This window comes from Camellia sinensis, chromosome 10 (assembly GCF_055761805.1).
Source record: "Camellia sinensis isolate YWXY chromosome 10, ASM5576180v1, whole genome shotgun sequence".
In the NCBI taxonomy this organism is placed as follows: Eukaryota; Viridiplantae; Streptophyta; class Magnoliopsida; order Ericales; family Theaceae; genus Camellia; species Camellia sinensis.
Window position 1 is genome coordinate 97,657,142 of NC_138970.1, and position 127,054 is coordinate 97,784,195.

The 127,054-nt window shown below is 37.2% G+C and overlaps 2 protein-coding genes and 3 long non-coding RNA genes across 7 annotated transcripts; 1 reads left to right on the top strand and 4 right to left on the bottom strand.

Moving 5' to 3' along the window:
• Window positions 1-19,102: 19,102 nt before the first annotated feature.
• LOC145801681 (uncharacterized) lies at window positions 19,103-20,256 on the top strand. The gene is made up of 2 exons (XR_014343323.1): window positions 19,103-19,215; window positions 19,980-20,256. It is a non-coding gene; the product is annotated as an uncharacterized LOC145801681 (long non-coding RNA).
• Window positions 20,257-49,817: 29,561 nt separating this feature from the next.
• LOC114316629 (uncharacterized) lies at window positions 49,818-53,735 on the bottom strand. Its single transcript, XM_082893419.1, has 5 exons — window positions 52,665-53,735; window positions 52,223-52,566; window positions 51,734-51,970; window positions 51,432-51,637; window positions 49,818-50,847 (listed from the first exon to the last, which is right to left on the bottom strand). Exons 1-5 carry the CDS (start codon window positions 53,621-53,623, stop codon window positions 50,122-50,124), a joined length of 2,472 nt encoding a protein of 823 aa, XP_082749545.1. The 5' UTR covers window positions 53,624-53,735; the 3' UTR covers window positions 49,818-50,121.
• On the bottom strand, window positions 53,677-60,106 carry LOC145800566 (uncharacterized). Its single transcript, XM_082890270.1, has 5 exons — window positions 59,843-60,106; window positions 55,121-55,546; window positions 54,803-54,913; window positions 54,053-54,215; window positions 53,677-53,945 (listed from the first exon to the last, which is right to left on the bottom strand). Exons 1-5 carry the CDS (start codon window positions 60,104-60,106, stop codon window positions 53,677-53,679), a joined length of 1,233 nt encoding a protein of 410 aa, XP_082746396.1.
• A 3,254-nt stretch (window positions 60,107-63,360) lies between these two features.
• Window positions 63,361-65,727, bottom strand: LOC145801228 (uncharacterized). Its single transcript, XR_014342395.1, has 3 exons — window positions 65,223-65,727; window positions 63,655-63,894; window positions 63,361-63,560 (listed from the first exon to the last, which is right to left on the bottom strand). It is a non-coding gene; the product is annotated as an uncharacterized LOC145801228 (long non-coding RNA).
• A 3,565-nt stretch (window positions 65,728-69,292) lies between these two features.
• Window positions 69,293-72,439, bottom strand: LOC114316572 (uncharacterized). Of its 3 annotated transcripts, none has more exons than XR_014342396.1 (4): window positions 72,149-72,439; window positions 71,344-71,401; window positions 70,817-70,936; window positions 69,293-69,587 (listed from the first exon to the last, which is right to left on the bottom strand). It is a non-coding gene; the product is annotated as an uncharacterized LOC114316572 (long non-coding RNA). The 3 variants fall into 3 exon arrangements; XR_014342397.1 differs by lacking the exon at window positions 69,293-69,587 and adding an exon at window positions 70,427-70,578; XR_014342398.1 differs by lacking the exon at window positions 71,344-71,401 and having other exon boundaries at window positions 72,149-72,434.
• Between the last annotated feature and the right edge of the window lie 54,615 nt (window positions 72,440-127,054).

Below are 127,054 nucleotides of genomic sequence, written 5' to 3' on the forward strand. Positions count from 1 at the left end.
CTTTCTCCTTCTTAGGGACAAGAGAAATGAATGAGCTATTCAAACCTGGGAATAATCTGCCACTGGCATGAAACTCTTGCATAAAATTGAGTACTTCACCTTTAAGCACCTTCCAAAATTTCTAGAAAAACATCAGATTAAAACCATCAGGTCCTAGTGCTTTGTTCCCATTACAATCACTTACTGCTGCCCAAACTTCATCTTCAGAAAAATCTGCTTCAAGCACATGGAAGTGGGTGCTGAGCCTAATGTTTTTGAATTCACCTGACAAGGTTGGTCTCATTTTCCAGTCATCTTTGAAAAGGTTTGAAAAGTGAAGCCAAACCTCATTTTTGACAGAAACTGGATCCTCAATAACCACATCCCCAATTGTGATGGAGTTAATAGTATTTCTGGTTTGTCTACTAGTGGCCATGACATGAAAAAACCTCGTGTTCCTATCTCCTTTCAGATTCCAGTCCAACCTAGATTTTTTGAGCAATTCCCATTCCATCTTCCTGCTCAAAGACCACATTTCATTCCTTTTCTCTCTTTGCAGCAACAATTCACTATCATCCAGAGGTCTGGTTTCATCTTTTAGATCAAGATCATGCAAAGCAGATTCAGAGGCTTCTAATTTTTTAGCAACATTACCATAAGACTCTTGATTCCATTTTTTTAAAACCAACTTCAGGGACTACAATTTCCTCTTCAGTATGAAACCTGCAGATCCATTCAGGTGTCGTTCTCTCCAGTTGCTCTCTACCAAGGAAGCCAGAGATGGATGTAAGGTCCATGCATTCAAAAATTTGAAGGGTTTGGGCCCCCAATCCCTACCATCCTCCATGAGTAGAACTGGACAGTGGTCAGAAATAGTTCTTAGGAGGCCCCAAAGTTTAAGTTTATATCCCACTAACCATTCAGGACTAAGGAGAAATCTATCTATTCTACTCCACTTTTTTCCTTCAAGAGTATTACACCAGGTGAATTTTCTGCCTAGCATTTGGACATCTACCACCTCACAATTTTCAATGAAGTCATTAAACTCCTGCATGCCTCTATCCCTGCGAGAAACTTCTATTCTTTCCCCCACATTCTTAATCTCATTGAAGTCTCCACCAAGGCACCATGGATTGGAAAAATTTGTTTTCAAATTTAACAGATTCTCCCATAAAGCCTTCCTCCTTATTACATCATTTGGGGCATAGATGTTGACCATAAAACAGTCAAAAGAATTGTGAACCTTACCTGACAGAATGATGAAGTTCCTGCTGCAGCAGTAATCTGAAAGATGGAAGACATCAGGATCCCAGATGCAGATTAATCCACCAAACAGGCCTGCAGCATCTACAGTCATATATTCCATCTTGCCTCTAGGCCAAAGACTTTTAACTAACAAGGTTGTGATACTTGACTGTTTTGTTTCTTGAAGCAAAACCAAATCTACTGCCCTATCATACAATATCTTTCTGATTTTCCTCCTCTTTTCAGGCCTTCGTAGACCTCTAACATTCCAGCTTAGGATCTTCATATGTAATAGATATACTCCAGATAGCACCCATGAGGAAACTGGTTATTCTACAATACCAGGTCCTCCAGCCATTCTCACTTTATCTTGCTCCTCCATATGTATGAATTTCTTGACAACCTCAAATTCCTGACCCTTATAATCAATCCCCAGAGTTTTCCCTACCTGAAGTGTTGCAAGGGCCTCATGTAGAGTTTCCTTTGAAGAGGAGGTTTGAATTGATTTTGAAATATGACTGGGTGAGGAGTGAACAGATGATGATCTGGTTTTAATTCCTCTTTTGAACCCATTCCTTGAACCTTCTCCTTTGTGTCCTACCCTTCTTGCAAATCCAGAGAACCTTCCTACAAATAGCGAGTGCTTTAACCCTTCTCTTCTAGTAGCTTTCATTTTACCTTTCTTAAAATGGCTGTTGAAGGAGCCTGAAATGGGTGGCCTGTAAGTAGCATTGGCCTTAGATTGTGGACTCACACCTGGTGCTCCACACAGCTGCTTCACACCTAAATTGTTTGATCCACTAATAAAGGGCCTAGTGGGAAGAAAATTTAGGTACCTTGACTCATTGGGCTGCGGCCTATTTAGATCTTGGCCCAAAGCTAACTCTATACAGATGCCATGCCTTTATTTTGAAGACTCACTAAGGCTTTTAATAAAACCCGAGGTAATGATCTGGCCCTCTACTGCCTGGCCTACTGAGAGACTTTTCTGAGGATCATGATTGCACTCAACCCACTTCTGCAGATTTTGCGGGACTAGCTGCTCTTCTACACCTTTTTGGGCAAAATGATTACTCCTCTGGTGTAGACTTATCACTGGCAGTACTGATTCAGCCACACACGTGCCTGCTTCATTTGAATTCCCAACACAGTCTATAGTCTCAGCAACAACAGATGTGTTACTCCAATTGCCTCCTACAACCAGCTCATCCATAACCTTCATCCCAGATGCCGTGCCCTTATTGGTGCTAATAGACGCTCCTACCATGTCATCTGCTTTGTTACCATCTTCCTCCTCTAGGTTGAGTTTTTGACTAGGATAGATTGCACCATTAATTTTAGAACATACAGCTTCAACTGGCTCCTTAGAGAGTGTTTCTTTACAACTGAAACTATCTTCCACAGCACTCTGTTCTTCAAGAACTCAAACAGGATATACTCTTCCTTTACACTCCAGGTTGATACTTGTATTAATCGGATCCATGACAACAGTAACTATTTTGAATCTGCCACTACGAAATGAATTCGGTGCACCAATATTCCCATTCAAGAACACCACCTCACCCCATATGCTTCATATCCTTCTGAAAGTGTTTGAGCTCAATAGGTTTAGGGGAACCCCAAAACAGCTGAACCAAACTTGTCTCTGTTGTTGTAGGTACATACCAGGACTCCACACCATGATGTACTTGCATCAGTCATGGAACCATTCCGCAACCATAGACAACAAACCCATAAAATCTTCTTTCAATAGGAATGAAAGAAAAACATCTCGACGACCTCCTTCTCTTACCAGCACGTTTAGCTCTTCTCTTTTGATGAGCTCATTTTTCACCTGCACAGAGGTGTGATCTGGTTTGAGTCTCATGATCAAGCTCTCATAAAGCCATCCGTTTCCTAACTCCTCTACTTTGATTGTTGTCGTCAAAGCAGGTTTGGGTTAATCCCCTTTGATAACTTCTGTAAACGATCTCCCATCGGTGCCATGGTTCCAGATGGAACTTTTGGCCATACCAGATGTGTTTCTAACCATTGGTTGTCTTATTGATAAATTTTTCCATCGCTGCCTTGCCTCTGTGTGTTTATCAAACGCTGCAATTTTAACTGATAGAGATTTATCATCAACCCACAAACCATTAGCTTTTTGTTCTGCTACGCTAGCTGCAATGGAGCAATCATAACGTACAAACCCAAATCTAGAGTTTGTTGCTTTCCTTCTCTTATTTGGGATGAAGACATCTTTGACCACTCCAAATTTGCTGAACAGATCATAGAGGTTCCTAGGTGCCAAAGATTCAGGCAAGTTGTCCATGAAAAACGTAATCAAGCTCGATCTACGACCATCAGACCATGAATTAGGATTTGATTGTCTTCCTCTTTGCTTCACCACTGGGATCCAACCACCAAGACTCCATTTGTTAGCCATCAATGCGCTTTTCTCCTTGAGTGCAATTCGCTATGGTGCACTTTCTCACCTTGAATGTAAACTTATGACGTAAATAATCTAATGTAAACTTGTAATGTTGTCCGATGGAGAAAAGAATGAGACATTGTTCCATAACCTTAGTTTTACCTACATTTTTTATCTAACCGGTACTGTAAGGCAATGGATGTTTTTGTTTTTTGAGTTGAACCTTGCCCACCATATTCGTTGACACAATATTCTCGCTACTGCCTTTATCAATGATCAAATCACAAACTCGTCAGTCAACAGTACAACGTGTTTTGAAGATATTATGCCTCTGGACATCCTCTTTTTGTGGTGTGTACATTAATCTGCACACTACAAGAGAGACACCATCATCCTCATGTATCCATTATGTTGGATCTTCTTGCCCCAAACCTTCTTCCTCTAAATAATCCCCCTCTTCTTCATGTGTTGCTAGGTTAATAGCTTGTCTTTTCGGGCAACTATTCGAATGGTGGCCAACTTGCCCACAATGGTAGCACTTGTCACCTCGGGGAGGAGCATAGGGAATACTCTTAATTTGAGAGGGTCCTGCTCCTTGTCTAGAGTTATATTGATTTCGGGCTGGAGCGTTGGCTAGATTCTGTTCAGCTTCTGTTGCCTTTGTTACAACATTCCCTTTAATGTACACTGTCTCATTGTCACGCCCCAAGTTCTGTGACAACGCCGCAGACTCATTTAAGTGAGCATGTAAGGCTAAGAGTCCAATCACATAACCCACAATAAAATACTCAAATTAAATCCTTAATTATCATAATGCTAAAATCCATAAAAATAAATAATTCTTATCATATGAAATTGTCCACCAAGTCCACTAATATAATCCACTAACAAAATAATAATCCAAGTACTTAAATCATAGTTCTTCTCTCAGCACTCCCACAAGTAAAAACCCTGCGCAGCTCTACGCCTCAGAATCTGAAATAAAATAAAATAAAATAAGGGTAAACTAGACCGTCTAGTAAATAACCAACCATCACTGCTAGCTGGATCAAATATACCAAAAAAAAAATAGTCGATAACCAATAAATATATTTTTTGCTACCATTCAATAAATAAACAATTATTTTGTAAGATGGTTTCATAGCTGAAAATAAACAGCGTAGCAATACATTTTAATTGAAAAAGCAATGAGGTAATTCGACGAAATTTCGTTATTCAAAATCGATGGTTCGATATTCAATGGTTCAATGACGTAATTCAAAAAACCCAAGTCTTGGTGACTACGGTTACTTAGCCTGTGATAAAGCCCAAAACCACACATAGGCTGGTGGTAGAGCCCCAAAAGAAACTAGTTTTTGTGCCAATAAATAACCCCCATTGGCTAGGGTCCAAATCATAGCAGACTAGAGTGATGTTCCGCATTCAAACAATACACAACTTTTAAATAAAATATTCGATATTTTCAGAATAAACATTTGGTACAATTTTCAGAATAGTTTCACCAAATATTCAAATAATTTTCGTAATAATATTCGATATTGTTTTATACTTGACCCATATTTTTATTTTAAGAGAACATGAAGGCTATAAATAAATATTTATGATTTTAAACGATTCGATAGGAATAAAAATAAACCAACAGTGATAGAGGGTTACTTACACAAACGCTTAGAAATAATATTCTAACACTAACTCCAAACACCCAGCTCCACCACTTCAATCACACAAACCTAATAACAAAACCTCAAATAAATTAATATTTTTACGTGCTACATACACCCACAAAAACCCCACCATACTAGATTAATGTATTGCTTTAATATCCAAGTGATCAAACCATTCAACCCAACTTTATAGCCAAACACACCCTTACCCATGATACAAAACTCCATTGTTTCTATTACCCACCCAAAGTTACACTTACACATTGCACCCAATTCTCAAAACCTAAGTAGGCACCTATAGATCTTCCAAATCCCCTTAATGCATTGCTTGTTAAATTCCTCAACATAAACTTAATAATTAACAGTAAAGACAAATTTTACCTTAACCAATGGGTGTCCCAAAATCACCAATTTGCTGCATCCAATCCCTATTGCAGCCTCACTTGAACCTCTCTTCTCTTTTTCTTTTCTTTTTTTTCTTTTATCTTCTCAAACCCTAGCCGCCTATGGAGCAATTCCTAGCCTCTGTTTTGTTTGTTTTCCAAGACTTAAAGCCACAATAGGTGGGCTTATTAACCTAATTTCTCAAAGTTACAAAATTACCCATCTAAGTAATAGGAAATATAATGTCATCTCATAACTAATACTTTGATATCAATAAATGATCCATATCAATTAATTTAATTACTTATCTATCCAATAAAATGATCCTACACACAACTTGGGTATTACATTCATCATGATTTGAGTAGGAATTCAAGGACTAAGCAGGAAACTAACGCTATGTTTGGATTGAGTGATTTGGAGAGAAAAGAAAAGAAATGGAGAAATATGTATTTCTTTTATTTGTTTGGATAACTTAAGTGGGGAGAAGTGGAGAGAAGTGGAAAGAAATAGAGAGAAATGGAGAGAAACTCATTTCTCTTATAAGTCTCATTTTCAATCTTCTCAAAAGTTGAGAGATTGGAAGAGAAAAGAAACTACTATTTTCATAATACCAATTTTATCCCTATAAAAATAAAAGAAATAAAATGATTAAAAATATAAAAAGGTTATTTTGATAATATAATATAAAATAATTTCTTTTCTTTTTTGTTAATGAAATCTAACCAAACAAGAATGAGAGAAATCACAATCATTTCTTTTCTTTTATTTCTTCCTTATCCAAACAAAAAAGAGAAAAATCACAATCATTTCTTTTTTTTTCTTTGCTCTTATAATTTAAGTAATTATTTTTTTTTTCTTTTCTTTCCTCAGTTTCCAAACAATGTGTAAGTTCGGTTTTGTCGTCGAATCTGCTGCAACTCTATTCGTGTAGCCAATTGAATTGCGTCTTTTAATGTATGAATAGCTATGTCTTCAATCTCCTCATCAGTTGAATTACCATCATCGTTAGGGTCAATTATAGCACGCCTAAGGTAGTCCCATATTCGTCCAGGATTATTCACTACCTTGGCTCGCGGACTACTTCAATTGCTGGGTGTCATTCACGCCGCAGCAGATCTGCCATCATGTCTTCTAGATTCTGAATTGACTGCTGCAACTGTATGAACATAATCATGGTTACGAACTGCCCCTCGGGTTGGCCCGCGAGGTTTGGTTCATCCGGGTTACCACCAATAGCTATCAAAATCAAATCAAGGGAATACTACGCTGTGATACTAATTGCCGCAATGGTAGTGTAGGAAAGAATTAGATATCATTCTAATAGGTTAAACATGGACAATTCTTGAATCCACAATAACACTCTTGAATTCGCAAGGAAAATAGAAGAAAAATTCTTTAAAATATTATTGATTGAATGACTTAATTACATATGCTTAAAGGTTTATTAATAATAAATTAAACCTAATATTTGTAGAAAACTTAGGAAATCTAAGAGAATAGGAAATTAAAATTCTAAACTATTTAAATTCTTAGTCAAAATCTAATTCAAAAATAATAAAATTAAGAAATATAAAAATTATAGAATTTTTTCCTATATCGTCTCAGGTCACCTAATTCGTGTTGTGCACTAAGGCCATGTTTGTTTGGCTTTATAGGATGGAGGGGATTAGGAGTACGATGAGATTGAGTGAGAAGATTATTAGTATACTGGTATTAGGTTGGAGATGTAAGATAAAGAATATTTATTTATACACCATCGGATAATAATACTATAGATAGTATTAATATGTAAAATTAATATTTTTTTAATATTATAATATATATATATATATATATATATTGGTTCTAGAAAATATAATTTTTGCTTAAAAATCATTTAAAAATTCATTAATCCCTTCACTTAATTTCTAATCACAATCCTCTCATGGCATTGTTAGTCCTATCATATGGGGAGACTACTAATCCACGGGAATAATCAATCCCTTATTCATATCCCTAATCAAACTCTTTAAGTTAATTTCACGGACTATTAATCCAATCTTCTTTCCTAAAGAGCCAAACAAATATAGCCCAACAGTAATAGACACATTCGGGATTCACATATTTGGATTTCTTATCAAATTTAGACTTTTGGTAAACCTTTTAGTTTTTTTTTTTTTAACTTTTTTAAAAAAAGGTATAAAAAAAATGGAGAGGTGATATAATTTAAAAAAATCAAAAAATTAAAAAATTGACTTTTATCCCAATTAACAAAAGAAAAATGTTTCAGACCCCTTTTCCCCACCCCTTTTGACCCCCTCTCAATATGATTGGCCAGTTTTTTTTTTTTTTTTCTTTTTCCTCCAATCACCACTCGCCACGTATGTGTGGAAATAGTAGGAATAGTAGGGTGGTGATTGGAAGAGAATCTCTATCAAAGCCCTTAACAAAATAGGCTTAAATTTGTGGTTTCCTTTTTAATTTGGCAGATTAAGGCCAAGTTTGGGAAGACTAAATAAGTGTACTTTTTAATTTTTTTTGTATTATGTGTAAAAAAAGTAGAGAGGAGATGTTGATTGATGTGACCCAAAAAAAATAAAAAAATGAAATAAGTGCACTTTTTTAGGTTAGCCAAACTTAACCTAACTCATTTTTGACAATCCAATCAATGACACGTATTACCATGTTTCTCTGTGCAATGATGCCCTTGCGACAAAAGTGTGGACTTTAACAAAATTAGTAATGTGTTGTATAAAATATTTAATAATTTATTTAAAATCCTAACATTCTTTAGACTTTAAAAATTGTAAAATGACAAGAACGAGGAATCCCAAACAGGTGGCGTTTTATGGATTTTTAGTTTTTGTTAGAAATTAAAAAGGTTAATTTGGAAAGTTACTAAAAAGAAGTTTGAAAATAAAAAATACTAATGTTATATTTGATTTTTTTTTAACTGATAATGAATAACTTGCTAATTTGATATTTTAGGAAAATTAGATTTCTATTTTTTTTTTAATGACGAAGTATAAGATTTAATATATTATATATTTGACAATAAGTTGTCTAATAAAATCCATCGAGTACAAAATAGATCCAAAACGGATGAAGAGAACCTCCACGTAGAGAGAATACGACTCTCCATATAAGGAGAAAAAAATAAACCTCTACATAGGGGGAAGAAAACGTCCATAAAAAGAGAAAACCTCTGCATAGAGATATTATTCAAAAAAAAAACAAAAAAAACAAAAAACAAAAACAAAAACAAAAAGCAAAAACAAAACAAAACAAAACATAAACATAAACAAAACGATTACAACCAAATAAACAATACAAATCACATTCACAATCAGTTCATCGTCGTAACCGGTAGTTTTGGTACCTTAATCTCTGTCTCTACATTATAAAATAAAACATTATGGATCCGAGGTGATCGCTTAACATATAACAACCCATTTAATAGCATAGGATCTCGATCATGAATCAAATTTAAGTCTATATCTGAAAGCTTCTTCAGTGACAAGTCGATGACAAAGATAAGAGGAATAATAGTGGCTAGCATGGTGATAAAAGTTGTAAGAGAAGAAATGGAAAGAAAATGAAGGTTAAAAGCACCACCTTCTCCCCTTTAAAAGCAAAGAAAGAGAGAGGTTAAGATTTTTTAGAAAGATAATAGAATTTCTTTTTGTGAGAGAAAGAGGGGGTAATCGTACCATCTCAAAAATATTATAATAAGATCAAATGAATAAAAGTTACTTACAAATAAACACATTTAATAATATTAAAATAAAGCCAAATTAATATTTAATATTTAATAACATAATATATATAGAGAGAGAATTAGTGTTAAATTCAATTTAGAGAGAGTCTAAAACATTAAGTCTAATAGATATTTTTTGTTAGTGAGAGGTTCATGTTTTGTGAAATAATTTGGTGAAAAGTCCTATAAGAAATTTTGTTTCCAATTTTACCCATGGACTTTTTTTAATCTATTTGACTTTTCATTGACTATCCGTTCAATTTTTTTTCCATTTGTTCAAATTTTTCCTATCTGTTCAAAAATTTTACCCTATTTGTTTAATTTTTTAACCTTTTCAATTCAAATTTCTCTTATCTATTTAAATATTTGTCCAAATAAAATTGTATTTGTCCAATATTTTGTCTATCTATACAATTTTTTGTTTATCTGCTCAATTTTTCACGCTATTTGAACAGATTTATTATCTTATCTGTTAAAAATTAACTACAATAGATTTGTTTAAAACAAATCTATTCTATCCGTTCAAAATTTTATTATTTTCCTATATGTTCAAATCTCCCATCTCTCTCATATCTGTTCAATTTTTTCCCTATCTATTCAAATATCTGTCTAAATTGAAAAACAAAGCAAATTATAAATTAAAAAGTAAGCAGCCCAAATCTTGCAAAACATAATAATGAAGAAGATGAAAAGATGTGTAGATGAACTAAAAAATAATTAAAAAAAAGAAAAAGAAATATATACACACAAAAGTAATAAACACTGGAAAAGTACATATAAAGTAAGAAATAATATTATGAACATAAAAATGAAGGTAAAAAAAATTGTAGATGAACTGAAAAATATTGAAAAAAATATATATACACTCAAAATAACAAATACTAAAAAATGCATATAAAGTAAGAAATAATATTACACTGACCTTTTAATGATTTTTGCAGATAATCAAACTTGAAAAATATAACAATGGAGAAGATGAGTCATTATGAGAAAATAAAAGATGACTAGAATAAACTGAATTGAAAACAGGTGTGTGGAAGTTGTAGAAGTCCTTGGTTTTTTTTATTTTTTTATTTTTTAAATTGTGATTGAGAGTGGGATAGATATTATTGTGGGTGATGGATATGGATTAATATTTTATTATTTTGAGATAAATATCATTATGGGTAATGCCTTTACAAATTATAAAAGTGTACAGATGGATCCTAACGGAAGGATTCAAAGTGAAATATGTCAATAGTTTAAGGGTTTTATTTTTACATTTTTATAGTTTAGGGATAAAGCGAACTTCTTAATGATTTAGGATATCCATTTATATGCTTTTATAATTGTTACAACCCAAACCCGCCCCTATGGGTTTAGCATTGCAACCGGCCAGTAATTCATGATTACCGAAGGCCTGCTTAACAGTAATAACAGTAATATAGAGTAAAGGGGATGGCGGAAGCCAAAATAGAAAATAAAAGATGTCCAATGAGCTGTGACAGTCTGAATGTAAAAGACCTTTATAAACATGCCACATTGATAACCAAAACATATGTACAAACATCCAAATTAGGGACCAAATCCCTAACTACAACTGTACATGCGAGTCTAAAACATTTACTACAGATCAGAAACAAAAGGGTGAAACTAAGACACCCCAAAATAGCCTTAGCTTGAACAGGCTCGAAACCTCGAGGTGAGGCACGGTGGTTGGCTTAACAAAATAGAAACTTAACTTGGCACTCCTAGCATCGGTCTGGTGCCTGAACACCTACATATAAATATAAACAGTGAGCTAAAACCCAGTGAATAACATGTGCGTAAAAGGGTTAAGAATGAATATCCTTTCATTAATTAAAGCAGTCATTTGCATCAGTAAATCAGTTATTCAATCAGTGGCTCATATTCATGCCAAATCAGTCATTTAGAATTCATAACAGTTATACGTGGTACGTCTAATAGCAAAACAGTACAATAGGTCTTAACAGACCGAACAGTCAGTTGATGGCCATCAAACAGTGAACAGTAGTGGTCCTAACATTGGAACCGACAGAGATCTCTGTAGCAGTAACAGTAACAGTAACAGTAACAGTAGGCTGCTATGGATGCCACGAATACAGTTTACAAATAGGACAAACATTCATTCATTGAACAATAACATTTCAGTAAGTAGTACAGTTGATCATTCAGAAAATAATCATAATTGAACATATCTTTACAACATTGTTACTCACAGAGCACTGGGCTATAGACAAGCTAACGAGCGTCCTCTGATACCAACCCTACAGTTGCAGAACGAATACACACTCAGGATTAATAACTTAGCCCCTAATTATACATGGTGTGGTTCTATGACATTATCCTCATTAAGATGCCTTAAGCTTGGCCTAGGAATGCCTAGGATGGAATGAGGATGCAAAAATGCACTTTAAAACACTTTTCAAAATTTGCCGAAAACAGGGGTCTCGCTCAAGCGTGGCTTTCTACGCTCGAGCGAGCTTTCCAAAATAGAGGGGTCGCTCGAGCATGGACTTCCTCGATCGAGCGGTCTATAAAAATACAAAAGTACTGGATGTTGAAAATCCCCGCTCGATGCTCGCTCGAGCGTGAGACACAACTCTTCGCTCGAGTGTAGGTCTCGTCGCTCGAGCGTGGGTCTCGTCGCTCGAGCGTGCGTTTGCGTGCATCAAAAACCTGAGAGCTTGCAATCTACGCTAGAGCCAGCATTCCGTCAATCGAGCGGAGCTCTGAACAAAACGATGTTCGCTCAAGCGTGGAAGCCAAATATGGAATTTCCAGATTTGCCTTCAAAGCTCTAACCAAACATTCAACACATCAAAAATCAACCTTTTGGGCCCATTTCCTGGAAAACACTTGCAAACTCATACTACAACATGTTTTGAAGATCAATTTTGTAAAATCAAGCCCAAAGGTGAGACAATTGAACACAATTTTAATTAAAACTTCAAGAACATGATGTAAATATATCATGCATGTGTTCATTTGAATTCAAAGCTTCTAACACATGATCAAATGAGTCAATCCCTACAAAAACATGATGAATTCATGGACCACAACTAAAATGTGAACATGCATGTAAGAATTTTCATGAAAACAACCTCAAAATGCAAGAACATGTACATGCATGCATGAATTAGCTCACAATTCAACTCTTTCAAATTAATTCTTGACTTTAAACTCCAAATCTCCATGAACCATGCAAGAAACAACTTAATTTCATAATTGAATTCTAGATGTGGAAGCTCAATTTTGCCAATTCTCTTTCAATTCTTCTAAGTTCAAGCAAAAAACCTTCTTGAAGAACTCAATTCTCTCACTCTCCCTTTCTCACTCGATTTGGCCTAGAGGATGAGCAAAATGATGCATCAAACATGAATAGGACATAATAAGGGTGAGTTTTTGAGTCAATCCACTCAATGGCAAAAAGGTAATAAACCTTGGTTCAATTAATTTAACAATAATACTAATTTAACCATTCCAAATTGAATTCTAATTAAACCTACCATAAAATCACATAAATCCTAATTAGCATAAAATACTAATCAATTTCTGATTCGGTCGCTGATAAGGCCTTTAATTCGCAGTTCGAAATTAAAATATGAACAGATCATATAATGACAAACAGATAGAAATGCAACTAATGCAACACACTCATGCAATCAGGTCAAAATTTCAGCTTAATCGGTTACTTATCATGCTTAATCACAGATTAGCACTAATCAGAGGTGAGGGTTGTCACTATAATTTAGGGTTTCAAAATAATACTTTTCAATAATTTAAAAGATCTTTTATGTAATTGACTCTTTTTAATATTTAAAGTATAGTTTTTTTTTTTTTTTTTTTTGGTTGAAGTTGGATTTCATTGATAGACAAAAATAAATATATCAAGAGTAATTATCCCCAACTCTAAATTTCAGTATTTCAAACTCAAAAACTCGAACATCTAACAACAATAGCCCGCAACATACTGCGACCATCAACTAACAACCATAATCGCAACAAACTATGGTCACCAACTAATAATCATACCTACAAACATATTGCAGCCACCAACAACAGAGACAAACCCAAACCTCTATGGGAAAAGAAGAAAAGCCTCCACAAAAAAGGAAAAAAAATAATAAAACAAAATACAAGTTTCAAATAACTAAATAACACCATAACTAATCCAATCTGGGATTTCAAATCCTCTTGGCTAATCACAATTTTCCAGAGCCATGTTTCAGGTAATTCGTTTTCCAAGCAATCATTTTATATTTTACCGGAGTGCAAAGTTTAATTAATTTATTCTTAATAATAATAATAATAATAATAATTACTATTCTTATTCTTATTATTATTTTGGATATGTACAAGATAATGCTTTGTCTGTTTGTGTGAAGTAATTTCCATCATCAAGCAAGTGGTAGCATAAAGTATGATGAAACTACCACCATAGTGACGATATGTTTTAAATATTTCATATGGCACTTCATATAATAGTATAGATGTATAAATCTGGAAAACAGAGATATCTATGAATGTAGAAAATAGAGATACACCTTCTAAAGAGGTTCACCATGGCAGCCAAATGTCTAAGAGAGAGAGCTACTGTGGCGGGTGAATTTGGGGATTCAAGTTTTAAAACCTTTTGACTTAACAACTATACATGGTTATATATATATATATATATATTAGCGGTAACTTGTGCGATGCATGAAAAAAATAAACTATATATATTTTGTGTGATAAATAAATCATTTTAATCTTAAATTATGTCTATGCATAAAAATTATTAATTACAAAAATTGTTGAGAATAATAGTATCACAATCACTTGATAACATAAATAACTTATATCAAATTAAACAAAACATTAAAAAAGAGAAATTCTATAAACTCAGAAAAGTTATCATAAATTTACTTGGACTTTTAAATCAGTGATGTATATTATTATTGTGGGATCAAATTATGAATAAATATCAACTTTCAATTATACTTTATAAGTAGTTTTTAAAAAAAATTTAATCTAAGTTTGTTGCCTTACTCATAAAAATTTTTTTTCAAACAAATCATTAATTGATTATGTTAGCATCTCTCTATCTTTGATTTCCTCTATCAATGACACACATATATCATATCAAAGTATAGATCCTTCTCCATAGTTTGAATAATACTTGCATAGTTTATGTTGGGGCAATTCCACATCGCCTGGGAAGGACACTTGCAACCAACTTACAAGCGTACTGGCCCCCTCCACCTTGTAAGAGGCCTTTTAAAGCCGTGAGGCCGACGGGCGTTATTTCGCCACCTCGCCAAAGCGGACAATATCTTACCGGGGCGCGAGAAGTCAGTCACGTCAGTTTGGTGGCCCATGCAGGTCGTCCAGCAAACTCTCCCGCTGTTCGCGGCCCAGTCCGCTTGGGGGGTTATGTTGGGGCAATTCCACATCGCCTGGGAGGGACACTTGCAACCCACTTATAAGCGTACTGGCCCCCTCTACCTTGTAAGAGGCCTTTTAAAGCCGTGAGGCCGACGGGTGTCGTTTCGCCACCTCGCTAGAGCGAACAATATCTTACCAGGGCGCGAGAAGCCAGTCACGTTAGTTTGGTGGCCCATGCAGGTCGTCCGGCAAACTCTCCCGCTGTTCGCGGCCCAGGCTACTAGGGGGTTATGTTGGGGCAATCCCACATCGCTTGGGAAGGACACTTGCAACCAACTTATAAGCGTACTGGCCCCCTCCACCTTGTAAGAGGCCTGTTAAAGCCGTGAGGCCGACGGATGTCGTTTCGCCACCTCGCCAGAACGGACAATATCTTACCGGGGCGCGAGAAGCCAGTCATGTCAGTTTGAAATTCTCCCACTGTTCGCGGCCCAGTCTGCTGAAGGGTTATGTTGGGGCAATCCCACATCGCTTGGGAGGGACACTTGCAACCAACTTATAAGCGTACTGGCCCTCTCCACCGTGTAAGACGCCTTTTAAAGCCGTGAGGCCGACGGGCGTCATTTCGCCACCTCGCCAGAGCGGACAATATCTTACCGGGGCGCGAGAAGCCAGTCACGTTAGTTTTGTGGCCCATGCAGGTCGTCCAGCAAACTCTCCCGCTGTTCGCGGCCCAGTCCGCTTGGGGGGTTATGTTGGGGCAATTCCACATCGCCTGGGAGGGACACTTGCAACCAACTTGCAAGCGTACTGGCCCCCTCCACCTTGTAAGAGGCCTTTTAAAGCCGTGAGGCCGACGGGTGTCGTTTCGCCACCTCGCTAGAGCGGACAATATCTTACCAAGGCGTGAGAAGCCAGTCACGTTAGTTTGGTGGCCCATGCAGGTCATCCGGCAAACTCTCTCGCTGTTCGCGGCCCAGGCCGCTGGGGGGTTATGTTTGGGCAACCCCACATCGCCTGGGAAGGACACTTGCAACCAACTTATACGCGTACTGGCCCCCTCCACCTTGTAAGAGGCCTGTTAAAGCCGTGAGGCCGACGGATATCGTTTCGCCACCTCGCCAGAACGGACAATATCTTACCGGGGCGCGAGAAGCCAGTCGCGTCAGTTTGAAATTCTCCCGCTGTTCGTGGCCCAGTCCGCTGAAGGGTTATGTTGGGGCAATCCCACATCGCTTGGGAGGGACACTTGCAACCAACTTATAAGCGTACTGGCCCTCTCCACCTTGTAAGAGGCCTTTTAAAGCCGTGAGGTCGACGGGCGTCGTTTCGCCACCTCGCCAGAGTAGACAATATCTTACCGGGGCGCGAGAAGCTAGTCACGTCAGTTTGGTGGCCCATACAGGTCGTCTGACAAACTCTCCTGCTGTTCGCAGCCCAGTCCGCTGGGGGGTTATGTTGGGGCAATCCCACATCGCCTGGGAGGGACATTGCAACCAACTTATAAGCGTACTGGCCCCCTCCACCTTGTAAGAGGCCTTTTAAAGCCGTGAGGCCAACGGGTGTCGTTTCGCCACCTCGTCAGAGCGGACAATATCTTACCGGGGCGCGAGAAGCCAGTCACATCAGTTTCTACATCATTTTTAAAAAATCAATAAAGATAAGAATTTCGTAAGATTATAAAAAAATATAAAAGAAAATAGTTTTAATCAATTTTATTTATAAAAAATGATGAAAAATTATTTGAATTGTACTTGAAGAAATATAACAAATGATAAATTTTTATTTTTATCTATAGGTCATAAAATAAATTTTCATAAATTATTTATGAATTTTTATATGTTTATCTAAAATGAAATTAATTAAAGTACAAAACGATGGGGAAAAAAAGAGTAATTTCATTTTTTTTTAATCAATTATTTTATCTTTATCTTTATTTGTAGGCCATGAAATTAATTTTTATAAGTTATTTATCAACTTTTATATTTTTATTTATGGGGAAATTTTTTAAATTATCTATAAGTTATGAAATTAATTTTTTTAAATTAATTGTTTAATTTTTATCTTTTTTTGTAGACTATAAAATTAATTTTCAGTTTTTATATGTTTATCTATATAGAGGATTCTCATTCAAAGCCAACTAATTTCATTATTAATACTCTTCTCATTGAAAGCCAATAATTTTTTTTTTTTAATCTTTATCACTTGGTAGATAATAACAAATAAAAAAAATTATCAAGAAATGGTTAAGAATTTAATAGGAGATAAGAAGTTATAGATAAGGGCATTTCATAAGATAAAAAATTTAAAATAAAAAAAGATAATATGTGATAGAAGGAGAAAAAAAATATGAGTAATTCAAAATAAAAATTTAGATATATAGATTAACAAATCATATCTTTGTCTAAATTTTATTATTTTAATTTTTTGTAAATCAATTATTTAATCTTTTTCTTTATTTGTAGGCCACGAAATTAATTTTTATAAATTATTTATCAATTTTTATATGTTTATTTATCTATAAGTCATGAAATTAATTTTTTTAAATAATTTTTTTAATTTTTATATTTATCTATAGGTCATGAAATAAATTTTCATAAATTATTTATGAATTTTTATATGTTTATCTATAATGAAATTAATTAAAGTATTAATTTTTTTAAATAATTTTTTTAATTTTTATATTTATCTATAGGTCATGAAATAAATTTTCATAAATTATTTATGAATTTTTATATGTTTATCTATAATGAAATTAATTAAAGTACAAAATGAAGTGGAAAAAAAAGGAATAATTTCATTTTTTTTAAATCAATTATTTAATCTTTATCTTTATTTGTAGGCCATGAAATTAATTTTTATAAGTTATTTAGTGTGAAGACCCAAATATAAAAATTTAGTAAATAATTAAATAATAACAACAATAATATTACAATCTCAAATATTTTGATGGTGAATCCTAAAGTGCAAATTATATATTTGGGGGATCTTTAATTAATTTTTAAAGTATAAATAAATTTTTATGGAAGTTCACAATTTTTTAAGACTTTTGATAATAATCTTAATGATAGTAATAATAATAATAATAATAATAAACTAGTTAGTAAGGGGTCATTTTGGAAATTTATATTAGGTGGATAAAACCCTAATGGTGAGATATCAATTCTTTTTTTCTAATCAACACAACAGCAGCCACTTTAGGCTTTACAGCCGTGAGTCATTGAGGGAGAGAGAGACAAAGAAGCTTGTGGCAATCAAGGAGGGAGAGGAATTCTATGTAACCAATACTTTGTGGGTAATTTAATTGTTTATTCTCACTTCTATTATTAATTTTTTGATCTTCTATAGTTGAGTTCGTGAAATGCATGGTTGATCATTCATGTATATATTAATTTATGGGCTGGTGTGAAGGGAAGTTTAGTATATCAAACTTGGGTTATGGGAAATAATGATGGAAGAAGAGGTGCTGTGTGGTTGCGTGAGTCTCATTGTGGAAGAGATGTGGCATTATTTTTTTGTGTGTTTTGTTGGCAGTGGACTGGTGCCCTTGTTTGGTATAGGTCTAGATATAATGTTTAAGGTTCAACACATTCATGCATAAAGATTGGGTATTATTCAAGGAAAAATTTTGTGCAGAATCATAGACTTTAAAAATCAAGAAACCATACCAAACGAATGAATTTTAATCTGAAATTTTTACAGTAGATTAATTACATATTGAATTGCATATCTGAATTTTTTCATAACTTTTGGGAGTCAAAATCCATATAAATTGAGGTATTCAAATCTGTCCAGGAAACCAGTCCGAAATAGTAAATTCGGGAGTGTTGTTCTCTTTGGGTATAAATCCAAAAATTATCAAATTAGTGTCATTAGAACCGGTTACGAGTCTAGTTTCGTACATTTTTGGCCTTGCATTGATTGCTCGTGTACATTAAGAGAACCGTCAATTTCTTTGAAGTACTGCAGAAAACAACCTGTTTGGATATAATAAATTGTAGATAATTATTTTGATAAGAAAATCAAGTGAAACCAATTGGGTTTGAAACTTAGGATACATTAGATCATATCTGGAGATTATTGGAATTTTTTGAATAGCGTGGAATGGGTTTTGTAATTTTCAAAGTTAGCGAATAGGTTGGGAAGGCTTGTTTGAAATTCTATTTTATCTTAAAGTCACAATTAATTAAGTTTTGACCGGAACCCATGTCTTGGGTGATTTTAAACCTTGAAGAACATGAACTTAGGTAATATTTAAGAGTAACGGTGAGTTGGGTTGAGCCGTGTTAGTGCGCTTTAGTTGAGGTTACTTAGTTTATTATTCTTTAGTATTTTTAAATTAGTAGTGACGTATAGTTTTCATATTGGTTCAGGACACTAGTTGGACTTCCATACTTTATTCGAGGATTATACTATTTCGTTTTCAGGTGAGTAGTTTCATGCTACGTATTTTTATAAATGTTCCCCTACCCTGAACTGTTGGAAAATTAAATTGTTGTTTCAAGACTAAACTGTTTTGATAAATTATTATATTATCAATTGAATCAAATTATTTCTGAAACATGTGTGAACTTGGCATACTGTAAACTATTTGTTTTGGTCTCATGTTTATAATGATGAACTACCATGTTTTGCAAAACTGATGTGTATTGATTATTGGGACCATGTGTGTATTTAGTCCAGGGAAATTATTCCACTGTGTGTGGTGACTCTGGCCACTAGGGAACAGATCCGGGTTGGGCCGTGATGACTCTAGTGCTCAACGATTGTAAGGAACAGACCTTTAAAAACAACTAGGTGACCTTCAATCGGATCGTCTTTGAGAAAATGCCCAGGTGCCACCCTGAGGATGACTCTTAGTTCGGTATTGGATCCAACGGGGCTTATAGCCTGAGAAATGTGTGGCAGATTATTTGTTTTTATTGGTACCCAGAAAATTATTGGTGTTCATGTTATAATCTGTTTTAAGTGAAAAATGTCTTTTATCATGTTCTTGCGAGACATGAGTATTTTAAGTGTTGAATTGTGGAACCTTCTTTTTGAAACAGATTGTATTTACCAAACTGTATGCCAATCTAGTTTCTGTGATATATATCTTATTTTGGAATTGAACCCTGTTTTCAAAATTGTATTTACTATCCATGTTGCTACTCACTGAGCTATCAGCTGACTTAGTTGTTTACCATTCCAGGTGTTAGAAGGACTTAGAGTGGACTCATGGCGTAGCGGGGACTCAATTGCATGGACCTCTAGGGCATTCCTTTAGTTTAGAGTGTTATGTCAAGTTTGTGCATATTTATATTTATTCTTATCGAAGTTCATTTAGGATTATTTTTGATATGTGGGTTGTTATTATCCCATAAGTTTGGATGGTTTTTGATTACGGTTGATTTTGCCGTTTATAATTGTGACATGTCTGGATTGAGTTTTGGTTATTTATTATTGGACTATTGTTCAGTTGTTCAATGTGATTGGATTCGTGTTTAGGCTTACGTGTGCCTTGGGCTAAGTCCCTGTGGGCCACGGCCGGTCATGCCCGGATTTGGGGTGTGACAATTAGTATCAACTTTTATATGTTTATTTATGGGAATAAATTTTAAATTATCTATAAGTTATGAAATTAATTTTTTAATATTTAATCTTTATCTTTATCTATAGGTCATGAAATAAATTTTCATAAATTATTTGTGAATTTTTATATGTTTACCTATAATGAAATTAATTAAAGTACAAAATGAAGGGGGAAAAAAGGAATAATTTCATTTTTTTAAAATCAATTATTTAATCTTTATCTTTATTTGTAGACCATGAAATTAATTTTTATAAGTTTTTTATTATCAACTTTTATATGTTTATTTATGGGAATAAATTTTAAATTATCCATAAGTTATGAAATTAATTGTTTAATATTTAATCTTTATCTTTATTTGTAGGCCATAAAATTAATTTTTATAAATTATTTATCAACTTTTATATGTTTATTTATGGAAAAAAATTTAAATTATCTATAAGTTATGAAATTAATTGTTTAATTTTTATATTTATCTGTAGACTATAAAATTAATTTTTGGTTTTTAGATGTTTATCTATATGGAGGAATTTTGAAATTCAAATATAAATTCATAAGCAATGAAATTAATTTTAATTTTAATTAATCAAACAAATAGAAAATGAAGAAAAATAGAAAACATGAAAGGCAATCAAAGAAGGTTGCCATGTAGGAAAGAGAGAGTTTTAAAATTATGAGAATTTAGGAATAAATATTTGGAGGCTTTTTCCAAATTATTTATGAATTTTTATATGTTTATCTATAGGGCAAAACACCAATAAATCCCAAATTTTAATTTGTTAAACCATTTGGTCCTGCCTTTTATTTTGTAGACTAATAAGTCCTATTTAAACGTTAAAAGCTTACTATAGGCCTTTTAAATTTCCTCCTTTCCGAACATCAGCAACATTAACTACATCAGCAACATCAACTACATCAACAACATCATCAACAACATCAACTACATCAGCGACATTAACTACACCAACAACACCATCAAACATCATCAACATCATAAAAATATCATCAACATCATAAAAACATCAACTACATCATCAAACGTCACAAACATCATAAAAACATCATCGACATCAACAAACATCAACTATATTGAACATCATCGACATCAACAAACATCAACTACATTCAACGTCACCAACATTGAACATCATCGACATCAACTGAGAGCCTCCACACCGACATCAACTGAGAGCCTCCAATATTGAACATCACCAACAAAAGTAATAAAACCAAAGTCAAAACTTAAAACAAGTAAAACATTATTGTCACCACCGCCGATCCAGCACCCAATTCTAAGAGCAACAACCGAGCGATGGGGACATAAAACTGCAGCAAACAGAGAAATAAACTAGACCAACAAAATAACTTGTGACCATAGGATCACCACACACAAGGTCTTTTTTATGATAGTAATCAATTTGATAAAAAGGAGCAACATTAATAGAAACTCCAAGCCACACGGTTCACTTCTTCTTGGCAGTAGATTTGGTGACTTTAGCACCAGATGGATCCTTCTTCTCCACGCTCTTGATAACACCAACAGCAACAGTTTGACGTATGTCCCTGACTGCAAATCGTCCAAGTGGGGGGTACTCCGAGAATGTCTCCACAACCGTGGGTTTGGTTTCTCACCGGAGCAATACCGGTCACGCCAACTCTGTCGCGGTTCAGCATTTCTTGGTTCTCTTGGAACCCTAACCTCTGCGGTGAGATCATCGACAGAGGATGCAGTTCCGCTCCACCGTTCTTTAATTCCTCCTCATCCTCCGGCGCCGCCGCTTCACTGCCGCAGCCGCTTATCCAGAACTCTCAGTCACAAGGCGTCGTTCTACTACCGCCGCCTTCGAAGAAGCACAAGAGAATCGGCATAGCGTTAGGGTTTGTTATTGGACTACATCAACTTTGTTATTGGACTACATCAACATTATCAAACATCAACTACATCAGGACTAAATGGTTTAAGAAAAAATACTTAGGACTAATTAGAGTAACATTTACTAAAATGGGATTTATAAGTAATTTTTCCTTATCTATAATGAAATTAATTAAAATACAAAATGAAGGGGAAAAAAAAGGAATAATTTCAGTTTTTTTAAAATCAATTATTTAACCTTTATCTTTATTTGTAGGTCATGAAATTATTTTTTATAAGTTATTTATTATCAACTTTTATATTTTTATTTATCGAAATAATTTTTAAATTATCTATAAGTTATGAAATTAATTGTTTAATATTTAATCTTTATCTTTATTTGTAGGCCATAAAATTACTATATGTTAAAATTTTTTAAATTATCTATAAGTTATGAAATTAATTGTTTAATTTTTATATTTATCTGTAGACTATAAAATTAATTTTCAGCTTTTATAGGTTTATCTATATGGAGGAATTTTAAAATTCAAATCTTTATCCATAAGCAATGAAATTAATTTTAATTTTAATTAATCAAACAAATAGAAAATGAAGAAAAATAGAAAACATGAAAGGTAATCAAAGAAAATTGCCACGTAGGAAAGAGAGAGTTTTAAAATTATGAGAATTTAGGAATAAATATTTAGAAGCTTTTGACAAAATAATTACATTTGGTTATATATATAGTAGTAGCGATAACCCGTGCAATGCACAGAAAAATAGACTATATATATTTTGTGTGATAAATAAATCATCTCAATATTAAATTATGTCTTAATAGTGACAAACCATGATGTTAAACCATCTGGGTAGATGTTAACAATAATTAACTTACAAAATTTCACAATAAAATTTGATATGCATAAAAAATTATTAATTATAAAAATTGTTGGGAATAATAGTATCACAATCACTTAATAACATTAATAACTTGTATTAAACTAAACAAAACATTAAAAGAGAGAAATTCTATAAACTCAGAAAAGTTATCATAAATTCACTTGGACTTTAAAATCAATGGTGTATATTATTGTGGGATCAAATTATGAATAAATATCAACTTTTAATTATAATTTATAAGTAGTTTTTAAAAAAATTAATCTAAGTTTGTTACCTTGCTCATAAAAAGAACTTCTCAAACAAATCATTAATTGATCATATTAGCAACTATCTATCTTTAATCTCCTCTATCAATGATACACGCATATCATATTAAAGTATAAATCATTCTCCATAGTTTGAATAATGCTTGCATAGTTCCTACATCATTTAAAAAAAATAAATAATCAAGATAAGAATTTAATAGGATTATAAAAATTATATAAGAAAATAGTTTTAATCCATTTTATTTATAAAAAAATGATGAAAAATTATTTGAATTGTATTTGAAGAAATATAACAAATGATAGCTTTAATCATTATATACCCAAAAACAAATTATATAGGGTACTCAACGAAAAAATTGGCGAATACAATTAAAGTAAAGGACGCTGAATTAAATCATATAGCCTATAAATTGATAATATAATCTAGCAAATCAACTAATAATAACATAGAAATATTGACAAATATGTAATACTTCTCTACTATCTTTGTATTAGATTCATTAATTTCATATATCATATGAAAGTTTCACTCGTTTTGATCCTTCAATCAATTAAGGACTAAGAAAACAAATTTGATAAGAAATTGGTTCTAAACTTTATTATTAAAAAAAAATTCAAAGAGAGAATTTAGAGATGGGATTGAAGAAATACTATAACAAATGACAGCCTTAAAAAAATAAAAAATAAAAAAATCAATGACAATGATCTAATGCAAACTATTTTTAATAACTAATAGAAAGAATATCAAATTATTACTTTGGACAAATATTGTAACGAAAATTAATTTTGTGAGATTTTTGTACTGCCTTCACCCGTGCAGCCTTCATTATTTCATTATTAATACTCTTCTCATTCAGAGTCAACCAATTTCATTATTAATACTCTTCTCATTCAAAGCCAATAAATTTTTTATTTTTTCTATCTTTATCACTTGGTAGATAATAACGAATAATAAAAATTATCAAGAGAAGGTTAAAAATTTAAGATGAGATAAGAAATTATAGATAAGGGCATTTCATAAGATAAAAAAAAAAATTAAAAAAAGAAGAAGAAGAAGATAATATGTGATAGAAGGGGTAAAAATATATGAGTAAATCAACATAAAGGTTTAGATATACATGTTTTTGATAGATATATAGATTAACAAATCATATCTTTATCTAAATTTTTTTATTTTAAATTTTTGTAAATCAATTATTTAATCTTTATCTTCATTTGTAGACCATGAAATTATTTATCAATTTTTATATGTTTATTTATCTATAAGTCATGAAATTAATTTTTAAAATTTTTATCTTTATTTATATGTCATGAAATAAATTTTCATAAATTATTTATGAATTTTGATATGTTTATCTATAATGAAATTAATTAAAGTACAAAATAAAAGGAAAAAAAGGATTAATTTTTTTTAAAACAATTATTTAATCTTTATCTTTATTTGTGGGCTATGAAATTAATTTTTATAAGTTATTTATCAACTTTTATATGTTTATTTTTTGCAAGAAATTTTAAATTATCTATAAATTATGAAATTAATTTTTTTTTACATTAATTGTTTAATTTTTATATTTATCTGTAGATTATAAAATTAATTTAGTTTTTATATGTTTATCTATATGGAGGAATTTTGAAATTCAAATCTCCATCCATAAGCAATGAAATTAATTTTTATTTTAATTAATCAAACAAATAGAAAATGAAGAAAAATAGAAAACATGAAAGGCAATCAAAAAAGGTTGTCACGTCTTCTCATTCAGATCCAATAAAGGTTAAGAATTTTAGAAGAGATAAGAAGTTATAGATAATGGCATTTCATAAGATAAAAAATGTAAAATAAAAAAAATAATATGTGATAGAAGGAGAAAAAATATATGAGTAAATCAAAATAAAGATTTAGATATATATATATATATATATATATATGTTTTTGATAGATATAGAGATTAACAATTCATATCTTTATCTAAATTTTATTATTTTAATTTTTGTAAATCAATTATTTAATCTTTATCTTTATCTGTAGACCACGAAATTAATTTTTAATTTTTTTTAATTTTTATTTTTATCTATAGGTCATGAGATAAATTTTCATAAATTATTTATGAATTTTTATATGTTTAAATATATGAGTAAATCAAAATAAAGATTTAGATGTATATGTTTTGGATAGATATATAGATTAACAAATCATATATTTATCTAAATTTTATTATTTTAATTTTTTGTAAATCAATTATTTAATCTTTATCTTTATCTATAGACCACAAAATTAATCTTTATAAATTATTTATCAATTTTTATATGTTTATTTATCTATAAGTCATGAAATTAACTTTTTTAATTTTTATCTTTATCTATAGGTCATGAAATAAATTTTCATAAATTATTTATGAATTTTTATATGTTTATCTATAATGAAATTAATTAAAGCACAAAATGAGGGGGGGGGGAAGGAGTAATTTTGTTTTTTTTTTTAAATAATTATTTAATATTTATCTTTATTTGTGGGCCATGAAATTAATTTTTATAAGTTATTTATCAACTTTTATATGTTTATTTACGGGAAGAAATTTTAAATTATCTATAAGTTATGAAATTAATTGTTTAATTTTTATCTTTACCTGTAGACTATAAAATTAATTTTCATAAATTAATTTTTAATTTTTATATGTTTATCTATATGGAGGAATTTTGAAATTTAAATCTTTATCCGTGAGCAATGAAATTAATTTTTATTTTTATTAATCAAATAAATAGAAAATGAAGAAAAACAAAAAACATGAAAGCTAATCAAAGAAGGTTGCCACGTAGGAAAAAGAGTTTTAAAATTATGAGAATTTAAGAATAAATGTTTGGAGACTTTTAACAAAACAACTACATTTGATTATATATATAATGGCCTATCACCCGTGCTATGCATGGGATAATTATAGATGTTTATATTTGTTTTAATTTTTTTAAATATATAAATTATGTTTTTTTAAGATTTTTTACAAAAATAATTTAACAATCTTATTACTAATCATAGTGTACAGGAGAAATTAGAAAGGCTACTGCAGTAACTATGCACGGGCTGTATCTATAATTATTTGTATGGGGGAATTTTAAATGCTAATCAGTGATTTTTACCAAATCAATAAATCCAGGCAAATGGATTAGAAAAAGTTAATAAATACTGATTAGGGGATTTTGACCAAATTAATAAATGCTGAGGGTTTTTTTTTTTTAAATCAAAAATTTAGAAAATTAAGATTGAGAGATTGGAGCTCCCACAAGGCTTGGGGTTTAGAAACCCCATTTTTCTTAATATATTTACAATCTATACTACATATTAAGGAAAAGGAGGTTTCTAACCCCCAAGGCCTGTAGGAGCTCCAATATGTCAATCTTAATTTTCTAATTTTTTGTTTTTTTAAAAAAAAAAAATTAACCTCAGCATTTATTAACTTCTCTCAACCCACAAGACTTTTTGATTTCTCTCATAATTACTGCAGTACCTTTTCCAAAACAAATAATTTGTATATTAAAAAAAATAAAACAAATATAAATATCTATATCTATCTATTTATTTATATTTATCTCTAACCCACAAGTTTTGTGGTAATTCCAATATCTGAACCTTCATTTCTTAATTTTTTTATTTTTTTTGAAAAAAAAAAACTTAACACTTATTAAATTCTTCCAAGTCTTTTTAACTTCTCTAATACACACACTATTTTTAACTTTTCACATACCTATTGCAAACAGTGAGACTCATTTTTGTTTTCTCCTTCTTGACTTCTCACTTCTACACTTTCAACTTCAATGACCACGTATGCAAACAGTAAGTCTTCTTTTTGTTTTCTCCTTCTTGACTTTTCCTTTTGTTTACTGTTTTAATATTATAGTTAGATAGCACATAAAAATATTTGTGATTTGTCCAGTGAATAAAAAATTATAATTTGATTTTTTAATATGATTGAAGTTAAATAAATATAAATCCTCACAAAGAGAAAAATATGATTATAATTAGTTGAATGATTTTTTTTTTTAATGTGATTGTAGTTAGTTTAATAGTTCTTTTTTTTCATTTATTTATTTTATTATGGGAAAAATGTGATGTGATTGTAATTTGTTCAATGACTCTTTTTTTTAATATGATTGTTGTAGTTAGTTCATTATTTTTTTTAATGTTATTTAATCTTTTTATTTACTATTTTAATTTTATTTTTAATATGATTAAAGTTAAATAAACATAAACAATCACAAAGAAAAAAATGTTATTGTAATGTGATGTGATTGTAGTTTGTTCAATGGCTCTTTTTTTTAATATGATTGTTGCAATTAGTTCAATGGTTATTTTTTTAATATTATTTAATCTTTTTGTTTACTATTTTAATTTTATTTTTAATATGATTGAAGTTAGATAAACATACACACTCACAAAGAAAAAAATGTGATTGTAGTTAGTTCAATGGGTTTTTTTTTTAATGTGATTGTAGTTAGTTAATGGTTCTGTTTTCATTTATTTATTTTTTTATTATGAGAAAAATGTGATATGATTGTAGTTTGTTCAATAGTTTTTTTTTTAAATGTGATTTAATCTTTTATTTACTGTTTTAATGGTTTTTATTTATAATTATTTATGAAAAAAATATGATTGTAGTTAGATAGCATAAAAATATTTGTGATTTGATTTGATTTTTTTTTATTTGATTTTTAAAGTACCAATTATTGATAATGATTAGATTGTATTTTGAAAAAAAAAATGTAATTGATTTTTTTAACTTACTGTGTTTTTTGAAAAAAAAAATTATTGTGTTTTTTTAACTATCAATTCACTTAATTTGTGATTTAATTTTTAACTCACTGTATTTTTTGAAAAACAAAATGGATTGTACTCATTAGGATCACATAATGTACCAATTATTGATGATGATTAGATTGTATTTTGACCCCCCAAAAAATTGTAATTGATCTTTTTAACTCATTATGTTTTTTGAAAAATAAATTATTGTGTTTTTTAATTATCAATTGACTTAATTTGTGATTGATTTTTTTAATTATTGATGATGATTAGATAGCATTAAAAAATTTGTGATTTGTATGATTGAAGTTATCTCCTTTTGTTGAAGTTATCTTCTTTTATTTATTGATTTGGTTAAAATCCCTTGATCAACATTTATTAACTTTTTTCAATCCACATGCATGTATTTATTGATTTGGTCAAAATTCACTGATCAACATTTAAAATCCCCTCATACAAATAATTATAGATACAATCTGTGTATAGTTACTGCTGTACCCTTTTCAACTTCTCTCATACACTATGATTAGTGATAAGATTGTTAAATTATTTTTATAAAAAATCTTAAAAAACATAATTTATATATTAAAAAAATCTAAAACAAATACAAATATCTATAATTATCTCGTGCATAGCACGGGTGATAGGCTAGTCTATACTATATATTAAACAAAAGGGGGTTTTTAACCCCAAGCCTTATGGGAGCTCCAATCTCCCAATCTAAATTTCTTGATTTTTTGATTTAAAAAAAAAAAAACCTTAGCATTTATTAACTTCTCCCAACCCCCAAGTCTTACCCTCATAATAATACTTTGATGCATTAAGAACAAGTATAAAAAAAATTCTTTGAAATCCAACATATATGAATTTCTTGAAAAGTCTCAACACGTATGATTATTATCCCTCGTAATAACACTTTAATGCATTAAGAACAAGCGTAAAAAAAATTCTTAAAAAGTTCAACACATATGATTATTATCAAAATATTAAACTTTAATATAATATAATAATAATAAAAAGACATTTAATTCCTTGAAAAGTCTAACATATATGATTATTATCAAAACATTAAACTTTAATATAATATAAAAAAGGAAAAAAAGAAGACATTAAAAAAGAAAAAAGACATTTAAAAATTGCAATTCACATATATAGATAACTAGCCTATCACCCGTGCTATGCACGAGATAATTATAGATATTTACATTTGTTTTAGAAAAAAAAAATACTATCTATATCCAAAACAAATATATTAAATCTAAAAATAATAATTTGTATATTAAAAAAAATATCCAAAACAAATATAAATATCTATCTATCTATCTATATCTATACTATATATTAAACAAAAGGGGATTTTTAACCCCCAATGCCTGTGGGAGTTTCAATATCCCAATCTGAATTTTCTAAATTTTTTATTTAAAAAAAAACTCAACATTTATTGATCAACATTTATTAACTTTTTTCAATCTACATGTCTTTCCACATGCCTACATTTATTGTAAAGCCCTCAAATAATACATATAAACCCAGCATTCATGATATTCATAGACAAGAGAATAACACATATTTCCATTTATTAGAGTATTCTTACAAAAAGTAATACATGTTGACAACAAAAGTAAATGCCCTGTAAGCTTACAACTTTTCAAGTCAACACTTGGTTACAACAAAAGAAGAGTTCTAACTCTCTATACAAATAAGCCCTTGGCTTGAATTTACATGTACCACCAAAAATAACAAAATAAACGAAGAGTCTTCAACTCCCAAGACCTTCCAAGCTACGTCCTTGGAGGTGTCATAACACCTGAACTTGAAAATGATGTCCCATATAGGGTGAGCCAACGCCCAGTAGAGATATGCTAAACATAATATGAGCAATAACTAAAACATTGGCATTTGACAAACGTTTAACTCATATAAACAAACACACATCTCTTTCCATTTCATAATCCAAACCAATTCATAGATATGGTTCTTTATTCAACCAAACAATTCATAATGAGCCTACAACTCATATTAACAATACTTCAACGATTTAATTTTCAAATGAGACTACAACTCATATTAACAATACTTCAATTCATCTACGTTATGCAAACGCAATTAGGATTTCGGAACTTTCACCCTGGACACTCCGGCCAACTTAGTTATCATTGGAGTCCATCCTCTATCTCCTCCCAAATTCGGTTTAGGAGTCCATCCCCTATCTCCTCCCAAACCGTGGAGTACATCCCATATCTTCTCCCAAACAACATACATATACAATGTATTTAAACACTTATCATATACAATATAGCGATCCCGGTATTCCCTGTTGTTGTATAACTATAATCTGGACTCAGTTTCGTAGATTCGTTGTTGTCTTATCCTCATTTCTATCCCTTACTCTTTGTTTTAGAGTTTTGGGTTGCGTTGGGCGAGTTGGGAATTAGTTGGTTGTGTTTTAAAGCTTTGAAATTTTTGCCCAGGTTTTGGTCTCTCCGCTCGAGCGGCGGTTTTGTGCTCGAGCGAACTTTTGTTGCTGCCTTTACGCTCGAGCGGCAGTTTGGACGCTCGAGCGTGAATTTCCTTCTCTCAGCATTTTGGTCGTCTGCAGAAAATTCTGGGAGAGTGCACCCGGCGCTCGAGCGGATCTTTGGACGCTCGAGCGTGAACTTGTGTCTGTACGCTCGAGCGGGGTGTTGTACGCTCGAGCGGACCTGCTTTTATATCAGTTCGTGAAACCACCTTTTTGATCACTTTTTGATTTCCTTTCTCTCTCTTACTTTTTCAAAACCTCCATTGGAGAGCACCTCACTCTAAAACCGAACTTCTCTCTTAGGATTGATCTACCTAGAGTGTTTTCCTCACCTTGGGCCTTTGTAAGAAGTGTGTTGATCGTCGAGGGCTTTGTTAAGATCTGAGAAATTTGGGATTTGGAGCACTTCTGAGTTTTTACTCATCTTCTCCCTTGGAGCTCTGAATTTGAGGTAGGGATATCCTACTCCTCTCTATGGATTTTGTCTTTAAATTTTGGTAATTTGAGATGTTGGGGTTGGTTTGGTAATTTTGTGAAAGTTCGGGCCATTTGTGTTATTTTACAAAAGTTAGGGTTTTATTTGTAATAAACCTAGATGCATGTTTGGTATAGAGAAATGGAATAAATGTTGAATCATTGATGAAAATGGGACCTAAGGGTGGTAATGGTAATTATGGAAAATAACCTAATTACATTGTTTAATTAATTGAGATAATTAATTGTGGGAAATGAGGAAATGAATTGGAATTGCTGAGATTGGGAGTGCATGGGGATTAAAGGGTGTAGTTGAATTATTTGTCACTCACCAAATTGAAATGTCGATTGAATATCCATTGTGCATTTATTTCCTGCTTAGAAATAATTGCTTTGGGCTACCGGTGGAGGGTAGTGTTGATTGTTGTAGACAATGCTTGATGATTAGGCAAACTAAAACTAATCAATTGGATGTGTCATAGAGCATGTCGGTTGATAGAATACATTAATTTTATGTATTGATTGATTGCATATGTGATTCTGTGTTTATGTGCATTACTTGTGTATGGGAGGAGATGGGGGATGTACTCCACGGTTTAGGGGAAGATGGGGGATGTACCTCTAAACCGGTTAATGGTTTAGGGGAAGATGGGGGATGTACCTCTAAACCGGTTGTTGGAATGTTGATATAGCTCATATGCTTATCGGTTGAAGTGTTGATACAGCTCATATGCTTATCTGTTGTAGTAGTGATATAGCTCATATGCTTATCTATTGAAAAGTTTGTTTGATTTGATATAGCACTAAAATGTATATCATCATTGTTTGCGAAGTATGGGAGTAGTTTATGTGTTATTGATACAACAAAATAATGTGTATCCACCTTGGATTTCGAAAGTGTTCTAGTGATGAACTATAATCTCACCAAATGTTCTGGTCAGAGTACTGAGCCTTGTTTTCAAACTCAAAGTTGAACAAAAACGAAAAGTGAATTGTAACATAGATTTGGCTGTCATGGAAACGTAGGGAGATGTAAATGGAAGTGTCAGTGTTGACCGTCTATCAGTTGCTAATCTTTTAGTCATTGTTCATGGTTGGTTTAGTGTATTTCTACTGGGCTGTGGCTCACCCTATATGGGAATATCATTTTCAGGTACAGGTAGCATGCCACCTCCAAGGACGTAGCTTGGGAGGCCAGAGGCGGACTTTTTGTTGTTTTACTTGATGTATTACATGTAAATTCAAGCCAAGGGCTTAACGTGTTTGAGTTAGTACTTTTTTTGTTGAAACCAAGTGTTAACTTGGAAAGCTGTAAGCCCATAGGGCATTTGCTTTTGTTGTTAACAAGTAATACTTTTTGTAATGAAACTCTGTTAAATGAAAGAATGTGGAGCTTTTGAATATCAATGCATGTCTTATTTAATGGGTTTAAGGCTATTATTTTGAGGGCGTTACAACTTGGTATCAGAGCGTACCGGGTTCGAATACTTTGGGTACGTGGGAAGTGATTAGTATCACAATGGGTTTCTCTCGCTTGTTAGAGACTTAGACGTAATGTTATGTACTTTTGTGATAACATGTTTATGTGACTATTTGGGTATGGAATGTAGTTTCTTGGATGTTGATTGGATCCTTGGGTTTCTGGGAGTCCTGTTGGAAAGGCACTTGATCAATGCTGTTTCTGATCGGAACTCTAGTAACGCCTCGGGACTATCATTATCTGGAAATGAAATTCGTAAGTGCTTACGTGTTTATGTGCTTATGTGGAGTGAATTACAGTTATCCATGTGTTAGGATGTAAGTGTTTAGCTTCGGCACATGTATGAGTGTGCTAACGTGTCTTCGTTACTTTTACTAGGATGCCTAGGCGAGGAAGTTGCGATTTCCCTCCTTCCGCTCAGGAAGAGCTGCGGAAACAATTTGTGGAATTACGCCAAGGTACTACACCTTTGGTGCGGTTCGAAAGATGGTTTGCTAATCTGTCGAGGTTTGCTCCAGAATTGGTGGAGACGGAGTACTTACGTTGTTTCGAGTTTGAGAGTAAGCTGCGTGACGACATCCGTGTAAGGATAGCGGGGTCTTGGCATAAAAGATATAGGGCGCTTGTTGAGGCGGCCGCCCATGTAGAGGCTGCAGTGCTAGCAATGGGGCAGAGTGGGGAGGAAGCCATCTCGGCGACTCCTGTGACTCAGGGTATTGGTAGGCCTTTTAAGAGGCAGAGGGTTTTAAACTCGCAACAGGAAGGACGGGCTAGAACTGCCCTTCCAGTGTCAGATTTGGGTTCGGGGGAAAATAAGCAGAGGGGCATCATTTGTTTCAGATGTGGTCTGCTGGGCCACAGGGTTTCGGTTTGCCCACAGAAGAAAGGGGTGGGGTTAGCAGTTCAACCAGTAGTTGTACCACCAGGATCATCCAACCAGCCGGGTTTTAGACCGATTAAATGCTCAGTGGGGAGGCAGTTGTTGGGGTCTTCATCAGCCCAGATTCTGAACCAATCTCGTGCTCAGGCACCGCCTACCTGTTGGGTGTGTAATCAGCCGGGTCATATTCGACGTTTTTGTACTCAGTCGGGAGCTTCTTTAGGGGTTTTGCAACCTAGCCAGGCTCAGTTTCTTTCGACTGGGCAGGAACAGTATCGTTTTGGGGGACTAGCAGGCCAGATTGCGAGGGCCTCAGTAGAGTCGAGTTCCCAAGCCCCAGCTAGGGAAGTTTGTAGTTGTTCCAAGTGTGGGCAGAGGGGGCATACCAGTGGTTCTTGTCCGTGACTTGTAAGCTCGTAGGTTGCCTTATGTTCGGGGATGACCAACTTCGGCGGTCCAACAAGGGACGGTAGTAGTAGTAATACTGATGGGATGGTTTTGTTTTGACTAATCCGTTTTGTAATCAGTGGATTATTGTTTTGTGATCATTGGGTTCCGTTGTGTAACCAATGTGTTTTGGGAAGGTTGAAACATCTAAACTGTTTGTCTATCTATATATATACATATATGCTTTGTTTGTTAATTTCCCTAGAGTGGGTGAATTGGAGCATGTCGTAGCTCTAAAATTTTATTAATGAAGTTGCTATAAAAAAAAATTTTATGCTTGTGATTTGATTTGGGGAGGATGAGGGCTAGAGAGCCATGTTTTCAAAATTTGGAAGAACCACCGAGGGGTACATGTCCTAGCCAAGGTAATATTGGAGCGAGAACTGTTTTACTTGCCGAGTGTGTGGAATTACATGGGTACTACCCATTTAAAGTTTTGTGCGTGGTATAGCTTTTGATCTACTGTCGAGTGAACTTGAGAGGATGTGAAGTGTACGATTAATACTAGATGTAACACGTATTTAATATGGTGTCCTACGGGGGCATGGCACATAATTTTGTCAAGGTGAACCTTCGTGGTAAGTAACGTTGTCAAGATTGCAGGTGTACTGATTGGCCGTTTCAAGTGAAGGGATGTCAGTCCCTATATAAGGTTGTGATTGTTGTATCGGGAGCGATGTGTTGTGAGTAGCTGGTACTATACCTCGGACTGTAGTATAATGGATGTCTCCCTAAGTTTTCAAATTTCTTTATTTGGATTGAATGTGATAAGTTCGTACCTTAGCACTGGTCAAGTCAGAGGATATTATCAGAAGCGTTAATTGGGTATATAGCCCATGGTTAGAGTGTGACCCGTGGGTGGAGTCACAGTGGTATGGTGTTTGCGGATGAAGATGTGGGTTAATGACGAGGGAGGCGAGGACTTTTACCCCTCTGGAAAGTTAGAAGCGTGAATCTTTGGAAGCCCTATCGGCGACTTGTGACGGTGTCGGGGTTTGGTTCATGATGGTTGCCTAGCGGTAGTGTGGACTAGTGGTTTAGCACGGAGGCCGGGCCTCTTGATGGTACTCTCGAGATGAGTGACAAGTAATATATAGAGTAACGAGTGGACCCTATGAGTTATTGGAGGATTCGGTGTAGGAGTAAGAGGGCTTGCAAAATAAGGAGGTTTTGCCTAGTACGGTTGAATGTGTTAGATGGGATGGTTTCGAGAGTTGTGCGGTGTTGGCAAGACTATATGAGAATGTTCGAGGGAACGTGAGATTTGTATCTCGAGTTAGTGGGAATGGTACCTGTATGCTGGTTCGTGTGTTGGGCCTTGCTAGATAGTGAGTCCGTGGTGACCCCCTTGGTTGTATAGGGGTAGTGTTCATATTGTGATTGGTTATCCATTGTTGGGTGTGGGTTATGAGTGGATGCTGCCAGCATTCTTTGAATTAAGAGCAATTCGTGTTCTAAAGTAATGAGTATAGCGTGGGTCAAAGTAGTCCTTCGTATTCGGGATGTTGTGATTGAGGTTGACCATGTCGGTCTTCGGTCAAGGAAGTGAGCAGGCTTGCTAGATAACCATGGCGGGGGATGGTGATTCCCTTAGACGCGATGTTGAGGCGGTTAAATTTTAGGAAATCCGATGAGATTCCAAAATTTGTGGTTCGTGTAGAGAACTCTGTGGTTGGGGTTAGTGGTCTGAATAGCACATCAGTGTGTGGATTACTGAGTGTAGAGTTTATTGAGTTGACTAGTCAGCTTGTCGGTATCGGGTGTTGGGGTGGCATTGGTCACCTGGAGTTTAGTCTCGTTCGTTGTAGACTCCGTATGTTGATTAAGGAAAACTGAAATTAATCGAACATGTTTGTCGTTGAGTCTGACGGTTGGAATAATAAATCTAATATATGTATTGATTGATCATTGTGAATGATTGGCTTTTTATACATTATGAATGTATGGTGTCTAGTTTGATGTTGATACAGCACTATAATGTGTATCATTTGTGTGTTTCTGAGCCGTGTTTATGATTATAAAGTGGTTAAGTAAAGGGAGGCGGGATAAAATTGCAAAACCATGAATTTCTTATACCTTATGTGTTGATAGTACGGTTGTTATTTCTATTAATTATCATTATAGAAATGTTGTGTTTCGTGTTGGTTGTGTCATCACTACGTGAGTGATGGTTGTTGATAGTGTTAATTTGGAAAGAAATGGAAAACAAAATTTTCCTAGTGTTTGGGGTCATCTAAATGCGTTGTTGAAAAGTTGATTTAATTCAAGGATTTTCTTTTTAAGAATTCCAGATTTACTCTTTTGGGCAAATAAACTGTGGATAACTCTGCGTTTTGGGTAACAGCGTATTTGTGAAAAATGTTTACAAAGCTTTTGAGTTTTCGTATGAAAAATGCAAGATTTATCCTGGAACGTTAACGTTGAAAATTTAAACATCTTTGAGAAACGCCTCTTGAACAAGAAAATGTTTTCTTATTATCTACTTTAAGATCTGCTTTAGTCGTGTTGTTGAGTAGTGACTAAGCTTGGAGCACTAGTCGGTTTTGATGAATTGTTTCGGGGGAGGTTTGGTTTGTTGAGACTTGCGCACCTAAGGTGGTGTTATTTAGAATGTGTTCCCTTGGTTGGTCTTTTCCTTGGTAGAGTGAGTCGGAGGCTTGTTTTGAAAGTAATTTCTTTCCTTGGGGTTCGGTTGTTGAATGCTCTATGATCATTTGGCCTTGTGTTTTGATGTATCTTTAATTTCGAGGACGAAATTCTTTAAGGGGGGGAGGTTATAGCGATCCCGGTATTCCCTGTTGTTGTATAACTATAATCTGGACTCAGTTTCGTAGATTCGTTGTTGTCTTATCCTCATTTCTATCCCTTACTCTTTGTTTTAGAGTTTTGGGTTGCGTTGGGCGAGTTGGGAATTAGTTGGTTGTGTTTTAAAGCTTTGAAATTTTTGCCCAGGTTTTGGTCTCTCCGCTCGAGCGGCGGTTTTGTGCTCGAGCGAACTTTTGTTGCTGCCTTTACGCTCGAGCGGCAGTTTGGACGCTCGAGCGTGAATTTCCTTCTCTCAGCATTTTGGTCGTCTGCAGAAAATTCTGGGAGAGTGCACCCGGCGCTCGAGCGGATCTTTGGACGCTCGAGCGTGAACTTGTGTCTGTACGCTCGAGCGGGGTGTTGTACGCTCGAGCGGACCTGCTTTTATATCAGTTCGTGAAACCACCTTTTTGATCACTTTTTGATTTCCTTTCTCTCTCTTACTTTTTCAAAACCTCCATTGGAGAGCACCTCACTCTAAAACCGAACTTCTCTCTTAGGATTGATCTACCTAGAGTGTTTTCCTCACCTTGGGCCTTTGTAAGAAGTGTGTTGATCGTCGAGGGCTTTGTTAAGATCTGAGAAATTTGGGATTTGGAGCACTTCTGAGTTTTTACTCATCTTCTCCCTTGGAGCTCTGAATTTGAGGTAGGGATATCCTACTCCTCTCTATGGATTTTGTCTTTAAATTTTGGTAATTTGAGATGTTGGGGTTGGTTTGGTAATTTTGTGAAAGTTCGGGCCATTTGTGTTATTTTACAAAAGTTGGGGTTTTATTTGTAATAAACCTAGATGCATGTTTGGTATAGAGAAATGGAATAAATGTTGAATCATTGATGAAAATGGGACCTAAGGGTGGTAATGGTAATTATGGAAAATAACCTAATTACATTGTTTAATTAATTGAGATAATTAATTGTGGGAAATGAGGAAATGAATTGGAATTGCTGAGATTGGGAGTGCATGGGGATTAAAGGGTGTAGTTGAATTATTTGTCACTCACCAAATTGAAATGTCGATTGAATATCCATTGTGCATTTATTTCCTGCTTAGAAATAATTGCTTTGGGCTACCGGTGGAGGGTAGTGTTGATTGTTGTAGACAATGCTTGATGATTAGGCAAACTAAAACTAATCAATTGGATGTGTCATAGAGCATGTCGGTTGATAGAATACATTAATTTTATGTATTGATTGATTGCATATGTGATTCTGTGTTTATGTGCATTACTTGTGTATGGGAGGAGATGGGGGATGTACTCCACGGTTTAGGGGAAGATGGGGGATGTACCTCTAAACCGGTTAATGGTTTAGGGGAAGATGGGGGATGTACCTCTAAACCGGTTGTTGGAATGTTGATATAGCTCATATGCTTATCGGTTGAAGTGTTGATACAGCTCATATGCTTATCTGTTGTAGTAGTGATATAGCTCATATGCTTATCTATTGAAAAGTTTGTTTGATTTGATATAGCACTAAAATGTATATCATCATTGTTTGCGAAGTATGGGAGTAGTTTATGTGTTATTGATACAACAAAATAATGTGTATCCACCTTGGATTTCGAAAGTGTTCTAGTGATGAACTATAATCTCACCAAATGTTCTGGTCAGAGTACTGAGCCTTGTTTTCAAACTCAAAGTTGAACAAAAACGAAAAGTGAATTGTAACATAGATTTGGCTGTCATGGAAACGTAGGGAGATGTAAATGGAAGTGTCAGTGTTGACCGTCTATCAGTTGCTAATCTTTTAGTCATTGTTCATGGTTGGTTTAGTGTATTTCTACTGGGCTGTGGCTCACCCTATATGGGAATATCATTTTCAGGTACAGGTAGCATGCCACCTCCAAGGACGTAGCTTGGGAGGCCAGAGGCGGACTTTTTGTTGTTTTACTTGATGTATTACATGTAAATTCAAGCCAAGGGCTTAACGTGTTTGAGTTAGTACTTTTTTTGTTGAAACCAAGTGTTAACTTGGAAAGCTGTAAGCCCATAGGGCATTTGCTTTTGTTGTTAACAAGTAATACTTTTTGTAATGAAACTCTGTTAAATGAAAGAATGTGGAGCTTTTGAATATCAATGCATGTCTTATTTAATGAGTTTAAGGCTATTATTTTGAGGGCGTTACATACAATGATCAAGTAAAACACATATTCAATGCGTTATCCCATCCGTCATATTCAATGACATACTCATATGATTAGTTTCAATTCACCTAATCATCATGTAGTGTCTACAACAATCAAGACTATCCTCCACCAATAGCCCAAAACATTTATTTCTAAACAGATAATGAATTATCCAACAGATAAATTATCCACAATTTCAAAGGTGAGTGATTAATAAATCCAACTCCACCATTTAATCTCATAATTACCCAATTTCATTATTTCCAACTCAATTTCATATTTTCATAACTTTCACAAATTAATTATACCAATTAATTCATAACAAATAATTAGGGCTTTTCTCCCCATTTTCTCAACATTGACCCAAAGGTCCAAATATCATCAATAACATCAATAACCTCATTTTAAGACCCAAAATACACAAGTATGGGTAAAAAGAACAAAACCCCTCTTTATTCATTTTGAAACCCTAATACCCAAAATTTTCCAACTTCAACATTTAATCAAAATGACTACAAGTTTATGTGAAAGACCATAAATATGAGTAGTTATCACTACCTCAAATTTCGGAGCTCAAAGCAGAAGATGAAGAAATTCGAAGGTGCTCCAAACCCAAAGATTTTCGGATCAAAATGTAGCCCACACCAAGCTCCATACTTTTTATAAAGGGACTAGGGTAGAAGATCACTAACACTAGATGATTTCTTAGAGAGAATATGTAGTCTAGAGTGAGAAGCTCTCAAGTTTGGGTCTTGAAAAGCTACAGAGAGAGAGAGAGTCGAAAAAGTGACTAAAATGCTAAAATTCGGACTGATATAATACACAGTCCGCTTGAGCGTCAGACACAGACTCCCGCTCGAGTGTGAAAAGCGATGCTCGAGCGTCGAATGCACACTTCCAGAAGTTTTGCAGACGAAGGTCCCCGCTCGAGCGTGAAAGTGGACGCTCGAACGTCCAACGACCTGCAGGGAAAAAATATACTGAGGGTTGAATAATGACGCTCGAGCGTCAAAATGCCCGCTCGAGTGGAGGAACAAAAGCAAAGGGCCTGCTTGAGCGTCAAAAGCCTCGCTCGAGCGTGGCATCAACTCTTGGTTTCCAAACACAACCAACTTGTTTCAAAACTGCCCAACACAACCCAAGACTCAAATACAATGAGTAAAGGATGGGAACGAGAATAAGATAGCAACACATCCACGGAGCCGAGTCTGGAATACAATTAAACAATGAAGGGAAAATTGGGATCGCTATATTTATTGATTTGGTCAAAATTCCCTAATCAGCATTTAAAATCCCCTCATAAAAATAATTATAGATACAATCCATGCATAGTTATTGCAGTACATTTTTCAACTTCTCTCATACACTATGGTTAGCGATAAGATTGTTAAATTATTTTTATAAAAAATCTTAAAAAACATAATTTATATATTAAAAAAAATCTAAAACAAATATAAATATCTATAATTATTCTATGCATAGCATGGGTGAGGCTAGTCTATACTATATATTAAGCAAAAGGGGGTTTTTAACCTCAAACCTTGTGGGAGTTCCAATCTCCCAATCTAAATTTCCTGATTTTTTGATTTAAAAAAAAAAAAATCTTACCATTTATTAACTTTTCCCAACTCCCAAGTCTTACCCTCATAATAACATTTTAGTGCATTAAGAACAAGTATAAAAAAAATTCTTTGAAATACAACACATATGAATTCCTTGAAAAGTCTCAACACATATAATTATTATCCCTCATAATAACACTTTAATGCATTAAAAACAAGCATAAAAAAAATTTATTGAAAAGTCTAACACATATGATTATTATTAAGATATTAAACTTTAATATAATATAATAAAAAAAAGATACTTAATTTGTTGAAAAGTCCAACACATATGATTATTATCAAAATATTAAACTTTAATATAATATAAAAAAAAGAAGACATTTAAAAAAAAAAACATTTAAAAATTACAATTCACATATATAGATAATTGTAAACATAGTCCGTTCATAGCACGGGTGATATGCTAGTTATCTATATATGTGAATTGCGATTTTTAATTTTTTTTTTAAATGTCTTCTTTTTTTCCTTTTTTATATTATATTAAAGTTTAATATTTTGATAATAATTATATGTGTTGGACTTTTCAATGAATTAAATGTCTACTTTTTTTATTATATTATATTAAAGTTTAATATTTTGATAATAATCATATTTGTTGGACTTTTCAAGGAATTAAATGTCTTTTTTTTTATTATATTATATTAAAATTTAATATTTTGATAATAATCATATTTGTTGGACTTTTCAAGAAATTTTTTTTATGCTTGTTCTTAATGCATTAAAGTGTTATTATGATGGATATGATGGATAATAATCATATGTGTTGGGACTTTTCAAGGAATTCATATGTGTTGGATTTCAAAGAATTTTTTTTATGATTGTTCTTAATGCATTAAAGTGTTATTATGAGGGTAAGACTTTGGGGTTGAAAGTAGTTAATAAATGCTAAGGTTTTTATTTTTTTTTTAAATCAAAAAATTAAAAAATTTAGATTGAGAGATGGGAGCTCCCACAAGGCTTTGGGTTAAAAACCTCTTTTCGCTTAATATATAGTATATATATATATATATATCATGTAGTCCTTTCCATCACAGTCACTCTCTCTCCTTCTCTCGATCTCCAAACCCTGAACTCATCAAATCTTGAATTTAACTTAATTTAATTTATCTCATGTCTATCACACCATCACACTTATTAATGGCTTCACGTAAACTCTGAAATTCAAGAAGATCAACATTGCATAAAGTTAATTTCACCTTTGCTCTTTCAAGCTCTCTCAAATGAGAGTTCTTCGGATCATCTACAACCTATATACACCCACTTAACAACACAATCACACACAACAGCTTCTAAACCTTAAACATAATTTCTCAATTTTAAAATTTTAAAGTTTTTAAAAATAAAAATATATTTGGCTTAAAGTAATTGGTACATCTAACAATATTTAATTTTAGGATAAATTACACTTACACCCCCTGAGGTTTGGATTTAATGCATATCACCCCTTGACGTTTGAGAAATTACACTAACCCCCCTGTCATTGTAATTATTTAGACGGAATGAAAATATTGAACTTATGTACTCTCTCTTTTTTTGCTTTGCTTTGCTTTACTTTCTCTTTTTTTTCACCTTTCCTTTACTTTTTTTTTAAATGTAATTTTCTCTATTTTTCTACTAGGAGTTGTTACCTTTTATATAAGCAGGGGGGGTTTGTAAAATGAAACTATTAACCACAGGGGTGGAAATGTAATTTCTAAAATGTCAAGGGTTGGATAGTAATTGGACCAAACCTCAAGGGGTGTCAATGTAATTTACCCTTAATTTTAAAATTTTAAAATCTTTAAATTTTTTCTAAACATATCTAATTTAAAATTTTGATTTTTTTTTTTACAATATTAGAAAGAAAAAAAAGTGTCTCAAATCCATTAGTGTATTATCTAAATTTTGAATTATTACACATGCATAATATTGCTGGATTTAACCTTTAAATTTTAAAATTAACTAAAATATCTAACTCTATGATTTAAGGAATTTCAATACCTTATTCTGAATTTTCCAATTTTTTTTTTTAATTTTTACAAAATTTAAGTTGTTATGTGTTTGGTAACGTTTACGTTTTCAGTTTATATTTACAAAAATTTTATAAATTGGTTTTTGTTTATTTTTTGTTTATTTTTAGAAAAATATAAACTACAAACGCGTTTGATAATTGACAAAATATTTAAAAAATTTAAAAATATAAAAAAGAGTGAGAAATGACAAGTGGCGGTGGAAGACGGTAGTGGAAAGTGGTGACGGTGGGTGGTGGTGGGTAGCTGGTGGTGGCGGGTGGGTGGTGGTGGTGGGTGGTAGGTGGTAGCGAGTGGGTGGTGGTGGTGGCAGATGGGTGGCAAATGGCAGGTGGCGGTGGGTGGTGGCGGGTGGTGGTGGTGGCGGTGGGTGGGTGGGTGACGGTGGCGGGTGGTGGGTGGTAGCGAGTGGGTGATGCTGGTGGTGGTAGTGGTGGTCGTGGGTGGCGGGTGGTGATGGTGGGTGGGTGGGTGACAGTGACGGGCAGTGGGTAGTAACGAGTAGGTGGTGGTAGTGGTGGTGGGGGGTGGTGGTGGCAGATGGGTGGTGGCGGGTGGTGGTGGTGGTAGTGGGCGAGTGGGTAACGGTAGCGAGTGGGTGGTGGTGGTGGCGGGTGGGTGGTGGGTGATGATGGTGGCGGCAGTGGTGGTGGTGGCGATAGTGGTGGTGGTGGGTAGCTGGTGGTGGATGGTGGTGGCAGATGGGTGGTGAGTGGTGGTGGCAAGTAGGTGGCGGGTGGTGGTGGTGGCGGGCGGTGGATGGTAGTTGTGGGTGGTGGCGGGTGGATGGCAGGCGGGTGGCGAGTGGTGGTGGTGGTGGTGGTGGCGAGTGGGTGGTGGTGAGTGGTGGCGGTAGGTGGTGCTGGGTGGTGGTGGCGAAAGACGGTGGTGGAAAATGGTGGCGGGTGGTGTCTAGTGTTGGGTGGTAAAAAAAAAAAAACTCAAAACGGAAACACATTTTTTGTGTTTTCATTTTTTGGCCAAATTTATAAACTGAGACCACTGATTTATAAATCAAAAATTTTACCAAACAAGTTTTTATTTGAGTTTTTAAAATTTTTGTAAATATAAACAGAAAACTGAAAACGTGTGCGTTTGGTAACGTTTACGTTTTCAGTTTATATTTACAAAAATTTTATAAACTGGTTTTTGTTTATTTTTTGATTATTTTTAAAAAAACATAAACTACAAACGCGTTTGGTAATAGACAAAATGTTTTAAAAAAATTAAAAATATAAAAAAGAGTGAGAAATGACAAGTGGTGGCAAGTGGCGGCGGAAAACGGTGGTGAAAAGTGGTGACGATGGGTGGTGGGTAGCTGGTGGTGGTGGGTGGTGGCAAATGGGTGGTGGTGGTGGGTAGGTGGGTGACGGTGGCGGGTGGTGGGTGGTGGTGGTGGGTGGGTGGGTGATGGTGGCAGGTGATGGGTGGTAGCGAGTGGGTAATGGTGGTTGTGGTGGCGGGTGGTGGTGGCAGGTGGGTGGTGGGTGGCGAGTGGTGGTGGGTGGTGATGGTGGGTGGGTGGGTGACGGTGGCGGGTGGTGGGTGGTAGCGAATGGGTGGTGGTGGTAGTGGTGGTGGTGGCAAGTGGGTGGTGGCTAGCGGGTGGTGGTGGGTGGTGGCGAGTGGGTGGTGATGGTGGGTGGGATGACGGTGGCGGGTGGTAGCGAGTGGGTGGTGGTGGTAGTGGTGAAGGGTGGTGGTTGGTGGTAGCAGATGGGTGGCGGATGACGGGTGGTGGCGGGTGGTGGTGGTAGGTGATGGTAACGGTGACAGTGGCGGGTGGTAGGTGGTAGCGAGTGGGTGGGGGTGGGGGTGGTGGTGGTGGGTGGTGGCAGGTGGGTGGTGGGTGGTGGTATTGGTGGTGGTGGCGATGGTGGGTGGTGGGTAGTGGTGGTGGTGGCGGTGGTGGCAGGTGGGTGGTGGTGGTGGGTGATGGTAACGGTGACGGTGGCGGGTGGTGGTGGTGGGTGATGGTAATGGTGACGGTGACGGGTGGTAGGTGGTAGCGAGTGGGTGGGGGTGGTGGTGGTGGGTGGTGGCAGGTGGGTGATGGTAGTGGTGGTGGTGGTGGTAGGTGGTGGCGGGTGGGTGGCAGATGGCTGGTGGTGGTGGGTGGCTGGTGGTGGCAGGTGGTGGATGGTGGTGGCAGGTGGCTGGTGAGTGGTGGTGGCAAGTAGGTGGCGGGTGGTGGTAGCAGCCGGTGGATGGTTGTGGCGGGTGGCGGGTGGATGGCAGGTGGGTAGTTGGTGGTGGCGGTGGTGATGGCGGTGGTGAGGGGTGGGTGGTGGCGGTAAGTAGGTGGTTGGTGGGTAGTGGTGGCCGGTAGTGGCAGGTGGTGGTGAGGGGTGGGTGGTAGGTGGTGGTGGTGGAAGACGATGGTGGAAAATGGTGGCGGGTGGTGGCTAGTGTTGGGTGGTAAAAAAAAAAAACTGAAAACTCAAAACGGAAACACAGTTTTTGTATTTTCATTTTTTGGACAAATTTATAAACTGAGACTACTGATTTATAAATCAAAAATTTTACTAAACAAGTTTTTATTTGAGTTTTTAAAATTTTTGTAAATATAAACAGAAAATTGAAAACGTAAGTGTTACCAAACGGCACCAAGTGTTACCAAACGACACCCCAAGTGTTAATTTTTTATTGGCTATCCATGATTTTATCCTAAATTATTGCTTAATGATTGACCACTATTAAATTCTTTTTATAGGCTATAATGATAACAATTGAATACAATCAATTTTAAAATTTTCTATCAATGTATTTTCTTTAAAAAAAAAAATCATCATCAAGCATACAATTTAAAAATTAAATATATTTTATTCTATTACAACTTTATTAAAAATCTAAATTTATTTTGCTACTATTCAAGAAAATATATATGCCTTTATTTTGATATAACAAAAATTAAATTATCTTCTACTCATACATAATCTCTCATAAATATCTTACCTTTTTAAAAAATTTGATTATCAACAACCGAATTCCCACATTTCTCTCTTCTTTTTTTTAGGACGCTTATTTTATTTTGATCTTTTTTCAAATTAGATTTGATATCTATCTTTTTACCTATATATCTATATCTATACTATATATAAGGAAATATATTATGTACTCTAAAATTTTCAAAGTCTCAATACTCAATTCTCAAACAGTTGATATTCTTTTTCCTACATGTCCTCTCTTAAAGTTATGTTTTAAATTTTTCTTTGTCCTTATTTTCTCCAATAAAAAAACATTTTTTTCTCTTAATATTGTTTTATTTTCAATTTTTAATTTTTAAAATCTTTTTATTTTCTGAGACTCATTATCACTTTTTATTTTATTTTTTATTTTGCTTAATCTTCTCCTATATCTTCATTTATCTTTATTTCTTATTTCTTCCTTTTTTTTAAAAAAAACTTTTTTTAATCCCCAATCCTATCATTATCTCCAACTTTATTTTTATTATATTGTTCATATGATTCCTTTTTTAAATTTATTTTAATCTTTAATCTAATAATTATCTTCAAATTCATTCTTATCTGATAATAATCTTCAATTTCATTTCTATCTTATTTTTCAAGTACTTCATATTTTAGCTATATATTCTAACATACCATCGAGTTTTTTTAGTGTTTGCATATTGGGTATAAAGTTTTGTTCGAACTATAGCGATCCCGGGTTTTATCCCTTTATGTACAGTGTTTCGGACTTATGTTCCATAGTATTGGCTGTTGTTATATCTTGTTATTATCCTTTAATTCCTTATTTATGAGTTATAGGATGTGTTGGGCAAGTTTGTTACAGGTTGGGTATGATTGGGAACGAATGGTTGCTGCCTAGATTTTGGTGTCTTCGCTCGAGCGAGGACTTTGTCGCTCGAGCGAGCTCTTTGTTTTAGATCCTTCGCTCGAGCCAGGGTTTGTTCGCTCGAGCGAGAGTTGAGTTTTGTGTCTAGTGGCTCGAGCGAGAAGTCCTTCGCTCGAGCTTGCGTCTACGTCTGATTCTGAACTTGAGAGCTGTGTTTCTTGGCTCGAGCGAGCTTTCCTTCGCTTGAGCGAGCGAGGTATATGTTTTGAGTTTCTTTGCTCGAGTGAGCATTCTGTCGCTCGAGCGTGCTTCTGGATTGTAGACCTGAAGCTTCGCATTCTTGGCTCGAGCGAGGGTTTCTACGCTCGAGTGAGAATTCTTTGTGTCTGGTCGCTCGAGCGACTAATCCTTCGCTCGAGCGAGCTTGTGTTATATCAGTAGGCAGTAGCGGGTAAACACTTCACTTTTTCATCTCTTTCATTTTCAAAACCCTAGATCCGAGCTCTCTCTCTCTCTCTACACACCTTCTCTCTAGGGATTGATCTACTTCTAGTGAGTCTCTAGCCTAGTCTCTTTGTAAGAAAGATAGAGGGTCGCGAGGGCTTGCTTTTAATCTGAAAAATCTCAGATTTGGAGCACTTTGGTTTTTGGTCATCTTCTCCTTGGAGCTTCTAATTTCGAGGTAGGGATGTCCTACTCTATTTTATGAGCTTTGTTTTTAAATTTTTGGCATTTTGATATGTTGGGATTGTTGGGTAATTTTTGGAAAAGTTAGGGTTTATTTTGTAATTTCTAAAAGAGGGGTTTTCCATGTTTGAGTCATATTTGTGTTATAGACTTGCAATGGAGGTTGTTTATGGATTATGGGTGAAAAATGAGCCTTAGGGCTATTATTGGAAAAAGGGGGTAAATGCCCTAATTGTAATAAATAACTAATTTGTATAATTAATTTGGGAAAATGTGAAATTGAGTTGAGAATAATGAAATTGGGAAATTATGTAATTAAATGGTGTAGTTGGATTAATTTATCACTCACCTATGAGAATGTTGATATTATATCCGTTTAATGCATTTATTTTCTATTTAAAAATAACTGCTTTGGGTTATCGGTGGAGGATAGTCTTGATTGTTGTAGATACTGCATGTTGATTAGGAAAAATCGAAACTAATCACATTGAATATGTCATCGAATATGACCGTTGGTATAATACATCAAACTTATGTATTGATCGACCTTGTATATGTTACGTGTTTATATACATTGTGTTGTGTGGGAGGAGATAGGGGATGTATTCCACGGTTTAGGGGAAGATAGGGGATGGACTCCTAAACCGGACATTGTTTGGGAGGAGATAGGAGATGTACTCTATTGATACATCAAATATGTGTATCTATTGAAATATTGATATAGCAAAGTTGTATATCATTTATGAAGTGTGGAAGTGTTTGTTTGAGATTGATACAGCAATTATGTGTATCTATTGTGAAGTAAGAAGTGTTTAATATGAGTTGTTATTAAATTATCTGGCCAGGTTCTGAGCCACATTTATGAAATGAATTGATAAGTGAAGAAAAATGGAATGTAACATGGACACAAGTGTCATGGAATTGTATTACGATATAATTGGTTTATGAGTGTTAACCATCTATCAAATGCTACAATTTTAGTCATTGCTTATATTTGGTTTAGTATATCTCTACTGGGCTGTGGCTCACCCTATATGGGACATCATTTTTAGGCCCAGGTGATATGCCACCTCCAAGGACATAGCATGGAAGGTCTTAGGAGTTGAAGGCTCTTTTTGTTATTTTGTTATCTTTTGTGGTATTACATGTAAATTCAGGCCAAGTGCTTAATATGATGTGAGTTAGTGCTCTCTTTTGTGTAACCAAGTGTTGACTTGGAAAGTTGTAAGCCGTTGGACATTTACTTTTGATGTCAACATGTAATACATCTGTAAGGACTACTCTGATAAATGGAAAGTGTTTATTTCTCTTATATCAATGCTTGTCAAGAATATGGGGTTTTATGTATTATTTTGAGGACGTTACACGAACTCTGCGTTTAAGATTCGAGTTGCATTCAATCATCAACAACATCACAATTAGTTAAGCAATTGTAGGATTCTAGGGTTTGATGAATTTTATTCTTTTTGTATACATATGTGTATATGTAGTGGGGGCATTTTTTTGTTGTTTTCTTTAGAGGGGCCTTTGAACATTTTTACATTATTTGTAATAGTACCCATTTTTACATTATTCATTTTTAAAGCTATAATAATGTCCGATAGAAATATAGTTCATGTTATTCACCCAAAAAAAATTACTCACCCCAAAAAAATATAGTTCATGTTGCTAAATGACCTACCTGGACTAAGATAATTTTATAATAAATGTTTTAAATGACAAATTTATGAAAAAAATGAATGTATGAACTTAGGTATGAGATAGTTATCATATTTAAAATATTTCTTAGTTACAATTCCCTATTATATTTTAAATTTATAAGAATTTTTTATTTTATTATACAAAAATGACTATAATAAATTATTGAAATTATACGTTCCCGTGCATAGCACGGGTTGCTGCTAGTATATATATATACAAAAATGATAGAGACTCCCTTTTTCCTTGACCCCCACAACCCTCCACTAACATATGTCAGTGAGTCATAGGAGAAAAAAAAAAAACAAAAACAAAAACAAAACAAAACAAAAAAAAAAAAAGCTAAAAATTGACCAATCCCAGTACATTGGGGGTGGTAGGGGTCAAAAAAAAAAAAAGAAGAGGGTCTCAACCTTTTTCCTATATATATATATATAAAGATATTTTGATTATTTTATCTAACTTATCTTTTTAAACAAAATATTTTAACATATGAACTTTTTGATTACATAAAATTAAGATTTAGACTTTTAGGCCAAACTCTCACATATATATATTTGTTAAAAATTATATGAACGCACTCTCAATGTTACAAATTTTGAAAGTTCGCACTCCACGGGCCTATGGATTGGTGGCTTATCCATAGAATACAACATATCAACTGACAATCGTGTTGACTCATATTAACCTTGTAAAAGTGGGTGAGTCCTGTCCTATTATTATAAGAACTCCTTTACAGATTGTTTGAAAATCTGTGGGTTAAAAAATACAAAAATATTAGATATTCATATCAAATTACAAATTAAATTATCAATTACTTACAATCTGATATGGGCCACGGATTATATGAATGTGTACACCTCATTGTAAGTAAGTTAGTTTTTAGTTTGTAATTTTTGAACGGTCTCTAAAAAGGTTTGAAAATATATAATATAAAATACAATAATGGTTGAGACCTCTAAATTTGGAGACCCCATGACCCTTAAAATGATATGAATCATTCATGTATGAGAGAAAGGAAAAAATAAATAAATAAATAACACACATGAATAGTTCATATCATTTTAGAGGTCATAGAAATATCCAAAATTAGGAGTCTGACTCATTTTCCTACCAAATATATAGAAGTATTATTGCTTAATCACACCATAATTTAGCCCGACAGCGTACAATGAAATATACAGATAAACAAATAAATAGGGAGACATTCATGGAAGAAATTGAGCTGTCTCATAACTCCTCTACAATTATTATAATGGCTTGAAGAACCCTTCTCTCTCCCATCACTCAAGCAATACTTGGAAATACTTACTTGATCATTTCAGTTCAGTTAAATGAAAACAGTTACATAAGAATCAAAAGATTGATTCCTTTTCCTTCTAGTGTTTTCTTAGCAACCAAGCAAGATTTTAATGAAAAAAGTAAACTACCATGGCTAACAATAACAACACGAAGAGCAACCAGGTGGCAACTAAAGGAGAAATATAGCTCCAAAGTCCTCCGTTTCCTTCTTGTAGTGGATCACCACCCCATGCTAAGGCCTCTTTATTGTACTTTCTTTTCTCACTGTCCAGCAAACAATTTGTTGCTTCTTCAGCTAATCTAATATGGGATAGAATGTGAGGAAAAACCTTTTTATAGGACTCTTCCCCAATCAATAAATCCGAATGACCAAAGCCATCCACAACCACCCTTTCATGTCTAAAACCGGACTGGTGAAGCTTCATGTAGTTGGTTGCAAGAAGAGTAGTTTGGGGAGTCACAAGGAGAGTCCTCCCACCGGATATATAAAGCGTAGGGAGTGCCATTCTTTCGGGATGTATCAAGTATGAGTTTTTACCACTGCTGTCCACAATGAAACCAGCATTGCAAATCTTTCTGAGGTGAGGAAATCCAGCCATTGGAAGCCTTGGTAAGCTCTGTTTGTTTAACCAATAGTGCATGGAGGGGCTTATGTTGTCATGCCAAAATGTGTTACCAAATATCCCAGAAAAGACCTCACATTCATCGCAGGTGCATCTCTCGTAACGTGGCACCAAACGAGCAATATATTTTAGGAGCTTTTGTCGTGAACTTGCCTTTGATGTCTTGAACAAAGGGAGGATCTTGTTCTTGCCTAGTATGACCATCGACATCTGCAATATGATTGAAGTTATAAAAGAATGCAGGCCTAAAACATATATAAAATGGTGTCAAAACTATGTTCTTTGTAGGCCTACCTTGATTAGCCTCAAGAGTAATGGGTACCCCCATTTACAGTTTGTAAAGGTGTGAAGCCTCGATGTCTAAAATTTTTCTTATATTAAAGAACCAAAATTAGATAACCATCGTTTTACTATTAGTTGAATTTCTGCTATATAAGTCACTAAATGATGAATATCTAAATTTTGAGAAAGAGAAAAGTTAGGGATCATGAAAATAATCATGAAAGATTTATAATCCTTGGATTACCTTGATTAATGTGTAGTGCTTTATTCTAAGTGTAATCAAAGCTTTCATGATTATTTTCATGAAAGATTTTTCATGATACCTAGCATTGCTGATTGAGAAATTCCAAATGATTCAAGAACGAGAACATAATGCTTCCATATTCAAACACGAGCCACTTTCCGATTTCTACCAATTGTACATTTTAATTAGTTCCTCACGTTCGAATTGTCTTTTATGGAAAATAACTTCCAATCATATTTTGTGAGAATTACGAAGAGGTAAAGCTTACCGGGATGAGGGGAAGCCACAATTTGACTCTGGATGAAGTGGTGAGTTTGAAGAACATCGAAGAGTTGGTGCAAGATAGAGAAGCTATATGGGCTGCAGAGACATGGCCTCCCATAAGAGCTACATGAATTGCTAAGCCTCCAACACAATGTGCAACCACATGTATTTTTATCAATGGCCCGTGCAAATCACGAATTTTATTGATCACTACAAAAATAAAAATAAGAGTTAAAAATAGGCCAGTTGAGTTGGTTAGTAACTACATTTTTTATATAGAATTTTATTTTTTATTTTTTTGTTTACCAGCAGGTATATCAAATCTGCCAATATCTTCAATGGTGAAATTGTTTGAAGGATTCAAAGGGTGTAATCTTGGTTGCAGCAGCCATGTTTCATACCCTTCTTCTAGTAGAGTTCTAACCAAATCATTTGGTTCTGTGGGTAGCCAATAATTCTCAGTGGAATGACCATTAATTAGGAGAATTGGATTTAGTTTCTTCTCTCCTTTCCATTGCTTGCAACTGATGATAAACCCATCTTCTGTTCAATTACCAAAGAAGCAACAGTACGTTGAGAACTCCGGTACCAAAGGAAAAAAAGAGTAAACAAATAAAAAAATAAAAATAAAAAAGAGTACTGATATAGTCCATAAGGTGCTCTAGGACATATTACTATTTCGGTTGTAGTTGTCCAAGAGTATTGGTTCAAGACAGTATTGGATTGAGTCGGAACAATTTAGAGAACAAACGAGCTTGCAAGTTACAAATCTATGGATTGTATACTTCTGCCTACCTGTTTGTATCTCGTGGAGAATGCTGTCTTGATAAGGTTTTTGGTGTAATTCTGAAGAATTGAATTCCTTGTGACTCCCTCGTGGCACCTGCAAAATGTAGGTTTTGAAAAGATTCTGTAATAGCACACCAACAAACCTTCTTCTCATGTTCCCTTCTAGGCTTATCAAGCACTTCAGGAGCTCTATCATGGAAATATTAAGCTTCCCTTTCAAGTTCAGCATATCTTCCTTGGCACTGTCCATACAGACTTTATTGAATGTCACGTTCATTGTCGTTGTCTCCCTCCATGCAGATGATCCAAAGAGATAAGGCTTCATTACCTTCTTTCCTTCAAGAATGTATCTGTAGGAAAAATAATTTCTATTATTTATGTGAAAAACAAATACTATAATAAATAATGTCAGAATGAAGATAAATTTTAAGTTTAGATCATATCAGACCTTGAGCCAGAAGAAGCAGCAAGAAGGAGAGTATAGTGCATATACTGCGTATACGGAGTTCTTTCATCCACTTCACACAAATCTACTTCCCCATCTACAATATGTAATTTATCAGACTCCAAAGCGCTAAATAAAACATATCCTCCAACTTTACCCCTTAGCAGAGGATGAGATAATCCGATAAGTTTACTCTTTATATCCGATTCCTTCCAAGTTCTAGAGTTTATTTTCATCTTGAGATAAGCTACACATGGCATACCACCCACATAGCCTCTCATGGTTTCTTTAACGACAACCATTGATTTTCGATCGCTATCTAGCTTCACACTAGTAATTGAGCCTGGCTTCGGATCACCCAAGTTATTTACCAAAACCATACCTTTGTCACTTTTGTGCTTGAGAACATCTGACACAAGGTTCCTACTTAAATGCTCAGCCACTGTGGCAATACTTAGACATGGATTTATGCCGAGAGAGCAAGGTATTAAGGAGGCATCACAAACATAGAGGCCGGGGTGCACTGAGTTATGAGACTTTGTGTCAAATACTTGACCATTGGGGTTACAAACTCCTTGTGAAGGGTCTGATGATGCATTGCAACCCCCTAAAAGATGAACTGATGCGCTCCGATACCTTGACATGAACAATATTCCTCCCAATTTCTTTGTAAGTTTTTGAAACACTCCAATTTTTCTTGGTAGTAAATGATCAAGGGGTGGCTGAAAGCAGATTCTGTTAGTGTCCTTGTCAAATGTTATTTTTCCATCACTCTCATCATATCCCATTGCATTGAAAACCAGTGCATTGCTATATTTCATTCCTAACACACGTTTTAGGGTGTCTATAATACCATGTAGGAACCAATAGCCAGAAGGCCATCCATAAGTAAAGATCCCTTTAAATAGAAGGTAAGGATATGCCACTGGAAGTACTGCACTCTGCGCCAAATGGTACCACATGTATCAATTTTGACAATAATCATAAACACAAATGAGACATGGAAGAAGAACTCCTATATATATGAACATAAAACTTCAACCTGAATTGTGAATCCCAACGAAGAGGTGTATGATGAAGAAATGGATGGGCCTGGCCTCTCCTGAAAAGGTATCTTTGTGAATTGCTTTTTGTCCAAAGCATAAGCACCCAATGGTGCAGGGCTACCAGCAAGATAAGCGACAGTGTTACCATTACAACAAAAACCTGATCCAAGTCTCTCAGAAAGTTTCAGTCCTCTCATTTGAGACTGGAATAGTATCTCAGTCGTGCCAAACACTCCACCTGCAGAGTGATTCAAAGTATTTTATATTTTTATTTTTAAAGTTCGTAACGTTTGTCTGACTAAAATTTTAACAAGATTTTGAGTATCTATAGCTATGTCATATTACCTGAGAGGATAACAAAATCAGATGCAACATAGTCAATCTCATTGAGGTATATATGCCAGCGCCGCCTTTTTTTCCTGCTAACTTTGTCTTCCTTTTCACAAATGTAATCTGGATTCTGTACCACATACTGAACTTGGCATTGTGTTTTGATGGTACATCCTGCCTGAATCACACAAAATCTGATTTTAGGATAGAAGGGATTCGCACACAAGGTACAAACATTCACTTGCAACCTACAAAGCACGGGTGCAAGTATGGATATGTTATGCGGATACATCAAACCTAAAAAAATAAGATAACGGTATGGTTGAGGTATGCCAATAAATTTATTATTTTTTATAATTTATAGTTTGAGATTCAACTTACAAATTAAAGTTTACTACCAAAACTAAAAGGGGAAATTCTAAAATCAAAAGAGAAATCATTGTTCAACAATAACAATATCAAAGCAAAATCCATAAGCTATATTAACGCCTTTAAATAGCAAAAATTATAAAACAAAATTTCATATTTCAAAAGCAAACTAAGCAAAATTTGAAAGCTTGAAATTTCAATCTTCACTTCCATCAACTTCATCATTGAATAATAAATATTTCATTGCACATCAAGCAAAGGATTTGCAATTTCAAATAAATTAAAACTCTCTAACAAATTAAATATATTTTCACCAATGTCCCATAACTTAGTGTACCCGATGTACCCATCCCGTGCCTACAGAGTATCAATTGCCAAAGAATATGTAAAATATACCGGGTACGTATTTCGAGCACCCGATATGGATGTAGCCCTATCATTATGCATATTAGTACCAAATATGAGTACCGCAACATTTTTGAAATACTTGTGCTTCATAGCTTGCAACTGATTCAATTCACTGTGTTCATGTAACATTTGATGTACAACGCTATTGGAGAATTGGATTCATTTTGTGGATGGTAAGCATCATGGCAGTTAATCATATGGAGTTAGTTTTTCACATTTATTGAAAATGACAAGGCATTACTCTCTCTCTCTCTCTCTCTCTCTCTCTCTCTAATTTAAAAAAAAAATGAATAAGAGGATAAAAACCTGGACTGAAGAAACCAAATAATTTTTGTCTGTAGAATTCTTGGCATTATAAGGACAACCAGCAAGACAATTTCCACATGCTAAGCAGCTGCCCATCTCCTGAAACTTTGATGAATTGGATGACTGTTCTTCTATATCAAAATTCACACTTAGCTTCAATGGGTCACTGCTGGTTTCTTTGAACCCATCTCCTTCAACTATTCCCTTCATGATCTTGGCATTAGGATACATGATGGGAACACTCTGTATTCTCAGCATGGATGAAGCAGAAGCTTCACACATCTCCCAATCTTTTTCCCATTCTTTTGGCCATTTTGGATTCCTTCTCGCGCGGATTGGGGCCGGTATCATCACCCCTGCATTCACCAGTGAACCTCCGCCGAGCCCGCAGGCCACTGTTGCTACAGAATCATCTTGTATAGACACCTATATTTCAATCAGATATGGATCCATCAAGAGTACATTTTTCCCAACTTGTATGGTTTGTTTTAAAAAGTTGATTAAAAATTGATTTTTGAGTTTTTTTTTGCCCCTTAAAAATAAATAACATAACATAACATAATTTTAATTTTTTGAGTTATAAATAAAAAATAAAAAATATCATAACTAAACACGCCATAATGCATGACTAAAAATTCATGAGTTACAGCTAAAGAAATCATAAATCGTAACTAAAATAATATTATAATTTATAACTAAATAAGAAAATTGGTTATACGTACCTAAATAAGAAAATAACATAATTAAGGATTCATATGGTATATTCTTTAAAATGTAAATTAGAATTTCTCTGTTATATCTACTAAGAAATAAATATGGGGGAGGATTTCCTCTAGTCTAGATTTTGGACTATCACGGCTTTTGTTTCGATAATATGAACCACTCATTTTGTTAGACACTTTGTGTATTTTATATATATAAAAAATTAAGTCTATCTAATAATTGTAACTTGTTCAATTTATTATATTTTTAACCAAAAAAATTTATTATTTATTTTTAAAAGTATAATTTAAAAAAAAATTAAAAATGTAATAAATTAAATAAGTTACACTTAATACATTAATTGCTTAACAAAATAAATTGTTCAAATTATCAAAACGAGGTTTGTAATAAGTCCCAAAAATTCAATAACACTCTACAATCCAAAATCTCGACCGAAAGGGATCCGCCTCCAATAAATATATTGGTTATTTAAGGGAAGTAGAATTAATAGTTTTGCATGCCAACTTTATATTTGTTTATGCATCCTCTACTTTAGTCATTGAGTCTAACATATGCTTACTGATTTCAAGTTCCATTTCTCAGCTTCGTTTGTCACATCTTTTACCTTTTTTCAAAAAAAAAAAAATTAAATTAAATAATGCTCCGTTTGACCCTAAAATTGATAATGATGATACCAGTCGCTGTGGTGATGATAGAGTTGGTGATTGGTAGCAATTGCAGTGGTGGTGATGGTAGTAAAACCCTTATATCATATTGGTGATGAAAAATATGTTTTATTCACTTTCTTAATTTATATTGTATCAAACTAAGACTATAATTTGAGCGAATTTAATTTGAACAACTCGAATCTAACTTGAATTTTTTTTAGAATTTGGAAGATATTTAAATTTGATATGGATTTAAGTAAAAATTTAAAAGTCCCGAGTTAAATTAGACCGGCTTCGGTAAAAATATTAAACAACTTGAACTCGAGTTATATATATATATATATAAATATTAAAATATTTAATATATATAAATTATTAATTATTAGATGATATTAAAATAATTTATACTGTTAAATCATATTAAATACAAGTAACATAATATAAAATCTTATCTTTTTTATTCTCACTCATAAATTATAAAAAGTACCATAGCGATATCTGTTTTACATTATATAAATTATTTATTTTCATCTTATTAATGATTTTCTAAACAAATATAAATTAAATCTAATTTTAACAATTTAATAATTTATCTGAAAAAAATTAAAATTTACGTGCAATTTGAATAACTCGGGTTGAACTCGGGTTAGGTTTGAATAGGCAATTTTAAGTTACAATTTGAGTCTAAACAGATCTTAACACAATTTGAAATAAATTTAAATAACTCTCAATTTGTCTGAATCCGTTCAAATTGCATCCTTATATCAAATGTAAAAAATATATATAAAAGATAAAAATAAGAATGCCACTACAACAAATAGCAGAATTGGCGACTAAAGTTTCTTTTTTCGTCGCTGAAAGTAGTAGAATTGGCGACTAAAATGGAATTAGTCGCCAAAATTGGTCACTTTTGCCGACTAAAACAGTTTAGTCGCCGAATACAAGGTTTTTAGCGACTAAAAGGCACTTTAGTCGCCGAATCTGGGGGTTTTAGCGACTAAAGGTAGTTTAGTCGCCGAATGTGACAGTTTTTGGCTACTAAAATAATTTAGTCGCCAAAAGTGATGGTTTTGGCGACTAAAAAACAGATTGGTCGCCGATTGTAGGTGTTTTGCTGACTAAAAACATATTGGTCGCTGAAAGTGAAGCTTTTTGGCTACCAAAAAAAAATTAGTAGCTAAAAACTGAGTATTGGCGACTAAAATTCAGTTTAGTAGCTAAAAGGTGACGTTTTGGCGACTAAAAACAGGTTTAGTCGCCAAAACTGCATATTTTTAATTGGAACTAATTTTTTTAGCGACAAAAAAATCATTAGTAGCCCAAAATAATAGAATTGGCGACTAAATAATGGTTTTAGTCACCAAAAGTGGCCTAAATTTTTTTTTAATAAATAATTTATTTTTTACATAATTTATATTGAATAAAAATAATTATATTTATATAATTAGTTTTGTATTAATACTGATTAATATACTATATAAATAATATGTATTGCATATACATTCATGTGATGTTATAGTGGCATAGTGGAGGGAGTGTTTGGTTAAAGGTTTAGAATGTGAAAGGATCAGTGGTTCGAAACTCAGAAAATGCAAAGAAATAAGGTTTTTTTTTTTTTTTTCACGGAATACCTTTGGCGACTAAAATTAGTCGTCGCCAAAAGTGTTGCTTTCGGCGATTAATCACTTTGGTCGGCGATTCATGGCTATTAGCAACTAAAATATTAGTCGCTGAATGTATAATTTCCGAAAGTGTAATTCACTATTGGCGACCATCACTTTCGTCGCTGAAACACCTGTTTTTGCCGACTAAAACTTGTTGTCGCCAATACCTCTGCCGACTAAGTACTGGCGACAAAATGGGCGACTAAAAAATTTAGTCGCTGAATCTGAAAAATCCACTTTTGGCGACTAAAGAGGGACTTTTGGCGACTAAAAATTTAGTCGCCAAAGGTGATTTTTGTTGTAGTGTGCTAAGAATAAAATGTACAAAACACACATTCACATTTTGGACCTGACATAAAAAGTACAAAACACACACACTCACATCCTGGACCTGACATGCAAAGATAAGTGAGTGTATGTGATTGTGCAATCTGTTTGCAGTTAGGAGCGTGCGCGGCCGGTTTCGGACAATTTAAGCGTGAAATTATAAATTGAATAGTGAATTGATGATTTTGTAAATCGATAAATTATGATTTGAGCGAATTTTAACAAATTGACAAATTAAAAAATATTTTAATTAATTATTATATATTTACATAATATATAACATTTGTATAATATATAATATTAATTTGTACAATATTTTTTAAATATATAATACAAATTATTTTACATAATATGTTTTATATATAGGCTTGGTTTGGGAAGTGGGTTGGCTTTTTGGTTTTTTTGGCTATTTTAGCCTGGGCTTAAAAGCTTGGTTTGGGAAGGGCTTTTTGGCTTTTTGGCTTTTTTGAGTTTTTTTGTGAGAGAAGAATGTAATGATTATGGGTTGGATGTGACGTTTTGTTTGTTAGGGCTAAAATAGCCTATTTTGTTTTTTGTGGCTAAAATAGCCAAAAAAGCCTGCAAACCCACTTGCCAAACACAGGCATATATAACCATTAATTTATAATAAATTCCATACCTTAAATATCTCTTTTCACGTTCATTTTTACATTAATATTTCATTGGAGGTTAAAAAATATATATATAATAACTATAGTGGAGCGGAGCGGTTCAATTCAGTTGGCAGATTATAAATTAAAAGTTTAAACTGCGATTAGCGGTTAGAGCGGTGCAAATTGATGCATATTGATCTGGATTTAGTAGATTGAACCGTATTTTACACAGTTCTATTTGCAGTATTGTTGCTTCAAATTAGTGTAATAATTAAAAACACAAAAATTTTAAATATAAAATCAAACACATAAAATATTGTGTTTGGTTTGTGTTTTGAGATAAATTTAAAAAAAAAAAAAATTTAAAGAGAGAATTTAGAAATTTTGTTGGTTTGTTTGATTGTATATTTTGAAAATAGTTTTAGAGCTTAGGAGTTTGAAATGATTTGATATTTTGTTGTAATTGAATAGATTAGATGTGTGTGAGAGAAAAAAATGATTGATTGATGTGTAAGAGATTGAAATTGATTTTGAAATTTTTTCAAAAAAATTTAAACTAAACAAAATTTTAAAAATTGTATCTTAGTATACAAACCCAACAATCCCATAATTGCTGACAAGATTTTTAAGAAGTGGGTCACCTATAAATCTCATAAAATTCTGGCTATTTTTTTTTTTAGTTTTTGGTTTCATTATATATATAATTTATGTGCACATAAAAATCGACACAGAGAGAATGACGATGACCTGAAATAAAGCATCTTTGGGACCAAAAGTGAAACCCAAGTTGGTGTTTTCCATCCTCACGGCGGACATAAACTTGAAAAAGTCGGTGGGGAAGTCATGAGCTTGCCATTGCCGGCCTTTCTCCATCAAACACACCTTTATTCCGGCCATTGACATCCGACAGGCAGCCACAGAGCCGCCATATCCAGACCCCACTACAACAGCATCATACCCTTCTCCATCGCCACCACCGTTAAACCACACTTCAGAGTCCACTTTTGTCATTTCTGAGGGTTGTTTGAGACGATCTAAATAAGTATACATTTTGACTTTTTATAAAAATATATACAAAAAAATAAAGAGGCGATGCGATGAAAAAAAGATAAAAAGATGAATTATTTAGGAGATGACAAAGCACCATGTGGAATTGAGGATAACACTCAAGTGAGATGATGAGTAATGGAATTTGAGTTTCCAGATTCATATAAATATACTAATGCATGGATGTTACCGAATATACTTTTTCTTGTTTTTTTCTCAATGTTTGTTTCGGTGGAAGAACAGTTGTAACTACATTGTTGTCAACGAAGACACCTAGTAATATCCTCCTAGGTATATTTTGTTATCAGACAAAATTATAAAAGAGTATCTTTCTTAAATATAACGATAACAACAATATAAAACGGTTTTACCTAGTTATATGCTCCCTAACTATTTAATTATTTAATTAACAATGTCCACTTTATAAACCAAACCAAATCAGTGGGATGTGGAATAAATTATAAAAAAATATTATTCCAAGTTATTACCAACTGATAATGAATTCAAGATAAGGATTTGACTTACATGGTTCGATTCGCTGGATTTCTGTTCATAGACAGTTTACATATGATTGGAAGTACTTTAAAAAATAATGCATCATTTTATTTTCACAATTCTTGTCTTGTATGTGTAAAGATTTACCCATAATATAAACAATACTACTAGTCTAATGCTAGATTCCACTGGCTTATTATGATTTAGCATAGGGGTATGGTATGATTAATGAAATAGACATTAATATAATTTTAAAAATTAGGTTGATATGGTTTAAATATTAGTGATCAATATAATACACATTACATACATACTTTGAGATTAAAAGTACAATTTTTTTTTTTTTATAATTGAGTTTCTACTGAGAATTTACTTAGTAAATTACTAAGAGTTTATTTAGAATTTACTGAGAATTTATTGAGTAATTTACTAAGAACTTACCGATAATTTACTGAGCAATTTATAAAATTTATTGAGAATTTATAGAGTTATTTACCATGAATTTACTGATAATTTATTGAGCTATTTACTGAGTAATTTATTGAGAATTTACTGAGTAATTTACTCAAAATTTATTGAAAATTTTCTTAAAATTTATTGAAAATTTTCTGAGTAACTTACTTAGAATTTATTGAGTAATTTACTGAAAATTTATCAATAATTTTCTGAGTAATTTACAAAGAATTTATTAAAAATTTAACGAATTATTTATTGAGAATTTACTACGAATTTACGGAGTAATTTACTGAGTAATTTACTAAGATTTACTGGGAATTTACTGAGTAATTTACTCAGAATTTACTGAATAATTTAGTGAGAATTTACTGAGTAATTCACTCATAATTTATTGAGAATTTATTCAGCAATTTACAAAGAATTTACTATGAATTTATTAGTCTATCCATCTTCTCTTTAGCAAGACAAACATTTTTGAGATCTTCTTCTAATGCTGCTTCTTCTCTTCCTTTTGTTGTATTTTTTTTTTTTTTTTTTTTTTTTTCAGTCTTCTTGAGTTACCCCATCTCATACAACGCATCTACCAATCTTCTCTTCTTCTTCTTCTTCTTCTTCTTCTTCTTTTTTGTGTTTAATTTTTTTTTCCCCCAGTCTTCTTGGGCTATCCCATCTCATACAATGCATCAACCAAGAACATAATCTTTGACATATAAATAAATAAGAATTTTTTTTTCTTTTTCAGGTCTGTTTTATCCTTGTTAATTCACTGTTCTAGATTCAATTTTCTAAAAATTGAGTTTTTTGTTTTTCGTATTTTTTTTTTGTTTTTAGTGAATAAAAATTTTAAGTAATTTTTTTACTTTTTTAGATGTACCTTAAATGTATCTAAAAAGTGAAATATTCGTAAAAAAAATATTTTAAAAAATAATAAATACACAAATATACGAAAAATATACTGAATTCTCATATTTTTTTGTATTTTTGATATTTAGTGAATTTTCTAAATATTTTTTCACAAATATTATACTTTTTAAGTATATTTATGTTAGGTGTATCTAAAAATTAAAAAAATTACTTATAATATTTAAAAAATTCAGTAAAAACAAAAAAACATGATAAATAAAAAATTTTAATTTTTTGAAAAGTGAATCATGAAAAACCAAACCAAACAAGTTGATTAGTATTGCAAAGAAAAAAAAATTGAAATCCAAAAGAAAATTTAAAACCCAGATTTTATTAATAATTTTTTTAGTTTTGTTTTTAGGGTCATTTTAAACAGATATTGGTATTGAATTTTCTTGAAACCCATACAAAAATTGAAACACAAATTCTACTCTATGATAGAATATAATGAAAACATTTCTCATATATATATATATATGTATAGACATTGTGCAAACTGGTTTCTCTTTTAGTTTTTCTTTGGGAAAGAGGGGCGTAAAGATGGGCCTACATTCCACTACAACATTTTCTTAGTTTAGTGATACTTGAAAGTATCACTGAACTACTCTTTTGTGGCGTTTTGAACAAGTGCCATTTATACCCATACCACAGTAGATACTAGTGCCACGATAGATACTTGCAAGTGCCACTACACCATCATGGCTAAAAACTTTCAATGACATTTTGATGTCATGATAGATACTATTTGTGACACTATCAAGCGCTATTAAAAAAAGAGTTAATGACACTTTAGTAACACTTTTAAGTGTCATTACACCATCAAGGCTACACACTTTTAGTGACACTTTAATGTCATAATAGACACTATTTGTAACGTTATCAAGTACCATTAAAGAAGACTTGCAATCTAAAAAATACCATTATATGAATTTTTAATGACACTTGTTATCTTACAATTAATATTTATAACAACTTTATAAATGCTACTAAATTCAATTCGTTTGTGCCATTAAATGGATATTAGTGACATTGAAACTTATTTTAGTGACACTTTGTAAAGCTACTGTCACTACTACAAAATGTCACTCATATGTTCTTTTCATTGACACTTCTAAAAACTACAACTAAGCATGCGTAAATGTCGGTAAAAATTGAATCGATTTTATAAACAAATGAATATTAATTGTCACATCCTATATTAATTTGACATCCATTCATCCTGTAATATTTTCATAATAATAGACAAATATTATCACCATAGGATCATCACATCAAAAACAAAAACAAAAAAAAAATCAAATCACAATCAATTATTTATTATTGAAATATAAATTTATTTATATTGCAATAAAAATCGGTTGCCAAAATTATAAAATATTTTACCACACTAACAAAGTTAAAGCCAAAAAAAATAAAATTAAAAGAAAATTATTTCAACCATAAGTTCTGAAAAACCAGTCAAATCCATCTTCCAGAGAGACAAATTATCAAAACAAAATTAGTTTCCAAATTCTCAACCTCACTTGTATAAATATTCTCGATTAGCATCCATAACTTGCGAAATCTACATCCAAAAGATAAACTTGTAAAAGTAATTGAAACTATATTAAGTTAATATAAATTTGTTAATGAAATTAGTATTTACGAAAAAAATATACCACAAATGGAGCAAGCCAAGCAATATGAGCTCCAATAGCTTGTCCAACTGTTTTGACAAGTCCATATGATTGAATTAAGCTCTCATTAGATTTGATTGGCACTTGAACATGTACCTCTCAATAGTCAGGTCCTAATTGTTTCCCTTCTACTTCTTTAGATACGTCTGTGCTTTTAAGTATTCAGTTTGCAACTGTTTTTGTTGGCCTAATGATACTTTTTAAAACAACTATATCTCCCACCTGTAATTCAAGATTTAACTACTTAAGTAATTATATATTTACAATTAATAAATAATATTTAAAAAATAAACTAATACAAAGTGCCAGAGTAAAGAAAATCACAACTGAAAGTGATATACATTTCTCTAGTAGATAAGCAAGTCATGCGATTTAATCACTTAATTGGTTCACCACACCACAACAAATTATATAAAAATAACAACTGTAAATATTTAGACCATATCAAATAATAGCTTAAAATATCAATAACAACCACTCAAAAAATAACAAAACCAAACACTCTAACTTACCAAGTGTAGATACCAAAATTAAGAGATGGTTTAATCACCGTTCAAATTATTAAGAAAAATTAAATTATTTTGATTGATCAAAGTCAAGGTGATCAAATTATTCAAAGCAATGGAGGTCCCACCAAAATCATGAAAGTTGACCTATTCAAATAATGAGTCATGCCTAAATCAAATGATCAATCCATTTTGACAATTGGATCAAGTGGTTAGGTCAACCCAAAGATGAGGGTCCCACAACAACACATGTCAAAATCCCCCAATAAATAAGAAATTGTGGAGTATCTAAAATCAAATTCAAAATCAAATAATTTCCATAAAGAGACAAACTTCTATCATTTTTGGAAATTAAAATCAATTAAATATTTGATTGAGGGTTTCCAAAACAAACTCCCCATTCTTTGAGCCTATAAATACCTGCTCTCATTCAACCCTCCATTCCACCAAACGATATATGGTTTCTGTTCTTCCAAATGCACCAAGGGCACAAGAGGGGCTGCTTTCTACATAATAGTTCTACTTTTCCTGACCTTTCCTCCCCGTGAACCCCCCAACCCCCCTTTTTATTTTCTTTCTAGGTGAAAACCCATCTCATTCTAAGCAACATCAATTGGACAATAGCAAACACCACGACTTCCCCCTTAACTCTAGAATGAATATTAAGATGACATTTGCATACAAAGTATCAACTTGGAACCACCTGCTTGTCTAGTGTTTGCACAGCATCAGCTACACACATGTACACATCACTTGAAAAGAACTCTTGAGCCTCATTAGCTATTGCAAGGAAAGATTCCTACATTTTAAACCATAAATGATTGATAGTTATTATTATGGATGTTCTTTCAATTTCTCTTGATCTCATTGGATGTAATTATTTATTTTAATGATTCTTTTCTGCCTGGAAAAATTACAGCTTCTTATAACAGGACAGTCTATGATTTAACTATTCTTCATTAGGTAATTCTACATTTTCATGCATCTTGACACACGCAAAAAAAAAAAAAAAAAAAAAAAAAAATTTAAAAAAAGGTGACATACCATTGCAGTATTCCTGAAGATTAGCAACTGCAACCTCCAGTCCTCTGCTTGCAGTTGCATTTCCTGCAATTGATGGTGCAGTTATGCCTTGTCTTCCAATATCTTCTTCAGCAAATGACCCTAAAATCGACAGCAGCAATTAGGTTATAATGATCACAAAGCTCTGCAAACCAATGTCTGAATGTTGCCATACAAACACATTCTCATCTCAATAAATTTAGCAGAACTAACAAAACAGAAAATATTCTTAATAACAAACTCAAATACAACAAGAACCTTTCTTCTTCATTTTTCCCCTTTTCTGAGTGTTTGTTAAGAAACATAGACAAACAAGCTGACACAATGAGGAAAGATGAGAAAGCAATTAAAAAGAGGAAAACCCACACTAAAGAAATAAAGATTACAGGATAATAGCAAACCCAAGCAAAGATCATTCAGGGGATAAATAAATAAAAGATGTGATAGAATCCATTCAAAGAAAGAATAAAATAAAAAGACTAGAACAGACACTAACTGATATTGTTCTACTTTAGAGAGAGAATTTAGAAATTTTGTTGGTTTGTTTGATTGTATATTTTAAAAATAGTTTTAGAGCTTAGGAGTTTGAAATGATTTAATATTTTATTATAGTTGAGTAGATGTGTGTGAGAAAAAAAAATAATTGATTGATGTGTAAGAGATTGAAACTGATATTGAAGTTTTTTTAAAAAAATTAAACTAAACAAAATTTGAAAAATTTTATCTTAGTATACAAACCCAACAATCCCATAAATGCTGAGAAAATTTTCAAGAAGTGGGTCACCTATAAATCTCATAAAATTTTGGCTATTTTTGTTTTTAGTTTTTGGTTTCATTATATATATAATTTATGTACACATAAAAATCGACACAGAGAGAATGACCTGAAATAAAGCATCTTTGGGACCAAAAGTGAAACCCAAGTTGGTGTTTTCCATCCTCACGGCGGACATAAACTTGAAAAAGGCGGTTGGGAAGTCATGAGCTTGCCATTGCCGGCCTTTCTCCATCAAACACACCTTTATTCCGGCCATTGACATCCAACAAGCAGCCACAGAGCCGCCATATCCAGACCCCACTACAACAGCATCATACCCTTCTTCATCGCAACCACCGTTAAACCACCCTTGAGAGTCCACTTTTGCCATTTCCGAGGGGTTGTTTGGGACGATGTAAATAAGTATACTTTTTTACTTTTTATAAAAATATGTACAAGAAAATAAAGAGGCGATGTGATGAAAAAAAAATAAAAAAATGAATTATTTAGGAGATGACAAAGCACCATGTGGAATTGAGGATAACACTCAAGTGAGATGATGAGAAATGGAATTTTGAGTTTCCAGATTCATATAAATATACTAATGCATGGATGTTACTGAATATTTGTTTTTTTCTCAATGTTTGTTTCGGTGGAAGAACAGTTGTAACTACATTATTGTCAACGAAGACACCTAGTAATATCCTCTTAGGTACATTTTGTTATCAGACAAAATTATAAAAGAGTATCTTTCTTAAATATAACGATAACAACAATATAAAACGGTCTTACCTAGTTATATGCTCCTTAACTATTTAATTATTTAATTAACAATGTCCACTTTATAAACCAAACCAAATCAGTGGGATGTGGAATAAATTATAAAAATATTATTCCAAGTTATTACCAACTGATAATGAATTCAAGATAAGGATTTGACTTACATGGTTCGATTGCTCTAGATACTTCGCTGGATTTCTGTTCACAGGCAGTTTACATATGATTTGAGTTTCTACGGAGAATTTACTGAGTAATTTATTAAGAAATTGTTGAGTAATTTACTAAGAACTTACCAATAATTTACTGAATAATTTACAAAATTTACTGAAAATTTACGGAGTTATTTACCATGAATTTATTGATAATTTATTGAGCTATTTACTGAGTAATTTATTAAGAATTTTCTTAAAATTTATTGAAAATTTTCTGAGTAACTTACTTAGAATTTATTGAGTAATTTACTGAGAATTTATCAATAATTTACTGAATAATTTACAAAGAATTTATTAAAAATTTAACGAGTTATTTATTGAGAATTTACTACGAATTTACGGAGTAATTTGCCGAGTAATTTACTACAAATTTACTGAGTAATTTACTCAGAATTTACTGAGTAATTTAGTGAGAATTTACTGAATAATTCACTCATAATTTATTGAGAATTTATTCAATAATTTATAAAGAATTTACTGTGAATTTATTAGTCTATCCATCTTCTCTTTAGCAAGACAAACATTTTTGATATCTTCTTCGAATGCTGCTTCTTCTTCTTTTTCTTTTTTTTTTTTTTTTTTTTTTTTTTTTTTTTTTTTCAGTCTTCTTGAGTTACCCCATCTCATACAACGCATCTACCAATCTTCTCTTTCTTTTTTTTTTTCTTTTTTTTTTTTTTTGTATTTAATTTTTTGTTTCCCCAGTCTTCTTGGGCCATCCCATCTCATACAATGCATCAACCAAGAACATAATCTTTGACATATAAATAAACAAGAATTTTTTTTTTTATTTTTCAAGTTTGTTTTATCCTTGTTAATTCACTGTTTTAGATTCAATTTTCTGAAAATTGAGTTTTTTGTTTTTGGTATTTTTTTTTTTGTTTTTAGTGAATAAAAATTTTAAGTAATTTTTTTATTTTTTTAGATGTACCTTAGATGTATCTAAAAAGTGAAATATTAGTAAAAAAATATTTTAAAAAATAATAAATACACAAAGATACGAAAAATATATTGAATTCTCGTATTTTTTTGTATTTTTGATATTTAATGAATTTTCTAAAGGTTTTTTTCACAAATATTATACTTTTTAAGTATATTTATGTTAGGTGTATCTAAGAATTAAAAAAATTACTTAGAATATTAAAAAAATTCAGTAAAAACAAAAAAACATGAAAAATAAAAATATTTAATTTTTTGAAAAGTGAATCATGAAAAACCAAACCAAACAAGTTGATTGGTATTGCAAAGAAAAAAAATTTGAAATCCAAAAGAAAATTTAAAACCCAGATTTTATTAATAATTTTTTTAGTTTTGTTTTTAGGGTCATTTTAAACAGATATTGGTATTGAATTTTTCTTGAAACCCATACAAAAATTGACACACAAATTCTACTCTATGATAGAATATAATGAAAACATTTCTCATATATATATATATATATATACATATATATGTATAGACATTGTGCAAACTGGTTTCCCTTTTGGTTTTTCTTTGGGAAAGAGGGGCGTAAAGATGGGCCTACATTCACTACAACATTTTCTTAATTTGGTGGCACTTAAAAGTGTCACTGAAGTACTTTTCAGTGAAATTTTATAGTTTTGTGACGTTTTGAACAAGTGTCATTTATATACATGTCACAGTAGATACTAGTGCCACAATAGATATTTGTAAGTGCCACTACACCATCATGACTAAAAACTTTCAATGACATTTTGATGTCATGATAGATACTATTTGTGACACTATCAAGCGCTATTAAAAAAAGAGTTAGTGACACTTTAGTAACACTTTTAAGTGCCATTACACCATCAAGGCTACACACTTTTAGTGACACTTTAATGTCATAATAGACACTATTCGTGACGTTATCAAGTGCCATTAAAGAAGACTTACAATCTAAAAAATGTCACTATATGAATTTTTAATAACACTTGTTCTCTTACAATTAATATTTATAACAACTTTATAACTGCTACTAAATTCAATTCATTTGTGCCATTAAATGGATATAAGTGACATTGGAACTTATTTTAGTGACACTTTGCAAAGCTACTATCACTACCACAAAATGTCACTCATATGTTGTTTTTATTAACACTTCTAAAAACTACAACTAAGCATGCGTAAATGCCTGTAAAAATTGAATTGATTTTATAAACAAATGAATATTAATTGTTACATCCTATATTAATTTGATATCCATTCATCCTGTAATATTTTCATAATAATAAACAAATATTACCACCATAGGATCATCACATCAAAAACAAAAACAAAAAAAATCAAATCACAATCAATTATTTATTATTGAAATATAAATTTATTTATATTGCAATAAAAATCGGTTACCAAAATTATAAAATATTCTACCACACTAACAAAGTTAAAGCTAATAGCTTGTCCAACTGTTTTGACAAGTCCATATGATTGAATCATGCTGTCATTAGGTTTGATTGGCACTTGAACATGTACCTCCCAATAGTCAGGTCCCAGTTGTTTCCTTTCTACTTCTTTAGATGTGTCTGTGCTTTTAAGTATTCCGTTTGCATCTGTTTTTGTTGCCTTAATGATACTTTTTAAAACTATATCTCCTACCTGTAAATCAAGATTTAACTACTTAAGTAATTATATATTTGCAATTAATAAATAATATTTAAAAAATAAACTAGTACAGAGTGCCTGAGTGAAGATAATCACAACTGAAAGTGATATGCATTTCTTTAGTAGATAAGCAAGTCACGCGATTTAATCACTTAATTGGTTCACCACACTACAACAAATTATATGAAAATAACAACCGTAAATATTTAGACCACATCAAATAATAGCTTAAAATATCAATAACAACCACTCAAAAAATAACAAAACCAAACACTCTAACTTACCAAGTGTAGATACCAAAATTAAGAGATGGTTTAATCACCGTTCAAATTATTAAGAAAAATTAAATTATTTTGATTGATCAAAGTCAAGGTGATCAAATTATTCAAAGCACTGGAGGTCCCACCAAAATCATGAAAGTTGACCTATTCAAATAATGAGTCATGCGTAAATCAAATGATCAACCCATTTTGACAATTGGATCAAGTAGTTATGTCAACCCAAAGATGAGGGTCCCACAACAACACATGTCAAATCCCCCAATAAATAAGAAATTGTGGAGTATCTAAAATCAAATTCAAAATCAAATAATTTCCATAAAGAGACAAACTTCTATCATTTTTGGAAATTAAAATCAATTAAATATTTGATTGAGGAGGGTTTCCAAAACAAACACCCCATTCTTTGAGCCTATAAATACATGCTCTCATTCAACCCTCCATTCCACCAAACGATATATGGTTTCTGTCCTTCCAAATGCACCAAGGGCACAAGAGGGGCTGCTTTCTACATAAATAGTTCTACTTTTCCTGACCTTTCCTCCCCTTAACTCTAGAATGAATATTAAGAGACATTTGCATACAAAGGATCAACTCGGAACCACCTGCTTGTCTAGTGTTTGCACAGCATCAGCTACACACACACACACACACACATCACTTGAAAAGAACTCTTGAGCCTCATTAGCTATTGCAAGGAAAGATTCCTACATTTTAAACCATAAATGATTGATAGTTATTATTATGGATGTTCTTTCAATTTCTCTTGATCTCATTGGATGTAATTATTTATTTTAATGATTCTTTTCTGCATGGAAAAATTACAGCTTCTTATAACAGGACAGTCCGTGATTTAACTATTCTTCATTAGGTAATTCTACATTTTCATGCATCTTGACACGCAATAAAAAAAAAAAAAAAAAAATTAAAAAAAAGGTGGCATACCATTGCAGTATTCCTGAAGATTAGCAACTGCAACCTCCAGTCCTCTGCTTGCAGTTGCATTTCCTGCAATTGATGGTGCAGTTATGCCTTGTCTTCCAATATCTTCTTCAGCAAATGACCCTAAAATCGACAGCAGCAATTAGGTTATAATGATCACAAAGCTCTGCAAACCAATGTCTGAATGTTGCCATACAAACACATTCTCATCTCAATAAATTTAGCAGAACTAACAAAACAGAAAATATTCCTAATAACAAACTCAAATACAACAAGATCCTTTCTTCTTCGTTTTCCCCTTTTCTGAGTGTTTGTTAAGAAACATAGAAAAACAAGCTGACACAAGGAGGAAAGATGAGAAAACAATTAAAAAGAGGAAAACCCACACTAAAGAAATAAAGATTACAGGATAATAGCAGACCCAAGCAAAGATCATTCAGGCGATAAATAAATAAATAAAAGATGTGATAGAATCCATTTAAAGAAAGAATAAAATAAAAAAACTAGAAGAGATAACATTGAAATTTTACCGGAAAGAAAGCCAGACTCTGCCTTAGATAGATGGACCCAAGGAAAAACGTCACCCAACTTGCATCAGAGGATAATACATTAGAATTTACCAAATAAAGAATCGCAAATCTTGTCGTTGTTGAATATTAAGAAATAAGATAGCAATAATTGAGACTTGACTCATATTTAGACTGTGATTGCTAACTGAAATTTTAAAATATTTAAGGGGAGAAGTGGCCAATAAAAATTAGTGAAAAGAGGGAAAGGTTTTGCTCTCTGACCATATAATATTCTACATTGCTTCAATCAATTTAATGTAACTATGCAAGCCTTTTAAGGTGAATATTAAGAAAAAGCATTCGTATATGTAGGGGTGAGGAGACCCCAAACACGCCGGCCAAAACAATAAGACAAAGAAGAAAGAGGGAGCTATTTTATCCAAATCTTTCATAATTTTATACTTTTGCAATCCCATCTTAAGGAAGCACACCAAAGCTCATATAGCCAGCGAAAGGAACATTTTTAGGGCCCCATCACGAGGCTCAATGAATATATAAACCATCTCAACCCATCCATCAATATCACCAATCTCAATGAAGCATTTAAACAAATACTTGCAAGGCATTATATAAAATCATAACATAAATAAGTAATAGTAAATCACAACTATCCCTTTATATTAAAATTGTTGAAAATTAATAAATTCATGAGTTAGAAGATTACAGCCTCAGATTGTATCAAGTTTTATGAGTAAAACAAGATCATAAATAAGTGATAAAATAGACGTCTTGTGTGTGTTTGATGAAAGTGAGAAAGAGAGAATACCACTAAACTCTGATTATAGAAGATGAAAATGCAGAATTTTTGTGGAGTAGATGGAATGTAAGGATGGCTTGAAAGATAAACTTGCTTCATTATTTTGCTCCCGTCTCTTTGTCCCGCCAAAATCAAATTTTCTTCACCAATTTCAGAATTGTTGGACTTCTGCCTCTTTGTCTCTAACCCTAGCTGCTCTACAGATTTTGCTCTATAGATTCTGCCTCTTTGCCTCTTTGCCGTGTTTCCTTAGTTCGTTTGTTTCATAATATAAAAAAAGGTGGAGTAATGAAGTGAAGCATGGCTATTAGTGTTAAAATTTTATTTATTTATTTATTTATAAATAAATTTGTTCACATTTTAAATAAGAAAATAGATATCAATTGTGGTCCTTATATTTTTATTTAGATCAGTTTTAACTTTTAATAAATTTTATGTCAATTTAGTACAATTAATGATCTTGTTAGTATTTTTTATGAAAAATGATCACTGAAGATTAACTCACTGAGTTGAGCAAATTTATTATTTTGCCTCTAAAAGAATGAAATATGTCACTTACATGCATATTTGTCATTAAAAAAAATACTAAAATTAGGGCAAATTACACTATTAGTCTCTCTATTTTTGCTATTGTGTTTATTTTAATTTTTGTAATTTCAATTGAATCAATTTTAACATTGGATTTTTTATTTTGTCTCAAATTAGTCCAATTGATAGCATGTTATATTGAGTTCATTTTATTTTGTGACGTTAGATAGCTTGGAAAAATTTTAGCTTAATGGCATTTCTCAAAATGCCATAAATATTTATTTGTGACACTTTTCACTTAATCTCATAACAGTAATTTACACCTACTTAGTTTAGTGTCATTTTTTAAAAAATGCTATTACTACTATAGTTTAGTGACATTTATCAACTAAAATAATTTATTATGTCATTCTTTTATAAAATGCCATAAAATTGATAGTATTAGATCACATTTTTTTTGGTAGTGTTGTGGCACTTCTTTATTGAAATGCCACTAAAGCCTTTTATGTTCGTGGCTCTATGACATTTTTCTAAAACATGCCACCAAATATTCTTTTTGTGACATTTTTTAAAAATATGTCACTAGTATAGTGCCACTAAAGTATGTTTTTGTTGTAGCGTTCGTTGCTTGCATGTCAATTGAACATGGGTTGACCGTGAATGTCATTTACAGTTCAACCGTGTATAATGTTATCTCTTTTTTGAGAATGCAAGGAAAAGTGCAAGTATCAGTTAACTTTTACTAAGGCCTTGTTTGGGAAGTGGGTTGGGACTAATTTAGCCTATTGAAAGACAATTAGATTAAAAAGTCAATAAGATAAAATATTATAACTTACATATATTCTAGAACGACCCTAAATCTGAGACCATTACTCTTTTCAATGTGTTTATTCCTACAAATTTGTTTAAGCTGAGTCTGGCGCTCGTGCCAATTTTTGGGCCGTTAAGTGGTTATTTTACATTTTCACCTCTAACTAGCCAATTTTGAATTTTAAAGTTTCACACTTTCACCCCTTTCATTGTGTCATATGTTGTACAAGTTTATTTGTTATTGATTTTTGTCTTGAACAGCAATTCCAAAGCTTAGCCGAACACTTTGTATAGGTTTGGTGAAGTTTAGTTCCACAATTTTTACAATTTGATTTTATCCAAATTTCTAGGAACATTTGGTAGTGTTTGGTCTCTGGTTCCCCTCTAAACCATACAAAACCAATCCATGCTCACCCCTACAGGCCCATGACAGATATCATGGCAATCATCAACAAATAAATGATCTTCATAGGGTTGCACAATTTGATCTTACGTCGTCATTCTTTGTTCTGTTCTAGAGGAAATTTATTATTTTAAAAGTTAGTGCACTTTAAATTTCTGTCAATTCAACTAATATTTGGTGAATGAACTTTATCTCATGAGAAGAACAAATATTATTGAAACTTGCATACATCTGTTTATTACAATCAATATAAAAATTCAAACAATCTTAGTACAAGTCATGTTAGGATTAAGGCACACTCAAAAATCAGTCACACACAGAAAAGACACAAAATATTTATGTGGTTCGGCAATTGCCTACATCCACGAGAGAGATATCCACTATAGAATTTTTCCGGAGAGAGTTACAATACTCACACCTCACACACACACACTCTCTCTCTCTATAGAACTCTCACTCAAACACATACTCTATGTTTTTCTATGTTTATTCTCTTCCTCACCTCAATTTATACAGAAAAGAGAAGGAAACAAAATCAAGGAAGAGGAGTTATTGGGTTGGCTGCCACCTGCCATCTCCCCTCTTACTTCTTGACTTGGAGCAAAGCAGCCAACCTCTAACTACTCCTTCATGTGGGCTAGAACAGCTAACAATTCTTCTCCTCCACGCCCATATGGATAACTGACTTTTGTACTTAAAGTCCATCTCGGTCAGATTCTTGCAAACTTCCAATTTGTTTCTGGTGACAACCTTGGTCATCATGTTAGAAGGATTCTTGTCTGTGTAAATCTTCACCAGCTTCATTAATTGTTTTTCCATCACTTCTCGTATCCAATGATACTGGACATCAATGTGCTTTGTACGTGAGTGGTACATGGAATTCTTGCTCAAATCAATTACACTCTAACTATCACAATATACCTTGTACTCTTCCTGCTGTAGACCTAATTCTTGGAGAAACCGCTTTAACAACAACATTTCCTTTCCAGCATCTGTGGCAGCAATGTACTCTGCCACTGTTGTAGATAAAGCAACACACTTTTTTAGTTTGGAATGCCATGAAAAAGCACCCCCTGCAAAGGTGAATAAAAATCCTGATGTAGACTTTCTACCATCAAGATCACCCGCCATATCAGCATCTATATAACCCTCCAAAATTGGTTCGGCTCCCCCGAAACATAGACACATCAGCATCTATAAAACCCTCCAAAATTGGTTCAACTCCCCCGAAACATAGACACATCTTTGAAGTTCCCTTTAAGTACCGAAGAATCCATTTGACTGCTCCCCAGTGCTCCTTTCCTGAATTGGCGAGGAATTTACTCATAACGCCAACTGTGTGAGCTATATTTGGCCTGGTACACACCATTTCATATATCAAACTCTGTATTGCGGAAGAATAAGGGATTGCCTCCATTTCTTTCCTATCAGAGCTGGTCGTGGGACATGAACGTTTTCTCACCTTGAAATGGTTGGCCAGTGGTGTGCTGACTGGCTTGGCAGCTTTCATGTTGAATCTTTCAATCACCCGTTCAACATATTTCTCCGGCGACAGCCATATATTCTTGGCTTTCTTGTCACGAACAATCTTTATGCCCAAAATCTGTTATGCTGGACCTAAATTCTTCATGTCAAAATACTATGACAAGTCCTTTTTCAACTTGCTGATCATAGTAGTATCCTATCTGATGATCAGCATATCATTGACATACAACAGTAGGATGATGAAGTTTCTATCCAAAAACCTTCAAAAATATACACACTGGTCTGTTACTGTTCTTGTGTAGTCGTGATCCACCATGAATGAATCAAACTTCTTATACCATTGTCTCGGAGCCTGCTTCAGGCCATAGAGACTCTTCTTCAGTTTGCAGACTAGGTTCTGTTTCCCTTTAACTTCAAATCCTTCTGGTTGCTCCATGTAGATCTCTTCCTCCAAATCACCATGGAGAAAGGTAGTTTTGACATCCATTTGTTCTACCTCCAGATTCAAGCGAGCTGTTAATCCCAAAGCTACTCGAATGGAAGTCATCTTCACAACTGGGGAGAAGATCTCATCAAAGTCAATTCCCTTATTCTGTCCAAAACCTTTGACCACCAAGCGAGCTTTATGCTGCAGTAGTTTACCGTTGCCATCTTTCTTCAACTTATATACCCATTTGTTCTTCAAGGCTCTCCTGCCTCTTGGAAGTGAAACAAACTCATAAGTGTGGTTTTTCTATAAAGAACTCACCTCCTCTTTCGTGACTTGTATCCAACGGTCTTTTTTGGTATGACTCTTTGCTTTTGAAAAACTCTTGGGCTCTCCCTCATCAGTAATCAAAATATATTGAGAAGTGGGATATTTGGTTGATGGCACGATAGCTCTGTCAGATCTCCGCAACTAAGGCCCAGTTGCCTCTAGTTGAAGGGGTTGCTCCCTCTGCTCAACATCCTCTCCATCTGGGTCTTCATCTCTTTCCTCCTGATCCTCAATTTCTGGCATAGGATTCTGTAACTCTGGCACTTCTTGTTGCACATCATCGCATCTAGCATTTTGTGATGGCTCAAGAGATGGGAACAAGTCTGGAGTGACGACATCTCTAGACTTTGCAAACTTCTCAAAATCTGCTACTGTCTGGTCTTCCTGGAAAACAACATCTCTGCTCCTGAACATCTTCTTGTTCACTGGGTCCCATAACATGTACCAAAATGCTACATCTGAATAGCCCACAAACATACATGGAGTGGACTTGTCATCAAGCTTCTGTCTATTTTCTTTGAAGATGTATGTGAATGCCTTACATCCAAAGACTCTCAAGTGAGAATATGATGCCTTTCTTCTAGACCAAACTTCCTCAAGTATCACAAAATTCAACGGGACTGAAGGTGACCTGTTGATGAGATAACAGGTTGTACGAGCTGCTTCAGCCCAGAATGACTTTGGCAACTTTGCCATTCTAAGCATATATCTGACTCTTTCAATAATAATGTAGTTCATCCTTTCTGCCACACCATTGTGTTATGGAGTTCAGAGAATTGTTGTTTTGTGTCGGATACCTCTGTTAGCACAATATACTTCAAAAGCATTGGAAGTGTACTCGCTACCATTGTCTGTGCGAAGACACTTCAATTTCTTCCTGGTCTCTTTTTCCACCATTACATGGAACTCCTGAAAGTGCTGGAATACCTCATCCTTCGTTTTCAAGAAACACACCCACAACTTCCTCGATGCATCATCAATAAAGGTCAGAAAATACTTACCAAGTAAATCCACTTCGATTAGACCACAAACATCTGAGTATACCATATTGAGCACTTCTGTTTTGCTCTTGCTCGTTGAACTGAATGATACTCGATGCTGCTTGCTATAAAGGCATTGATCACACGGCTTCAAAGCACTTCCTTTGGCTAAGGGTATCTTGGATTGCTTTGCCAACAGATGCAATCCCTTCTCACTCATGCCTAAGGCCACGTGTCCGTCATCACCAAAGTTGCCTCGGCTCGGGAACTTGGGTACGATTGGGGAAGGTCATTTAATGAGCACCCCCGCTCGCTCGATCAAAGATCGGCCTGTACTAAGCATGATATCTTGTTTTTGAAAACACATGTGCTCTTATTCTGGTTAATTAGCTAATTTTACTATGTGATGCGCACAACAAACAAGTATAGACTAGATCGCCTAATTTGGAACCAAGCATCGCATATCCATTTGTTTGGAAAATGGTTTGAAGTTTGCTACTCATAAGTAGGCTGAAATGCAAATTTCAATGAATTGTCCCAATTCAAGTAATCCAACCTTCACCCACAGGCATTCAGGCAGTTAATCACGTAAAAGCATGCTTTCATGGCAACATTAACATATGCAGTATGCGAAAGCGTGAACACTCACAGTGTACTCCGAGCCAAAACAAAGAACTAGTTAGAAATCAATGCATGATCCTAGTTCATGTTAAAATGGCTAATGCAACACATGCAAAAATGCAATTAAGATAGGCTTGGCTATCCTAAGAATGTCATGTGAGATGCAACTTGGTACATGTATTCAAATTGAAATTGAAATACAATGCAGTTAGCATGATGCGCCGAGCCTGGTGCATGCAATACAGATGAATGGATGCAAACATGCAAGCATAAGGTATGCTAAATGAAATATGCCCTAAAACTAACCATCGTAAGCGGTTAAGTACAAGGGAGAAATAAATGGAGGTTGGAAGACATGCATTACACACACGCACGCTTATTACAATAATGCGCCCTCTTGAGGGAGAGACCGAATAAGAAGCTAACTAGCTAATCTAAGCTAATTAAACTAATTATTACACAACAAATTAATTGACTAATCCTAGTTAACTAATTATTACAAAATGAATTGAAATAGCTAACGCATTAACTAATTAAAGTACAAACCAAAGCAAAAGCTAGCTATCTAAGCATGGCAGCTAAGGAAAGCAGTAAAATAGGAGGTTCTCGGAGGGAGAAGACTGAATGCATGCTCGGTTGGCTCGTTCGGAAATCCAATGTGATGCCCCGATTTGCCTCTATTTTTATTTGTTTTCAGAAACTTGCACCACGCTCCAGAAAGATGAAACTTCACCTTAGGAATCCTATGGAAGGGTGGCCGACCACTTTTGGTCCATAGAAACACCTATCGGCCACTTTTGGTTGTTGAAAAACCAGAAAAGTGGTCGGCCAGCTACTTTTTCTGGCTGGTGTAGACACTCCATTTTCGACCGACCTTAAGACTCAGACGTCACCAACTGAGCGCTCGGTGATGTCTCATATTGTGCTTGTTCTGATGTTGTAGAGTCTTGGCTGCGAGCCTCGCCCCTAGACTTCGGGGCTCTTTTGTGCTTTGCCTCGGTTTGCGAACTAGGTCCTGTTTTCTCTATTTTCTCTTCTCGAAGGGAGTGAGAGGTCTCATAGACCATCTCTCAGTGGCCATAGGCTACGTTTCGTGGTCGTAGGCCATTTTTCCCGTTTGGAGCCCAGTTTCTAGTTTTCCGAGCCGTCGGCCGTGTGCCTCGGTTCGGGACCGCTTAACTACCTCCGTTTGCTCCGGTTTTTGGTACACACCTTGTTTCCTCCCTTTAGAGGGACACTGTGGCCCGGGAGACGACCTTCGTGGTCATACACCACTTCCGGTGCCTAACAGCCTGTTTTCGGGGCCTCGAACTGCGCGTTTTGGCCCTCGAACCCTCGTTTTGCATCCGTCTTGGTCCATTTTTGGTAGGGACCCTATTTTCATTGCTAGGGAGGGGGCAATATGGTGGGAGGCCACCTTTTCCCCTTGAAAACCAATTTTCTCTTTTTCTCTCTCCTAAAGCCGATTTTTCGGACAGAAAGCTGGTTTTTCTCACTTTTGAGCCACAATTTCTAGCTTTTCATATAACCATTGTGTTGTGCTCATCTGGGAGGCCGCCAATATGGGTAGGCCGACCAGTATTTCTTCTTGACCCTTTTGAACCTTGCTAAAAAGCTGGTTTTTCTCTTTTTTGGGTCACATTTTCTGGTTTTTCACCATACAGCTGTGTTGCACTCATCTGGGAGGCCACCAATCTGGGGTGGCCGACCAGCATTTCACCTTAAACCTTTAGACCCCTGGTCGGCCAACCAGGGGGAGTGGCCGGCTGGCCACCTTAGCTGGTCGGCCAGCTTTCTGCTTTTTGCTCTTCTCAATTGCAACACAGCTGTGCCAGTTGTGAAGCATTTGACCCACTGTCCGAGACTTTGACCATCTTTTTGATCCTTTTTAGTTGGTTTTGACCCCCTTGCTTAGCTTCTTGGAGAAGCTTGACTCTTTTGTCAAGCTTCTTGAGGAAGCTTGACCCTTTTGGTCTAGCTTCCTCAAGAAGCTTGACCCATTTGGTCTAGCTTCTTTGAGAAGCTTTGAACCCCTCTTAAGGCTTCTCCAAGAAGCCTTGGCTCTTCTCCTCTATAAAACCAACACTCCCCCTCCATTTGCAAGGGATAGAAAGTTTAGCCAAGGCATATACACTCCACCCTCCATAGCCTTCTTCTTCAAAGCTCCAAACCCTAATATTCTTGCACCATTTGCACTACACCTCATAGCCTACCACCTCCACCATCCATCCAAGCATCTTGGAGCTGATTTTCAGAAGTTGAAGAACTCCTTCCTTGGTCTAGAAGCTGCTGGAGTCATTGTCTACAAGGGTGAGTCTCTATTTCCCCATTTTTGTATTATTTTGCTCCATTGATTAGCCTTATTTGCAAGCATTTTTGGACTTTTTCATAAACCGAAAAGTGTCTTATTTTGAGCTCCTCTTGGAGTTTGATTAAGGACACTTTTTTGTTTGACGCCATCTACCTCCTTGTATGCTCTATCCCTCTTCGTAGGCTTATTTTGCATCATATCTTAGCCCTACTTGTGACCATTTTCGAGATTTTTCATAAACGATAAAAATTCTTGTTTTGATCTTATAAACATGTTTGTTTAAGGACTCTTTTTTGTTTGGGGTCATCTTCCCCCTTTCATGCTTCATTTCCTCATGTTTTGAGCCTTGCATTTGAGCATTTGCATTGGCCTTGGTTTGGCCTTTTAGCTACTTAAATCCAGTGGATTTTCAATGGCTTAGATGTGTTTTTGAGCTTCAAAATCAGAGAGGGGTGACCCTCTCACCCCTTGTTCTCTTTACTAGCATTGTTGGCCTTCCAAAGGAGCTCCATTTTGCATGTTGTGAAGTTACATTCTAGGACTTATTTTGTGAGTTTTATGGTCTGCATTAGCTCTGTCCAGAGCCCTTTTTGCCATATTTTATGTCTATGATGCATGTGTAGAGCAATCATATTCAAGGCCTTTCAAAGGGACCTTTCATTGCATGCTTCCTAGACCAATTCTAGGGCCTATTTGGCGAGTTTTAAGGTTTTCATAACTCATTTCCAGAGGTGGCTTTGACCTTTTATGTGTCCATCATATAGGTGTAGAGTAACCCTTGCATGGCCTTCCAAAGGAGCTCATCATTTTTGCATGCATTGACTGAGTTTCAGTGGTTATTTGAGCATGTTTTGGCATGGCATACATCTGTTTTTGGCTGGTTTAATGAGCTTTCATATGCTTCATATAGTTGTAGAACAACTCATGGTTCACTAGCTTTCTTTGCATGCTTTGTGGGCCCTTGATTTTAGCACTTTTTGGCCATTTCATAAACTGATATTGTGCTTATTTTGGACTTCCCTAACTCTATTTTTGGGTCTCATGATTGAATGATGTTTGTTTTGCATGCTTGTAGTTCAATACCCATGCTTAACTTTGAGATTTGAGGTCCATTGCATGCATGTGCTGAGGTGTGTTCATGTTTTGAGGCCATTTTACATCACATTTCAGAGCCTATATGAATGCCATATTGCCATGTTTTCATCTCTTTAAGTGTGCTTGAGAGTCGGGCTTGAATGCCTTGTTTACCGACCATTGAATGAGCTTCATTTTCATGCTTGTTGAGCCATCATTTTAGGCCAATTTTCCACTGTTTCAGACCTACCTAGGGTCTGTTTGGGGTCGGTTTTACCTTTGGTGCATTGCTTTGGATACCTCTAGTGTAACGCACTTCACTAGTTTCGGTACCCGGGCCCCCTAGCTTGCATTGTGTGCCATGTTTGCATGATTCGGGACCATTGGGCATCATATTTCAGAGTTGTAAATTGCATGTTTGTATGCCATCTTTCATCCCTTGCCATGCTTTGGTAGAGTCTTATTTCATGCCTTAGGTTTGGTCCTTGGCATTCGTGCATGTGTGCGTGCATTTCAATTCTCTCATTTTCATCACATGGCCACTGATGTGAGTGTGGCTGAGGTCCACTCACATTGGTATAAGTCCATCTTGCATCGAGCATGCCATGTAGTTCATGTTGTTGCATGTTTAGCCTTTGCATTGCGTATGCTAGGTTGTTAGGAGCATTGTGCATGCCATGATATGTCATTCCTCGCATTGTGTATGCTAGGTTGATAGTCGCATTGAGTATGCCTTAGTTCACGCGCATTGCGCATGCCATGTAGTGTTAGCATTGTATATGCTAGGTGCATGTTTGCATTTTATCCCTTGCATGCTTGCATCACTTGGTTGCATTACACTTAGGATCGCATGCTAGTCACATTTGCACGTGCCATGCATTGCTTGTTGCATTGTGCTTGGAGTAGGGTTTAGTCCAAGCACAGGAAAAGAGGGACGTTTTGTACTCCAAGTGACGAAACGTGCCTCAATTCTCGGTCGCCAACATTCTGGATTTCCCATGATGGAGTTTAGGCCTTAAGTGTGTATTTGTGCATTCATGTCATATTAAAACGTGCAATTCGACTCCTCGGCCATCATGGCCCGAGAACCGAGGGCCACACTCCCTAGAGCTTGTGCAAGGATGGGGAGGAGTGGTGGCGCACACATATGTTGAAAATACCTTGCTTTCTCTCCTTCTTGCCTTTGTTACAGAAAAAACCAGAGTCCAGAGGCAGAAAGTGGTCGGCCGACCAGGTTTCCTGGTAGGTCGACCACCTTTTTTGGTTTCCACCATAAGGGGTGGTCGGCAAGGGTTTTCCAAGCCAATACCTGGTCGGTGGCTTTCCCAAGGTGGAGTTTCAGCCTTCTGGAGCTTTGTGTAAGTTTCGAAAATCAGCTGCAAACAAAGGCGAGACGAGGCATCGTGATGGAATTTACCGACAAAGCGCATCGAGCATGCATGCATCTATTATCATCCAAAACAGAGCCGAGGCAGTCGCATTCATTTAATTTATTTGCTTACTTAGCTAATTTGTTAATTAGTTAGTGGTTATGTAATAATTAATTGTAATTCGTTATTCATTCGAACTGTATTACTTTCGGACTGTATATTATTTATTCGGGCCCTCCGAGCGAGGGCACAATTGTAATAAGCGTGCGTGTGTGTGATGTATGTCTTCCAACCCCACGTCTTTCTCCCTTTTATTTGCCCGCTTATGATGGTTAGATTAGGACATGTTTCAATTAGCATACTTATGCTTGCATGTTTGCATCATTTATCTGTATTGCATGCACCGGGCTCGGCGCATTATACTAACTGCATTGTATTTCAATTCCAAATTGAATACGTGTTAGTTGTAGCATCATCATATGCCATGTTTAGAATAGCCGAGCCTATTGTAGTTGCATTTTTGCATGTGTTGCATTAGGCATTTCGGTATAGTTAGGATCATGCATGGATTTCTAACATAGCTTCTATTTTGGCTTGGAGTACTCGGTAAGTACTTATGCTTTAGCATCCTTGCATGCGTGTGAGTGACTACCATGATAGCATGCTTGCCATGAGGCTAACTGCTTATGTGATATAACTGCCTAAATGCCTGTGGGTGAAGGTTGCGTTATTTGGATTGGAACAATTCATCAATTGTGAGTTTTAAGCCCATTTGAGAGTGGCAAAATCATTTTTTCTAAGCCCATCCGAGGGTCGCAAATCCACGTCTTAACCTACTTACAAGTAGCACCATCAAACCATTTTCAAATAAACAAACATGGGATGTTTTGTTCCAATTCAGGCGATCCAGTCTATACTTGTATGCTGTGCGCATCATATAGTAAATCTAGGCTAATAACTGGAACAAGAACAGATAATGTTTTCAAAACTAGATATCATGGTTAGTAGAGGCCGATCTTTGATCAGGCGAGCGGGGGTGCTCACGAAGTGACCTTCTCCAATCGTACCCAAGTTCTCGAGCCGAGGCAACTTTGGTGAAGACGGACACGTGGCCTTAGGCAACGATTCAGGGTTTCCTAAATTTCTCAAAATAAAATATTTAGGTGGCGACTCTATATCTGGCAAAGCAGTCCATGTTTGGCATTTTTTTCAAAAAAATCTGTTTTCAAAAACGATTTGCCGGATTTGGACTCTTTGATGATTCATCGGCCTTGCATTGCACTCCGTGAGATTAGATACAGGACCGTGACATTGAGTCCTGAACTGTAGTGAGCCCAATGAACAAAACGGGGGGGATTTCCCTCTCGGGATGTTCGGGGACGTCTACAGTTTCTGGCGACTCTGCTGGGGAATTAGAGAACTTGACTAGAACTCATGATATCTGGTTTTGACTACACTTGTGTGTTTCTTTGCATTGCATTTGCATTGGTGCGCCTAGGACACCGTGTTTGCCGTATGCTATTCCTGAACGATTTGTCGGAGGCTCGCTTCGAGAAGCGTGCCATAAGGCTAACCGGTTGCGGGCTCTGCCACGACGGGAACACAAACCCTGGTTTTACCGGGGCACCCTTTTTGACCATTCGACCTAGTGCATAATCGGAATCCATAGTGACCATTCCAAACTAGGACAGGTTGCTTACTCATTTATAGGTTGTTTGAAACCGCTGCGTGTGTAGTGAAACCTAGTTCTTGACAAAATAGGACAGGGAAACCCTACCCCAACATAGGGGTGTTTTGGCTCTCACTTGTTTGTTATGTGCTTTTAGAGTGTGTCTCTATACGAATACATGTATCAGTTTACGAGTTTGGGCATCAGGCCTGCGGGCGCCAGTTTAGTATTTTGGGTATCAGGCCTGCAGGCACGAGTTCAGTATTTTTGGAATCAGTTATCTACGGGTATTAGATTCAGCTTCGGGAACAGTGATTTGGGAATAATGATCAGTCTTTGAGAACAGTGTATCAATTGCGTGTTAATTATACCTGACTGTGTGTTGTGTTTATTTATGCTGTTATGATGTCCGTTTGTCTGCTTGTTTATTTCCTTATCATTGCTTTATTTATCTTTTTGCTAGGGGGTAGTTTAGCACAATTACTTCAGAGCAAGCAGATATTCCCCAAGCACTCTGGACAAGAGGTCGCCGACTCCATCGATCTGAGGATCTGGTCGACGAACAACCAGTGTATCATTCCCTATCCCCAGTTATTAGACGGAGGTCGAAAAGACGCAGTGTATCCGAGCAGAGGTTGCCAGAGCAGTGGATTACCCCTTCAGCGGACAGTCAGGCTGAGATCTCAATTGTTGCTATACAGATAGACCTGCCAGTAGTTCAGACAGATCAGGGCAGTATGGCAGTAGTGACAGGAGTTGAAGAAATGATGCGCCAGATGTAGGAGACCATGAGAGCCATGCAGCAGGACGCTGTTCGCCGGGATGAGTTTGGCAAACAACAAGCCGAGATCATGGCCCAGCAGGCAGAATTAATTGCCAGGTTGCAATAATAAACCGGGGCATCTGCTTCACACCCAGCTCCTCCCCCACCAGGAATTCCAGCACCCGAGGAGGCACCAAATGTCCAGGGAGATACGGACATCCCGACGGGGCCGGCTCCGCTCCCGATTCTACCACAGTTATCCAAGGCACCTACGCACGTCAATCAACCGGACTCTCCCTTTGAGTTCGAGGTAAACCATACAGCATTGAAACTGAGCAAGCTCGAGAAGTTGTTCAAGAAATCCCAGGGGGTGAAGTCCATCCCAGACATCGAGGACGGATATACCGATGTGGCTGTAACGCTGCCAGATAGGTTCAAGATGCCACAAATCGACTGCTTTGACGGGTCCATCTTCGGTTGTTCTTAGATATACTGCGACCTATGGGCCTCACTAGACCACAGAAGCTTTCACTATTCGGCCGGACCTTGTCAGGTGTGGCCGCTATCTGGTATGCAAAATTAGAAGATGATGTTAAGCGGAACTGGGACGAGATGGCCGAGGCTTTCATTGCACAGTACTCCTATAACACTCAAATCGAGATTGCAACCTGTGATCTTGAGACAACAAGACATGAGCCTAAGGAGAGCTTTTCGGATTTTGTGGCCCGATGGAGAGCGAAGGCCTCAATGATGACCTTAAGGCCTACAGATAAAGATCAAATCTGGATGATTGTGCGCAATCTCCAGCCAAAACTGATGTAGAAAATGATTGTGCTTCCCTTCCCTACCTTTTCAGATTTGCACGAGATGGGGGTACAAACAGAGGATGCTATGAAGCAAGGTCTGATGACCAGGACAGAGAGCAACCCCGAAGAACCTTGAACCGCAACAACAACACAGGCACTAGCAATGCCGCAAATGCTAGAGCTTCAGAAGTAAGCATGGTCACCACCATTCCCCCTCCAAGACCCATGGCAGCTACACCTTTCTTCAGCGCGTCCGGAAGCAACACACAAACCACCAAATTCCAACCTCGAGGCCAGAGAGCCTTTACCCCACTATATATGCCCCTGTCCAAGGCTCTAGGGGTATTAATCAGGAAAGGGCACTTAAAGCCCCTAGAGCCGAGGCCATTGCCAAATCCACTCCCTCCCTCTCATAACCCATCAAAATATTGCGCATATCACCAACAACATGGTCACGACATTGACCAATGTTTTAGATTGCGTCATGAGATTCAAGATCTCATTGACAAGCAAGTGATTGTGCCTCCAGAAAAACCCAATGTCACAACAAACCCTCTCCCACCGCACAACCAAGCTTCACCTCCCAAAAGAATCAACTTTATCTAGACTGGGGTCGTGTCTTACGATCCCAGCATATATATTACCCCAACCCACCTACCCAAGCCGTAGGTGCTCTTTCCGGACTGCACTAATTTCTGCGTGTTGGACATCTCCAGAGCCCAACCCGAACCATTGGTGGTGGCTGTCGAAGACAGAACATGGGAGATTCCAGGGGAGAATGGGATTGCCGAGCCAGGATCTGAGGAATCTGGGAGTTTTGCTGAGGAAGTATACAGTCCGAGTGACTACACTCTATCAGTGGGCCAGGTTGGGCTAAACTTTGAATTGCTGGCGGGGGCAGAGCTTTGTATGATACAGGGGGATGAATCTGGTCAGAGGATAGATGACCTGGCAGCTGTGGAAGAGGACTTTGCTAACCTCCAATTTTTCAATGGACAAGAACCAGAGGGCATGGTAGTCAACTGGTCAGATTTGGAGGAGTCAGCAGAGGTCACCGGGTGGCTTGATGACCTGCCAGACGTTGTTGACGAAGCTCAGTTGAAACAGGGCCCGGCAGGGGCAAGAATATCAGTGGTGGCCAGAAGGACCAGAAATCAGAATGAGTCGTCGGAGAGCGCTGGTGCTAAGAATTTCGCCCATGACTTGGGCATTGTGGATGCGAGAATTGTTGAACAGCCAGCTGTACTGACGCAGTTGGAACAAGAAAGGTTTGAGAATTCTGAGAGAATCAGGAAAGCTAAGGGCCCTGAGGGGACTGAAAGTGCTGTGTGCAATTGTAGAGGAGAATGCTGCGAGCATGTGGACGGAGAGTACTGCAGGTGCAATTGTACCGGAGCTAGACAGGTGTCTGTTGGCTGTCAACGGAATGTGGTAAGAGGACGACGATTTATGTCTTGCCCATGCCGATGAGGATTGGGGGATCAATCAGCCGGATGATACCTGGTATATCGGCGAAGTCGATCATATGACCAGGAGCGGGCGGTATTTCAATCCCCCACACCTAGACCAGCCAGAGGAATTTGGGAAAGATAAGGAGGCAAAGAAGCAGAAAGATAAGCAACTCGAAGAAGAGGCCGTACTGAAGCAGTTGAAAAAGATACAAACAGACATCTCCATCTGGGGACTGCTTATGGCATTGCAAGTGCATCGACAAGCTGTCTTATCGGCCATGGACAAGGCCAAGCTCTCAATAGACACCACGCCTGAACAGCTGGTGGGCTTAGTTTTTCCGGGAGGAGCTACCCCGATGTTGACCTTTTCTGACAAAGAACTGCCACCTGAGGGTGCGAACCATAACAAGCCACTCTACATTTCTGTGAAGTGTAGAAACAAATGGATACCCGTGGTGCTTGTCGACACAGGGTCCGCCATCAATGTGTGCCTAGCAAGGACTGCATATGCAATCGGTTTAAAGACCACAAATTTTGTGCCGACAGCCCAGATGATTCGGGCATATGACAACACAAGCCGAGAAGTCATGGGAACAGTGAAAATCCAGACCAAGGTTGGGCCGGAACAGCATGAAATAGACTTCCATGTCTTAGAAGTCGCTGTAACTTTCAATATGCTTTTGGGACGGCCGTGGTTGCATCAAGTGAAGGCAGTTTCTTCTACCTTGCATCAGATGGTGAAATACCCCCATGGAAAGGGAGTAGCCATTGTTTTTGGGAATTCATCAATCCATCCACCGCTGCAAATATCTACGCCAGTTTTGGAAATTGAGCACGGTATGGAGGATGTGTTCTTTTCCGGTTTTACCCTGGCTGAGGCCCGGGTCGTGCAGAACATCTTAGCTATTAATGAGGGGGTGTATGTCAGTGCTCAATCAGTATATCTCATGAACAAGCTTCAACACATCCCCGGGATGGGATTGGGAAAGAGCGGCCGGAAGGGCGTCGCAGCATTGGCCAAGGTGCCACACAACCCACATATCTTTGGCTTGGGTTATTTGCCTACCAAAGAGGATTGGACAAGGAAGGGTAAGGAGATGGCTAGGAGAGCCAGAGCAAAGAAGGTGGGAAAGCCCTTTGACTTAATGCACCGGCCCATTCAGGGTACCCTAAACGGACGCTTCGTCCGGGAGGGAGAGGATTTTCCGTTTTGTGGCTTCCTAGAGCCGTGGCTGAACGCGGAGAGGAAGCGCGTGCCAGGCTTTGAGATTTTCTTTGACCTACAGTTATCTAGGGATAACGTTGCCGAAGAGCAGACAGACCCATTAGCTAAGGTTGAGCACAGCAAGAAAGTGGAGTCTGAAGACGCCGAAAGTGAGATGGGGGTAGCGCTGGCGTGTCTACTTTCAGATCCTCCGATCGAACAGAAGTGCTTGGGGGATAACTTCTCAGTATGCGTGATCGGGAATGGAACGGCTGCGGTCCTACCAGCAAACATTTTGGATGCATTTATCACACCCTATCTCATCTGGCAGTATGAAGAGGGATTTTTGTCAAGCAGCACCGGGTCAGGTAGTGAGCCGGAATCTGATTCTTCCGAATCTGTTGAGTCGGAATCAGGTTCCAGCTTGACTGAGTCTGAGTTCGGTATTCTAGGGGGTGATAACCCGGATACCACAGTCCTGTCCAGGTCGTCTTTTTCTTTCACTTTTGAGTCTGTTGTAACCGAAGAATCAGATGATTTGGATGCGCTTAATGAGAATGATGTGGCTGTGATTTTTGAGTACTTTTCTATGCCCTTGATTTATTACATTAACTCAGACTTTCAAAATTTTGATGAAAACGACGAGGAAGAAATTTCTCCGGTTTTGCATCGCTTAATTGAACAAGAGTAGGAAAGATTTGTTAAACCCTTAATGGATGAAATCACTACTGTAAATATCCGTACTGAGGAGGACCCGTGGCTGGTCCAGATCGGGTCCACGTTGTCTTCGGAGGAACGCGAGCGCTTAGTCATTTTATTAAACGATTTCAAAGACGTTTTCACATGGTCCTACGAAGACATGCCTGGAATCGATCTTGAGATCGTACAGCACCGGATCCCTCTTGACCGCGAGGCCCGACCCGTTAAACAAAAACTCAGAAGGATCCGCCCGGACTGGGCCCTCAAGATTAAGGAAGAAGTCACCAAGCAAATTGACACAGGTTTCCTACTGGTATCCGAATACCCGACTTGGTTGGCCAACATTGTTCTAGTGCTGAAGAAGGATGGTAAGATCCGGGTATGTGTGGATTTCAGGGACTTGAACCGAGCTAGTCCGAAGGACGACTTTCCCTTGCCCCATATTGATGAGTTGGTAGACTTCACAGCGGGGCATGCTTTGCTTTCGTTCATGGATGGCTTCTCAGGCTATAATTAGATAGTGATGGCACCCGAAGACCGGGAAAAGACTGCATTCACCACCCCGTGGGGGACATACTGCTACAGAGTGATGCCATTTGGGCTAAAGAATGCTGGAGCTACATATCAACGGGCCGCGACCACAATATTGCACGACATGATCCACAAAGAGGTTGAGGTGTATGTGGACGACATGATTGTCAAGTCCAAAGAAAGAGACGGCCACTACACCACCTTGCAAAAGTTTTTCCAAAGGATCAGAGAATTTCGGTTGCAGCTGAATCCTCAGAAGTGTACGTTCGGTGTTACAGCAGGGAAAATGCTGGGGTTTCTGATTACACAGAGAGGTATCGAAGTCGACCCTTCCAAAATCAAGGCCATCTTAGAAATGCCACCACCAAGGACTGAAAGGGAGGTGCGAGGCTTTCTGGGTAAAGTGCAATTCATAAGACGGTTTATCTCAAAATTAACCTTTACTTGTGAACCACTTTTTGGTCTCCTGAAGAAAGGAAAGAAATTCCAGTGGTACGGCCGATGCCAAGCTGCTTTTGAACAAATCAAGGAATATTTACAGAACCCACCCGTGTTGTCACCGCCAGAGCCGGGGAGACCGTTGATATTGTGCCTTTCAGTAACTGAGACCACAATGGGCTGCATGCTCGCGCAGGAATCAGAGGACAAAGTGGAGAGGGCCATCTACTATCTGAGCAAGAAGATGCTAGAGTATGAGACTCGCTACACACCATTGGAAAAAGCTTGCTTAGCCTTGGTATGGGCTACCAGGAAGCTGCGGCACTACCTGTTAGCTCACTCTGTAATGTTGGTTTCGAGATTAGATCCCATCAAATATCTCTTCGTGAAACTGGCACTGACGGGTAGGCTAGCTCGTTGGTTGCTGTTGTTTTTTGAATTCAATCTAAAATATGTGACGCGCAAGTCAGTCAAGGGAAGAGCAGTAGAAGAATTCTTAGCCGATCATCCAGTGGAAGGAGATGAAGCAGTTGGGTACTTATTTCCAGATGAGGCCATTTTGCATATCGACGACGAGTTTTGGACGATGTATTTTGACGGAGTGTCCAACCAGTACGGGTATGGGATAGGAGTGTTGCTGATAGCACTCGACAATTCCTGTATCCCTCTAGCCTTTAAACTCCGGTTCAAAGTCTCGAACAATGAAGCAGAATATGAGGCATGCATTGCCGGTCTAGAAGTAGCTCTGGAACTAGGGGCAAAATGGCTGGACGTCATCAGGGACTCGAACCTTGTTCTATCTCAAGCGAAAGGAGATTGGAAAGTCAAAGAAGAAAAGATGATTATGTATCACCAGACCTTGGATTTGTTAATTCCTCGGTTTGAGAAGTTAAACTTCGCTCATCTGTTAAGAGAAAATAACAGGTTCGCAGATTCATTAGCAACTCTATCTTCCATGATAGACATCCCGTTTGGAGTCCAGATGCGTCCAGTCATTATCAACCAGAAATTTGTGCCGGCTTACGAGTCAATTGCTGCTATAGATGAGGTTCAAGATGAGAACCCCTAGTATTATGATATTTGAAATTTCTTAGAGAAAGAGGCGTATCCACTAGGGGCGAATGCCAAGGATAAAAGGGCGATAAGAAGAATGGCCGTTCAGTTCATCATCTGTGGAGGTAAATTGTATAAGAGAGGTCATCTGGGAATGCATAAGCTGTGCGTTGAAGCTGAAGAATCAAAACGCCTGATGGAGGCCATCCATTACGGGGAATGTGGTGCGCATATGAATGGGGTAATGCTGGCACAGAAAATCCTCAGACAGGGTTACTACTGGTCCACCATGGAGAATGATTGTATCGGCTTTGTTCGGCGATGCCACAAATGTCAGATCCATGCAAACCGCATGAACATCCCGCCGTCGAAGCTGTACAATATGACTTCGCCATGGCCATTTTCAGTTTGGGGAATCGATGTGATCGGGGCTGTTACCCCGAAGGGGTCTAATGGGCATGAGTTCATCCTGGTCGCGATAGATTATTTCACGAAGTGGGTTGAGGCCCAATCCTATGCGGTGTTGAAGGCGTCACATGTTGCAAAATTCATCAGAAACAACATCATCTGTCGTTATGGGGTCCCAAACGAGGTCATTTCAGATAATGGTTCCCACTTCAAGAAGGAAGTGATTGACTTGTTAGAGAAATACAACGTGACTTTTCATAAATCGTCTACATACCGGCCGCAAACCAATGGAGCGGTCGAGGCCACCAACAAGAATATCAAACACATATTGCAGAATATGGTGGAAACCTACCGGGATTGGCCAGACAAGCTGCCGTTTGCTCTGTGGGGGTACTGGATTTCAATTAGAGCTTCTACTGAGGCGACTCCGTATTCATTAGTTTATGGGATGGAGGCCGTTCTACCTATTGAAATTGAGGTTCCGTCTTGGCGAGTGCTGGCTGAGTGTCAGATAGCCGAAGCAGATTGGCAACAGAGTAGATTTGAAGAACTCATGCTTTTTGACGAGCGCAGACTGAAAGCACTGTACCATGTTCAAGGCTATCAGCGCAGAATTGCCAGGGCTTTTAACAAGAAAGTTAAGTCCAGGAATCTAAAAGAAGGAGATTTGGTGCTCAAGGACAACCGAGCTCCCATCCACAACTCAAGGGGCAAGTTCAGACCCAATTGGACTGGTCCCTACATCATTAAGTCTATTTGGTCAGGTGGAGCTGTGGTTCTAATGGACCTAGATGGCCTAGAGTTATTGCAACCGATCAAGATGGACAAGTTGAAGAAATATTACCCCTGAGAGGCTCGTTAGGCCGAAAACCCGAAAGGGCGACCTAGGCAAAAGCCAGAGCACAAAAAATTTGAAATTATAAAAACTGAGCTCGCAAGGTTGAAAACCCGCAAAGGGCGGCCTTGACAAAAGTTAAAGCGTAAAAGGAGAGAGAAAATACTCGAGTGAACCCGAGCCTGAACTACGTAAGGCTTGATTCCCATCTTTGGGATACGTAGGCAACTTCATCCTGAGGTTCAGCCATAAACTTTTCCCTGATCAACTTTGTCCATTTGATCATCTCGGCCATCTTTGTCTATTCAGCATTCAAGAAGTTCAGTTATGATCTCCGGTGCAGTGCTCTTCAGACTAGGGGCAACTTTCTGTTGTTGCGCAGTGCTGCGGTACTATTCAGACTAGGGGCAACTTTCCAGTTGCTGGGATCCGGGGTTGTGCATCTCAATGACAGATTTCAGGCGTGTCCAGTTCTGATCCATATTGAAAATGGTTTTGAAAAGTTTTAATAAAAGTTGACTTTGTTCAAAATTAATCTTTTTACAACTTAGACCATTTTTTGGACCAAAGCGGAAAATTTTCAGTACCCACAACCTTCAATTTCATTGATTTCAATACAGAGTTCTCCTGCTCTTGCATACAAATTGAAGTTTCTTTTTATTACAATCATAAAGAAAACTTGAAAGTACTAATAAAGCAATAAATCCGGAGCATAGCTAAGTCAGGTGTTCCTGCGCCCCCTCCCAGAGCTGGTCGAAGCCTCTGATGCCAAAGTGGACCCTTCCTGTGCCTCTTCATTGAGCCAATCCAAGCACTCATCAGACAAAGTGCAACTGAAAGTGGGAGCGGGGGCCAGGAGTTCTCGCGTCCTCCATGCTGTGGCATACCGAGCAAGCTGTGCGCCTTGAACCGGGAATGCAGCAGGATACTCTATCCCCTCTGGCGGGCAAGTTTGATCATGTCCGAATTGGCGCTGGAATCGGAACGGAAAATAGAAGACATAGTGTGTCATGCTAATCAATTGAATCCCAGGTTGACGGGTCATGTTATAACTCATTGTCGGCAGATTGAGCCAAGGGCAGCGCCAAGCGATGCAGTTTGCAGACAAATTGCACATCCAGCTATACCACCACCCCTCATCAAGGGCATCGACCAGGCGTTGTCGGAAAATGTAGCCGCGAGCTGAGTATGCGGGGCAAGGCTCCACAATCTGTAACTTGTCCATCAACCACACCTGGGGAGGGATTGAAAAATGAGAGAATAAAGAATAGAGAGATGTACGATGAGAGAAAAGTAAGAGAAGGGCTTTGCGAGAAAAACCGAGCCTGAGGGCCGAGTGATGTGAGCAATACATATGTAAGATTGGGAGGGAAACATTACCTGCAATAGTAGTGGGCTCCCCGCAAGCCTAGCCGTCTCCCGGTGATGAAAAGCGTCACTCCTTCAAACCTTGGGCAACCTCGATCAACCGGACACTGGATCCTCTGGAACCTGAGGCAAGTATGAAATGAGACAGCAAGCATAGGCAAAGCGCGTGTTGCCGATAGCCCTGCCAATGATGGTCGCCACGATCACCAGCATCAGAAAACCAGCAAACCAAGCTTGGGATGTCTAGCTCCCCATCATGAATCAATGATCGAGTATCATGCAAAGTGAGGCCGCACATTTGTCCTAAGGCTTGGACGTAGCCGAATCGGAGTTGAGGCAAGATTTCCTTGTTGCGCTCGGACTCCATCAAAACTTGGAAATCCTCGAAAGTAGGACACATCTCTTGCCCGCTAAAGCTAAAGACGTGTGTTACCGGATTCCAGAACCTTGCCGTGGCGTAAAGGAAAGAAAGATGCAGCGGAGTACGGCCCAGCGTGAATAGTGCGTTCAAGTCGAAGCCCCAGAAGTTCAACTTTTCCGAGCCATCTAGAGAAGCAATCCAAGCTGTGAGATTTTGGGTGAGGAATGCCTCCATTTTGATGCAAAACTAAGATGAAATGAGAGAGCCACGAGGTTGGAGCTTTTAAAGAGGATAAGGCACTGTTCGGGGGACACGTGTCAAAAATTTGGTGGCTGCCAAGCTAGGTGGTCGGCCGACCACCTTTTCTGGCAGGCCGGCCACCCCTCTCCCCTCCAATGCAAAAAGCTGGTCAACCAGCTCCCTTAGGTGGTCGGCCATAGAGAGGACGGTGGCTTTGGTCTTGTTCTAGCTTCTAGAAGAAAGTTCCTAGCATTTCCATGCATTGGGGGTGTTGAAGGTGCGAGTTTTCCTCTGTTTCAGATGCGTTCCGTCACCCAGATCGCCCGAAATGCATTTGTTTATCGAGTTATTGATTAATCCTGCTTATCGAGTTGTTATTTTGCTTATTGAGTCGTTGTTTTGTTTATCGAGTTGTTTAGTTTATCAAGTTATTAAGCTTTGTTGAGTTGACGAGTTGTGTATATCTTACTCGTTGTTTAATCAACATTGTTGTGTCTTGCTTATCGAGTTGTAAGCTTGCTAAGGTCCTGTTCTTTCTTAGTAAGTTGAGTTGCTTTGTTTGTTGCGTCGGTTCACTACCTGACTTGGCAATTTTCAAATGCACAATTTCATTCAATCTCATTTTGTACAAAATGATGCGATGCGATGTAATGCAAGAACATAAAATGCAACACTTTTTCAAAAAGCTATTTCATTCCATCATGCTTGCTTTGTTACAACATTTTACAATAAGGGTACAAGTTTTACAGAAAATAAAACTACCTAATAAGTGTACAATGTGCTACAACTACTAGTAAAAAAGGGAAAATAAAGCAAGGAACAGCTGCATCAATGCTATCAAGCACAGGAGTAAGAGGCCCTCTTCACCCTCTTCTGCGGAACAGCCTCAGCACCATCATCGTCATCTGAGTCAGAGCTATCATCCTTGGGATCCTCCTCGGCCTCATCTCCACTACCGGAATCGAAACCGGAACCACCTTCTCTGTCAGCAGATGTCTCTGACTGGGGATGCGCAGGCTCCTCCTCCTTGTTGGACCCCTCCTCTATGACATGCGCTCTGCGTCCGGCTCGTCTGCGAGACGACTCACCTCTCCCAGCTCCTCGGGAAGGCCCAGATGGCCCGGCCTGTGGTCCGGTATGTAGCGGAGGCATCTGAAAAGAAAGAATGCAATACATCAGTCAAAGTATGTATATCAGATACAGATGCAAGAAAACTACATGAAGTGGGTGCAGGCAGATACAGTACATGAATATGGTATGTGTCAGATGTGCTCTACACATACAATTAATCAATGCAGTAAGATGTTCAAGTTCAACATGTCATCAGAAGTATGATAAATGCGAGAAAATTAAAGAGTACCTGAAAACCGAGGATGGACAGTTGTGCCTCTCTTCGCAAGACCATGCCCTCGAGCGAGGCCACCAATCCGAGCATCTCATCCACGTACTATCTGGGTGGCTACAAATACAAGCTCAGATCATCAGTGACTGAATAAATGCCTAAGTATCTGGGTGATAAATGAAAAGCAGTGGAGCATACCGGTGGTGAGTCAGGGTCACTGACGTATCGGTGATCAGGCATAGAAGGCTTTATCGGAATCGGGTAGGAAGCCCCGTATCGCCATCCCGTCAACTCAGTCGGGATATCTGGCCATCTAGCGTGATGATAAGTCGGAGGAATCGGGGGGACCAGTCTAGCCCCACCTCTCGACGTATCGGCTCTGCTAGTGGAATGAGCACCTGCAGCCCGAGCTCGACTCGAAGATGGTATGTCAGCGGACCTCCTCGTGGGGGTACGAACTCCTATCAACGGGGGCATCAAGTATGTGTGACGGTAGGTCGCGTACTCCCCCTCCTCCAAATGTAGCAATATATCAGTACCCAGCATGGCACTAGTAACCTCCTGGGAAGTGAGCCTCCCGGTAGTCCGCATGTCGATCGGAGGTATTGATGGGATATCCTGATGAGGGTAGCCCATCGTCTGGCGCATGAAGCGTTCCCCCAGGAACCAGGCCCTACCAACCGGCCCCTCAAACAGGATCCTGTACCGAGAGGCAGCCCATCCTCCGGCAAGCTGAAATCGGAGGTCCCCACCCAAAGGCACCCAGGGCTGCCAGGTGATCTGCAGATAACCAATGCATAAGCCGATCAGAAATCGTAGATGTGCAAAACAAATCAAAGATGAAAACATGGAGGACAGAGAGTTCTGAATTACCTTTGTCGGTCGTACTGTGTCGAAAAACTGTCGTAGGTAGGGGAGAGTCTCCCGGGCCCGCGGCCAGCACTAGCTCTCGAAAACGAGCGAGTAGGGGGTCATGAGGGGCACCTCCACCTCGAGCTCTAGGGCTAGTGTCGGGAAGTACGCAAAAACCCATAACTGTGGAAAACAGGTCAAAAGTCACCAGAATACAGAATGCTGAGTGCAGAATGTGAGTACAGAATGTAAAGTGTGTCGTGCGTGCAATGTACAGATAATGAAAAGCAAAATCTAAATCAAGAGGGCAGAATGTACCTCTCAGGCTCTCCAGTAGCCGCCAACTATGTTCCCCCGTCCGCGGGAGGTCGCGCTCATGTAGCAATAGAGGGTAGCCAAGCCGGCGCCACCCCAGTCATACTGACTGACCTGCGAGAGGTCTACCAGGGCACTCAGCAGATATAGCCCAACGGTGTTCCCCCTATCGGCAAACAGAGTGGTCCCGAAGAGGAACATCAGAAACCCTCGGGTGTACTGTGCTACCTCTTCGGGAGTCTCAGGCTCCCTCTGTCTGAAATATGAAGAAAACCAGGTGTACCGGACTCGGCCCGAGGATCGGTCGACCGGTAGGCGAGCTCCCAATAGATAAATCCAGACAGCCTCCCACTCGCCCATGTCCTCATCATAAGAGATCGCCCAGCCTCCCACGTCGAGGCCCGTCAATACAACAAAGTCGAATGGGGTCATAGTCATGTCCCCGGCAGTTGAGAAATGAAAGGAATTGGTGGTGTCCCACCACCTCTCCACAAGGGCGCCCATCAACATCCTGCTGGCGGGATAGCGAGATATCCCAGTACAGAAGGGCCCGAACCCTGCCTGATCAACCCAATCACGGACGACCTCTGGGAGCTCTGCATACCACTTCCTCGCAGCAATGGAGCCATATCCCCGTGTAACACGGGAGGACACCTGCATTCACAATGAACACATGTATTCAGTTTCAGAATGAAATGAATAAGCTGCATGCAAATGAAATATATGAGCTGTGTGCAAATGAGATCAAATACAATGCTGTGGACTACGTGTTCAGTATGAGCTGTGCGTTCAGAATCGAAGTGTGTGCTGTGTGTTCACAATCAAGATATGGGCTGTGTGTTCAACTTTCAACAAATGTGTGCTGCGTGTTCACAAACAAAGTTTGGGTTGAGTGTTCAACTTTCAACAAATATAGGCTGCGTGTTCAGAAATTCAAAGTTTGGGCTACGTGTTCAACTTTCAACAAATGTGTGCTGCGTGTTCACAAACAAAGTTTGGGCTGCGTGTTCAACTTTCAACAAATGTGTGCTGCGTGTTCACAAACAAAGTTTGGGCTGAGTGTTCAACTTTCAACAAATATGGGCTGCGTGTTCAGAAATTCAAAGTTTGGGCTGAGTGTTCAACTTTCAACAAATATGGGCTGCGTGTTTAGAAATTCAAAGTTTGGGCTGCGTGTTCAACTTTCAACAAATGTGTGCTGTGTGTTCACAAACAAAGTTTGGGCTGAGTGTTCAACTTTCAACAAATATGGGCTGCGTGTTCAGAAATTCAAAGTTTGGGCTGTGTGTTCAACTCTCAACAAGTGTGTGCTGCGTGTTCACAATCAAGATATGGGCTGCGTGTTCAGAAATTTAGAGTTTGGGCTGCGTGTTCAACTTTCAACAAATGTGTGCTGCGTGTTCACAATCAAATATGGGCTGAGTGTTCAGGACTGAAATGTGTGCTGCGTGTTCACAAACAAATATGAGCTGTGTGTTCAGATTCAGAGATAGTGTGTGCTACGTGTTCACCATCAAATATGAGCTGCATGTTCAGAAATTCAAGTGATTGAGCTGTGTGTTCAAGATGCAAACAAAGTACTGTGTTATAGACTAAGCATTCAGAACAAGCTGTGTACTAGAATGAGTAGACGTATGGCATGCGAATGTGTTCAGAGCGAGCAAATAAGCATGCGCAGCATAAAATACACGGAAAATACAGAATTAAGGCAGGAAATGTAAAAAAGGTGAAGTACATACCTCCCGTGCCTGATAGGAGAGATGGGACTCCGGCTCCCACAATAGCAAATCCACGGGGGCTTGATCGTCGAAGTCCGTAAAATGATAGAAAACTGCCCGCGGGAGGATGTGCGTTGAGGGGTCGTACCTCTCGGGAATGAAGGGGCGAATCCTCGGCTACAGAGACATGATATCTGGATCGCTTTCGGCACCTGGAGAACCTCCGTCATGGAGAAAATGACCCGCCATCTCAAGAAATCTGCAAAAATGAGCAAAAATGAGCAAAATGAGCCAAAATTGGAAAAAGTCAACTCTCGGGAAATGAAAAAGTCAACAAAAGTCAACTCCCGAGAAAATCTTCCAAATGTTGAGACAAACTTACCTCAGGTGGTGAAAATGAGAAAAGAAGCTCCGAAATCAAAATTTAATCGGTTCAAAGTGAAGAGAACTAAAAGTTTTCGCGAAACAACTTTGCGTAGGGCGTTGGAAAACGCATATAGAGCGCAGATCTGAGAGGGAAAATGCTCTAGGAAGGAGGAGAAGGTGATTTCGGATCTGAAGTTGTGAGGAATAAAGCTTTGGCCGAATGTATTTAAAGAAATGAGGGTGAAAGGACAAAATTGCCCCGGATTTGGGCTAGGTGGTCGACCGGCCACATTTTCTGGTAGGTCGACCACCCCCTGCACTCAAACCTGGTCGGTGGCCTCCAGTGAACTCCAAACCTGGTCGGTGGTGTTCCCAAGATCGTCTCGAAGGTCTCTGCAAATTTTGGTAGTGATCGGAGTCCCCGGCACCCGAGAAAGTACAAGAAGAGTGCACTTTTCGTCGCGAAATCCCTCCGCGGGAGCTTCAACTCCAACTTTCGATGTGCGTTTCGTCGTCACTCGTCAAGAGAAAAATGTATCCTTTTTGAGCACGTTGTGATCCTTCCGGGAGGTAAACCGGAGGTCGCGATTGAGTCGCACTCGTCAAAACTTGCATTTCTTTGCTCGTTGTTTCGTGTCAAACATGCATTCGAGTATGCACTTATCTTGCATTGTTATGCACATCACTTGCATTCTCATGCATACCACTTGCATTGTTGTGCACGTTTCATGGGTATTGTCATACCCTCGCACTTAACTTGCGTTGACACGCGTGTGTCTCTCGCATTGCGATGCACTTTCCCATCGGCACCCTGTTTGTCTACGTTCGATATAGCATTAAACATGTGTTGCTAACTATGTTGTGCTTGTTAAGTTTCTCTCTTTTGCAGGCACGATATTGTATGTACGGTTCATTTGAAGCTGGTGCAACCAGACGAATCACGTAGGTATTGTATCTTCTCCGTGTGAGACGTGGCGAGAATTGAATAATTCTCCGCATTCTTAAACTGCATGAAATGTAGTTGTTGCTTTGCATTCTTGCTTAAAACTGTTACGTGTACGCTTCATTACAACTTGTTGCTTTGCATGATCATGAGTTACGTCCGGCTTTGTGCATATCATTTTGCATCTTGCCCCCTGCCTGCGGGCACATCTTTGTTATCTTGCCTGTTTGTCTAAGTCTTCGGCCTTGTCAAAAATGGGTCGTCTCTGGCTTTGACATTCACTCCCGTCAATTACGACTTTCGAGTTTTGTCAAAGAGGGGCAACTGTAGACACCCCATTTTTGACCGACCTTAAGACTCAGACGTCACAAACTGAGTGCTCGGTGATGTTGCATATTGTGCTCGTTCTGAGGTTGCAGAGTCTCGGCTGCGAGCCTAACCCCCGGACTTCGGGGCTCTTTTGTGTTCTGCCTCGGTTTGCGAACCAGGACCTATTTTCTCTGTTTTCTCTTCCCAAAGGGAGGGAGAGGTCTCGTAGAGCATCTCTCAGTGGCCGTAGACTACGTTTCATGGTCGTAGGTCATTTTTCCTGTTTGAAGCCCAATTTTTGGTTTTTCAAGCCGTCGGCCGTGTGCCTCAGTTCGGGACCACTTAACTACCTCCGTTTGCTCCGATTTTTGGCACACACCTTGTTTCCTCCCTTTAGAGGGACACTGTGGCCCGGGAGACCACCTTCGTGGTCATACGCCACTTTCGGTGCCTAACAGCCTGTTTTCGGGGCCTCGGACTGCGCGTTTTGGCCCCCAACCCTCGTTTTGCATCCGTCTTGGTCCATTTTTGGTAGGGACCCTATTTTCATTGTTAGGGAGGTGGCAATATGGTGGGAGGCCACCTTTTCCCTTTGGAAACCAATTTTCTCTTTTTCTCTCTCCTAAAGTCGGTTTTTCGGACAGAAAGCTGGTTTTTCTCACTTTTGAGCCACAATTTCTGGCTTTTCATACCACCATTGTGTTGTGCTCATCTAGGAGGCCACCAATATGGGTAGGCCGACCAGTATTTCTTCTTGACCCTTTTGAACCTTGCTAAAAAGCTGGTTTTTCTCTCTCTTGGGTCACATTTTCTGATTTTCCACCATACAGCTGTGTTGCACTCATCTGGGAGGCCACCAATCTGGGGTGGCCGACCAGCATTTCATCTTGAACCTTTTGACCCCTAGTCGGCCGACCAAGGGGAGTGGCCGGCCGGCCACCTTAGCTGGTCGGCCAGCTTTCTGCTTTTTGCTCTTCTCAAGTGTAACACAGTTGTGCCAGTTGTGAAGCATTTGACCCACTGTCCGAGACTTTGACCATCTTTTTGATCTTTTTTAGTTAATTTTGACCCCCTTGCTTAGCTTCTTGGAGAAGCTTGACTCTTTTGTCAAGCTTCTTGAGGAAGCTTGACTCTTTTGGTCTAGCTTCCTCAAGAAGCTTGACCCTTTTGGTTAAGCTTCTTTGAGAAGCTTTGAACCCCTCTTAAGGCTTCTCCAAGAAGCCTTGGCTCTTCCCCTCTATAAAACCAACACTCCCCCTCCATTTGCAAGGGTTAGAAAGTTTAGCCAAGACATATACACTCCACCCTCCATAGCCTTCTTCTTCAAATCTCCAAACCTTAATATTCTTGCACCATTTGCACTACACCTCATAGCCTACCACCTCCACCATCCATCCAAGCATCTTGGAGCTGATTTTCAGAAGTTGAAGAACTCCTTCCTTGGTCCAGAAGTTGCTGGAGTCATTGTCTACAAAGGTGAGTGTAACAACCCACATTCATGTCCTAGTCATGTTTGCATGCATTTATATGTTTTGCCATGTTAAGTTTGCATTCATGAATCTTGTCTTGTTTTGCTTAAGTGTTGCTTGCATGCTTTGTCCCTTCCCTGCTATGTTAAGCCTAGATCATTCCAAGCCGAGGTCATCTTCAGTCTAGAATTGTCTTGGAACCACTTTGTTTGACCCCCACCTTCGCCCTGACATATTGGCCGAGATGTCATTATCTAGGCCGAGGTGTTCATCACCAAGGTCGAGATGTGTACTATCTAGGCCGAGATGTTACCTTTGCACCTAAGTGATCTTGTCCTGGAGTGGTATGACCTAGACCGAGGTGTGGCGCATCTAGGCCAAGGTGTGGCACAGCTTAGTCAAGTGTTGTCCTTCCTAGCCGAGATCATTGTCACCTTAGTTGCCGAAGCTTTGTCCTTAGCCGATGTCATCACTTGCCGGAGTGCCTTACCGGGTAGCTTGTTAGATACACTTTGTCCTAGTCTTGTCTTGTCAATCTATCACCTTTTTGAGGAGAACCAACCAGCCGTTGCCACGTGTCCGAGCTGAGTGTTAAGTCAGCAGACAGAGGGAGAAAACCTATCATTTCTATATCTTTGTTTTGAAGAGGAGAGAGAAGCTCTAGGTGAGGAAGAGTAGTTCTTGAGAGGAGGTAGATTTCCAAGCTTGATCCCTAGAGATCGAACCGTTAGATCCATGTTCTAAGGTTAGATTCTTGATCTACCCATGTTGTTCTTTATGTTCATGTTATTGCATTGCATGATTGAATATGATTTGTAAGCCATGCATTGCTTTGAAGCTCGGTTTTAGAAAGAGAAAATTGCATTCACGTGTTCTTCAAGAAAAGTCATGTTTTGATCCGAAACCTCACGCCAAGATCCATGTTTTTGTGTTTGTTTTCACATGATTTTCAAGTATGGGTACCCAGGTCCATGTTTTCAAACTCATAGCATGAAATTTCAGATTTTTGTAATAAAGAAGTTATGATTTTAGCATTCATATTCTTCATGGTCTTCATGTTCATGTTCTTCATGTTCTTCACGGGTGGAAACCCAGATCTCCAGACCTCACTTCCCGAGGTGTAGTCGCCGAGATCACTCTTACCTAGACCTTACACTTAGGCCTAGCATCGTATCTCACCTTGGCCTACCTTGCATGATCACTTACACCTTTAGTTCGTCTTGTGCGCACCTCGGCATGCAGTCGCACGCCGAAGCCTAGGTAACCACACCTCAGCCAGGAGGTGTGGGACCTCGGCATAGACCTGGTTGGTACCCAGCATGTCTTCCTGACATGTAAAACAGTGTTTTGACTTCCAACATGTTTGCCCGATATCATTTGCATGCATGTAAGACTTGTTTTGAGAAGTGCATTCAGTAGACCTTGCCACGTGTTTGTAGGACTTGGACCTTTCCCTCGATCCCGATGTCCGAAGAGCTATGTGAGTGGTATTTCTAATAAAGTTATGTTATCACGTTTTAATAAAGCTTTGCCTTGTTTTGATAAAAGTATTTGTTAAGCATGAATGATATCCCTATTTTATGTATCAAGTATAAGCTTTGTTTTGGATGACATTCTTGGAACCGTCCTTTCGTGTTAGGGGACGTTAAGCCTAAGTAGCACCGTCCTTTCGTGTAAGGGGACGTTAAGCCTAGGTAACATAGTCCATACGTGCCAGGGGACTTTAAGCATTTGTAGCACTAGTCCGTACGTGCCAGGGGACTTTAAGCATTTGTAGCACTAGTCCGTACGTGCCAGGGGACTTTAAGCATTTATGGCACAAGTCCTTCCGTGCTAGGGGACTTTAAGCCTATGTAGCATAGTCCTTCCATGCTAGGGGACTTTAAGCCTATGTAGCATAGTCCTTCTGTGCGAGGGGACTTTAAGCCTAGGTAGCACCGTCCTTTCGTGCTAGGGGACGTTAAGCCTAAGTAGCACCCTTGTTAAGATATCGGCCGCCAACGGCTACGAACTGGTGTGCTCGATGCCGAGGTTATGCTTTTATTTTGCCCGGAATGTCATCACCCTATGTTTTAAGATTGACGTATGTTAAGTAAGTAAGTAAGTTTTGAAAGACCAAGGTTCGATTGATGTTTATTTCAAGTCAAGCTAAGCTATGTTATGTACGGTTTTGATAAAGATCTACTATGTATTGTTTTGAAAAGATCTCGGGTATCATTCATTTAACCCCTTTATTACTTATACCATTCACTGAGTATCCAAGCTCACCCTCCCTATGTATATATGTAGGTAACAAGCAAGAAGTCGGCTACGCCGAGATGTGTGTTTTGTATGTATGTTATGTCGACAGTGAGGATGTCGGCAATTTGGAAGATCGTGTTTCTTGACCTGTAGTTCATGTGTTTTGTATATGTCGGCTTGAGAGGCCTTCGACCAAGATGTATTATGTATTTTTGTACTTCATTTTATTGTATTCAAGTTTTAAAGCTACGTAAAGTTGTATGCCATTCCATTTGACTTATGCACTGCTCTTATGGACTAACTAGATTTGTATATATTGCTTCCGCACTTGTGAGCCCCATATATTTATACTCTGATTGTGTGTGAATTTTGAAAGTTGGCCTTCGGTAATCTCGGATTATTGGCCATCACGGCACCATGCTACTAGGGGTGGTTTGGGGTCGTGACAGTGAGTCTCTATTTCTCCCATTTTTGCATTATTTTGCTCCATTGATTAGCCTTATTTGCAAGCATTTCTGGACTTTGTCATAAACTGAAAAGTGTCTTCTTTTGAGCTCCTCGATTAAGGACACTTTTCTGTTTGACGGCATCTACCTCCTTGTATGCTCTATCCCTTTTCGTAGGCTTATTTTGCATCATATCTTAGCCCTACTTGTGAGCATTTTCGAGATTTTCCATAAACTAGAAAAAGTCTTGTTTTGATCTTCTAAACATGTTTGTTTAAGGACTCTTTTCTGTTTGGGGTCATCTTCCCCCTTTCAAGCTACATTTCCTCATGTTTTGAGCCTTGCATTTAAGCATTTGCATTGGCCTTGGTTTGGCCTTTTAGCCACTGAAATCTAGTGGATTTTCAATGGCTTAGATGTATTTTTGAGCTTCAAAATCAGAGAGGGGTGACCCTCTCACCCCTTGTTCTCTTTACTAGTATTGTTGGCCTTCCAAAGGAGCTCCATTTTGCATGTTGTGAAGTCACATTTCAGGACTTATTTTGTGAGTTTTATGGTCTGCATTAGCTCTGTTCGGAGCCCTTTTTTTCCATATTTTATGTCTATGATGCATGTGTAGAGCAATCCTATTCAAGGCCTTTCAAAGGGACCTTTCATTGCATGCTTCCTAGACCAATTCTAGGGCCTATTTGGTGAGTTTTAAGATTTTCATAACTCATTTCTAGAGGTGGTTTTGACCTTTTATGTGTCCATCATATAGGTGTAGAGTAACCCCTTGCATGGCCTTCCAAAGGAGCTCATCATTTTTGCATGCATTGACTGAGTTTCAGTGGTTATTTGGGCATATTTTGGCATGGCATACATCTGTTTTTGGCTGGTTTAATGAGCTTTCATATGCTTCATATAGTTGTAGAACAACTCATGGTTCACTAGCTTTCTTTGCATGCTTTGTGGGCCCTTGATTTTAGCACTTTTTGGCCATTTCATAAACTGATATTGTACTTATTTTGGACTTCCCTAGCTCTGTTTTTGGGTCTCATGATTGAATGATGTTTGTTTTGCATGCTTGTAGTTCAATACCCATGCTTAAGTTTGAGATTTGAGGTCCATTGCATGCATGTGCTGAGGTGTGTTCATGTTTTAAGGCTATTTTACATCACATTTCAGAGCCTATATGAATGCCATATTGCCATGTTTTCATCTCTTTAAGTGTGCTTGAGAGTCGAGCTTGAATGCCTTGTTTACCGACCAATGAATGAGCTTCATTTTCATGCTTGTTGAGCCATCATTTTAGGCCAATTTTCCACTATTTCAGACCTGCCTAGGGTCTATTTGGGGTCGGTTTTGCCTTTGGTGCATTGCTTTGGGTACCTCTAGTGTAACGCACTTCACTAGTTTCGGTACCCGGGCCCCCTAGCTTGCATTGTGTGCCATGTTTGCATGATTCGGGACCATTGAGCATCAAATTTTAGAGCTGTAAATTGCATGTTTGTATGCCATCTTTCATCCCTTGCCATGCTTTGGTAGAGTCTTATTTCATGCCTTAGGTTCGGTCCTTGGCATTCGTGCATGTGTGCGTGCATTTCAATTCTCTCATTTTCATCACATGGCCACTGATGTGAGTGTGGCTGAGGTCCACTCACATTGGTATAAGTCCATCTTGCATCGAGCATGCCATGTAGTTCATGTTGTTTCATGTTTAGCCTTTGCATTGCGTATGCTAGGTTGTTAAGAGCATTGTGCATGCCATGATATGTCATTCCTCGCATTGTGTATGCTAGGTTGATAGTCACATTGAGTATGCCTTAGTTCACGAGCATTGTGCATGCCATGTACTGTTAGCATTGTATATGCTAGGTGCATGTTTGCATTTTATCCCTTGCATGCTAGCATCACTTGGTTGCATTACACTTAGGATCGCATGCTAGTCGCATTTGCACGTGCCATGCATTGCTTGTTGCATTGTGCTTGGAGTAGGGTTTAGTCCAAGCACAGGAAACGAGGGACGTTTTGTACTCCAAGTGACGAAACGTGCCTCGATTCTCGGTCGCCAACATTCTGGATTTCCCATGATGGAGTTTAGGCCTTAAGTGTGTATTTGTGCATTCATGTCACATTAAAACATGCAATTCGACTCCTCGGCCATCATGCATTGAGATGCGTGGTTGATGGCCTGAGAACCGAGGGCCACACTCCCTAGAGCTTGTGCAAGGATGGGAAGGAGTGGTCGCGCACACATATGTTGAAAATACCTTGCTTTCTCTTCTTCTTGCCTTTGTTGCAGAAAAAACCAGAGTCCAGGGGCAGAAAGTGGTCGGCCGACCAGGTTTCCTGGTAGGCCGACCACCTTTTTTTGTTTCCACCATAAGGGGTGGTCGGCAAGGGTTTTCCAAGCCAATACCTGGTCGGTGGCTTTCCCAAGGTGGAGTTTTAGCCTTCTGGAGCTTTGTGTAAGTTTATGAAATCAGCTACAAACAAAGGCGAGACGAGGCATCGCGATGGAATTTACTGACAAAGCGCATCGAGCATGCATGCATCTATTATCATCCAAAACAGAGCCGAGGCAGTCACATTCATTTAATTTATTTGCTTACTTAACTAATTTGTTAATTAGTTAGTGGTTGTGTAATAATTAATTGTAATTCATTATTCATTCGGACTGTATTACTTTCGGACTGTATATTATTTATTCGGGCCCTCCGAGCGAGGGCATAATTGTAATGAGCGTGCGTGTGTGTGATGTATGTCTTCCAACCCCACATCTTTCTCCCTTTTATTTACCCGCTTGTGATGGTTAGATTAGGACATGTTTCAATTAGCATACTTATGCTTGCATGTTTGCATCATTCATCTGTATTGCATGCCCCGGGCTCGGCGCATCATACTAACTGCATTGTATTTCAATTCCAAATTTAATACGTGTTAGCTGTAGCATCATCATATGCCATGTTTAGAATAGCCGAGCCTATTGTAGTTGCATTTTTGCATGTGTTGCATTAGGCATTTCGCTATAGTTAGGATCATGCATGGATTTCTAACATAGCTTCTGTTTTGGCTTGGAGTACTCGGTAAGTACTTATGCTTTAGCATCCTTGCATGCGTGTGAGTGACTGCCATGATAGCATGCTTTCCATGAGGCTAACTGCTTATGTGATATAACTGCCTGAATGCCTGTGGGTGAAGGTTGGGTTATTTGGATTGGAACAATTCATCAATTTTGAGTTTTAAGCCCACTTGAGAGTGGCAAAATCATTTTTTCTAAGCCCACCCGAGGGTGGCAAATCCACGTCTTAGCCTACTTACGAGTAGCACCATCAAACCATTTTCAAATAAATAAACATGAGATGTTTTGTTCCAATTCAGGCGATCCAGTCTGTACTTGTATGTTGTGCGCATCACATAGTAAATCTAGGCTAATAACCGGAATAAGAACGCATAATGTTTTCAAAACTAGATATCATGGTTAGTAGAGGCCGATCTTTGATCGGGCGAGCGGGGGTGCTCACGAAGTGACCTTCTCCAATCGTACCCAAGTTCCCGAGCCGAGGCAACTTTGGTGAAGACGGACACGTGGCCTTAGGCAACGAGTCAGGGTTTCCTAAATTTTCTAAAATAAAATATTTAGGTGGCGACTCTGTATCTGGCAAAGCAGTACATGTTTGGCATTTTTTAAAAAAAAATCTGTTTTCAAAAACGATTTGTCGGATTTGGACTCTTTGATGATTCATCTGTCTTGCATTGCACTCCGCGAGATTAGATATAGGACCATGACATTGAGTCCTGAACTGTAGTGAGCCCAATGAACAAAACGGGGGGAATTTCCCTCATGGGACGTTCGAGGACGTCTACAGCTGGCCGACCAGTTGTTGCTGCCAGACTCTAGTTTTCTGCAACAGAGAGCAAGAAAGGGCATGGCAATGTATTTGCAAGATATGTATGCACAACCACCCTCCCTATCATGTTATGAACTCAAGGGGGTGTGGTTCTCGACCCTCGGGCCACCAATCATGTATTTTCATGTATGATGGCCGAGAGGCGAAGTTACACGATTCAATATGAAATGAATGCACAAGTAAACACATAAAGCCTAAAACTCTATCATGTATGATCAAGAGCGTCGGTGTAGACACCCCATTTTTTACCGTCCTCAAGACTTGGACGTCACCGTTTGAACACCCGGTGATCATCCATGTTTGTGTTCGTTTGGAGTTCCTGTAGGTCTCGGCTACGCGCCTTGCCTCAGGATCTCCGAACTCGACTCTTTAGTATCTGGTTTTGCACCAAACACTTGTGTTTTGCCTTGGAGGGGCAGGGAATGCCCTGTGAGGCATCCCCACACATCACCGGCCATGGCCAGAGGCCACCGGCTGGTGTTTTGTTGCCGTCGGCAATGTATATTGCCGGTCGGCATTCTTTGTTGCCAGTCGGCAGTCCATTTTGTCAAAATGGCATTTTTGAGTGGCCGATCACTGCTCATCTACTTTTGGTAGATATTTTGTGCCAGCTGTGATAGCTGGCACCCATTCTGTTCCCCTCTATACACGTGTATGGAGGGATTTCCCTCTAAGCAAGCTTGTTTGGTAAGCTTTGCAAGGGGGACTTGTATAAAAGGAGAGCTCTCCTCCTTCTTCTAGGTTGGCAATTTTGAAATAAAAACCAGAGCTTATACATATACATACACACTCTCTCTCCTCCCTTGTGTGTGTTTTGTGGCCTAAAAGTGCATTTTTACCTTAGTTTTGCACTAACACACACACTACCACACCTTACTTCGACTTTGGGGGATTTTGAGGGTTGTTTGTTGAGGTTTTGGACTGGTTTTGGTCAATAGAGGGTGGCTGGACCAACTGTTCTTCAAAGGTTCTTCAAGGGTAATCACTTTACTTTAGTTTCCCCAATCTTGCATTGGCTTTTGACCTATCTTACTTTCTGTTTTAGGCTTTGTGTATAACATGAAAAAGCTTTGTATTTTCATGCTTAAGACATCTCATTGAGGTCGTTTTGGCATTGGGGGTCGAACTCCCCCTCTTAGGCCTCTTTTGGCCTCTTTTGGTGCCTTTTCTTTAAGCCTTGTTGACCTTTGGTGTATTGCTCTTTTCACCACTGAAATCCAGTGGAATTTCAGTGGTGAAGAAGATGGTTGGAGGTCTTGCATAGGGGAGGGACACCCCTCTCCCCTTTTGTCTCTCTTTTATCCTTGTTTTGGCTTAACGGGCAACATGCATGCTTGATCATTTTTGGTCCCATTTCAGAAGCTTTTTGGGTGTTTTGGGTCATATTATATCTCTGTCCAATGGTGGTTTGTTGGCCCTTAGCATGCATTTTATACTTGCTTTGTAATTCTCCATCTTGCCTAGAAGTGTGCTATGTGTTTAGCCTAGCATATCCTCTTGTTTTGACTTTGCTTTGTGAGGTTCTTGGCCATATTTTGTCATGCATGAGGTCTGTTGGCCACTGATTTGGACTTGTTTAGCATGCTTGGTATAGTTACTTTACATTTTGGCTTGTAAGCCTCGAGTGTGTGAGTCTCTAGCATGCTTAGCTTACCTTAATCTCATGACTTGACATCATTGTAGATCATATTTCAGTCCCTAACCCATGCTTGTATGTTTGTCTTCATCATCTCTTTCATGCTTTGAGGGGTTGTCCATTTATGCCTTGGAAATGGTCATTGTGCATGCCCATGCGTTTAGATATTAGGTTGCCATATCAGTGGGTTTTGAGGGTCCTTTTTGCATACTAGAACTCTGTTTCGTATTGAAAAATTCATTCCATGTTTGCTTGGGATAAGTATTGAGTGATGCTCCCTTTTGGTGGCCTCGAACGCCCTTGTTTTGGACTCATTCCTTGGCATGTTTTGACCATGATCTACGCATGCTTTAGTCTTGTTTTGGAGTCCCTTGGGACTGTTTTAGGTCATTTTGGTCCTTTAAGGTTTGGTTGACATAGCTTTGGTTTGACCCCCTTTATTGGCTTTAAGTAGTGGTCATTGTTGCATGCCTTATTTGCATGATTTGTTCGATTTGGCATCATCCTCTATTCATTTTCAGAGCCTAGCATGTTGGTTTAATGCCCTTTTGTATCGCCTTTAAGTATGCTTAGAGTTGTCCCCTTTCATGCTTAGGTGATGGACCTTGATGTGTCCATGATTGTATGCATCATTTGTGCTCTTGTACATCATTTTGGCCACTATTTATGGCAAGGTTGAGGTCTGCCATTTATGGTTTAAGTCCACCATTGCATGCTTATCATATGCTTGTTGCTTATTTGGTTCATTATATGTTGTCCCATGCTAGCCTTATGGCATATTGGTCCATGTTTGCATCACATTTGCATCTCATATGACTAGCATTTTGCATACTTAACATGGTAGATTGCATCACATTTGACATGTTTTGCATCTTAGCATCATGTTACATTTTGAGCCATGTTGGCATAACATGCATTGCATTGCTTGGTTTGGGGTGTCAAACCAAGTGTGAGGGATGAGGGGTGTTTGTACTTCGAGTGACAAAACACACCTCAACCCTCGGTCACCAAGGCCCTTGACTTTGGCATGATAGGATCTTGGTCCTCATTTGTGTGTTGCATGCATTTGTACATCAAATTGCAACCTTGGCTCCTTAGGCTATCATGCATCAAAAGCACTATTGATAGCCCGAGGGTCAAGGGCCATACTCCCTTGAGTCCATTACATGATTGAGAGAGTAGCCATGCATACACTTGCTTGAAATTCCATGCCATACACTGTCTGTCCTTGTTGCTGTCAAAAACCAGATTCTGCAGGAACTTTCTGTCGACCGGCAGTGTTTAGTGCCGACCGGCAACCCTTCCTGGGCCGATATCTTCATCAACAGCCGATGGATATTTTCAATGGCCGGTGGACATTTCCTTCAGCCGATGGTGTTCCACAGTGTTCAGGGGACCTGTCCCAGAACTTTGGCAATTTTCAGAGACGGCAGTGGTATAGTACGGACTTTCTGGGCGAGACGGGTTCGAGCATGCATCATTCGCGCATCCCAAGGTGGGGGCTGTGGCCACCTTTCTTTTTGCATTCATTCTGTTAATTAATTAGAAATTCTGTAATAATTCATGTGTTTATTATTCAGACTGTAATATTTATTTGGACCCTCCGAGTGAGGGCAATTGTGTAATAAGTGTGCGTGAGTGTGTGTTTGTCTTCCAACCCCACGTCTTTCTTCCCTTTTATTTACCCACTTATGATGGTAGACTAGGGCATATTTAAATTAGCATACCTTATGCTATGCATGCGTGCATCCATACATTTGTCTTGCATGCACCGGGCTCGGCGCATCATTCTAACTGCGTCTATATTTCAATTCCAAATTGAATACGTGTTAGTTGCAGCATTTCACATACCATGTTTAGGATAGCCGAGCCTGTTTGGATTGCATCTTTGCATGTGTTGCATTAGCCATTTTAAATATGAACTAGGATCATGCATGTGATTACTAACTAGTTCCTGTCTTGGCTTGGAGTACTCTGTAAGTTCTTTTGCTTTAGCATCCTTGCATGCGTGTGAGTGTTGCCATAACAGCATGATTACCATGAGGCTAGCTGCTTATGTGATATAACTGCTTGAATGCCTGTGGATGGAGGTTGAGTTACCTAAATTGGGATAACGCATTAAAACTGTGAGTTTTAAGCCCACTAGATAGTGGCAAAACCATCTTTTCTAAAAGCCCACTCGAGGGTGGCAAAACCTGCATTTTAGCCTACTTGCGAGTAGCAAACCATTTTCAAAACAAGCATGAAATGTTTTGTTCCAATTTAGGCGATTTGGTCTATATTTGTTTGCTGTGCGCATAACATAGTAATTCTAGACTAATAATCGGATTAAGAACACATAACATTTTCAAAATTGGATATCATGGTTAGTAGAGGCCGATCTTCGGATAGGGTAAGAGGGGGTGCTCATAGCTGACCTTCCCCAATCGTACCCAAGTTCCCGAGCCGAGACAACTTTGGTGATGACGGACATGTGGCCTTTGGCACCGAGTCAGGGTTTCCTAAATTCCTCCCAAAATAAAATATTTAGGTGGCGACTCTGTATCTGACAAAGCAGTCCATGTTTGACACTTCTTTTTCTAAAAATCTGTTTTCTCAAAACGATTTGCCAGATTTGGACTCTTTGGTTCAGATTAAGAACCGTGACAATTTGAGTCCGAACTGTAGTAGACCCGCAAAACGAACGGAACGGGACCTCACCCTCCCGGGGCGTTTGGGGACGTCTACAGTCGGCGACCAGGAATTAAGGCACGTTTCATCATTTTAAGTATGAAACGTCCCTCGTTTCCCGTGTTTGGACTAACACCTATTCCAAACACAATGCAACACATAACATGGCATGCTCAATGCAAACAACAACTTAGCATACTCAATGCAATGTGACATGATCAACTTAACAAAGCTAATGACATGCGAATGATGCTAATGCATGCATGCACAATGCAATGCAATACAATAAGGGCAACTTATCAATTTCAGAAACATGCATACTCAATGCGAAGAACAACTTGGCATACACAATGCAAATAACCGCATGGCCTGCACAATGCAATGTAAGATGACATACTCAATGCAATGAAACAATATGACATACTCAATGCAATATACATGGCATAATCAATGGACTTAAACCAAAAAAGGGGGTAGACCTCAGTCATGCCCAAATTAGTGGCCATTGGTGATGAAATGAAGGCACATAAAGCAAGGCATGCATGCACAATGCATTAGCCATCAAAGAGGCCAAAGAGCACAACTCTCAAGAGTGCTCAATGAGTGATAGGAGTGGAAGTGTAATAACACTAAGTGCACTAAAATGAAGCAAGAAATGATGCCAAATCATTCAAACAACATAAGTAAAGCATGCTAGAGTCCTAAGGCATGAAAGCTAGCAAAGAGCAACACAAAGGAGGCATGCAACACATGGAACAAATGCATGAACTAAGCATGGACAGAGCTCAAGTAGGTCGCAACAAGGACCTAAACATGCTTAGAAGAGGGCCCAAAGGCCTAGGCATGCAAGCTAAGGCCATAACAAGGCAACAATACATATCACGCAAACGGCACTTAAAGTATGAATGAAGTGAGAACATGGCAATGCTAAATGCTCTGAAATGTCATGTTAAGTAATGCCAAATCATGTACACGACACAAATGAAGCATACAATGGTGCTCAAAGCTTGAAGCAAGCAAGGGCACTTGTACTACAACTATGCAAAACATGAAACATGTGATCAAGGCAACCCAAAACAGTCCTAGTACATGTTAGAATGAGTCTAAAACATGCATGGAAGGAAGCGAAAATACGCTAGCATGAAGGGCATAAGGCATGATTCATACAAGGCAAATAAGGCGGATTACACTACACCTATTAAGACCAAGCATGGAATGACTTAAGTAATAAAAATCAGAGTTATATCATGGCAAAATAACCCCAAATAAACACTGAAATGGTGGCTCGCAAGCAAAGGCATGAAGGCATACGCAATGGTTCATGTTGAGACATAAAGGGGGAAACCCTCCAACGCATTGAATGAGCGATAAATGCAAGTGCATGGCCATGAAACATGGACTGAAATCACATAACAAGTGATGCCAAATCATTCAAATAAGTCAAGTAAAGCATGCTAGTGGACTTGGTGTACAAAGCTAACAAGCTAGATTGAACTGGAGCTATAGAAAACAAGTCATGCATAGCTAAAACAACCAAAATCAGAGCTAAAACATGTTAAAACATGGACAAGAGCTTCTTGAAGTTAAGCCAAAAGCATGCTAGAATGACATGTCACAACATGATAGGAGCATGCAAAGGCTAACCAAACCAAACCTGAACAGAGGTATGACGTGGTAAAATAAGCCCAAGAACATGCTGAAATGGACACAACGTAGGCTAGAAATACATGCTACTTCATGAAGCATACAAAGCTAGTGTGTGTGATTTACACTACAAGTGTATTAACCATGCATGGAGTGATCAAGACAAGTAAAAACAGTGGCATGCCTTAGCAAAATAACCACAAATACATGCTAAGACATAGTCAACATACACTTAACTAAGGTGCTCAAACATGAGGCATATTAAGACATGTAAAGAAGATGCAAGGAGAGGGGATGACCCTCTCCTTCTTAGGACCTTAAAACACCATCCCCACCACTGAAATCCCCTTCGATTTCAGTGGTGAGAAGGCCAATACAAGGTGGTCCCGAAGCTCACAAAAAAAGCTCAAAAATAATGCCAAACAAGGCCTAAGAGGGGGTAAACAACTCCAAACACAAAAGTGATCTTAAACAAACTTTTTAAGCATGAAAAAATAGAACTTTTATCAGTTATGAGCTAATCTTAAAACAACATGCAAGATAGGCTAAAAGCTTAAGCAAGAAAGGGGGATTTAAAGGTCAAAAGCTCACCCTTGAAGACCCTCGTTATAACTGCAACTCTAGTAGGTTTTTCAAGCTCAAGGCAACCCAAGAACACCAAAATCAGCCCCTAAGCACCTCAGTAGCAAAAGGATGGTGTTTGAGTGTGTGTTTGTGTGTTAAAGTAAGACAAATCTATACTTTTGAACACAAAAATGAAGAACAAGAGTGATATAGAGACAAAGCTATATGTAACTCTCTTGGGGCAAAATTCTGAACCTAGAGGAGGGAAGAGGAGCCTCCCTCTTATAGAAGAGGAAAGCCAAAGCTTCTTAGAGAAGCTAAGCTTGAATGCAATCCCTCCATACACGTGTATGGAGGATGGCTCAAATGCTCTCCAGCTGTGCCAGTTGTCCTAAAATATCTCCAAAAAGGTACCAAAAAGCAGCCGACCACTTCAAGTGGTCGGCTATAGGTGGGAGAGGTCAACACACTAAATGCAAGGTGGTGGTGTGGTGGTCGACCAGAAAAGATGGTCCAAAGACCAAGAAAGCCAGTTATCTAACAAGAAAACTGGCTGGAAAAAGGAAAAGTGGTCAGCTAGGAGAAATACTGGTCTCGCACCCTTGTACCACCTTCCAAACAAGGAAAACAAGATTTGTACCAAAAACAAATCAAAGCGGATGCAAGACGAGAAATCGGGAGGCAAAGCACGCGGCCGAAAGCCCCGAAAACTAGTTGACGAGCACCAAAAGTGGTATGCAACCACAAAAGTGCTCTCCCGGACCACAGTGTTCCTCTAGGTAGAGGCAACAAGGTGTGGTTCAAAAACCACGCCAAACGGAGAATGTTAAGCAGTCCCGAGACAAGGTGCGGCGCCAAAGGCTCCAAAAATCGAAAACTAGTCTCCAAACAGGAAAAGTGGCGTACGACCACGAAAAGTAGTCTACGACCACAAAGAGATGGTCTACAAGACCACTCCCTCCCTCTGGGAAGAGAAAACAAGACTTGGTCCGCAAATCAAGCCAAAGCACAAAGAGTTCAAAAGCCCGGAGGCAAGGCTCTCAGCCAAAACTCCGAAACCTCAGAACGAGCACAACATGCACCATCACTGAGCGCTCAATCAATGACGTCTGAGTCTTAAGGTCGGTCAAAAATGGGGTGTCTACACTTTCTAACTCAAATAAGAAATGTGGTGTTTTTGGGTAAATGTCATAATAAATCCAAGAGCCACATAAAATGGGGGTAAGAGTATAGAGCATATAATAATTTTATCATAATTGAAGAGTAAGAGCAACCAACCTCTGGGAATCCTTCTGAATCCTGTGGTAAGAAATAGCTAACTAGGTGAAAGAAAAACAAAGGTGAAAATAGAAAAATAAACTAAGGATTAAAAAAACAAACTCCTCTTTGAAAATGCAACATATACGTAATCATACATATATGACTTGTAAAGCCACATTTATTGATTACTATATACATCGCCAATGAATTTCATTTTTCTTTTTTACTTCTTGTTTATGTGGATCAACACGATAAATGTCATATTCAACGTGGGATATGAAAAAACTGGGCATAGAGTGAAATTTTTATTTTTTTTAAAAAAAATTCGTAGTAAAAAACAAAAAAAAAAAAAAATCAAACCTGAGATTAATTTTGTTGCCAAATGCCCTAACTTGGAGATATTATGTCCATTTTGATGTTGATTTTCCTCATCACCAGCATGTTTCCACCCATAAACCATCGATGGAATACCTACTTAATAACAAACAAAGACAATATCTAATTTTTTTTTGATAGAGTACTCTCTGAGCTAGGAAAGCATGGATACGTGACACTACATGATACGGATATGGACACAACACGACACGGACATATTGATACATAATTTTAAGAAAACGTAAGACAAGACATGTGGAAAACACATGTAAAATATATAATTTTATACATTTATACTATGTTATAGAAATAATTAATTATTACATATCATATATATATATATATATATATGTGTGTGTGAATGTTTAAATCAAAATAATAATTTTAAAGTCTAAAGGAGGAGAATAAGTATAAATTTAAATTGTTTTTATTTTATCACATAATTTTAAGTTATTTTATTTAAACTTGTAATATGTTTTATGTGTCTAAGTGTTGGAAAGTGTCCAATGAGTGTCATATTGGTGTCAGACATGACATGCTATCTTCTTAAAAGTGTCCATACTTCTTAGTCTCCAAGTATTTTTCAAATCAAATCATGGAGCGAAAAATTTTATAGGTAGGAGATAAAGATTCGTTTTTGCTGGATAGTGGATAGATAAACAATCTATCTCATTTAATATGTATTGCGATTTCTTTATATATGGAAAAGACTATTAATATATAGTAATGGTAGGACTTACAAAAATATACAAATATTGCAATAAGCTGGAGGGGAATGAAAGGCCTCATGTCCAAATTGACCAAGGAATAAGGTGAGCCACTATTAAAGGACAAGGGTTTTGTGGCTAGCAGATCCAAGGGAGTCCTTCCTTTGCAATCATACTTGTGAGCAAGTTTAGAGAATGTTTCCAATATGCTCATAGCAAGACCTAGTTCACACAATATATATATATATTAAATTCAATTATTTAGTTATCTAATTAGTAGTTTTCCTTTAGATGAATAAAGGGTTAATTATACAAATAGTCTCTCAAATATGCATTTTGTTACATTTTAATCCCTAATATTAGTAGCACTGTTCAAAATCAGTAATATGAGGGGTATTTTTAGCATTTTACCAAAAAAAGATTAATGAAGAAAATGAAAAAAAAAATGCATATTTTAAAATTTTAAATCATGTGCATATTTGATCATTTTAGTTTTGTTAGTGCTTCACGTAAAATTCAAAAAATAAGAGAATTGCTAGGTATTCAGAATTTCTGCACAAAAAAATACAAATTCATCGTAAGTGTAAGTGGCCTCATACTAAGTAGAATCACAATCCGACATTTTTTTGAATAAATTAATGAGTACTAGTTTTGAGTGGCCAAATCTTCTACTCATACATGAACAACTATGTGGGCTGATGGACTTATAAATCCCATGTAAATTCAACTTTTGATTCACTCGTGGTAGTAGATAGAAATGATAATTCCAACAATCTCTAAGTATAAAAGTAAATGTTTGAGTTTGAGAAACTTCTGGTCTAGTAAGTTCGTAAAACTCACTAGGATAAGTGGTATTATTCGATAAAAGTAATGAGGAAAGCTCCAATTGAAAAATATTTTGAATTCATTGAAAAGAAAGAGAAGTGAGCTCACTAAAATAGTCTCCCATGATAGCAGCATGAAGAACAAAGGAAACAGTAGTTCTCGCCATCACACTATGATCACTGTGAATTCTTCCATCTTTGATGAGAAGATCGAAAACATTCTTCCTTCCGCACAAAGCCACAATGAATAGAGTCTCTCATGAACTATTGCTCACCATAACCAAATCTCCCTCATACTCCAACAGCACCTCCACAATTTCTTTCTGACCAAACCTTGCAGCCTCATGCAGTGTCGTGTCGCCATTTTTATTTCCTAGTGAAGTGAAAATAAATAATAAAGTTATCCTTCGCTCAAGTAGTTAAGATTTTTTGATGAGTTACTAGTTAATATGATATTAGAACAAATAATAAATTTTATAATTAGAAATTTAAACCTCATTATCTACTCAACAATTAAATAACTTAGCTTTTCTCCGTAGATTGGGCCGTTGAGTTTAGTCTGTGGGAAGCCCAATAAAATTATTTGGTACAATTTATGGCCCTTTTTTAAAAAAAAAATTAAAAAATTAGTTTAAATGAGTTGAAGAATTGAAAGAAAAAATGATTATTTAAAAGTTAGAGGAGAGGTATTTTTAGTTTGTCGTTTCTAATTAAAAGTATACTAATTTGATGATCAATTTTGCTTATGCTGTAGAATTTCTATTAAAAAAAATTCAAAATTGATCTAATGATAATAGTATATCATTTTTGTCGTCTTTATAAAGACAACACAATTATATGGTTACGATTAATAGATTAATTTGATTTTTGTTTTTTATTTTATATTTTTTAATAGATGATCTACATACTAAAATTTAAAAGAAAATAAGCGGAATAGATTGTTAAAGTAATACAGGTGGCGAGATTTTTGTCCATATTTGAATCACTAATAAAAGAGAGTTTTGCCACGTGTGAGAAAACTTGTTGAAAAAAATTGAACTTAAATTTTTAGGTGAGTTAATAACGATTCAACATTTACCTATTGTGAGCTCTTCATTCATTAGTATACCATCCCCAAGAAGCATCTGGAAGGCGGATAAATTGCCGTACATGGTGAGAAAATGGAGGAGAGTGTTGTCTCGTGCATCTATCGATTGCACACCTTCCTGTCTAAGAAAATTGCAGAGGAGTGTGGATGACTCTGATAAATTGCAATCTGATGCAAACTTGAAAGCTCCGCTGATGATGGGAGGATGGGCTGTGAAGCTGTTGGTTGGTGAGATTGCCATTTTTGGAAATGGAACTCTGAAACTTTGTTGAGTTTCATATGGATAGGAAAAGAATGAATTGCTAATTATAGGAGTCTTAAGAGAAAACTAAAGGTTGTCAAGCAATTTTGTTTATAAAAAGGAGGAGAATAAAGGAGATATTAAGTTTTGCAAGAAAAGAATTCTAAAAAATACAAAGTTGGGAGTACTGTCCAAGCAAAGTACACTTTGAAATGGAATGGTGACTAGTAAGAAGTTCATGCAGAGATTTGGACGTTTATTAGCAAAACGATAATTTTGTTGAATTTTTAAGATTGTCAGATTAAACTCGAGATACCCATAACAAGTTCAACTCCTAACAATGAATTGGATTAGGAAGGATAGAAAACCAATGAGAACCATGAAGAAATGAAAATGGCCAAATGAGAGTCCTCCTCAGTGGCGTAGCTAGGAATTTCAATCAGTGGTGTCATTTAACAAGTCATCATTAATGTTATTATTTTGTATGTTTAGTTCTACAAAACCTATTAATAATATTAACATTCACATGATACTTGTAAATCATGTATATATTTTTTATTACATTGAAAAAAGCAATTCAAATTACTAAATTAAAAAAAATCTTAATATTTCAAAAAAAAAACGTTTTATAAGAATAAACACTACAATGGTTAATAGAGAACTATATCGTTGAGACTCAAGGGAGAATAAATTGTTAGAATTATTCGAGGATAAACACAACATAACTAACTGATAGAATTATTTGAGACATCCAACATAAAATCAATTGATTACGTGTAGTGTAGCCTTTAAATTATGTAATTTGAACTTCGGTGATTTAGAGAAGATGTGGATGAATCAAACTTGGGTAGTTTAGAGAAGTGATGTGGGACAAATCTCAAATAAATAGGTAAACAAATCAACAAATAAGGGTTACAAAGACAAACAAAATAGATTGCATTACGACACCAATTGGCCATAAATGGAGTAGTTGCTAGATTATATGAACTCAACTTGAGTGGTTTAAAAAAAATGCTATGGAATAAGTCTCTAACATGAGCAAATTATGAATTTATTTATAGAAGATTAAAAATGCAGCATAAGGTTTGATTTTTGTTTTTAACTCCACTGGGGTCAATTTGTAAACTTTCAAAACTTAGTATTTTATTTCTAGATATATTGGGTTCAATTTGTTAATACTCAAAACTTTTATATGGAATTTACATATACTCTTTAACAAAATTTTAAAGTTCAGTGGTGTCAACTAACATCACTGCCATCAAGATAGCTACGCCCCTAGTCTATCACATGGTTTTAAGCAACAGGTATTGAAATATATGTATTAAAATATTCGCAAGAATCAACTTATATCATTGTCAGATGTCATGACCCGAACCCGTCCTTATAGATTAAGGACATAACCGGCCAATAATTATGAGATTACCTACGCCCTCAAACAGAAATCACTTAAAAATTAATAATATGGGGCCAGATGCGGAAGCTGACTTAAAAATTTTGTTCAATGAGCGGTGCTTATGTGACGGCCGGGTCTCTTTCTCTCATTCTTTTTCTTTCTTCTTGACTTCTTTCTGTTTTGTTCTTGTTGGAAATTGAAACATTCGGAAATAATTCTAGAAATAAATGTCCTTATTTTAGTTGTGCTCATTGTTGACTATCACTCGTTCTGGGAGGTGCGGGGTTTGATCCGGAGTGCTCGGAAGAGGAATGGGATTTTTCTGGGCTCCTGGGCCAGGGCCGCACGTGCTAGGGCCCAGGGCCGCACGCGCGGGGTTGGGCCGCACGTGCGGGAAGCTAAGCCGCACGTGTGGGAAGAGGAGAGCTTGGATTGGTTGCACACTGCTTAAATTGCAGGTGCAGGAGGACCCCCGCACGTGCGGGGGTGAGGGCCGCACGTGCAGGAAGGGCGCTCCGCACGTGCGGAAAGGGCGCTTCGCACGTGTGGGGTTGGGTGCCGCACGTGCGGCACTCTGGGTATCCAAAAACTCTATTTTTTTTACCCTTTTTGCCGAATTTGTAAGCCATTTGGGGCCTCTCCTTCTCACTCTAAACCTCATATTTTCTCCTCCTTGTCTCTAAAAACCCTCACCTAGCACTCCAAACCCTTGGTTTCTTGTGATTCTTGGGCCAAAGATCATCATCTCTCCTAAATCTTGAAGATCAAGCTCGGATTTCTCTTGGTGTAGGAGAAATTGAAGAACACTCCATCTTGAAGCTAGGGTTCCACTTTTTTTCCATCAATCTTTGAGGTAGGGACATTCTTGAGTTATATATACTAGTTTTTCCATTTTGATGATGATTTGAGAGTTTTCTTCTAGTTTTGATGATTTCAACTCTGTGATTTCAAAATGTAGAGATTTTCTTCAAAAGAGGGTTTTTCTTTAAAATTTCAAAATATTGGTCAATCTTTGAGGGTTTCATCTTGTTGATCTAAGAAATGTGTTTTGATGAGGGTTTTTCACCAAGAAATGGGAAGTGATTGTCTTGAGGAAAACCCCTAGAAATTGGGCATTTTGAGAAAATTCAAAAATACTTGTGAAACCCTTTATTATTTTGTGCCATGAAGATGAATGAGATGTTAATGTAGCATAATTGTTAAAAATATTCGAACATGTGTTATTGGAAATTGGTGAATGACTATGTGTCATAAATATGAAAATTGTAAGATCTTGGAATTGTCTTGAAAACATCATATTGCCTTGAGGGGCTAGCTTGTTGAGGTTTGGGTATGATGAAAAGTTCATAGTTACTTTGGATTGATGGTTCGGTTATTTGTGAAATAGTGTTGAGGAGAAGAAATGATGAAAATAGTAAATTGATATTGTTGTACAGATGTTATAAATGGAGAAACGTTATGAAATATCATGCATTGCATCATGTCCTCAATTGATTTATTATCATTATTGCATATCATGAAATGAATTTGGAAAAATGTTTACTTTGAGAAAGATTATATTGTAATGAGAACTATGGAAACGTGGTATGGGATAAATACATGGTAAGTCCGGATAGGGGGTGTAGTTGATTTTGATAAGTTGGCCTGAGTGTCCATGGTGAAAGACCAAAAAACCGCGCAGATAGGTGTCGAGCCTTCCGGTTAATGCCGGTAAAAATAACAGTTTGGTAGTACTCGTAGAGTCTACTTGCAGACACCAGCCTAGAGATTACCAGTGTCGTATTTACCGCCCCTATTGTCACGACCCCAAACCGCCCCCAGTAGTTTGGTGCCGTGATGGCCAGTAATCCGAGATTACAGAAGGCCAACTTTCAAAATTCACACACAACAGAGTATAAATATATGGGGCTCACAAGTACGGAAGCGATACATACTAACAGATTAGTCCATAAGAGCTGTGCATAAGTCAAATGAAATAGCAACCATCTTCATACGGGTTACAACTTAATTACAAACGAAGCAAAGTACAAATTACATCTTACATATTAACAAAGGGCTTCACAAGCCGACACAACAAAATGTACGAACTACAGGTCAAGAAACACAGTCTGCCAGGTTGCCGACATCCTCTTTGCCAACATAACTGTCATACAAAACACACATCTTGATCAAAAGGCTTCTCAAGCCGACGTATGCAACATGCAAGTATTACAAATCGAGAAGCATAATTTTCAAGACTGCCGACGTAAATACAGGTTAAGCCGACATAATAAAAATCCAAAAAAAACTCCAGAATCACATCTAGGCGTCACCGCCTTCTTGTTCATCACCTACATATATATAGAGAGGGTGAGCTTGGATACTCAGTGAATGGTATAAATAATAAAGGGGTTTGCATGAATAATAGCCGAAGTCCTTTCAAAACAATACAAGACAAAACTTTATATAACAAGGAATGGACCTCGTCCATCTAGCAAATCTTCAAAGCTTCAAGGGATACTTACTAGCATCACATATTACTAATAATAACATTCCGGCAAACATATCCACGCGGTAAACCGTCAGTGGCAAAACAAGACAAAGCAAGAGAGGCATCTCAAACAAGGGTGCTACAAAAGTTTAGAGTCCTCTAGCACAAGGGACCTATGTTACAAAGGCCTGTAGCCTTTTAACACGAGAGCGCTGCGAAAGTTTAGAGTCCTCCAGCATAAGGGACTTTCAAGACAAGATGTGCTGCGCAAGTTTAGAGTCCTCCAGCACAAGGGACTTTCAAAACAAGATGTGCTGCGAAAGTTTAGAGTCCTCCAGCACAAGGGACTTTCAAGACAAGATGTGCTGCGAAAGTTTAGAGTCCTCCAGCACAAGGGACCTTCAAGACAAGATGTGCTGTGAAAGTTTAGAGTCCTCCAGCACAAGGGACTTTTCGAGAAGGTCATCAAAACAAGATCATGCTTGATATACAAAAACAGGGACAATTATTCATGCTTAACAAATACTTTTAGAACAAGGCAAAGCAAAGTCTTTATTAAAACGTATAACATAGCTTTATTAAAAATGCCGCTCACATGATTCTTCAAACGTCGGGGTCAAGGCAAGTCCAAGTCCTACAAACACATGGCAAAGTCTATTGAAGGCATTACTCAAAACAAGTCTAGTATGCATGCAAATGACCTCGGCGTTCATCAAAAACTAAGTCAAATCAAATCAAAACACCGATTCTTATTTCTGGAAGACATGCTGGGCAACTACCAGGTCTAGGCCGAGGTTCTACACCTCCTTGCCGAGGTGTGGCCCCGACGGCCACATTCAAAAGCGAAGTTGGGAAAAAAAATCTAGGTTCCCTCTTGACAAACATGAAGAACATGAACATGAGAAAGATGAATGCAAAGATCAAAACTTGCTATTACGAAAGCTGAGATTTCATGTTATGAATTCAAAAACATGGACCTGGGTATCCATACTCAAGCATCTTATCAAAACAAATACAAAAAACATGAGCCTTAATGCAAACTTTCGAATCAAACGAGGCTTTTCTTCAAGAACACATGAAAACCATTTTCTCTTTCTAGAACCGACTTTAAATCAATGCATGACGTGCCGAACATATTTGATCGTGCAATGCAGCTAGATGATCAATAAGAACAACAGGAGTAGGTTAAGATTCTAACCTCAAAACTCGAATCTAACGGTTCAAGCTCCAACGATCAAGCTTGGAAGTTCACTCCCTCTTGCTCAAACTTCTCCTTCTCCTTCCTAGAGTTTCTCTCTCTAAAAGGCAAGATTTGATACAAAATGATATGTTTCTCACGACAATCACTGACTTAATCCCTCTACCGGGACACGTGGCATCGGCTGATTGGCTCTACTCAAAAAGGTGACTAACTTGACAAGACAAGACCATGACAAAGTGTATTCAACAAGCTAGGCGGCAAGAGAATTCCGGCGAGTAACGACATCGGCTAACAACAAGACTCCGGCAAGCAAGTGGCAAGGACATCGGCTTGAAAGGACAACCCTTGACTAAGCTGTGCCACACCTTGTCCTAGATATTCCACACCTTGGTCTAGGTCATACCATTCCAGGAACAAAATCGCTAGTGCAAGGATCAAGGACTTAGAACGCCTAGATATTAACATCTTGGCCCAGATGATACACATCTCGGCCTAGGTGACGCGCACCTCGGCCTAGATGGTGATATGTCGGCCAATATGCCAGGGTGAAGACGGAGGTCAACCAAAGGGGTTCCAAGATAGTTCTAAGTGAAAAAGGTCTCGAAGGTGACTAGGCTTAAGATGACCTCGGCAACACACCAGACAAGAACAAAGCATGCAAGCAATCATTCGATCAAAACAAGAGAAGATTTGCAAATGCACACATCAAAACAAGATCATCCATAAATGTATGCAAGTATGACTAAGTTAAAACGAGGGTTGTTACATCCTACCCCCCTTAAGGAAGTTTGGTCCCCAAACTTGAGTTACCTTGTTCCAAAAACAATTCTGGATGTCGGACTTTCATTTCCTCTTCCATTTCCCATGTAGCATCCTCACCGTAATGCTCCTTCCATTCAACTTTCACCATTGGTATCGACTTACTTCTCAACTGTTTCACTTGCCTATCGACAATCCGTATCGGCTTCTCTTCGTAGCCTAAATTTTCATTAATTACAATTCCGAAATAGTCGATCACATGTAGCGGATCTCGAATATACTTCCTCAACATCGAAACATGAAATACATTATGGACTTGGCTCAATCCTGGCGGCAAGGCAAGTCTGTAGGCAGCGAGGTTAACCTTCTCAAGAATTTCAAAGGGCCCGATGTAACGGGGTGCTAACTTACCCTTCTTCCCAAATCTTGTAACTCCTTTCATCGGCAAACTCTTTAGGAACACGTGGTCCCCGACTTCAAATTCCAACTCTCTTCTTCTTTGGTCGGCATAACTCTTCTGTCGACTCTGTGCGGTTTTGATTGTTTGCTGAATGAGCTTAATCTTCTCGGTTGTTACTTGAATTAACTCGGGACCAAGCAGAGCTTTGTCTCCTACCTCGGTCCAACATATCGGCGGCCTGCACTTTCTTCCATACAGTGCCTCATACGGCGCCATGCCAATGCTAGCTTGATAGCTGTTGTTGTAGGTAAATTCCACCAAAGGCAAATGTACTCCCCAACTTCCTTGGAGGTCCAATACACATAGTCTAAGCATATCTTCAAGTGTCTGAATCGTCCTTTCTGTTTGCCCATCAGTTTGGGGATGAAAAGCTGTGCTAAACCTCAACTCGGCTCCGAAAGCTCTTTGTAGGCTCTGCCAAAATCTGGAAACCAACTTTGGATCTCGATCTGACACAATTGACATCGGCACCCCATGAAGTCTAACAGTTTCATTCACATACAACAAAGCAAGTTTATCGGCGTTGAAGGTGGTCTTAACAGGCAAGAAGTGTGCTGACTTGGTTAGTCTATCAACAATAACCCAAATCGAATCCATCCCCTTTTGTGTCTTCGGTAAACTAACCACGAAGTCCATGGAGATGTGCTCCCATTTCCACTCAGGAATCGGTAAGGGTTGAAGAAGTCCTGCTAGCCTTTGGTGCTCTGCCTTCACTTGTTGACAATACAGACACTGCGACACGAACTCAGGTATCTCTCCTTTCATGTTCGGCCACCAAAATGTCTGCTTCACATCCTGATACATCTTGGTGTTCCCGGGGTGAATAGCAAACTTGGAACCATGAGCTTCCTGCAAAATTTTCCTTTTCAACTCTGGGATGTCGGCTACACACAATCTCCCTTCAAACTTGAGCACTTGATTTTCTATGGTGTATCCTGATCTCGGCTTTGTGATAATCTCATCGACTACCTTCTTGAAGAATTCATCCTCTATCTGTCTTGTCTTTACTTCATCAACAATAGTCGGCTCCACTAAGATTGCGGTTAGACATGCCAAATTTCCAACCATCTTTCTACTCAAAGCGTCGGCTACGGTGTTAGATTTACCTGGATGATATTGGATCTGCATATCGTAATCTTTCAACAACTCAAGCTGTCTTCTCTGCCTCATATTCAATTCCTTTTGAGTGAACAAGTACTTCAAGCTTTTATGATCTGTGAAAACCTGACAAGAAGCTCCATACAAGTAGTGGCGCCAAATCTTCAAAGCAAATACCATGACTGCTAATTCTAAATCATGGGTGGGATAGTTCTTTTCATGTGGCTTCAACTGATGAGAGGCATATGCTATAACCCTACCTTTTTGCATTAATACACAACCTAGACCCTTATGCGAAGCATCACTGTAGATATGAAACTCTTCATCACCTGATGGTAGTGCAAGGATTGGTGCTGCGACTAATCTCGTCTTCAACTCCTGGAAGGCTGCTTCTCTATCCTTAGTCCATTCATAAGCCACTCCCTTCTTAGTCAGTTGTGTCAACGGAATTGTAATCCTTGAGAAAT

Bases quoted from the DNA above. Each gene is read 5' to 3' on its own strand.
- LOC114316629 (XM_082893419.1), bottom strand. From the start codon at position 53,623: ATGTGGTACCATTTGGCGCAGAGTGCAGTACTTCCAGTGGCATATCCT. The intron at 51,971-52,222 runs GTAGGCAGAAGT...GTAATTGAACAG, and splicing joins TCTCCACGAGATACAAACAG to AAGATGGGTTTATCATCAGT. The intron at 51,638-51,733 runs GTAAACAAAAAA...TTATTTTTGTAG, and splicing joins CAGATTTGATATACCTGCTG to TGATCAATAAAATTCGTGAT.
- LOC145800566 (XM_082890270.1), bottom strand. From the start codon at position 60,106: ATGACAAAAGTGGACTCTGAAGTGTGGTTTAACGGTGGTGGCGATGGA. The intron at 54,216-54,802 runs GTATATTTTACA...TGTGTGATTCAG, and splicing joins GTGCTCGAAATACGTACCCG to GCAGGATGTACCATCAAAAC. The intron at 53,946-54,052 runs GTAATATGACAT...ATCACTCTGCAG, and splicing joins TGATTTTGTTATCCTCTCAG to GTGGAGTGTTTGGCACGACT.